The following is a 121,896-nucleotide window of genomic DNA, read 5'->3' on the forward strand; positions in this document are numbered from 1 at the left end:
CCGTTCCCATCCCTCCCCACCTCACCTTCCTGCTCCCATTAGTCTTATTGACGTGACCGTGACAGCTTTAACTGCTATCCTAATAAGTATAAAACTGTGAACTGCTGAAATGAACTGTGGCTTCCAAAAGCTATTATAAAAGCCTGACAGGCCAAGGGTGTGCTTTCTGCCATCAGTATCTCTGAAATACATCCTGCATCCGCGGTGACAGCCTTGGGTGGTGATGACTTTGAGCAGCCGCCTCCCCACTCTCTTGGGTCCCTGCTAAGGAAAGGGTTGGTCTGTCTTTTGCAGGTCTGATTCTGGTCCAGCCGAGTCCAATTTACTTTGTCCCGATAGCCCACCCCAGAGCTCTCAGGCACCACACTGAAAACACGGCAGTTGTCCCTGGATAGCTCCCAGGCCATGAAGACTAAAAAGCCAGAAGTCACGGCAGCAAGGTGCCTCTCCCTCTCGCTTGTACTCGTCTGTTCATCTGCAGCTTCAGTACAAGGACACGGTAGATCTTTCTCCTGAAACGTGTGTGTGTTTACACAGACACATTAGCATTATTCACCCCAGAGGATTTAGAGTAATTACCTAGTGCCCAAAGAGCAAGAGGAAGGGCTGCAGGGGTGACTCTGCCTAAATCCTGGTGTAGAAATACAGTAAAGTTTCTCATCCAACTTCTTTGCCATTTGGTCAAAACACACCTGAACATGCAACATAAGGCTTTTGCAAATCCCACAAAAAGACCTCGGTGGGCTGGTATGGCCACTTGAACCAGATGCATGCCCTGCCACCGTGGTTGTGGAGCAGAAGGAGGATGCAAGGAACCCAGTTAGGAGTCTTGAACTCCTGCTAGCTAGGTTCATTGTGGTTTGGGTGACTGATTTTGGTGTTGGTTTGGATCTTGGTTTGTTAATTATTGAAGGAGCATTCATGTGGCGGTTTTTTTGGAGATGGATACAATTTGATTTTCAGATTTAGGGTTCTTCTCCGTCCCGGGCTGAAAAAAAAATTATTAGCATAACAAGAAGCTCTCAGTGAAAATCTCATCCTATAACTCAGCTTTGTGTACAGTTTCTAATATTTACTGGGATCCTTTCATATTTTAACTTTATTATTAGAGGTGATTTACAGTGTTGTGCCAGTTTCTACCGTAGAGCAAAGTGAGTCAGTCACACATGTGTACACATTCTGTGGGATCCTTTCCAACCTAATCTTTTAGCATGTGGAAGCACACTTGGGGCGGAGTGTTTAAGCAATGTTTATGCACCGTAGGTGGCAGCGACTAAAGCCTGCACGGAAAAGAAAGCTCTCATCAGGGCTATTTCCCCAAGACCTGGTTGGGAGGCACGAGTGAGCCATAAGGTCAGGAGGCCAGGTGATGGGGAGGAATGTGAAACAGGGTGGAGATGGCGCCAGCCCGCGGACAGACGCGTCTGACCACCTGCAGAGAATGAGCAATTGAAGGAGCCTCACAGGAGCCAGCAGGGACTCCAGGCACAAAATCCTCACACACACCAAGATGGGGGTGCGGGGGGTGGCTGGGGGTAGCGGGCCATCAGCCCACTTCACAGATGGAAACCGAGGCTCGAGGGGCCCTGGGCTGAGCTGTGCCCTGCAGGAGCAGACAAGAAGCAGATGGTGATTCAAACCCAAGCCTGCCTGACTCCAGGGTCTGTGGCTCTTTAAATTTGGTACAAATAACACACAGCCAGGCCTGCCGCTTGAGGAATGTTCACATGAGTGTCCGCCCCTAAAACCGCCACCCAGACTGAGGCGGGAGGGTCCTCAGAGCCTCAGAAGCTGGCCACACCCTTCCCAGAGGTGGTGGCCCTTCTGACCTGGTCACCGCAGTGCATGTCCCCGGAAGACCCCCCCGAAGTGTGTGTGGGCCGCTCAGGTTCACTGCCAGGCAGTGTCCTGCTCTGTTCTGCTGTCGAAGGACACAGGGTCATGTCAAGAGATTGGTCTTATAAACAAGACTAGAAACACACCCCAGGGACACACACAGTTTCCGGGGAGCACATCACGGGTGGTGTCGCGGGCCAGGGCTCCATGGGCTCAGCGACAGGACCTGTCAGATGCTCCCCAAAGTGCCTGCCGTTTACGCTCTCACCAGGATTGTGTGGGGGCTGTGCTTACTCCACAGCCGACACTTCGGCTTGTCAGCCTTTCCAGATTCTGGCTGGACCCTGGATGTGTCTGCAGGGCCACTCAAACCTTCCACCCGCTGAAAAATGGAATTTTAGCCTTGGCATGTTGATGTGTAGAGGTCTTCACATCCTTGGGTCAGCAGCATTTCCCTGCGTCTGTGACCTCTCACTTTCTGAGTGGCGTCTTTCAGTGAACAAAGCTTTTTCATTTTAACAAAATCGCACCAGATCAATCTTTTGTTTGTTAGGATTTTCTGTGTCCTAGTCAGGAAATCCTGTTCTTTCCCCTTGAAGCCTATTCTGCACAGTCCAGGTTGAGGTCTAGAACCATCTGGGGCTGCGCTCAGTCCACTTTGGCAATGACCAAAGTGAAGGGAAAAGGGACACAAGGATGGCTGAGGGCTTCCATTGCGTCCAACCTCATCCCCTGGGCCTGAGGCCAGCTTTCAGGTCAGCCCCTCGTCTGCCCCCTGGGGAGTGACCTGAGAGCCCAGCTCAGGAAGCGGCCAACTCACCAGGGACATGGGTGACCCCACCGCTGCCACCCACAGCAGAGCGGCCACAGGAGACCTGAAACGCCAGCTGGGAAGGGGCCCAGGCACAGCCTGGGGGTGCCAGCCCAAGGCCTCAGCCCTCCTTCCACAGCTTCAGCCAGGCCCAGCCAGGCATTCACAGGGCAGGGGTGCTGGCTCAGGTGAGGACGTGCCCTGCACACCTGCCTGTAGGAGGAGAGGTGGCGCCTGGGCTTCAGCCGAGACATGAAGGCTGCCGGGAGCCCCAGATGCCATGGGCAGGGGCCACTGGCTTGGGTCCCTTCCTCTACCTCCTCTTAGACAGCAGGCTGCCTAGGGTGGGGGCCAGCCCCCAGGAGGCATAGCTGGACATAGGCAGACTCCACACGGATCCGTTTTACTATGTTTTCATCCTAACTTTGATTTTCCTTCTGGTTTTAAAAGTAATATGATCCATTGGAGATAGTTTGGAAAATGCAGTTTAAAAATGAACACTTTCAAGGGCAGCCGAGCTCTGCTGTGACACTGAGTCGCTCCTGGTCTCTGGCCACAACAAAGGGGACCTCCAGGTGCCTCCAGAGGAGTGGGCCAGGCCGCCCTGGGGTCAGCAGACCTGGGCAAAGTGGTGTCCAGCTGCGGGAGGCAATCAGGCCAGTGCAGACGGAGCCCCCACGTGAGTTCGGCCAGGCTGCTTGCAAACTGCGGGTCACAGCCCGTCAGCTGGTTGTGCAGTCAGTTTTATGGCTCCTAAAGTGCTGAGAGATGCCCAATAGCATCCATTTGTACCTTTGTAACACAGACTGATTTCTCTCAGGGAGCCACTCACCGCAGTGAGGCTGGTCTCTCTCCTGCCTGTACCATGTGCTCTGCTGTGATGCAAGGGCCACTTACTATGGCAGGACTGGGTCTTGGTTAAAAAGGGTTGGGAAGCCCTGGCTTACAGGGGAGTGTTCAGAGGCTGCCTGTGTCAGGCTGTCAGGTGAGCCTTCGTAGGAGGAGGGATGGGCGGACGGAATGAGAGAAAGCAAAGGCTTTTGTGAGATGAGGGCAGCTGGAACGCGGGAGGTGCTATAGGACCTGTTCAGACCCCAGACTAAGCCCTCTCCTCCTCAGGGGTCCGCCCCCTGCCCCAACAGGACCCAGCCGTTATCTTGCCTAAGCATCATCTGCCACCTTCCCGGAGGGACTTTTGCATTGGAGATCAGAGGGTCAGCCGGAAGCTTGGCTGTGCTCTCTGGCCCTTGAAAGTGATGTGAAGGTCAGCAGGGACTCTTCTTAGCTTTTCTGTGGAACTAAATTTGCATCCGCAGCTGTCGGATGGCCCCACCCTTAGCTCATCCTGTGTGCTTTCCATCCCCACACTCATGATGTTACAGCAGCCGCGGGGACCTTGCCATGCAGGACCCTGTCCAGGTGTCTGTGTGCCCCTGGCCACCCAGGAGGATGTGCAGCAGGTCCCTGCTAGGGTACTGTGTGGGTAGTTTGTGCCCTTGGTGGGGCCTCAGGCCTGGGTGTGATCAAGCCTAGGGCCCTGCCTCCCACTCGAATGCTCTGCTGTGTCTGCACTGGTCTTGGGAGGCTGGGGTGACCAGCGCATCAGGGCTGCCCATGATGCCGATGGGGTCTGTGAGAACCCAGCCAGCCCCTCACCCGGGGATGGAGAGAAGGAATGTCTTCAGTTGGTTCGGTGCAATCACTTCTTGGAGTTTTATCTGAAAATAGATCCTCAATTTCACAGCTAATTAGGAACCTCCTGCTAAACACCATTAAGCATCTCGGCGCCCCACACGCAGGAGCTCCGGGCTGCTCTGTTTAGTTGTCTCGCGGGCTCCATCTCAAGCGGCCTGGATGTCTGGTTCCCAGCAGTGAGAAATGGCGGCCCCTGGGCCTCGGGGACAGCCCACAGATGGGTGCTGCAGTGCTGGGAATTGAACCTGTCCCTCCCCGCCCCTCCCAGGGAGCGTCTCCAGTGTTCAGCCTGGCCTGGAGTCTGCCCTGCATTGCAGGGCTCCTGGCTGGGTGGGAGACAGAGAGCAGGAGGCAGGAGGGGGAGTGCAGCAGGCAGGCAACGTCTGGACAGAGTGATCTGTTGACAGTCAGAGGTGGAACAAGGAAACTGGGATAGGATGGGGAGAGGTGTTGCCCTGGGCTCAGAGGGGCTGGCGCTCCCTTCAACTGGAATGAGGAGACAACAGGCAGGTGGAAGAGAAAGACGGGGCGGGAGTCCCTGTGCCCATGCGCAGCCCCCAGCCCACCTCCTCCAGACCTGTAGACACCGGCCCCCCTCATTGCACTGTCCCCAGCAAAACTTGCTGAGCTGTGTACCTGGGGCCAGAAGGGAACCAAGACCAGTGACTCTACCCTTTCGGTTTCACTGCAAGCCCAGGGCACCTGGCTCCACAGAGCAAGAGGCCCCTGCAGGACCTGGGACTCTGGGGGGAGGGTTCCCCTGGGGAGAGCGGCCGCCCTGACCCACCTCCTTGTGATCCGGTCCCTCCCCAGACGCCCTCCTTCCAGAGCCTGAGGGCACACACAGCCAGAGCAGCGTCAGGCCTGGGCAGTTGGGCTGGGGTAGAGTCGGGGAGGGAGGACAAGGAAGACAGACAGAGAGCTGGGCCTGGCTCTTGTCCTGCTGCTCTTTTGACAAGGAAAATCAAGTACTCCAAGTTTAGAGCTGGGCTTCCACGTGGTTATGAATGTGTATTTGGCAACTTAGTGGAAAGACATATTTATACGATGTGTTAGGCTGACAACACTGTTCAATACTTGGGCGTAGGATGTGTGGGCCCTTGCAAAGCTGGGGGCGGGGGCACTTCTCTGCCCAACCGTCCCAACCACCAGCTACAAGCCAGGGTCAGCAGCCAAGGAAATACTAGGCTGCTACCGCCCAATGTGGGAACAGGCTGCACGGTCACCTGGGTGGGGAGAGGCGAGGCATCCCTGTCTAGGGCCTCAGGGCGGCAGAACGGCCGGTGAAGATGGCTGTGAGTCAGTGAGTGAGCTGGTGCCCATCTGCGAGGCTGTCATGCCCAGGGTTCTGGAACACTCCAGAGGGGAGGGCCCAGCCAGCCCAGCTGGCATGCACCTGGTCTCCAAACCACCCTACCCTCTGATAGCGCTCTGCCCACCGAGTCTCTCTGCCCCACGAGGTGCCTTGTCCTGGTGCCTGCCATCCACCCCCGTGGCTGACACTGGAGTTAGGCTGCCTTGCAGCGATGCCCGAAGCCAGGACCCACTGCTGATTCTGTCTCTCCCACAGCCCTACTGCCCTGCCAGATGCCAAGCAGGTGCTCAAGAAGAATTTGCTGACTGACTAGCTCTTTAAGCCCCTGGTTCTTCAGAGAAGCAAAGAAGAGGCAACACACAAACCAGGGCTGAGAGGAGCATGGAGGGAGCCACATGGCTCAAATGTTGGTTAGGGAACATCGCCTACAGAGAACTGTTAGAGAAGCAATTGGGGGCCTAAGCCCGGTGATCAGAGGGGCCTGGAGAAACGGCTTCCTTGGTGAAGGCTCTGGGAAGTCACTTGGGGTGACAAACGGGCTTGAAGAAGGAAGCAGTTCCTGTCAGCTGGCAGCACATGGAACCCACCAGGCAGGTGTCTGATGACAACAGAGTTCACGCTGACTGGCTTTATTGGCAGGGAGACCCTGGCAGGTCAATGTCCAGGGAATTCAGTGCTGCTGGGGCCAATATGGCTGAAACAAGGGCCAGTACAGAAGGGACTGTGGGACAAGGATGAGCAGATGCCAGCAGGAGGGGGACGGAGGGGCTGCTGATTGGCACAGGGGACATGGGCCGGTGGAGGAGTGTGAGGTGGGAGGGAAGGATGTGCAGGGCAGCTGGAGCGCCTACCAGGGCAGCAGGCTCTGCCCATGGGAGGAGAGATCCACAGAGCCCAGACTAGCGATGGGGTGGGGCTGGGGTGCAAGGCTCAGTTAGAGCCAGACTGGGCTGGAAATAGGGAGGCAACAGGGGTCTTATGAGGCTTTCTCCCAAAATGAGGATTGGAATCCTTGAGAGGCAGGGGAGAAGGAGGCTGGGATGAGCAGAGATGATATAAGTGCTGGGTAGAGAAGAGGGGACTCTCCTGTTGGGTCTGTACTGCAGCACCTCATGGAGCAGGGCCAGGCTTGGGGGGTCTGGAAGCTGGCGGTCTGGACTCACGACACAGGTGTTTGGGGTGAGGACCACAAGACTCCCCCTTGAACCTGGATTCCCCCTGACTTGCTGGTCACTCAGCCACGGCTCCCTGAAGGGGCCTCACCATGGTCTGTGCCTGGAGCTCCTGCTGCTGCCCAGGCTTCCCCAAATCCACAGGGATGTGCCTGGGAGCCCTCAGCCTGACCGCAGCCTAAGCACCCTGCCTTGCGGAGCTGCGAGCCAGAGGCAGGGCTCTGCCTTTGTTGAGCGAGTAGCCCCGATACATTGCACGTGCCTTCTCAGAAGGCCTCGCTGTGGGGTGGCTGGCCCACTAACATGGCTGGGCAGCCTCTGAGGTCCCTCTCCCTCATGTTCACAGCCCCCCGCCCCCCTCCCCGCAGTGGTCTGGGCTCAGTAACTTCCCGAAGGACTAGGACACATCAAAGTGGCAGATGTCCCTGCAGAGACTAAGTGGGACAATGTCTCGGGGCATCCTCCCTTGCTCTCCAGCTTGAGGGAAGCTGGTGGCCTCCTGGGGAGACATAGATGGCAAGAAGCCAAGGTCTCCTTTCAACAGCAGCAGGGACATGAGCCTGAAAGAGGAGGCCTACTGGATTGAGCCTTGAGTGCACCCCACCTGCAGTCCGTGAGGACCCAAGAGCCAGGTGGCCCTTATCTCCAGAACCAGGGAGATTAAGCTGGTAAAGCAAGAAGACCATTCCTTGGTGACAGTCAGCTAACCAACACGTTAAGGACCTTGCTCTGGCCCCCCTCCTGTTCCATACCCGCCATGGGTTCACATTCCTCAAGAACCACCTTCCAAAGCCTGTCCTGTGCTCTGCTTTGGAGGAGGAACCCAGGCTATGATCCCTAGCAGTCAGAGAAGGAAGCATTTTTTGGCCTTTGCTTTTGTCAACTTACTAAGAAGGACAATGGTTACACTTTCGAAAAGGGTTTTAAACAAGATCTAAAAGAAAAAAAGACTCTCCAGTCAATTACAAATAGCCAGAAAATCCAGTTAAACAACATCCATTTGATTCAGGGTTATGTTCTATTTCCTACACACTTTCAGATTCTCTGGATGATTTTAGCACCATCTCGGGGAGCTCCATTTCCATGTGAAACAGAGTCTCTAGGTTATTAAAAGTGCCTCTGTGAAGAAGTGCAGGAGATATGACTTTTCCATCAAGGAAGAAACGACAGCAGCACAACCTGACTCTGACTGTCCAAGCTAGGAAGTCAGGCTGCAGAGAGAAGGGAATGAATGCCGAGGTCAGTCAAGGGTGAGAGGGGGAGCCTGTCAGCCCCACAGGCAGCAGGAAGAGCTGTGGCGTCCAGCCCTGACCAGGCAGAGAAAAGGCAGGTCTGGTTCCAGTAGTCACTCGACAGAGCCTTCAGGATCTGGCGTCTCTGAGCATCCTGCTCCAGGTGTCCTCTTGGCTTCGGGAGCCAGGCAACCCCTTTTCATGGCTGGCTGCCGGCGGTCACCACTCATGGGCACCCAGATTGTTGGGAATTATCCTCTACAGGCGTGGAGGATGCCTGGTCAGCTCCGCCTGCGGGACTTCCCAGGCCCCATCTCAGGCCCGCAGGGAGCTGGCCAGTCAGCATCCCTCAGCGCTTCTCCCCACCCTCCCCCTACCCCCAATTAGTGCTGCCTCGGGGTGAGGAGGCCTCACCCTGGAAGCCTCAGAGCTGCCCTGGCCAGGGAGATCCCGAGCCAGGCCCTGTTGGTCGGAAACCCACTTCTGCCTGCAGATCCACCTCGTGGCTCCCCAAGGCCACTCCCTGAGCCAGGCGGGGAGGTTCTTCAAGGAGGCAGCACACCCTCCCCCAGCACACACCCGAGACTGGGCTGGGCCAGATCTCAGGCCAACAGGAGCCTCCCAGTCCAGGCCTCTGGGCCTCTGCCCACTTCTCTCTCCAGCCACCAGGCCTCCCAAGCCTCGGACCAAGTGGAAACAATGCAGCTCTTTTGGCAGCAAAAAAGAAGGGGAAAAGGGGGAGGAGGGGGAGGGCAAGCAGACATCATTTGCCCCTGGGTGGCAGGGCTCCAATGTGGAAGCCCCCGTCTGATCCCATCTCCTGGCAACTTCAAAAGAACTGTCAATTCAGGAGCTGGGAATAAATCAAGAAACGGCTCTGTGTTTGCAGGAACAGCAAGTGTTCTGAAACGTGCTTTCCACCCGCCACTTAGCATTTAGGAAGATAAACAAGGTGTGGTTTAAACAGCAGTTTTAATACTCCTGGGTCCCTCAAAGTATTTCACAGAGGATTCAGTTAGATGCCCTGGGGCAGTAACTTTTCAGAGAGGGGTGGGCTTGGTCCAGGGACTGCCTCGGCCTTCTGAAGTTAACCCGTCACCTTCCAAAGGGCCATGAAGGTGAAATGTCCACCTGGCCGGTCAGGGACTCGCAGTTAAACGGGACCCTGCGCTGCCTTTGGACTTGGCTAGCCCCTTGGTTTTCAAGCCAAACTGTCAGACACATGAAACTACTGAGCAAACGTGGGGAAGCGGCCTTGCTCTGCTTTTGGCTGCCGCTGCCATGCTCACGGCCTCTGTTTTCCACGCCAAGTGTGGAGGCCACAGTGCCAGACACTCAAGTATGGGGAGGGATTGTAACCCGGAGAGTCATCCACTTCAACCCACACATTAAAGTGAAACTGGAATTTCCCAGGGTCCTCAAAGGCAAAGTAAGCTCTCTCGGATGCCATCGTTTTCAAGGAGGTGAGGACGGTAGGATGTTCAACCCTGAGGCTTGAAATTCCACCATCAGCATCTTCCAGCCTTTAGCGGAAGGCAGAAAGGCAGAGGCCTCACCTCATGTGTCTTAACGTGATTGACTGGCAGTGGTTCCTACAGCGCCAGGTTCACGATTGTCTGGGCTCAATGGGAAAGGATGCTGGGATCAATTAGTGATGTCTGCCGTGGGTACAGAGGAGGAGGGGGTAGGTAGCATGCGGTGGAAACCCAGCTGTTCTTGGGAGCAGCAGGCCTTGGGAAGCTGCCAGCCACTGTGCTCCACACTGTCTGAATGGTTTGACAGAGTGAGGACAGCACTGGGAGGCCACAGGGCACCTGAAGGAACAGAAGGGACAGGAGGAGGCTGGGGCTATAAGCCCTAAGTGTGTTCTTGTTTACGCCGGAGACTTGCCACAGGGTTCAGGGTGTCAACCCTCACTTGAAACAGGCATGAAACTTTACCGCAGTTAACAGGAAAACGTGGTCACGCGGCACAGGCCACGCCCCCCCGGAGGAAGGGGCTGGAGCAGGGCCTCTCTCCCAGCCCTGCTTTCTTCCAAATCAGTCACGGCAGCTTTTCACAGCCGCCATCCCCTTACTAGCTTGTTCATCCATGCACTCATTCAGCAATCAATAACGGAGGACTGTCTGAACAGACACAGGGCCCTCACCGCGGAAGCCAAAGTCAAGGCAGTCAGCACCTGTGTGCTTCTGCGTCTCCGTGGGAAGATGGGTCGGGCCAAGTCGGCTTGGAAGAAGAGGGTTTCCCAGGGCTGGACAGGGTGATTCAGTGGGCGGTGCCCATGCCCCTGAGTCACGGAGCCGACGCCCCACGTGGCGCTAGTCTCATCCGCTAAAGGTTGCTCCCGAGGTGTGACTGTTGAAACTCGGCCCCAACAAATGTCGGAGGGAGGCCCAGCACTTCCTTGGCCTGATGTTAAAGTCACGAGACAAAAGTCTAAAGGGCCTTTGGCAAAATTACGGTGAATTTCCATGCCTCTTGCTCCCTCCACTCCCCAGGTGTTGCTGTTAATCCCGTGAAAGCAGCTCCTCCGCCAGCCCTGGGGAAGCAGGGCCCCTGCGCCCCGCACGGCCCCCCTTGCTCACCGCTCTCCCCCCTCCGGTGACAGACGCAGCGCCGCCTGCCTGGACCCACGCACGCGCAGAGGGCTTCCAGATGCAACGCCCAGTCCAGCTCCTCCGAGCTGGCGCCAGAGAAGCCCTTCCTCCTGGTTGAGACCCAGCGCCTCCTCGACACTCGTGGTCTGCCACGGGGGTGTGCTGGGGGCTCTGCGGGGGGCGGCGGTACCCCACGGGGACTGACCAGGGAAACATGGTTACCTGCTATTGATCAGCTTTTCCTGTAGAGTCAGTTTGGGGTCTTTGCGGCCTCAGCCGTGGGGCTCAAGCAGCCGAGGCGGAAGCCACCCTCTGCAGACCTATCCTTCCCACGGTCAGCGAGCCCTCGGGCGGGACTTTCCCTGGGTGGCCGGTCAGGCAGGCTTCTGGACTCTTTTGTGGCTGACATGTCTCTGGACGAGGGCAGGCAGACCTGCATGGGGCCTGGTGACCACAGACCACACCTTCCAGGGCACAGCGCAAAAGGATTCAGAACAAAAGCAAGAGGGAGTGTTCAGCTGTTGTGCTGAGCCCCAGGCAGTGGGGGCCAGGTTGGCTTCTAACCCTAGAGCGAGAGCATCCAGCTGAGTGACCAGAAGTTTCAAGGATGTCCCTGTACTTTCTAGCCCAGAAGAGCCAGTGCTCAAGCACGGAACCCCCATCCCCCTCTAAAAACCGGGCGCTTGCAGTGACCCTTGGGTGGGCTCAGGCCCCAGGCTGGCTGGGTGGACCTGCCTCAGGCAGCCAGCAGGGCCCACCCTCCTTCTGGAATTTGCAAGATAATCCTGTGCTGCAGTCCACTTCCTCTGGTAAAATGAGGGTTTTAAAGGAAGACCACAAGGTAGAACATGCTTCTGTTCCATCACCTGCTGCATAAGCGGGAAGGGTTTTCTTTTGCTCCACAGGTGCAGAGTCTTGTTACCAAAGAAAGGGTCAGTCTCTTCTGTCTGGGTGCCGAGAAGGAGGGAAGGTTAGAGAGGGGCCGAGGCTGAAGCTGGTAGAACCTTGACCCAGTGAGGCTTGGGCAGAGGAGGGCCGGTGTGGAGGGAGTGAGAGGACCCAAGCAGGACACCAGCTGGCTGGTCTGACCGACTGGATGTCAGGTGAGCAAAGCCACCGGCCGCCCTTTGACCTCCATCAAGGGGCGGAGGGTCACCTCCCCAGAGGCACTCGTTCAGGCTCTGCCCTGTGGCCCCAGAGGCACCCTTCTCTGTGAACAGGACTCGCTCAGAGGAGGTCATGCTGCACAGCGTGGCCCTGTGACCACAGAGACAAAGATGGAGGAGCCCTAAGACTTCAGGTGGCTACCAAACACCGGCAGAGGCCTGGACAAGAGTGTCCCACACGGCTCAGGAGGAGCAGGTCTGCCCCACCTCCACCCCCACCCACCCACACTGGGCCTGTAGACTGAACATCAGAGTTGTCTGAGCTGTGCAGGGTGGGGACTTGGAGACTGCTGGCGACCCCAGGAGACCAGCAGTCCCTCTTCCTGCCTTTTCACCACCCTTTAAAGATCTGTCAGGCACCTGGGTGTGGGGCACGGTGTGCCCATGTAGTTTACAACCATGCTCATTGCAGCCATTTTGCCAGAGTTACTGGGCGGTTCCCTGCAGGAGGCGCTGGAAGGAACAAGCTGGTGAGAATGGGCAAAGCAGCACCAAAAAGAGGAGAACTGAGCCCTTGGTTTGCACCTGAAGATCCGGTCAGAGGGCGGAGGACCCAGGACGGAGAGAGCACTTTGATGCTTGGCTTAGAGGCACCAACTGTTTTAAGGCCCCCTGAGTGTGGGTGAGGCTGTGTTGGCCAGCAGAGAGGAAGCCTAAAGGGTATGACTTCTAAATACAGACAGAAACACTTGTCACATTGAGGATGCTGTGTGGCCCATTGCATGGCCCGTCGCTAGGTGTCTGCGACTTTGAAGCTTTTGGAGGCCAGCAAATGGAGGAAGAGGAATGGCGAGTGGGATCCATGCAGTGGGTGTGCAGCCCTCCCTGGCAGCCTGGGCCTATCCACTGCTGCTGAGGCTCATGAGGGTGGGGCCTTCGCGTCTTCTCCGTAATATCATGTCCAGCCCCAGCCAGTCGGTGCTCAGATCGTGCTCAGGACTCACCTGGAGTGGGAGCGGGACGTGGGGTATGCTGACTTGGTCTGCACAGCCACTGCCTTGGGTCCCTCCAACTTCCTTAAGCAACCTCATGGCCTCCTCCAGGTGTTCCAGGGGCCATCCGCCAGCATGGCCATGAGGAAAAGGGATGCGTGGTCCCAGTCTGAGCAAAACCAGACTATTCTGGAGCCCAGAGGGGTCTTGGCAAACACAACTGCTTCTCAGGAGGATGCGGCCTGAGATGAAACTTCCTTGACCCAGGAGATTACCTGGAGAGGCTGACTGCTGTCCACCCCCGGGCACGTCCTGGTGTTCAAACCCCACGTCCCTCTCACCTCTCCACCAGAGCGGCCCCTCACTGTCAGCAGCCCCCTGGCTACTCTCAAGTCCAAGCTTCTTCCTGGACCTTCCCCAGCAGATTTGTGCCCAAGCACAGGTTTGATTTTTTAAATGTTTGCTTTGTTTGTCTTTTTGTTTTTCAGGGCTGCACTGGTGGCATACGGAGGTTCCCAGGCTAGGGGTCCAATCAGGACTATAGCCGCCAGCCTACACCACAGCCACAGCAACTCGGGACTCAAGCCGCGTCTGCGACCTACACCACAGCTCATGGCAATGCCAGATCCTTAACCCACTGAGCGAGGCCAGGGATCGAACCTGTGTCCTCATGGATGCTAGCCGGGTTCATTAACCACTGAGCCACCGGAACTCCCCAAACACAGTTCTTAACCTGCCGGTGCCTGCAGGTGGTGCTGCAGTTCTCCCGGAGAGCAGACCCCACCCCCTCATTTAAAAAACACTGCCTGGAATTTCATCACAAGCCCTTCAAAACATAATCCAGAAATTTTTGGTTAATGGAATAATCAGGAAATAAATCATCTGGTTAATGAGTTTCCTGGCTAATGGGGCTTGAAAACTCTTTTGTTGGAGATTTCCTCAAATGTGTTGCTAACCACGGCCCCAGTGCTCACCTCCATACTGTCTCGGACCCTCCAATCCCATCAAACCTGGGGACAGAGGCGGCCGTTCACAGCTCTGGGGTAGGACACATTGTCATCATTCTTTGGGACAGCCTGGCACGGGTGGTGCTGGTTCTGTGGACTGCTTCCACCTCTGTGGACCATGGCGAATGTAACCCAGCTCAGCCCCGTGAGGATGTCCCTCGGAGGGTGTGGATTCCACCTGGCGTTCATGGCGGTGGCTGCAGGACGAGGCTCAGCCTGGCTTTGCTCCTCTGCAGAAATGGTGTTGATGCAGTGCTAACCCAAGCCTCTCGAGGCTGGCCTCACGGCTGGGCAGGAGGGCAGTTCTGCCTGCCTACCCTCTTCCCTGCTCCGGGGGTGACAGCCCCAGAGCAGACCCAGGCTGGGAGACCCCGGGGGTCCCGGCTCTGAGGGGAAGCAAGCAGGGCCCCCCGCCCCAGGACCTGCTCTGAGTGCATCTCACCAGAGCAGGGCAGGTTCAGACACCTGCAGACGGAGCCTCTGGGTCCAGTATAACAACACAGAAAACTAGGAAACAGCCTAAGTGCCCATGGCTGTGACTCAGGGTCAAAGCTCAAGTGCTACGAATATGGGGCTCTGATTCACTCAGTTCCCTTCTCAACCCCAGCACATGTGTCCCCGTCATAACAGCACCCGTGTCCCCATCACAACAGCACATGCGTCCTACACGTGCAGCTTGACAAATCACACAATACGAGCACACCCTCCCCTGATGCCTCTCCCTCTTGGGCCGCCATCCAGATGCCTGGCGGCAAAGAGGCTCCAGGCCAGGGTGGCTGGGTCAGCAGGACACACAGGTGTTGCCTCCATCTTCTGCTTTGCTCTGGCTCCAGGAGTAGTTAGGAAATCCCTGTGAGGGGAAAACCAGACCGTCCATCACCAGCATCTAGAGTTGGGGCGGCAGGGGAACGGCCTGGCTGAGGGGGCCCGATGACAGGAGCGTGGCCATGGGACATAGGGGCAGGAGGCCTGGCCAGCTGCCCCAGCCAGGATGCACATCTGCCAGGAAATTGCAACCAACAGAAACGTGGATCCAGGCATGATGGGGGTGAGGGGGCAGCAGGCGGGGTCCCTGACCCCAGCAAAGGGGGGTTGCTGAAACTGGGGTGGTGATGCACAGGGGGGTGGGGCAGAGAGAACTCTAGGGATTCCTGTGGTCAGGCAGCCTATTGGATGTGGATGGGGAGGGCGGCTTCCTGAGACAACCAAAGCCTGACCTTCACCTTAGGCTGTCCTGGGTGCTTCCATCCTGGCTCAGCTCTCACTGGCCACCTGGGTGATGTGCAGTCCCCCTGAGTTTACTGTCTGTGCCTCAGGTAGGGCCCAGATTAATTTTACTAGTGAAGGTGTCAGGGAAGAACTGAGCTCCAAGGAGAGCTTCTCTTAGGGCCCACCCGGCCCAACCTGTGCACCAAGGCCTTGCTGAGCCATTACAAACTCTGCTATAACATGATGAGAAAACATTAGCATCAGCCCTGTGGTGCACCGTAAGTGAAGGAATGTGTGCAAAACATGTCAACTCAGTGGGAAGGGACAGATGGACAGATGGGTGTGTGTGTGGGTGGATGGATGGATGGATGGATGGATGGACGGACAGATGGATGGATGAGTGGATGATGGATGAGGGATTGATGGATGATGGATGAATGAATGGATGGATAGATGGATGGACAGATGGATGAGATGATGGGTGGGAGGGTAGATGGATAATGGATAGATGGATGAATGCATGCCTGCATGATGGATGGATGATGGAGGGACAGATGGATGATGGATAGATGGATGGATGGATGTTGGATTGATGGATAATGGATGGATGACGGATGATGGATGGATGGACAGACAGATGGATGAGATGATGGATGGATGGGTGGATGGATGTCAGGTTCTCTCTCCTCAAAGCACCAGCACAGTGGGAAAGCCCTCTTGCTTCACAAGTTAAGAGATAACTTGCCTGGGGTCTCAGTAACTTCACCTATAGTTGGGGGTTTGATTTGCTTTGTCTCCCTCACAGGATGTCTTTGAGGATCAAATGACGTAGAGCACATCTGAAAAATACTTTGACTATATCCAGTCTCCTTGGATAGACCATGATGGAAAACAATATAAAAAAAAAAACATAACTGAGTCACTTTGCTGTACAGTCACTTTGCTGTGCCAAAAACTGGCACAACATTGTCAATCAACTATTCTTTAATAAAAAGAAAATTTTAAAAAGAAAAACTCTTTGGAGTTCCCATCATGGCTCAGTGGTTAACAAACCCAACTCGTATCCATAAGGACATGGGTTCAATCTCCTTATTCTTGCTCAGTTAAGGATCCGGCGTTGCCATGAGCTGTAATGTAGGTCACAGACGCGGCTCAGATCTGGCGTCGCTGTGGCTGTGGTGTAAGCTGGTGGCAGTAGCTCTGATTCGACCCCTAGCCTGGGAACTTTCACATGCCACAGGTGCAGCCCTAAAAAGACAGAAGACAAAAAAAAAAAAAAAAAAAAAAAGAAAGAAAGAAAGAAAAATTCTTTGAAAACTAGTGGAACCATGAACATGAGCCACTACTCTTATTATGCAGATTAAGTGGAGTGAGTAGAAATTAGAAGTTTGGAGTAGAGGGTACAGATTTAAAAATTTTACTTTATTCCTTTCAAGTATATGTACTTTCAGGAACTAATTGCTAATAGTACATTTTCAAGTCAAAGTCCTGCTGGGCCTACTACAATGAATAGGAAAAAATCTCATAATTAGTAGCCTTATTTGCATGCAAACAACGAATTTTCCTAAAGACCTTAAAGCTGCTAGCACTCTTAAGTGATTAAATTGCTCAGCCAACCCCTTTCTCACCAGAAAGTCTAAAAGTGAACTTGAACCAGCCAAATATCATTAATGTCTGATTGTCCCAAATTCCAAATTAAGGTAGGAGCCTGCACTAGGGCACTTTCCAGGTATAGCCCATGAAAACACAAAAGGGAGTAGTACCCATGAAATTTGGCCACCCCCTTTCTCCGGGTGTAAAAGTAGCCACGCCGACACCCAGCATTAGCCCTGGGTCCCGTGGTTTCAGGTGGGAGTGGTGAGGCTGGCCCTGTAAGGTTGCATGACCTTCGAGAGTTTCTGAGCCACCCTGGATACGGGCCATTATGCAGGAAGGAGCCAGGGGACAGGACCGGAGCTCTGCCCAGGCTGCCTGTCCCGGGCACAGTGGGTGCCAGGGCCGTGTGGAGCGTCAGCCACCTGGACACAGACTTGGTCTTCTCTGCTGCTTTTTGAGACACCAGGAAAACCTCTCTTCGCAGGATTCCTTTGTTCTTCCTCCAGGTAAAACGCATATTTGGCAGCTAAAGCTGTTTTTCAGCCTCTGTTTGACGCTTTCCCTTCCGATTAAAATTAAATGGGGCCCCCAGGCACACCTGGTGATCGTGAGCCATGCTCTTGGCTGGGCTGGCAGTTTTCTGTGAATAGCGTTATTGTTACCTGACATAAAATGCGGGGAAAATGGAAGATTGACTGCCTCTCTGACTAAAATTTGGCCTACCAAAGAAGCTTTGAAAAATCAAGCATCAGAACGTCTGCTTTCAGCCAAGATGGACTAACAGGGACCAGGTTTACCCTCCCACGAAAAACGTAAAAAGTGGAAAAAACATATGAAACATGTGTTAGACATTAGACAGCAGGCAGTGAAGCCTGTGGCGGCCCCAGCCTGCAGTCTGGGAAGGATTCCGGCCGTGGTGCGGTGAGGTGGACCAGGGCAGGGCCTGGCAGGGCCCAGGGCCTGGAGTTCAGAGCTAAAAGTTGCTCTGGCCCTACCTGCCCAGCTCGAAAACTTGGAAGACCCCCAAAGGGGCAAAACGTCCCAGGTGACCTCAGTGCACCCAGAGCCAAGCTGAAGCATTTCTAAGCAGGGAAAGCACACGTGGCACCCAGCAAGGGAGAGGTCACAGTATCTGACCTCTGATGGTGCAAAAAGCAGGACATACGATCCAAAAAGAGATGAAAACTCAACCAGGGAAAATCAAGTGAAAGTTAAACCAATGATAGAATTAGCAAACAAGGGGATTAAACGTTATTAGAATTATCTTCCACATGTTCAACAAGTCAGAGGAAAGAGTGAATGTGGAAAATATTTTTAAAATACCCAAACCAAGCTTCCAGCATTAAAGGCTACAGTGTCAGAATGGAAGGCACACTGGATTAACAGCAGATTAGATGCTGCAGAAGAAGACATAGCACTGGAAACTATGTAAAATTAAATAGAGAAAAAGTCAGAAAAAGTGAGCATTCATTAATTCAGGGGGCCAACCTCACACAACTTCGCATGTGAGAAGGGGCAGAAACGTTGGAGGAGATCATGGCTAAAATTGCTCACGTTTGCTGAAAACTATAAACCCTAAAAAAAATAAATAAAAAATAAAAAACTATAAACCCACAGATCCATGAAGCTCAACAAACCCTAGGCACACTCAACATGAAGAAAACTATACCAAATTACATCATCAACTTGCCTAAAACTAGTGACAAAGAGAACAATCTTGGAAAGGAGAGAAGAAACACGCATTATATATGAAAAAGCCAAGGTAAGAAAGACAGCAGGATTCTTATCAAAAGCAATGAAAACCAGAAGACAGTGAAACCACATCTTTAAAGAACCTCAAGAAAAAATAAATTTAAACATGAACTGAGAATTCAGTAGCCAGAAAAAAAATCTCTCCGGAATAAAGTGTAATCCAGCATATCTACACCTAAAGAAGAAAAAAACATGTGATCCTATCAATTCATGGAAAATAGCATTTGACAAATTCTAACACCTATACCTAATAAAAACTCTCAGCAGAGTAGGAACAGAGAGGAACTTCCTCAGCTTGATAAAGAACATCCATGAAACCCTACTGCTCACACACCTAATGGGAAATTGAATACTTTACCCCTAAAATTGGAACACAACAAGAATGCCTGTTCTCATCACCCATATTCAACTCAGTAGTGAATTTCTCACTAGTGCAATAAAGCAGGAAAAAGAAATAAAAGCCATACATACTGGAACGGGAGAAATAAAAAAAAGTCCCTATTTACAGAGGACATGATTATCTACATAGGAAATCCCAAGGAATTGACAACAAACTCTAGAACTAATAAGTAAATTCAGCAAGGTCACAGAACAAAAGCCAACACACAAAAATGGATTACATGTCCATATACTAACTATATACCATATAGTTCTCTATACTAACACATGGACATTTAGATTTAAAAGACGCAATACGATTTATAATTGAAGCCAACAAAATTAAAAACTAAGGTAAAACTTAGAAAGTACACTATATATGTGCTAAAAATAAAAAAAGGCAGTTAAAAATTTTTCAAAGATTTTAATAAGAATAAAAAGAATTAAAAAGACCTATAAAACAAACTGTGGTTGTGGATTAGAAGATTCAACATGGTAAACACGTAACATTCTTCCCAAATCGATCTATAGAGTCAATCCGATTCCTATCAACCACCCCAGCAAGCCTTCCTGTAAACATCAGTGTGGAACGGATCATAAGGGTGAACACAGAAATAGACCCACACTGATCTGTTCAAAAGCACAAGGGTGCCTTTCAGCGAATGGTGTTGGAGAACCTGGACATGCATGGGAGGAAAAAAAAAACCTAGATCTGTTTCACACCTTGTACAAAAAAGCTAACTACAAATGGATCATGGACTTAAATGTAAAACACCAGCTATCAAATTTTAAGGAAAAAGGAAGGAAATCTTAAGGATCTATGGTTAGGTATGAAGTTGTTAGCTTGATCCCCAAAAACAAACCATAAAAGGAAAGATCCACAAATTGGGCCTCATCAAAATTAAAGGGTTTTTTTTCACCTAAAGATCCTGTTAAGGGGCTGAAAAGACAAGCTATAGTTGTGAGAAAATATTGCAAACCACACATCTGACAAAGGACTCCATCTAGAATATATAAAGAACTATTGAAACTGACAATAAAAAAGAGGAAAAACAATACTGCTGGAAAATGGGAAGAAGGTATAAGACATTTCACTAGAGAGGATGCACAGACGCAGCAAAGAAGTTCATGAGACGTGTTCAACATCATTAGCCATCAGGGGAATGTAAATTCAAGCCATAAGAAAATATCATTGCATATCTATCCAAATGGCTAAGATTCAAAAACAATCATTCATACATTGCTAGTCAGAATGTAAAATGATAGAAACTCAGGAAAATGTTGTATAGTTTTTAAAAAACTAAGCATGCACTTACTATGTGATCCAGCCCTTGCCCTTTTGAGCCTTTATTCCAGAAAAGTGAAAAACTCGTATTCACTTAAGCCCAAAATATATTTATGTTTTTAGCAGTTTCATTCACAGTAGAAAAAAATCTAGGGTGAAAAAAACCCCCAAAAGTCTCTCAGTGGGTAACTGGTTAAACAAAGTGTGGTTTATCCATACCATGGAATACTACTCTGCAGTGAAAAGGAACAAACTGTTGACAGAGCAGCAACCTGGTGACTCCAGGGAAACACACTGAGTGAAAAAAGCCCATCTCAAAAGATTACACACAACACTGTAAATCAACTGTACTTTAATTTTAAAAAAGCAAGAAAATCACACAGACTGTGTGATTCCATTTTTAAGGAATAAAAACATGGTAACAGATGATGAAATGGTAGACCTGAAGAACAAATTAGTGGTTGCAGGGGGTATGGATGGGGGGCAGGAAAGGGTGTGGTGATGTCTGCAGAGGGGGTACGAGGTAAAGCTGGGGTGGAATAGTTTTGTCTCATTTTCAGTGACCGTCACATGAATCCACGCAAGAGAAAACACTGCCCAGAACTACACACAGGCACGCACACCCACAAATATGTGTATGTAAAACTAGTAAAATTGGAATAAATTCTATAAATTGGACCAATGTCAATTTCCTATTCTGGGGGGAAATGAGTTAAAGTTTCAATGGGACCCTCCCTAAACATTTTTTGGCAACTTCTTGTGAATCTGTAATTATTTTAAAACAAAAAGTTTTAAAAACTAACAAAATAAAGGCTTTTTCACACAAACAAAAGCTGAAACAGCTCACTACCAGATACGCACTGTAACAGATGCCAAAGGAAGTCCTGCAGGAGGAAATGCCGATCCGTGACGAGTCATGGCCAGCGCACTATGCAGGGAAATGGGAAGCAACTCTAATTTTTTTTTTATTATTATTTGACTCTCTTAAAAGATAATCCACTCGTTAAAGCAGAATAACCACCATGGATTGTGGGGTTTGTGGCATGCATAGGAGGGAGGTGTTTGAACACATCACACCAGGGCTGGGAGCAGAGAGGTGGGAGCACAAGGTGTTGAGGGTCTCACCTGACCCTACAAGGTGGTTTCTTATCACTTGAGGAAACATTGACATCAAAGATGTCACACGATGTCACAAGATGTCACCTTATAAAACCTAAACAACCGCTAAAGTGATACCACGAACACTGCAGCCAGTAAGTCAACAAGGAAGGAAAGTGGGGTAATAACAAATACTCAACCCAAAAGGAGACAAGAGAGGGGACAAGGGGAGTAGGAGGTTTGAACAGAAAATAAATAACAAGGTGCTCGAAAGTAAGACCACCCCATAGGCCCACAAGAGACCCACTTTATATATTGTCATAAAAGGGCAAACTTTAAACAGCGAACAAAAGTATAAATGTTAATACTAATCAGATCAGGTAGGTTTGGGAGCAAAACTATTACCAGGGATCACGAGGGTACGTTCATATATGGATCGACAATTCTCAATGACGTAAACACACCTAATTAAAGAGCACTAAAATATTTGCAGCAAAAACGGATGGCACTGAAAGGACAAGTAAATCACGCCACGATTAGAGTCAGAGATGTCAAAGCTTCTCTTAGGAGCTGATCTAGCAAGGAGACAGTAAATGAGGAAGGATCTAGAAGGCTGAACATTCATTGGAATGACCTAATTGGAATCTATAGATGGCTCCTCCACCCAGCAGCCCAGAACACACATTTTACCAGAGGCTCAGCAACCTTCTCCAGATAGCTCACATTCTGGGCCATAAAGCAGTGATTATAACGAATATGAAAACTAAACTCCTATGAAGGATGTTTTCTGAGTGAGAACTGGGTGGAGGTGGCCTTCCGGACCCAGCCCGAGAATTCAGGGAGAGCCATGTCCACTGCATTGTCTCCTGAGGTGGTCACGGAGTCCACAGCCCAGGGACAGTGAGTTCCGAGAAGAGAAGGGTCCAGAAGTGTTGGCTTGGTCCCTCTGGGCCCCCAGCACCTCCACGGCCTCCTAGCTGCTTGGAACACTTGGCTCTGCCTTAAGTCATCGACCAGCTGTTGTCGTTGTTGTCTTACTAGGGGCCTCCGGCCCAGGCATTCTCAGGAGTACTGCTGGCTCGGTTGTCCCCTTCCAGTGAGGTGTCCCTGATGTGCACCCCAAGTCCAGCCCCCTCCCAGCACCCCCAGCTCTCCATGGCCCCCCACCTCCAAGGACCACAGCGCCTCCACTTGGTTCTAGCCTGCGAGGAGGCCTTGCCTTGGGACACACCAGCCTCTGGATCCAAGGAAAACACTGACCAGCTTAAAATGGCTTTGCCTCCTTAAATAGATTGACCCCAAGTTATTTTACAGGGACTGCCCTGCGCACGTGCCTGGCAGGGACTGGCTGTGGAGTCCCTGGAGCTCTTCATGGTGGACCCTCCAGGAGGAAAATTGGTGCCAGCTGCTCAAGGAGCGTCTGTGGATGGATCCAAGACCCGCCAAGTGACTCCCAAGTTTGAAGTACCCCAAATCCTGGAAATTCCACCCAAATCCTAGGTGGGGACATAGATGTGAGCCCTGCCTCTGTCTCCTTGCGGTCGTAAAGCCAGTGCAGCCTTTTGGCCTGAGCCCTTGCTGGCTGACCCCCAGAACATCCCGGCACAAAGGTGGCAAGTCTGTGGCCCATCACTGACCCCACCATACAGAGGAAGCATAATGACCTCACTTTCTCCCCAGGAGGGGACCCTCGGCCCCAGGGCATGGGGGTGGGAGAGGCTGGGGAGGGGATCCAGCCTCCCTGTGCCCAAGCATGGACTGCAAGGGGCTCAGCTGGACACTGTGGCTTTGTGGGTCTCAGGTAGGGGCAGTCCTGCTCCCTTCCTCCTGCAGAGGCTCCGAGTCACCTAGATCCCAGGAAAGCCTGTTCCCCAGAGCCTGCGGGCCTCACACCAGGCAGCCCGCTCCCTCCAACCCAAGGGCATTCACTCCAAATGGTGGACGCCGTCTGCCCCTAAGGAAGGGCTCTAATGTTGAATCTGGGGCCCCAGTGCTCCTGACACAGGCAGTCCAGCATCTGGGCTGCACAGGTGAGCAGGAAGCAACAGCCACAGCCCAGGGACATTCCAGCCACAGGCACTACACAATTCAACTTGCACCCTCAGAGTGGTGATGGGGACTGCAGGCAGGTGGGGTGTCTCGGCCCAGGTCAGACTCCAGGACTGGACAGGACAGGATAGGCCATGAGTGACTACACAGATGGCTGGGGACAGGGGCTTGCCTCACCCTAACGCCTTCCTTCCGGATGTGACATAAACTTCCCCCAAAGAGATCCTCATTAGGATTTTTCCTCCTCCTTTTCAGCATAAAGAGGACCAAAGGCCCCGGGTTATTAAGCTTGTTACCATGAGCTACAGAAAGAACTGCCGTGCGGAGGCTCCGTGCAGAGGCTGCGGTGTTGGAAAAACTGCAGTCACAGCAGGGCGGCCTCATGGAAGATCAGACAATTGGTGGCAGTCCTGTCTTTGCAAGGGCTCCAAGGTGGGATCCCACTGTCTGCAAGGCGGTTGTGGGAAGGCCAACAGCGGCCGCCTTATTTAAGAGACCTTACTTCTCGCAGCATCAGAGTATCTGAGAGGCTCTTTGCTATTTTGACTTGTACATGCGAAGTAAAAGACACGACGTAAAGCCTAGCGGAATCGGGGCTCTGGGCAGCCCCTGAAAGATGCAGCCTCACAGGCTGAGCACCCCCTCCACTTCCTGGCAGGAACCCAGGGCAAGTTGATTCCACCCAAGAAGTTGGGGGCGAGCATGGGCGAGAGCTGCTTTATGCTTTGGCACAAATGAACGTTGAGTCATCTGACGGCTAACTTAATTTTTTTGGCATAAAGAATAATAAATGTGATGTGCTTCACATATGTGATTCCAAATTAAGTTAGTGATCCAGAGACTGTCTTAGGGATGTATAATCTAAAAATTGAGCGAGGGAAAGCAGTTTTTCAAAAATTAAAACACACAATTACCATATTACTCAGGAATTCCACTCCGAGGCATGTACTCCAAGAATTGAAAACAAGGACTGAAACAAAAATTTACACACGGATGTTCACAGCAGCATTATTCATACAGTAGGAAAAGGCAGAAACAGCCCGGATGTCCATCCACCGATAAAGTGTGGTCCAGCCACACAGTGGACTATACGTGTCCATACATAACGAAGTTCTGATAAATGCTATGATGTGGATGAACCTTGGTATCACTGTGTCTGGCAAAAGAGGCCACACTGTGCGACTGTATTTCCGTGGTGCATCCAGAACACAAATCCACAGACACACAAATGCACAGCGGTCCCCAGGGGCTGGGGGAGGGGGACGTGACTGCTGGTGGACACAGGGTCTCCTTTTGGGGTGAAGAAAACGCTCTGCCACCAGATAGAGGTGGTGGTACGACAAGGCATGTACAAAATGTCCATGAGTTGTACGCTTTAAAACAGTTCATCTTAAATGAATTTTACCTTAATTAAAAAAAAACAAAACTAAATGGAGCAAGGACTTCTCTCACACCTGGCCCTTCTTTCTCAGCTCCAACCCACTCCTGCCTGCCTGCCTTCCTTCAATTTTTCCCCTCCAGACACATCAACTGAGAAACAGTTTATTTACTGCACACGGAACATATTTCTGAAGAAATGTGGAATTTGGTTGTGCAAAGACCCTCCGTCTGATACCGCTGGCTGGGACACAGCACCGGAGATGCCATAGGACTGGCAGAAGCAGCTGGTTATACAGTTCCTCCCTGAAGCAGGTGAGGGGCGGTTTGTGGGGCGGCTGTGGGAAAGTGTCCAACCAGCGGGGGACCCTAACTGCTCGGATCAGGGGATACCCCTCAGACAGCAATGATGGGTGCTCACACGTGGAGGAGAAATGTGACGTTTATCACACTTTCCTGCACACCCAAGCTCAGACTGGGAGGGGCTGGACCCTGCCCACCAGAGGGGGAGTGAGGTGGGGTCAGCAGGACCACCCCCCACCCAGAGGCCCCTCGCTGGTCTCACATCACTGACTCTGGGGCCACCCTGTCTAGGTGCCTGCAGGGTGGTGGTCACGGAGGACAGCACAGTGCCAGAGGAGAGGGAACGTTGCCCTTGGCTTCCCAGGATGCAGTCTTAGTTCTGGTCTGTGTGCCTGAGGACAAAACATGTATCTCCTGGCTGGATGTAAGCAGCGGGCGCAGTTACCTTATTATTCAAAATCAACACGGAATAAACGAAAACTAAGTAAACGGTCTTCACAGAAGCCCAGCCTCCTTTGCAGAAACCATCATTTTATAAATTTTAATTTTTATTTCTGGAATACAAAATTCTGTTGTTGGGAAGGGTGGGTTATAAAAACTCACTTTGACACCAACAGCATCCAGTAGGTTCTTCAGTGAGGTGGAGGGGAGCTCTGAGCGTCTCGGCACCTTGTGGCTCTGGGATGCCCATTGGGGCCCAGCTTTCTGGGCCTGCAATCAGTGCCCCCTGGGGACTTGAGAGGTACCCAGCGCTGATGGTCAGCTGAGGCCCCCTCTGCATGTCACCGCCAGACCCTCCTCGTATTGAAGCTCCGTGCACGTCCCTGTTGGGCACAGAGACTGGGTGGGACGCACGCTTGCTAATGACATTGATCAGATCTCTCTAGTCTTCTACCTCCATCCGTCAACCTTCTAGCCAAAGAAACAGGCCTTCTTGTGTTTTAAAAGTCCTGAAAACAAAATATTGCTTCCACAACTCAGAACACGCCGTACTGGAGAGGCCCCAGGTGTCAGTGAATTTATGAATATAGATAACCTTCCACCCAAGCTTGAAGCCAAAGACGGGGCAAGGGCTGGGGGAGCTTTAGGAAACAGAAAGAGATGGCCAAAGCCAGAGGCCACGTGCCTGGCCCTGTACCATGGCGGATGGCTGCGTGGGAGCATGGGATCCTTGTTCTGGTATTTCTCGGAGCAGACACTCTGGCCTGAGTGAAAGCTCTCCCCGGCTGAGGGGGAAAGAGGCTCCAGTGGCAGAGGCACCTCACGCCAGCGCAACCCCCTCACAGACAATGGTAGTAAAGGACGGACAGCAGAAAAGGTGCTTAAGAACAAGGATGGGTTTCCATACATGGAATGAATCACTCTCAGGCTAAGATGGTCCAGCAAAAAAATATTGCTTTATTGGACCTATTTCTAACTACAGAGATAGCTGACACAGGAGCAAACGTGTCCCTTCCATGACAGTCTACCAAGAAATGTCTCATGCAAGTCCTACAGAGCTAAATGCGGGCAGGTCTACGCACACGAAGCCATGGATCCTCGGCTCTTCACAGTAATGTGCAAATGGTTCAATATGGCTTTCAGATGTTCGCCTCTGTGACTTACAAAGTAAGACATGATTGGACAGAAGGACATTTAAGTGATTCTTTCTGTGGGAGAGCTCTCGAGTGAGGGGAACTGCTTGTCACCTCGCCGGAGGGTGCGATTCCCCCGTGCTCCATGAGGGGGCGTGAGTTCCTAAGGCACAGTTACTAGGTTAACCGTGTTCGTCACACCATGCTTTTTGGTTACGTGAGACAACGGGTCACTGCTGGCAATCATCTAATAAGCTGTTAAGTGTACGGAATGCAGCAGAAAGCTTACACTAACCTACGTATTAACAGTAACTAGTCTGGAAACACACTACAGTCGCTGCATATGAAAATGCTGTTTTTGGTAATCGTTTTCTTACATGAAGCGAGGTTATAAGGCTTCTGTGAAATAACCATCTTACAGCTGAACAAATATATTACACTCCTTCTGTAATGCTATTTACAGTTTCTTTCCAATTTTGCCATTTGGTAACAGACGGTACTGTGAACGCACCTCTCCTGGCTTCTAAAGTGCTTGGTTAACTGCAGGAGGCGACGAAACGCAGATGCGGGGGAGGAGGGGGCGGGGCTCCCCCACGGGAATGGCTAGGAAGCCAGGTTTGGGGCCATGGGTGCTCTTTCCAAAATGGACACTGGTTATTGCTAATGCGGACGCCCTTGCTGGGCGAAGGCTGTATATCACCACCTCTGTTATTGTTCATACATAAATATATGCCTATATATGTACACACATGCAAATGCAAAATCTACCCTGACGCGGAGAGATTTCTTTTTTTGTCCAGTAACCTGTCTTGTGCTATTCAACTTACTTGTGCTGTGTTTGAAGCCAGATTAAAAACAAAATCTTAACATGCTACAATGAACAGCCCTATGGTTTGCGTACCACGGGGGCGGGGAGAGAAGGTTATAAAAGAGCTGAGATGACACTTGGGAGCAGTTCTGAAATGCACTGAATAAGGCAACGGGATCGCATGATGCTCCCGCCCAGGAAAGGTTGAAGACAGGAGGAAACGAGCACTGGGCTTCCTCCAGATGCTCTGCCCCCCAGGATTCCCTTAATTTGTACAAAGAATAAAGCCTCTTGGCCAAGCGTCTTTAGCTTCTGCTCCTACAAATACTTTCCTGGTAGCAAATTCACTGCTCCACTCTGCGACACCCTGATGGTGTGGTCGGGGTAATTAAGGCACTTCCAGCATGAAATTCAGGGGTGCCGGAAGGGTGAGGCCTGGGACCAGGCTGCCTCGGCAGGGGGGTGGCTTAGGGGAGCCTCACGCGGGCTGTCCCACGCTCACCCCAGCCACCCGCTTTCTTCTCCTTCTTGAGACACTTTCCCTTAGGAGGTGGAGCATCCCTTCCTGCCCGGAGTCACTTCTCTGTACACATGACGTCAGCCTGCAGTGGGCAGTTCTGAGAGGTACCAGGTGCCCGTGTGAGTTCAGGGTGTTTACTCAGAAGTTGTTGCCATCACGTCCATGCTGCGGAGCTTCTGAGAGTCCCACGTTGCCAACTATGAGTGGATATTGGTGCTGGAGAGGTCGTTTCGTATTATTTCGTTTACTGCAAGAAAACAAAGATGGGCATTAGAGGAACAGCACTCTGCATGCAAGGTCATGTCCGTAACCCGAGATTCCATCATTAGGTTCAGCCTGCACAAAGGTGTCCCCGCTGCTGCCCGCCAGCATCCTCACGGCGTCCTGAACTGGTAGGACACATGGGGCTGGTGACCCTGATCACAGAGCTGGGCCAGAAACACTGTCAGCATCGGCCTCAGGTCTGATGAGGAGTCAGGCTCAAAAGTGCTGGCACCCTGAGCGTCTCCAGGCCTCGCACACGGCCCAGGCCACCAGAGCCCCAAAAAACCCTGCCCCTGGCCTTGGAATCAGACAAGCCAGGTCTAGAGAGAGGACGGCAACACCAGGGCCCGAGCCTCCGTTTCAGGTTCTTCCTTCACTTATGTCCCGTGTCCCTGTGCGCTATCAGTGTGTGATTTTTGGCAGCTGGAGAGGAAATGAGCGAACTGGCAGAGACCCTGGGGAGCGAGCTGCACGACCCCCCGCCCTCCGCCTACCGAGCGGCACCACAGAGGAGAAGTGTCACGGGAGGCTGTCACCACCGCCTGCCTTGCTAACGGGACTCGGAGGTGGGGGCTGGCGCTGGCGTCATGGAACTGCCCGGGTTTCCCTCTGCCGCCCAGATAAAGGCTGGCCTGTCCGAGGGCGCTTCCTGGAGCACTTGGCCGGGTGTGCTCCCACCCCACTCCCTTCCCTGAACTCCCTTCCAACATCCCCACCTAGTTTGCAGAATAACAATAACAAAACCAGTGGGGGAACCAGGAACTGTGTCCTGGGAACTGATAACAGAACTCACTGGCACCACTTCACAGCCGCTAACCCGCACAGTGGACCCCAGCCCTGGCTCCTCCCGCGGGGCTGTGCTGGGGCCACTGTCACCAAGGGCCGCCTGTGTGGCTGGCTCTCAGCACCACTACCATCTGCACTTGGGGTGGCGCCGGGCTGCCTGCCGGGGGGGAGGGAGGGCTGTGGGTGCTGCGGACCCCATACAGCCACCTGACACATAGCCACATGTTCTCTGAAGGCCCTGGGCTCAACCTGGCCACCACCTCTTTGGGGTTTGGTCTGGGTAAGGAGAGGGTTGACCTGCTGTCAGAATATCTCTGCACCAGGGAAGGCGTGTGGAACGTGCTGGAAAGACATGGGCGTTCGTACAGAGACCCACGGCTGTGGGGACGGCCTAGCACACTTATTCACTCCACCCCTGACATTGCACAGGACGCTTTTGTGGTCCTCAACCCCTCTGGTCCCAAAGGAACCCGAGGCCACAGGCCCAGCAGGTCTGCCTAAGCTGCTTTCAGATTAAACAACAGGTTTGGGGCCACACAGGGGCCAGTGTTCCTCCCACTGGGCGGCAGGCACTATTGGGAGGGTGGACTCGGAGCCCAGCTGCAAGCATCCAGGTGCAAAAAAGCAGCCATCAGCCTCAAAGCAGAGATTTCATGATGGGGACAGGTGTAAACAGAAACCATGTGAAGGAGAGGGACAGATCTTCAATCAATGACACAGAAATGGGGGAGCCCTTCATTCTGTTATGAGACAATTGAGGTCCTAGAAATCTGGTTCTAGTAATACCAGAAATGCTGGAAAAGGGGTCAGAGAGGAACAATGATGACAGAAGGGGGAGGTGTGAGGGTAACAATGATGAAGAGAAGGAGGAGGTCGCAGGGTAATGATGATGGGGAGAAGGGGGCGGGCAGAGGGTGACAGTGATGGAGAGAAAGTCTCTTGGGGTAAGAAGCAGGAGGCAGAGGAGCTGAGAAGCTTTAGTTACTCAGGGCCTTCAGACCACAGGAGAAGAACATCTGCTCTTCAAGATGAAAGGGGAAGAGCATCAGCAGGGGCTTCCCCTTGCTGCCCACCCGCACCTGAACTCTGGAGAGGTGCGGAGGTGGGCAGCCCTGAGTCACTCAGCGAGTCCCGGGCCCCTAGGGATCCAGGCCTGGCTCCTCGGGGAGGCGCCCGACCCTCTCTCCTTGGCACTGGGGGTCAGAGACCCCGGGAGAGGGGAGGGGGCTCCCGCCTGGCACACCAACCCAGCCGCCCAAGCCTGGACTGTCAGGTGGGGTCCATGCCTGTCCCTCTGGGGCTCAGGCTCCCAAACCAGCACGGCACACTCCTTCCTCTGCCTGGGGCTTCCTGAGTCTGGGCCCCGGAGGCCAGGCAGCCGCTGATGGAGGCCTGTCCACAGCCCCGACTTCAGGCCTCAGGCTCAGTCTGGGCAGGGGCCCTACAGGGGGTGATGTGACAGACCCCCTTCCCTGAGGGCTGGGCAGCCGGGAAGGGTGGGCTGGGCAGCCTCGGCTCAGGCTGGGAACGGAAGCCTTGCGCCCCCGCCCCGCTCTCTTCCCGGCCTCGACTTCCTATCTTTCCTCCGTGAGGTCATGGGTCCGAGGCCTCGTCCGCCCCGCCCTCTGGGCCCTGGGCTGGTGGTTCGGGGGTGGCTTTTCTTTCTTTGATCCGGTTGTGCCGATGACACCTACGTTTCCCACAGTGTCTTCTCTCGACTGATAATTTCCATCTTCTTATTCAGCTTTTCCACCGACATGGAGGGTTTTTCTCTACAGAAGTATTTTGAACTGCAGGTAACATGTGACACTCAGAGGTGGCCGGGGACCTGAAAGCGGAACCTTTGCTTTGCTTACTGTCAGATGTCCCTGTGACAGGATGTGGTGAGCTGTTATACCACAATTCGATTTAATAAGAAAGGTTTTTTCCCTTATATTTAACTTTTCTCTAAAATGCTCCTAAGGTGGAAACTTTTTTTTTTCTAGAACTCATGTGGCAGTTTGAATTGTTGTTTTAATCTGGGATATACACCCAGGATGTGTGTGTGTGTGTGTGTGTGTGTGTGTGTATCTGGATTTGAGTGAAAAGGACGTTAGCATTTTTTAAAATATAAAACCCAGCATGTACAGGCGCAGCTTTTCACCTGTACCTGCATTCCACTTGTCAGTTTTAACTCTATCCTTCCTGACACTCCATAAAGATGGCTCTGCTGTTAATAACGAGCACACAAGCCCACCAGCAAGGTGAGATGTCTCTTGCAAAGGAAAATATTTGCACTTTCACATATGGGTTTCTTCCTTGCCCACGACTTCACAAAGAGCTGACAGCAAGCCCTTGGCTGTCGTGAGACGCCCATAGCCCATCTCCGAGGCTGCACTCATGTGTCTTGCATGACCACACTGAGCACAGGGCAAACCTAAAAGGAACTGTGGTTCTGAATAGTTTTGGTATGGCTCTCCCCTCTCCATGCCTAGCTTTTCTGAATGCAACTAAGGATCTCAAATCAAATCTTAGGGAATGAGCAAACTACTTCTTTACCTAACCCGTGTGCAGCCTTCACTATTCACTTCTAAGCACCTTCACGTATGTTATTCTTGATCCTGGCAATGACCCTACAAGAAAGTGAAGGCAGTGGCATGAAGGGGGCCCACTGCCCTTGCACCACAGGTCATGACTTGGCAACCAGAGCGGGGACTGCCCCACTCCCAACCTGGACACACTGTGGTCCTGTGAGTGTCCAGATGGCCCCCTCGTGGTCCCCCCTCCATAGGGCAGCCTGAACTAATCCTTCTTAACACTTCCTAGGAAAGCCAGCAGCAGCCTGGTTGTGGAGGTGGATGGACACTGGGCGCTATGGTCCCAGTTAGCCCAGCCAGGTGGACCTGGGTCCTTCGGTCCCCTGAGTCCTCTGTTCCCAGCCTCACCTGCCTCCCCTACAGTCTCCGAGGCCAGGGGAGGCCAAGGGCACAGGTATGACTTTCCTTTTCTGTGGATGCTTCTCTTACAACAAAACAAACCAACACACCCACCCACCGCCACACATACAAACACAGTGTTCTCTTTGAGCTAAAAAGATCTTTTTTTTTTTTCCAGTCATTTCTCCTGTACTAGCTTTTATGTGCTTTAGAAATTTTTTTTTTAAAGGAGGAGATCCAGGGTCTGTGGGCCCCCACTCCTAGTGGACTGTGAAGATAGTGTCCCCGCGCTACAGGCTGAATACCAGGGGGACCCGCTGGCCGCCATCTCAGAAGGCCCCCTCCCCGCCGTGGTCCAGCAGAGGCCATTAACCTGTCTCACAAGCAGGGCTGGGGGCTGTCACAGTTGCTTCTCTCTTGGGGAAGCACCATCCCCGCTCGGCCTCCTTCTAGGACTTGACCTCTGAGGGGCCCCAGGGTTTCTGCCTATGGGGGCCTCCTACCCACCCCCAGCCCAGGACGGCCGCTTACCGCCAGTGTCACGGCCTTTCCGCCCGAGACTTTATCACTGGCTGTCCCACTTCCTACTCTCAATGGAGAAGCGATACAGATGCTTCTGTGTTTGACTAAATAACAGGGGCTTTGAGGGTGGCAATAATAACATCAGAGGAAAAGAGGGGCCACAAAGGAAAACCCAGGGTCCTGGCATGAGCAGGTCCCTGAGACCCCAGGAAATACAGGACCATCCGTGATCAGAATCCAAATACAAAACCCTGAGGAAAGCAGCCATCAGGAGTGAAGCCGGGAAGAGAACGCGGGTGGCTCTGCTTTTAAAGACGGCCTGACCCGTTTGCCAGGGCAGCGCCTGGGCCACTCGACTTGGCCTCCCATAGCTGTGAGAGACCTTGAAGCCTAAGGATCCTGCAATTTTCCAGTTTTCCCGAGACCAAAACTATCCCGAGTCCACGCTGCATCGGTGGCACACACGACATCAGTGGGGTGACTGGGGGCAGCCTGCAACCTTCCTATAAGGAAACACAAATGCAAGGCCAGGAAGGTGCAGCTGGAGAAAGTGCTGGACGAAGGCAGCCTCTTCCCATTCTGCCTCCGGCCTGGGCTTACTTTGTACCTGCCTGGGGCCTGAAGGTCACGGCTGTGAAAACGGGAGGTGGGACTCGCCCTGTCTGCTCTGTGATTTGGGGAGAAGTCCCCCCAGACAGCTGTGTGCTAGGGGAGGACGGCAGCATCGCCCCCAGCTCCCCGGGAGATGGCCCCTCATCTGATTCCTGTCTGGGGCAGGACCAGAGAGGGCAGGCAATGTGCCGGTCCTCACACAGCAGGGCCGGCTCCTGGGGTCCGTTCCCACGCAGCAGGACAGCTGCTGAGACTGCTCCGTGGGTGGGGGGCATCGTACTGCCTTCATTAAGGGGAAGAGAAGCACTCGAGCACTTTCTGGCGAACTTTCCGTTTACTGACTGTCGGAAAAAGAGAAACCGGCCGGGGGTGCGAGTGAGATGGTCCAGGTCTGGAGCTGACGCAAAGTCTGGGCTCAACCACAAGGCACAAAATGGGACGAGGACGGGGCCACCTCTACTCTCTGTTTCCATATTTCCGACAACGCGTGTGGACCCCTTTGTTATCAGAAGTAGAATCTGTGTGGGTTTTTCAGGCTAATGCAAATACCAGCCGTGTCCCTTCCTTTGCCACAGAGAATCGGCAGCGGCTGTGACTGGGAAAAACAACGGGAATAGTCTCTGCGTGGCCCAATGCCAGGACCTGTGGTGGGCTCTGCCCCCTCTGCTGGGGGGGACTCCGCCAGTGTTGAGGCCCTGAACACCCAGCCTGGGGAAAGAAAGGACCAGAAGTGTGGGATTTTCCGGCTGGCTGTCAAACAGATATCATGTTGGCTTCTCGGGGCCGTCTCTGGGCTTGGAGGAGAAACCTAGTTCCGATGTTAACTCAGCCACACTGTTTAATCGGTACTGTTAAAAAAGCTTAATTAACTCCGATAAGGTCCATACTTTGCAAATACTTTTGCATCAGTGAAAAACCAACCGTATTTGTTGATACAGCTTATCAAATTGCCCTAATTCCATAGGTTACCCACTTAACGACATATGACACACTTTAAAGTCCCCCCCCCATTTTTTTCCAATAAGGAGACTAACTGTACTATGAGTTTTCAAAATTAACAACATTTATCTGCTGAGACTTGGCAACTAGCCAGCCCAGTGGGGCTACTGTCATTTTCTCCGTTTTTGATTTTACAACGTGCTACGACGTTGCTTTTCATGAAGAGACCTATTTGTTTAAAGCCATCATTGTCCTCTTGACAAAAGCAATGTAGGAGACAAAGAGAGTCTTGATGAGTCCACCGTGGGGTCCCCACAGAACCCTGTTCCCACCCCAGTTCCAACACAGCACTTCATGTTGCATCACACCCCTCGGCTCTTCCATCAAGCCCATGACCAGATGAAGCACTGCACATAAATAAATACGTGGCACAAAGGCCACTGTTACTTGTTCACTCCGTTTTTCTTTGAGGGACAGAAAAATGCACGTCCTTACAGAGGACGAGTCATCAGAAACAGGTTTCTTTTTAAGGGAAAGCCCAAATAGCTCTGTGAAGAGCAAAACAAAACAGGAAGGGCTTTCTTTCCCACTCCTATAACTAAAAAATAATTTAAAAAAATATCTGCTAACTTTCCCAGAAAACTCACCTTTCACTAAAGTTAGTATTGTAAACTAAGAGGATAATAATTTAGGCAGACAGAAACGAACCAGAAACATCTCAGGCCAAATCTGTTCTTATAGAACCAACTTCTAGGAAGTCTCCAGATTATATTTGCTCTGCTAAACCTGTGAATCTAATGATTTCAGGATAAGGAAGCCCTTGATGGTGGCTGCAAGTCTAACGAATGTAAGGATTGTCACTCCTGTGACTTTCCTTGCAGGGAAAGGACCAGCCCAGGGCTCCGCAGATGTTCGTGGGTGCAAAAGGAATTGCTGGGGGTCTTGTTAAGATACTCAGGGGGGCCTGGGTGGGGACTGGGTCGGGCCTGAGAATCTGCATCCCAGCAGCTCCTGTGACACGTCGGTCCATGGCAGCACGAGGCCTGGGCAGTGGACGTGAGATCCCCGTTTTCTGCTGGACCCCTGCACTTTGGCTCAGCTCTCATTTAAGGTATTTCAGTGGATGTGAGCTGGGCCACAACTAGACTCAATTAAAGCCACAGAGCTGAGACCAGGGCACAGGAGGAGGGGTGCAGCTCCCAGGGGATGTCTGCTCAGGTGCAGGTGCTGCGGCAAAGTGAAGTGGGGGCTCTTGTGTGGCTCTTAACTTGTGGAGAAGACGCCACCTCTTGAGTTGTGAGTCACTCCTCTCCAGGTACCGTGGCTTCCACACGGGAGGCACTGCGTCTGTGAGACTCTGGGCTAGAAAGAGCGATGTTGCCATGAGGGCTTCGGGACCACTGTGATTCTGAAAATGCAGAGCTGCAACATCGCTGAAGTGCTTTTTTACTTTCCTGGGGTTTTTTTCAGAGATGCTTTGTGAAGCAGTGGAAAATAAGACAGTTTCTCAAGTTTCATTAAAAAGTAAGTTCTCGTGTTACCTCGGGCATCCTGGACCTATTTCAGCCTTCACTTATTTTTATCTTTTAATCATAATAAGCCACTGCCACCAGGCCTGCTATTTTTGGAAGGAGAGGATGGGACAGCAGAGGACTGGATGACAACAAGTCAGGTTTTAATAAAACATGACCCTCCCAGCTGGATGTGGGGCTGGTGCCGATGGACACTGTTGTTACGCGGGGTTGCCAGCCATTAAAACAGAATAATTGTCCTACCTCGGTGGCTGCTTCCTTATTTAGCCCGAAAACTCCCAATAATGCGAACTCTCCGGGTGGAAACTCCACGTCCGTGGGGAACAGGCCAGCCACGTGCCTGGGAGGGTCCCCGGCCAGGCCCGCGCCTCCTGCTGATGTGTGCGGGCGTGTGCTTTCCACATTACCTGGCCCATTATCTCATCTGCGCCCAACTCCTTCCCGTTACTCACTGGGCTCATTAAACCACCAACAAGCATTTTTCCAGGGCCTGCTTTGTGCCGCCAGAAAACACCCCCACCCACCCCGCTATGAAATTCCTATTCACACAATGGTCGGAATTGGAAAAATAGAAAGTGTCAAAGCCCCCTTTTTAAAAAATAAAGGTGTGGAAGGCATGCTCTTCTGTCACTCTGCCATGGGAACACAAACTCCTTCCCTGGCTGCTGGCACGTTGACGTCAGGGCGCTGAAGTCCCAAGACACCAACCAAGTGGCTGTTCCTTCTTTGGTGGCCACAGAGGGGACAGGGAAGCCACACATCACTGCTCCCAGTGTGGGGCATTCGGGCCACCTGGACGGGACCCTTGACTCTGCCACCAGGTGCCAGTTTGGGTCAGAGACACTGCTCATTGAGGAAGCAGAGGAGACGCTGGGGTCGTGGCAAGTGAAGCTGCATCTCGAGGTTAAGCATGACTTGGAACTAAATCCTGGCCTGGCCAGAGCAGTAGCAGTCATTTTGTTAGGTATGATCTTGTAGGAAACGGCTGTCAAAAAAGACGAATGTGTCTGAGGGATACAGGGTGAAGGTGTGGGTCTGGGCCTGCATTTAAACTTCCTTCTTGGCAACAACACTAAGGGCAGATGCAGTGACCCTGCTATGTCTTGGCCACTGGGCCGGCCAGGAATCAGGGTGAGGGGACAGGGGCCTGTGTGTATTCACTCTACCTGAATGCATCTGGAACTTTCATAGTTCAACACCAACACCACGAGCAGGGAGAAGCTGGCGGCCAGCTCCCTGGCACCCACTGACCCATGGCAAGGTGGACACAGGGGCTCTGCACTCTGCCTGGCCCTCCCCTCAGTCTCATGCCCACTGCCCAGGCCTCATGCCCCCGTGGACCACTGTGACACCTGAGCTGCCGGTTCTCAGGCCCCACCAGGCAGGCCTCCTGAGCATCTTAACAAGACCTCAAGGATTTGATTCACACCCACGAATGTCTGTGGGGCCCTGAGACCTTCTCCTGGGGTTCACACAGCAGCCAGGCAACTTTGCCTCTCATAGCTGGTCCGCATCTCGCCGACCCACATGGCGAGATGTGGACCCTGGACACCATAGCCACTACTCTGCCCGTTCCACTACTTCCAGGCCACAAGCCCAGGACCAGCACTGCTGCCAGCCTTAAACCACTGTCTCAGGCCCACCCCACGGCCCCACAGCCCCATGGTCAGTGTCTCCAGGGTGGAAACCTGAAGAATTAGCGTCTGTGCTGAGAGCCGGTGTGCCTCCCCCCTGCCCCTGAGGGTGTCCAGAGCATCCCCTACGCACGCAGAACCCCAGAAAGGCCACCCATGCACCTGGGGTCTTTAGTGCTCATGTCTGCTCCCCTCCTGCTGAACAGAGCCCACCTGAGGGCAAAACAGTACCTCTGAGGGTTGACAAAACTGACCCATAGCAGAACCATAAAGATCTGCACCAAAAAATCATGCAAGGCATGAAGAAAAAAGGGTGCAAGTTATTCTTAAAACTCCTAATTTGGAAAATAATCTGAAGGAGGGGGAGTCAGAAAATTTGGGCGAATGAAAGAGGACAGAACATATTGACCCTGGAGTAGGAAAAAAGCAAAACCAAGATTGAATTTTTGTATTGATTATCCAATTATTAATCTCTATAGAAGCTATTCCAACATTGCACATAATGAGTAATTCATCAAAGTATATTAGGTGCCATGCAAGTTGCCTTCAGTACAAAGGGCCATTAGGTTTCTTGTAATTGCACAATACTGGAGCCCTCCTTAGCTCTAAATCAAATCAACAGGACCGGCTTGTGCACACGCTAATTGACTTTGTGTAATAACAGTTTGCCCTGGTGACTGCCCACATGAGCAGCCTTGCCGAATCACCCTGGGCCCCAAGACCGCCTCAGCCGGAGCAGTGCAGCAGCCCTTTCCAGCAACACCTGAAAGAACAGGCCGGGGAGCCGCTGTGTGTCCCACACATGGAAAGGATGCTTGGGGCTGTGGACCAGGGACCATGGCAGGGCCGGGAAGGGTCTCCCAGGCTGGACGGACACGGGACCTGGGGTTGGGAAAGTGTCGTCTGACAGAGGCTCGCCCCGCCCAATTACGCTGCACTTCCCACGAGAAACCAAGATGCCAGATGGCCTCTAAGACGCAGCTCCCGTCTGCTCCTTGGAGCCGACGCCGTGTCTAAGTCTCTCCAGGCCAGAAGCAGGCGCGCTGAGACTCGCCGGCCTCTGTAATTCACTCATCAGGCAGTGTTTGGAGCACTGCTTTGTCATCTTGAATTGTCGTTTAAGTTCTGAACATTGTGTGGGTGTTTAGCCTGCTCTCCGCACTCCCCCCTGCCCTGCAGACTTCCCAGGGGTCAGGGGTCCTGACAGCCCTACAAAGCCTCATTGAGCAAGGGACGTGCCAACACATCCTCTTTGAAAGTGGGTTGGTCCCTTCCAGGAGTTTCACCAAACTTGGCGTCTGAGCAGGTTCTCCCCTGCGGGCCTCTGACCACTGGCTGCCAGCAGCAGTGAAGCCACTCCTGCAGTAATTTGCACATTGTCTTCTGCCTGTTGAATTTCTTCCTCCAGAGGATCAGAACTATCCTTTTGGAAATTCACCATCATCCCTTCTCTGTTTATCTGGATTTGATTTCTGAAGAAGCCTTGAAATATGTCCTCAAAAAGAGACAGCATGGGGAAAGCAAGCTGCGTAGGGTACGTGTCCACGGTGGTTCACCCAGGCTGAGAACCACACCCATCGCAGTGGCACCGTGGGTGCGTTCTACACCCCAGCTCTGTGGGAGCTCCGTGTGGGATTCGGACTGAGCCTGAGGATCAGTTGGGGCCCATTTCCATCATAGGAGTGACGAAGACCCCAGAAGGAGTGACAGATGGGGAAGTGGGGTCAGAGCGCAGCACCTTCCCGGCTGACCACTGTCCGTCTTCTCCAAGAGCTGCCAGACAAGCTTCCTGCACAAGAGCACAATTCGACATTTTCTCAAAACATTCTGAGTTTAGCAAGCCCTGGTCAAGTGGAGATCACTGACAAAACCAAAGTGATCAAAACTGCTTAAAAGAATCCCACCAGTGTCTGTAAACATCCCTGGTGGGCAAGGCTGCAACCGATGGGGCAGGAGTGAGTATTTCTAAATCCACAGTGACCTCTGACTACCCGGCGAGGCATAGGGCTCCACGAAGGCAAGTCCTCCAGAAGCCTGCATTTCTGTCCGCTTCTCACCTTCTCGCCTCAGAGCCCACTGCCTAGCTACTCCCCACTGTGTCCTGTGTCCCTGGCGGGGCAGGTCGGAGCCACGCCAGCGCCCACCCACCCCAGGTGGTCTGGGTGACTCCAAAGACTTAGCAGTGGCATCCAGAGTACTGTGGCCAATTTCTGGTGCACGGTGGATAGCAGCACGTTTGCATGTCAGAGGTTGTGACCCCGCAGCCAACCTGGCCTTGAGAGCAGAGAGAAACAGGAAGCGGCAGGTGGGGGAAGGCTGCCGGGGTCAAAGCTCATCTCCAGCGAGCCCGCGGGGCTGTCCAATCTGTCCATCACCAAGTTTCCATCCACATGTTTCCCTGCCACACTTCAGTTCTGCATCATCACCACGGGAAGCTGCACGCAGGATGGAAAGCTGGCATTCATGCCAGTGGAAACCCATTTCCATCTCAGCGAGTGAAAGAGATTGTGAAACACTGTAGTTTGAGAGGAGTCGGGCGCTGACCGGGCTGGAGGCGGGCCTGGACAGCTCTCCCCACAAGTGGACGTGTGCTTTCGGCACTGCCTTTAATCCAGCATAAACACCTAATTAACGCAAGACTTTGACAAACATTATTTGAGCCCTTTTCTTAAATTAAAATGCATTAACAAAACGCCTGCACACCGCCCCCCATCCCCCAGCACGTGCTGGGGCCGCAGCCGCCCTTGCTGACGCCAGAGCAAACACTCAGGTGACGGGCTGGCCCAGCGCTGCCACCTCACCCCACCCGTCCACCACCTCTTTTTCTCCAGCCATCTGCCAAGAGGAAATAACTCTGCTGCCCTAGAGGTCTGGGAATCCCAGAAAACAACCTTAAATCCACAGAAATAATTGAAGTTTGCTTCTACTGAGCTGCTCGGTTCCATTCTGATTTTTATTACAATGTCAACAAGAGTTTAATTTGTTTTAAAGTTTAGGTTCTTAAATCTGAGTGATATACGGTAGTTTACAGCCTGCTGGCAACAGCTACTGTGGAAAAAAAATGGAAAGTGCATATAAAGGCGACTCTAAGTTTGACATTGTGAAAGCAAGGAGCTGCGCCAAAAGCAGCAAACGGCACAGCTTTCCCCACCCGGGACGGCGGCCCCCACACGTGACCACCCGTCTGTTCACCCCCCCCCCGGCCAATCTCGTCTGGGGACAGTAATTAAGAGGAAATGTCCTAAAATGTAATTTCTCTTGCTAAACATTTGCTGATGCTAGCCAAGTCACTCCTAAGAGCCGATTCCAGAGCAAACCCCTGAGAGAGAGGGAGGGACGGCGCCGGTGCCCACAGGCTGGACTTCTCGCTAGCCAGGCTCGGCTCTGCAAGCAGGTTGACCTGGCAGACCCGGGAGTGAGAGAGGATGTGTCTGCACAGAACTGCTCCACCTCAAGCCCCTTCTGGTGCTAGATGCTGGCCTCTGAGGCCCGCCCTGGGTTTTCCAGCCTGGCCTTGCCACAGCCTGACTCAAAACTCTGCTGAAACCATCTGCAGACACACAGGAGCACACTGCAAGCCAGCCCACTCAGGGCCAGGAAGGATAGAGGAAGCCAGTGAATAGGGCTGTCCCTGAGATCTAAGGGGCCTGCCCGCAGGCTGTCCCGTCCAGGCAGGGCGGCAAAGGAGCTGTCGGGCCTCAGCCCTCACAGCCAAGCCTCACAGCGATGCCCTCCCTGCCCCCACGTCTGGGCGGCCAGACAGTGCCTCTGCTGCACCCCCTCCCCTGCAACGGCTGGGATTGGAGCCAGAGCCTGGGGAAGCACAGAGGGTCCTGGCTGCTGCGGGGGCTCCGGGTCTCCCAGGCACGCTTCCTGCCATATCTGGGTTACGGCAGCTGCCGGGGCCTGATAGGCCAGCCAGGCCAGTCGGGGAAGCCTGCACCCTGGGCCAGAGGGCGGCTAGGTGCTGATAAGGCCCGCCCCCATGCCGGCTGATGACTGCATTCTGCCTGTCTGCCCTGCTCTGGAACAAAAGAAAAGCAGCCACTGGGTTCTGGGAATGATAACTGTGTCCTTAGGGAGGGACGGACCACCGTGGCCTATTGTCCCAAGAACCAGGCTTTGATTAGCTGGGGCCCCCCAGGTCTGATAAGGGCGGATGTTTTAGAAGGGGATCGACTTTCTTGGAAGTGTCTACACTATAATCTGGAAGGAAGAACCCTGGGACAAAATTCAGACTGAAAAAGGTAAAGGGCTCAGAATTTTGTTTTGAACCCACATTGGCCTTGGTTGGAAAACATACGGGTGCTGGTCCTATGAGTAACCTGTGTTTTAGAAAGAATCCTTAATTTAGCTAAACGGTAAGTAATGGAGAAACACACGTTTCTATTCCCTGAGAGAAATTCTGCTATCAGCACTGTGTTCGTGTCATATAAAAATAAAACCCAACGCTCCTGGAAAAGGGCTGTGCGTGCTCTGCATACACAGGAAACACGCATGACACACTCAAGCCTTTGCTTCAAAAGCACATTTCTCCTTTGGCGCTGACTGTTTTAACAAAACCGTGCTCAACACCAGCGAGGCCACACGAGAGATGAGACCTAGGAACATCCCCAGGCCAGGCCACCTGCACCCTCTGGAGAGCTGCCTTTCTGGACAGCTTCATATAAATTTTGTGTCTGGCCTTTTTTTTTTTTTTTCCCCCTCGTTGTCTCTGCATCATGTGGAAACTCCCAGGCAGGGGACTGAATCTGAGCTGCAGCTGTGACCACACCAGATCTTTAACCTGCTGCACCACAGCAGGAACTCCCTGAGTCTGGCTTTTTGACTCAGCACAGTTTTCAAGGTTCATCCATGCCCTGCCATGAATCAGTACTTCTTCCTCCTTATGGCTGAAAAATAAACACTCCACTGTATGGATATATCACACTTTACCTTGAGATTGTTGAATATTATAAATAATGATGTTAAGAACATTTATGGGAGTTCCCATTGTGGCTCAGCGGTAACAAACCCGACTGGTACCATAAGAATGTGGGTTCAATCCCTGGCCTTGCCCAGTGAGTTAAGGATCCAACATTGCCATGAGCTTCAGTGTAGGTCACAGACATGGCTTGGATCCTGCATTGCTTTTTCTGGTCTTGTTTTTTTTACTGCACATATTCTTTATTTTCTTAGTGGTCCCTCTAGAGATTACAATGTTTAATACATGTCTAACATAAAACATCTATTTCAGATTAATACTTATTTCTAAATCATATATAGAAACTTTGTTCTGATATAGTTTCCTTCCCTAACCCTTCCTTTGTGCTATCATTGTCACTTGAATGACATTTTTGCATAAGTCCATCAGCACAGTTTTGTTATTATTGTTTCACATATTTTCTTTTAAATAAGTTAGGGATAGAAAAAAATTTGTAAAAATGCTTATGCTTTTAAAAACTTATTTATGTAATTTCTTTTACCAGTGCTTTTTATTTCATGTGGACCTGAGTTGCTATCAGCCTAAAGAAGTCCCTTTTGGTATCGCTTAGAGGGCAGGTCTTCTGGCAACAATGCCCTGCATCTTTTCTTATTTCTCTTTCATTTTTAAGGCTAGTTTGGCTAGATACAGACTTCTTGGTCAGCAATCTTTTTCTTTGAGCACTTCCAGTATGCTATCCCCACTACCTTCTGGTTTCCATGATTGTTATTGAGAAGTCAGCTGTTCATCTTAAAATTATTGACAATTCCATACACCTTGTTTTTCTCTTGCTGCTTTTAGAATTGCCTAACTTTTGACAGTTTGGCTATGATGTGAGAATCTGAATTTATTCTTCTTGGAACTGGTCTGGAATGTGCAGAATGTTTTCATCAAATTTGAGACGATTTTGATCATTACATCTTTGAATACTTTTTCTGCCCCTTTCTCTGCTCCTTCTGGATTCCCATTATGCACATATTTGTATGCTTTATGGTGTCACTCTTGTTCATTCTTCTTTAATCTTTTTCTTTCTATTCCTCAGACTGGATAAACTATGGACTTTTCTTCAAGTCTGTTGATTCTTCTTCTCTGTCAGCTCCAAAATGTTATTGATATTCTCCAGTTGGTAAGACATAGTTGTCCTACTTTTATTCTTTAGGCACAGTTTCTTTAGGTTCCTTGAGCATTTCTATGGCAGCTGATTTACTTTGCTACTAAGTCTAACACCTGGGCCCTCAGGGGGACATTGTTCTCTACCTGTGGGTTGTTTTATCACTGGCATATAGGACATACTTTCATGTTTCCTAATTGTGGGGCTGAAAACTGAACGTCATAGGTGATATATGGTAGCAACAGAGGAATCAGCTCCCCTTTCATTTCCCCCACCCAGGGTTGTTGACAGTGCCGGTTCTTTTCGCCCTAGTTGCATCTTATTTGATTAGTGACTCTGTATCTCTGCTGTGTGTGGCTGCTAAGTTCTCTGTTCCCCTTTTTAAAAAGTCTTGTTTCTTATTTTTAAACCTGGCTTCCTAGGGGTCATCCTCAAGTTAGTATCATTTAATAGTCAGTCAAATATCAGTCAGGTTTCCAAAATAATTCAAAAAGATACATGCACCCCTATGTTCACAGCAGCACTAGCCAAGACATGGAAACAACCTACATGTCCATTGACAGATGAATGGATAAAGAAAATGTGGTACATATATGCAATGGAATATTACTCAGCCATTAAAAAATTGAAATAACACCATGTGCAGCAACATAGATGCAAGTAGAGAGTCTCATACTAAGTGAAATAAATCAGAAAGACAAATACCATATGATATCAATTATATGTGGAATCTAAAGTATGGCACAGATAAACCTATCTACAGAACAGAAACAGACTCCCAGACATGAAGAATAGACTTGTCGTTGCCAAGGGGGAAGAGTAGGGAGGAGGATGGACAGGGATTTTGGGGTTAGTAGATACAAACTATTACATTTAGAATGGATAAGCAATGAGGTCCTACTGTATAGCACAGAGAACTATATCCAATCTCCTGGGATAGACCATGATGGAAAAGAATATTAAAAAAGAATATATATATATATATATATATATATTCACTTAATGACTGAATCACTTTGCTGTACAGCAGAAATTGGCACAACATTGTACATTACCCATACTTTAAAAAAAGGTATCGGGTTTCTTTAAATGCCCAGAGCCATCAGGCACCTTTTGTTGAGGGGGTCTGTGTGCGAAGGCCCACCTTCAATTTGCCCTCGGTCCAGAGTCAGCTTAGGTCTCACTCCTGTTCCTACAGCGCCTTGAAGTAAAGGAGTCAGAAGTGAATGGCTGGGCCCTCTCCGTGCCTAGGGCTTCCTGAGTGTGAGCACACCCATGTGCACGCGTGCAGTCTTCCAGACCCCCAGGATCATGTCGGGGCTTTGCAAACTCCCTGTGGTCACCTAGTTTGGCCAGGCTCCTTTGTCCCTGTTGTGATCACAGCCACGGGGGAGAGGGGGTTCCAGATAACAACTGCTATTTTTCATCCTACCCTGGATGTGGCTTTCCCAGGAGCGTCTAACCCTAACCCTAACCCTTAACTCTAACCCAAAGGACTGACTATACTTTGGGGGTAGGGTTTTCCAACAAAGCCCCGAAGAGGCTGTCTCCTCCACTGTCTGTGAAGCCACTGCTTCCTCATGGCTATGCCCCATGGAGCTGGGGGAGGGGCAGGGCTAGTCCCAAGTTATAACACCACGGAGCCCACTTTTCTGCAGTCAAATGCTCTACTGCTGAGCTATACCCCCAGAAGCAGGCACCCGCTTTTCTTAATAAGGTCCAGTTTCTCTTGAATAAATGCTTTTCAGTTTCTTCTGCCTCTGGTTAATTTTCAGATTCTGCAATAATTGATGTGAAAGTGCTGTCAGTATTTTTATTGCTTTTTGGGGAGTGCTGACTCACCATGTTTCTCCCTCTATCTGCCTGTCTCCAGTCCACCTTGAGCTACTGAAAGTGCCTCATGTAGGAGTTCCCCAGTAACTAGCAGTTAAAGGATCCAGTGTTGTCACTGCTGTGGCTTAGGTTTGATCCCTGGCCCAAGAATTTCTGTATGCTGTGGGCACAGCCAAAAAAAAAAAAAAAAAAAAAAAAAAAAAAGGGCCTCGGTTAATAACCAGAGATTCTCTGATGAAGAAAAAACACACCACCCTTCTCTCGCTTGCAACTCACACTTGCTCACACTAGACTTCTGCACAAGAATCTTTGCTCTCTGCACTTCTAGTGCGTAGAAAAGTTCAACAATCCAGCTAAGCCTTGGTAGAACAAAAAGACTGTGTTGAAATCAGAGCTGGCAGAGCTGGTGTCTGTGATTCTGTCACTCACCAGCCGTGAGTCTGCGCAAATAGAACAACATTCCTCTCTAAGCTTCAGCCTCCTTCTTTGTAAGGTGGGGTCACATTGGCAGTTTTGCCCACCCACAGGATTGCTGTAATGCTGAATATGCAGAGACTGTATGTAAAAGTCACTCCGGCCATACAGCAGACTATGATTGCTGTTTGGGTTTTCCGTTTGTTGGTAATGATGTGTCACGTCAAAAAGGGACCACTTTTTCAGCTCTGATGGGAAGACATGACTCCAATACCAATCATCCATGCTCTCCTCTGCTGGACTTGACGGACAACCATGAGCCGGTCACTCTCTTTTCCTTGGGCGTCCACACAAAGAAGATACTTTTGTGCAGGAAGAGCGCTTAGAAGAGCCACAGCACTGGCTGTCCCCTTGCACGCCAGGTGGGGCCTGGCTTGAGTTACAGGGTCCTGGCCCTTTTGGGAAACACAGTCATCCAACACATGTAGACAGAGCCCTGCACTGCCCTGGCCACCACTCTCCCCTAAGAGATGCCCAGTCGATGGTCTGTCAGCTCTGGGCTTTTGAATGTGACTCTTAGGCTTCTGAAAACCCTTCTTTCTGGCTTCCTGTTCTGGGGACAGAGCATAGCAGTGTGCAATTTGCTGGCTCATAGATCTGAAAGGATCTGTCAAGTGCCCTTGTTCTTAAGTGAAGAGGCACTTTGAATGCACAGCATCAGAGAAAGAAAATACAGAGACTAGGCCAATGCTGTACAGTTTGGTCTGAAACAGCGACGGGGCTGAGTAATGTGCCTCCGGGAAGGCACATACCCCCCGCAGGAGGACACGGAGGGTGTTCGCACAGGCCTGACATGCGCACACAGTGCCACCTGACTATCCACAGACTCACCCGCAACATGAGGGTGCAAGCACCCCAAAAGCTCGTGCTGCAGCACGCACCCACATCTGAACAACCAGTTCCCTCCTTGGTCCTCGGCCACCGCCTGCTCGGCACTAAGTAGACGTTAGTGGCGGGACCTGTTCCAGCTCTTCCCTCTGTTTTCCCCGACGCCACCTGTTCTCTCCCTCAAATCAATATCAGAAAACTCCATTTAAAGAAGGAAATGAGCTAAGACTGGGATTAAGGGAGAAGGTTAATATTAGCTGAAAGCAAACCACCAAATTCCCAAGTGCAGAGAAAATAACTGGACTGCAGAAACCCTGATGAGAAGTTCAGAGCACCTGATGCTCATAGTCATGTCTACATGCGGCAACTGGGAGGTGCCCAGGGCCCAGACACCTAAGCTGCAGTGTCACATGAGCTGCAGGAGGATGGTGCTCAGACGTCACGGCCCAGAGAGCTGCGTCCCGGGGGGCCAAGTGCAGCACCCTATTTATAGAGGCCCTTACTCAGCGGACATCTCAGTGCCGCTGCTGGTCCACCTCTTCCTTCACACAGGGGCGGGTCCTAACGAAAGCACACACCCTCCAGGATAGCAGAAAGGCAGTGCCTGTTGCTCCCCCGGCAGCCTAAGGCTGGTCACCAGATCCTGCCCGTTACTGGCTGACACATGGGTTCATCTAGACCAGGACTAAGATACTCGAGCCAAAGTCTGCATATTGGTTTGAGCCACTTGGAGGCACAACATCCCTGGACACTGGGCTCCGTGTCTGGGCAGACAGACGCTGGCGTCTTGGGAGGCGCACGCGGGACGGCCCTCAGGAGTTGTGTGCATGGCTACATGCCCCCTCCCCTCGGCTGTGCAGCAGCCGCGTCCCCAGCACTAAGCCCAGCGCACTCGGGCGCTCTGACTCTTTCCATCACCACTAGGAACGGGGGAGGCCTCAGCCCTGGGCCTGGGGCCAGGTTAGTAAAACTTTCCATGAGGAAAGCTCCTGTTCTCGCCCAGAGCAGCCCCGGCTCAGGAAAGGAAGGGAGACTGTGGGGGACTCACTGCCAGACTCAGCAGACACGATCCTGGCTGCCTAGGCCCACCTGCTTGTTGTTTTAATGACATCTAGACTTCTGGAAACCTGAGAGCTTAGGGGGCGGGGGGGGGGGCACTGAAAGGGCTGATTGTGGCAGGGGCCGCGGGCAGGGGCGAGGGGGCCAGAGTGGAGGGACAGGGGCAGGGGCAGACATCTCGGGAGTGATTCCTTTGGTTGCAAAGCTCAAAGGGAAGGTCTCCGTTTCAGCCAAACAGAGCCCCCTTTACATAAATCCTGGAATAAACTCTGAGAGCTTCAGAGGCATTTACAGTGTGCTCTCAGCAAACATATATAAGCCGGAGCGTGTCCCATGGCCACAAGCCACTGTGTGCATATGCGTGCACTGCCCACATTTATATGGAAGTCAAGGACAGCTCGTCACCAGGAGGGGTGCTGCCCTGCTAGTGTGCAGGGCAGGTCAGAAAGCACGCGGGGAACTGGCTCACGGCATAGCTTTTATGACACGTTGAATCTAAACTTGAAATAAGTGAGGCCCATAAAGCTAAGTTTAAAAGAAAGGTACTCCGTGGCACTGCCACGATCAAGATGTCTTAAGCTTTATGAATACTGTTGAACCAAAGAATAACTTATAATTATAATTTTAATTTATAATTATAATAAAGTATAATGTATTATTAAATAAGTGATAATTGAAATTTATTTATGGGCTAAATATCTTTGAAAAACACCTGAGAGTAGAAACAGCTGAGGAACAAAGAAATCCTCTGAAGGAGGTGGGACTCATGTTGAGGCAAGTCCTGGGGCACCTGGATTGTTCCCTGGAGCTTGGAGGCATGGTCACTGACACCCTGAACAGAGGACCGTTTAGAGCACCGGCCACCACGGCAGCTCTCTGTGGCCCAGGCTCTTGGGCACTGGACAACATCCTGCCACTGCCTGTTTCATCCTATGTGCCTGGAAACAAAAACCCAAACGAAAAGCCTGTTCTAACTGCACACACACCCCCGCCCCCAACTCCTCCAGGCCAGCACCATTTAGCACTGTTAGCATCGCAGACACGCCTGAGGCCCCCAGTAGCAGCTTCGAAGGGCTGTTCCCTGGAAGCAAGTAGAGAAGACCCGACACAGAAAATAAGGGCCAGACTTAACCACAGCCCAGGCTCCAGGGACCAGCTAGTGCTGGTTGCAGGTGAAGCATGGAGGGACACTACCAACTTCTCACTGCTCACCAGAGTGAGAAGCAGCGGAGTGAGAATCGCAGTGCTGGGCAGGGCGCTCCTTTGCTCACGGGCAAAGCCTAGAGACCCCTCAGCAGTGTGTGGTAAGGGGCCTGCTTCCCATCTAGCCCGCTCCCCACCCCTGCACCCTTGGTCCAGGGTCCCTAGTCCAGCCCACCCCAGCTTCTTGCTTTTCCCTGGGTGCAAATGATAAGTGTTTGCTTTTTAATGTCAAGGCTGCCAGAAATCAATGGCATCGAGCTTTCTACTTCAGGTTTTCCTTCTGGTTTCTACTTCCTTTCATACACACCTTCCTGAGTGGGGCTGCAAATTCATAACCCAGGCCCACAGGGAAAGACAGACCTTGGGTGAGTTTGAGACCCTTCCCGCGGCCACGCTGCCGACGCTCCACAGGGGCTGGCCTGCCATCAGCCACGACGCACTCACGGGGCCGGCGATTCTGAAGTGTGCTCCTTCCACCCCCCTTCTCTTTTGAGAGACCTGGTGAAACTACACAAAATGTATACTAGAGCGAAATTCCTTCAAGCTCAGTTTAATTACGCATAAGCAGGGTGGGGGTGAGGGGAGAGGGATGGAACTGGGTGGAGAGAGCGAACTCCTGAGGGTTGAGGAAGCGCCGCTCCGAGGAGACCCCGAGGTCCACGGCAAGTCAGGCAGAGCGGCAGAGGGGACGGCCAGACCCCTGTCCAGGCCCAGGCCAGCCCCACACCCCACACACGCAGACAGGCGTTCTCCGATCTGTCCTCTGCCCTGAACCAACAGGAGTTCTGACCTTGGCCCTCCCGACAAATTAATTCTCAAACACCCCAACCGCACAGAACATTAAACGGCAGGGCCGGACCAGGATCAGATGATGCCAGCTCAAGTCATCCACGATTTCAAACACCCTGCAAGACCCATGCCTTCCCCACAACACCCGCATACCCCTCCTACCATTCCCGTAAGAATGCACCCCCAGACTCCCTCAGAACTCAGGCCAGGGGCCCTGGGGGCAGGTCCCTGTGCTCACAATATGGAGCTTTATTCTGTGTTACAGTCTCTCGGGGACTAGTGAGGGGCTGGCCCCCCACAATCACAGCCCCTGGTTCTGAGCAAGTGAGATGAGCCCAAGACCCTGCCCTGAGATCCTTCCATGAGCCCCTGACGCTCGGCTGACACTGCTGTTTACTATCTTATGAGGACAGAGGTGCTTTCTCCGGGCTCCCCTGCAAGATTGCTGGAGTCGGGCCCCTTCTACATTCCAGATGCCATGGACTTGTGCATCTTCAGCTGCTTAGACAAAGCAATGAGCATTCAGTCTGCTTTCCTGACGGGACAGACGCCTGGACCTGGTTCCTGATGGGGGGGCGGACACGTGGACCCAGTTCCTGACAGGGAACAGATGCCTGGAGCCAGGAGGTAAGCCCCACGGCCACAGTTTTCAGCAGGTGCCATCCGGGCAGTTGGTCCAGCAGCCCTTGGCCCTGAGAGCCTTGTGTACGGATGCCTGGGCTGGTGTAGGGCTGCCTCCCTCACCTTAGGGTCTCCGCTCTAGGAAAGGTCATTCAGGGGGGCGCTGGGGGTCTTCGCCTGAAGCTTCACCCCCAGTTCTAGCAGGACTGACCGAGGGGAGACGGATCAGAGCAGCGCTTACTCTCTGCCACTCACAACTTCACCCTGGCAGGTTTTAACCGAGGGTGAGTTGGGCAGCAATGAAATATCATGTACACGGGTATGTGCATGGAAATACATGCATATTCATAAAAATGCATTTAGGACTTTCCGGGCCAGCCTCTGGCATGGCTGCCTTAACCATGACCCCAATCCTGATTGAATAAATGAACGCCGCTTTGATCAACCGGAAAGCTGTGTTTGCAGCTGGCCGGGGACTGGGGACCCTTGGTAGAAACAAGGGCCCACAGATCCATCCCAGGACAGAGGCTGAGAGAACCATCTCCTCGGGGGTCCACGCTGGGCTGAGTTTCAGAACCGCTGCACAAAGGGCCCCAGGACCACACATGTGACCTGAAAACAGTGGTGACGTGGATGCAGTGGCGGGAAGCTGGGTGTTTCCGCCAGAGTCGGACAGACTGCCCCAGGTGGTATGGAACAGGAAGTGACACAGTTAGCCCTGTGCCCTGGGGTAGACTGCCCAGGTGCCTGATGGATGGCTGTCTGACGCAGTACCAGCGGGAGCCACGTTGGCGGTGTGGCAAGGGGGCCCATTGGTGGTGCCAGAGTGCAGCAGGGCCAGGCCACCAGGCTGAGCAATCTCACCTTGCTGTCACGGCTGCCCCCAGATCAAGGAGTCTCAAGCTGGAGTGCTGACTCAGCACTGACCTCCTGGCCAAGACCCAAGGGGCCCAGAGACTTGCCGTGGCCTTGGCACCCCGCGTTCCCCTCATCTTCCAGGCCAGCACCTTCTCAAGGGCAGAACCAGCATTTGCCGACCCCTGGGTGCCCTCCCACCACACACTGGGAGAGTTTGAGCACACAAGGCTGGGTCTGACCACGCAAAGGGCCAGGGCAGTGGGATGGGGCCAGAGGGTGTCACCCGAGGGCTATTGGACAGGCAGGGCTAGACAGGGCAGACGTGTGCCCTCTGACCTCTGTCCGCCTCTGCCCCACAGGGCTATGCAGGGCTTCTGAGACAAGCAGAGGGTGTGTCACTGTCCAACCCTGGGTACAGGGCCTCCTTAGCCAGACAAGAGGACCGAAGGCAGATCCACTCAGTCTGCAGGTGCTAAGGGGTAGGGGCCTGGCCTCCTTTTGTCCTGACAGCCACCCTGGTCCTAAGGTGGGCTGGGGGGTCTGGTCAGGAGAACCTGATTCTAGCAGAAACGTCCTCAAGGTGCTGAGAGCAGTTGGGGGCCTGAAGCATGGCTCATGGGGGAGGAACTGCTAGGCTCTGGGCAGTGCCCTGGGAGCCTGCCCTTCGAGCACACCCTGGAGAGGTTGCCCAGTTTAGGGGTGCATGTTTATGAACAAGAATACTGGGAAGCCTGTAGCCTCAAGACAGGAGCCAGTGGGACAGCCATTTGTGGGACCTCGTTTCCATCCAAGCAGATGGGGTCTGTGAACCCCCGCAGTCACGAGGTGACAGTGGAAGGGGGGCAGCCCTTGCACTAGGCTGGGGGCTAGCGCCCATATTCAGAGCCTGTGGCTAGGATTCCACCGCCACAACTGCTTACTTGCTCCCCAGCCAGCCTTCATCTGCACCTCAAGTGGGACGAGGGTACTGACAGCAAGAGGGGGGCCCTGGTACCTGCTGCCCATCAGACACAGTGGCCCCACAAGTGACCTCTCCCCAAAGCATCCTTGGAACACAAGGGCCACCAGAGAGTTTGTGAAACACAAACATGGGGAAAATGTGACATTTACTGAGATGCTGTCAGGAGGAAATCACCTACGACACATGCTTGTAATTTTAGGGAAAGTGAAGGAGGCTCAGCTGCCTGAGCCATGGAGGCTGGGAGGCCGAGGTGGTGTTTCCAGAGAGTCAGGCACCACATGCCTGGGGAAGCCACTGCAGTGGTATGACCGGAGAGGCTGGAGGCCAAGGGCTGTCCTGCACCCAGGTCCCTGGGCACCAGCTCCATGGCACTGGTTTGTACCCGAGTCCAAGAAACAACCCACACCTAGAGAAACAGGCTGTGCCGCAACAGGAGGCTAGGCCCACGGGAGCACTGATCCAGCTCTTAATAAGCTGGTCAGGGGGCCCATGGCTCTTTGTCCCAAAGGAAAGAGAATAAGCCTCTCATAGAGGTGTCCCTGCCTGTCACTCTGCATGGAGATGACCCCGGCCATCACTCTATGTGGAGGTGTCCCTGGCTGTCACTCTAGAGAGGTGTCCCCAGCTATCACTTACAGGGAGGACTCAGGTGTTCTCCCCACTCAGCCTGGCCCCTTGTTCTATGTCACCTTAAACATCATTGCAGGGAGGGGGCCGGGGCTGTATGGGGCTGGGGGTAGGATCTGAGTCCCAGCCAGGGTGCCACCTGGTCCTCACTGTCTGCCCCTGAGCTCCAGCAAGACCACCACCTGCTTGGGTGTTGCACAGGATGTGAGGGTGACACGCTCTCACTTTCAGGTAACTGCCACATAAAATCTGTTCCCTCAGCTAAAGAAGCCCTTCAGATGCTAAGACACAGGACAGCCAGTGCTGAGGCCATGTCCAGGGTGGCCCCTCTCCTAACAGGACATCTGTCTGGCGCGAGGCCATACCTGTATGGCGACCGTCCACACACCTGGGCATCCTGGGTTTTCCATGGTGTCAGCATGGGGACAATGCTCCCTGAGAGTCCCCACGCCGAATGGACAGGTAGGCCATGCATCACACTGGCTGGCGGCTGACACTGCCGGCCACTGGGTGCCGCTAACAGCAGCAGGTGCTTTCCACACGCGGGGTGCTGGGCACACTCCTGGCCACACGAAGCACCGGCCCGCGGGCACTTACCGTCATCCAGGTCCAGCTGGTCCAGCTCCCGCGGCTCTCTCTTGACCGTTATGGGAATGGGGGCCAGACTATGATCACTGTCCTCACGCACCTCGGGCGGTGGGGGCCGGGCGGCTGGCTCACTTCTCAGAACCTTCGAAGATTGGTGCTGCTGGTGGCCCATCCCGGGGGCGTGTGTTGGGCTGCAGGGCTGCGGACAGGTTGGCTCGTGGGTACCAGGCGGTAGTGCAGTGGAGGGGCTGTGGGGACAGAGTGCTGGCTGGCGCCCCAGGGAGCAGCCGCTGCTAGGCTGTGGACTCACCTGTGGCTGCAGCAGGGCGGGGGGTGGTGGCTGGGGAGCGCCGGGATGTGGGCCCCCGGGTCTCGGTGCCTCCTGGCCTCCAAGGACCCCTCCGGCTGGCCGCTGAAGTCCAAGGTGGCCCGGGCCGGCCATGCCTTTGCTGTAGGGGGCACAGGAGAGGTCGTGGAGCTTCGGGCTGGCGCTGGGTGGCGGAGACATCACGGCGCTTCTCTGTGGACAGGGTGGAAAGCCGGCCACAAGGCAGGAGCTGGGATCGGGTGGCAGGGCGAGTGGCGGGCCATAGCAAGGCTTCGTGAGCGGGTTCAGGCCCTGGCTCACTGGTCCACAGGTGAGGGCAGGCTCGTAGTCATCGCTGGGCTCCGTTTTTATGACTGGAGCTGCGGGAGGAAGACAGTTAGATAAACAGGGGCTGCAGATGGACGCGAGGGGTGAGCCTGCTGCTTTGATACCCTCAGAGGCCCCTTATGTCTCCCGCCTGGTGCTCCCACCCAATTAAAAAGAAGGCGTGAGTCATCGGCTCCAGAAAGCTGCAGCTGGTTCTGATACTGAGAGCACTATTTTCCTTGGACTCGCCCCCAGCTCTAATGTGCTGTAAAAACCCACTTGCAAACTGCAGGAGAAGCCTTGGACCCAAGGGCCCGTGGATTTGTAGTAATCAAAGCGAAAATGTTCCCTTGGACGCTCTACTGCATTTCTGCTGCTACCGACTCCCTATCTGATAAACGTCTGCACATTTAAGGAGCGCGAACACAGTGCGATGGCGTGAGCAGGCACAGCAGTCCAGCAGGACAGATAAGCAGCTGTCTGTGGAGGAGGGAAGCCCTCAGCCACCAGACAGGGAAAACACTTTTACATGAGCAAAAATGCCATTCCTCCTTCCTGCTTTGTTTCCACTGGAAACAGCACAACCCCGAGATCCGCTCTGGGCACGTTCGGAAGCTCCTGAAATGCTTTCAGAACGCTCTCCTGTCTGCCCTCGCTAGGGAGTGAGGTGCAGAGAGCCTGACTGGGGGCGGGTGAGGGGATGGGGTCCCTTTTGACTCTCCTCCAGGCATGTCAGGAGGAAGAGGAGCAGGTGCGCCTTGCGGTCTCTATAGGGCCTTAGGCTCCATGTCGACTACGTACCCTTCCTGCCCCCGCCGATGTCCTATGTGTTCTCGCTGGGTCTGCCTCCCACGCCCACTCACACGACACACCTTGGTGGTCAAATTCTGAGAGTGACAACGAGAGCACGTCTAAGTTCACGACAGCAGTGCTGCTGTGAAGGACAGGGTGGGTGATGAGCTGCCCTCAGACCCTCCTGCCCACGTTTCCTCCTCTCTGTGGGTGTGTGCTGTGGACTCCTGGTGGCAGGGCTGCCATGTGGAGGGAACGCCCCTCCTTAAGCCCAGCCTGTGGGCCTTCATGTGGCCGTGGTCTCCCCCTTAGATAAATAAAGACTCTTTCGAAAGCTGCTTTGCTTTAACAAAGGTCTCATGCTGGCAAGGAGGCACATCTGTTCCCTGTTAGGGCCGGGGATGCCTGCAGACAACCCATGTGGGCCCTCCTGAAGCACGCCTGCAGGGCCTGGGCAGCACGGCAGCTGGTGGTGGGGACCCAGGGACCCTCCAACTGATGCAAGAGCACGAAACCTGCTAGAACCTCCAGGTCCTGAGCTTTCAGCCTGCAGGGATTCCCAGCAGAACTGCTTTCTTTACTTCTGTCGTCCCTGTTCCCAATCAGTCCTCCCGCTGCTGACGTGTCCTCCTTGCTCTGAGCAGGGAGGCACCAGGATTCCCAGGCGCCATGGATGGCTGGAAAGTAGGAAGGGAAGCAGCCCTGCCTTTCGCAGACAGAGCCCCTCTCTGTCACCTGCTGAGGCTCAGCTCTGCCGCAACGTCACTGGGGCCTGCACTGGAGGACATATGCCGCCTCATGGCCCAGAGCCCAGGTGTCCCCTTGTTCTTGGACAGGACGAGTCCAGCCCGGCTGGGGCCAGGCACGCCTACGGAGAGTGCACAGGGTGTCCTCACACCAGGTATCCCGTGGGGGGGCAGGTTCCATCAGCCGGGCTGACTCCCCAGAGCCCCATGAACAGTCGGGGAGGTGTGTGTGCCTGGCCTGGCTGCCCTGGTGCCCACGCCACATTGTGGTCCTCACCAAGGAAGGGATTTTTTCTCGAGAGCACCGCTGGCCAGGGCTCTGCCTGAGAGCTCGGGTTCTAGTAGGACTGCATTCTGGGGGAATACCAATGGCCGCAGGCAGGACACCGACACGAGCCAGGGTCCTCAGGGTGGCATTTGATTTCTGCATGGATCACTTGTCAGGGCAACACCCATGGGCCAGGTTCCCGGCACAGCCACATGAGTTCCTGGAGGCACGTGCCTACCAGGGCAGGGTCTGGAAGAGGCCCACCTTCCTCCTGTGAGGGGTGTGGGGACCCCCATCCGAATGGGTCCTGTCGCAGTGACTGCAGGCTCCAGGGGAGGAGCATGCACTCAGCACAGGGAGCACGGCCAGTCTGAGCCCCCAGCAGAGAGCTTGTGCAGAAGCACTTGTGGCTCATCTGGTGGCCCCTGTGAAGTTAAGGCACTCCCTCTGTGATCTGTACACCTGAGACCAGATTCCTGCATCCTAGCCTGGGAGCCACCTGCACCAAGCCCACCTCCGGAGAGGGTCCCGCCAGGCCCAAGTTCTGTGTGTAGCCCCCACATGGCCCCCAACCACAGGCAGCGGCAGGGAAAATGGGCCCAGGCAGCCATGACTGAGATGGTGCCCTCGTGTGTAATAGAAAATGCGCAAAGCCCAGTGTCTGAAGGCAGCCATCGTCTTTGATGCTGAAGCTCCGTGAGCAAGACAGCCTCTCCCAGAAGCAGCCCTGCTCTCTGGGGCAGAAAGCTGGGCCTCCAGGATGCAGCTCCCACCAGAACCATCCACAGATGACAGTGGACAAGGCAGCACCTGGAAGACCCCACCTCTGAGAGGCAGGGCTTCCTGACGGGGCACAGATGCTGCTAACAACGGCCCCGACAAACCAACATTCCCTGGTGGAACAGAAGTCCTTCCTATTTGAAAGATGCTATGCAGAACCTGGTGTCCAGAACGGCAAAGGTTAAATTCTGAATTAGCGTGCTAACACTCAGAGTTCACGATCTTAAAGAAATGTATGTGTCTGGCAGATTAAATTAAAACCCTAGTGGGATTCTCTGCACTGCACTGGGTTTCCAGCACAAGGGCCAACTCGCCTCTTTCGTAAAGGGTCCCCTGAGCTCTGTAAAAACTCTTGCCCTGTCTGCTCTGCCGACTTTAGAGGTGCAGCCGCAAGCACAGCTGCCGGGAAATGCCAGCGGGCGTGATTTACCTGCCACGCGGGGCCAGAGCGAGCGGCCCAGGCCATGCTCAGCGGCCTGGGAGGCTAGCAGAGTGGAGGCGCAAGCGGGGGAGGCCGGCCACTTCAGCGCCTGTCATTTGCAACCGGTTTAAAGCCACCCGGTGATGCCGGCGTTAACTCCCACGTCGCCCTGGGGTTTCCTTCTGGGAAAGTCTCGGCAAAACTGTCTTGCGGGACCTCTGTGGGCCTACCCAGCCAATGTCTCGAGGGGAGAGTCACCTTTCCCAGAGTTCCTGCCAAAATGGGGCGGGAGTCACAGCAGACCGGACTCTACCTCCCAGCCTCGGGGTACTGTGCGGGCAGAATGACCTCTGGGTGACCTGCCCAGCTGGGCCTCCTCAGCCCAGACATCCTCCCTATCTTTGCAACCCCTGCCCCATCCCCTGCCCCCAAGCGGTGGGCCTGATCCTCGCTTCCGAAGTTGTCTGCACAAGGCCACCTCGACAGGCTCCCTTGGGGAGAGAACTTGTGTGCGCTTCACCCAGATGATGCCCACCCTATGTGCCAAGGGGCTCTGCTCAACCAGGGCCAGAGGTGGATGGACCCCAGCGACTCTGAACCAGGCAGGGCAGTTCCAGGATGGGCCCTGACCCAGGCAGAGGGTGTGGACCCGAGAGCAGACCTGGGCCCTGGGATTGCGCCGGGAGAGAGACCCACACAGGAAAGGGGGAGCCGGGGTCCCCCATAATCGGAAGGGTGAGGCCCAGTGGTGCAGCCACAAGCGTCATCTGGGCCAGGCCTCCAACCCTGGGAAGGCAGCTGGAAGATGTTGGGACTAAGTCCTGGAGCATCAGCACCTCGTGAACCCAACCACTTTATTCACCTCACACAACTGGCACACCAAGCAACTCTGTGTCCCCAGAGTGCAGTGTCTTACAGACTAGTACTAGCACCGCATCCAGACACAGACGGAGGAGAAATAAAGAGGCAATGAACACAGAAAAGCAGGCCCACCCGAAGCCGCAGCGAGAGAGCAGATGTCCTCTGAACAAGCGGCAAATCTCCTGCGCACACAGGTAGACGCGGCCACACCTGGGGCGAGGGGGTGTCCACAGCCCTCAGGTGGGAACAGAGTCGGAGCCCCGCAGGCACCCACTGGGCGAGGCCCTGAGACCCATCTGCGACTGCCAGGCCTGCGTTCCTGAAGTGACCCCTACCTAAGAGACGGAAAGTGGAGAAGTCAGAGCAGTAGCCGCGGGTCCCCTCTTCCCACTCAGAGGCCTGGGGTTGGCGCAGGGCAAAGTGGAGCCCAGGGCACTGCTGTGGATGAACCAATCCCCAAGTGCGGGGCTTGAAGCCCTGCCCCCAGTGTGACTGGAGATGGGCCACGAGGAGAGGACTCGGGCTCAGGGAGGTCGGCGGGGCCCTGACACCAGGAAGCTAAGGGTTTAAGAGGGGGAGGTCCTGGGGGACGCAGTGAGGAGAGGGCGACGGGAGCAGGAGGAGGAGGCTGCCCCCAGCCTGGCGCTGCCAGCACCTGACCTGCCTCCTGCTTCGAGACTTGGGTGTGGTGTCTGGGCACCCACCTTGGGCACCCCTGCAGTGACGTCTGGGGATATCATGAGCGCTGAGCCCACTGGATGGCAGGGCCTCGCTTACAGCCTCAACCGTTCTAGCTCTGGGTACGTCCTATGCAGAAGAGGATCATTCCGACCTTTGTTTGACGTGACACTCAAGCCGCAGACATAAACACCAGCAGCGACAACCTCAGGGCATGTGCTCAACAACGAGACGGGAAGCGTGGTGACCTCAGCCACCTGAACCACTCTGTCCATGGCCAGAGCCGAGAGGGCACAGGTGGGGTGGCTGGCTCAGTGGACGAGGGGCCTCACAGAGCCATAAATTGCGTGATGGGACAGGGATGGCATTTCTTCCATGGGGGAAAAGTTCTGTCTTCCCCATGCAGCGTCAGCCTTCAGGTGTCCAGGTGCCGAGGCTCTGGGCTCCAGGAGGGGACATCCAGCTGTAACAGCACAGGCTCTGCTGAGACCTCAGCTCCGTTGTGACGGCAACACTGGCCCAGCCTGACGACATGGCATGGGCGCATTACGGCAGGGCCCCACTGCAGCCCTAAGGGGAGGGGCTGGCAGCCTTTGTAGAAGTGTCCGGTGGACCAGAGGCAACGTGGCAGAGGGTTCTCAGGTGGTGAAGTGATGGGCCGGCTCCAATGTAGGCACTCATGGGAGTGAGGGGAATGGCCTCCCCATCTGTGGTGCCAGCCGGCTGGTACGGATGCCCTATGCGGGGATGTGACTCTCCCAGCTCAGGCTAGTAGCCGAGCACAGGCAGAACAGATTACGCAGGCCCACGGACGCATCGCTGTGGTTTCACCCAATTCACCCAAACTGCATCTGAAGAGTATACGACTTGCCCTCATGTGCTTTGTGTCCAAGCAGCTGTGCGTCCAGGGCTGTGACTTGCTGGGAGGCCACGGAGCCTTGCAGTGTGACCACCAGCTGAGCAAGCCCTGGGCCCAGGGTACCCAGGGGGAGGGGAGTCAAGAGACTGTGCCCAGACTTCTCAGGGGTCCAGCCTCACCCCTGACTCATTGTGCCATTGTTTTGGGGGCTGCCGTGGTTTCTGAGAGGGAGGCCTGGGGTGTGGAAAGGGCACCGCATTCTTGCTCTTTGCTGCCAGCTCAGACCCATGACTCGCTCCCTCTTCATCTCTGTTCCAACCTTCTCCCTGCAGATCCAAGGTTGGGTCGGGGGATCCCAGGTGGGTGTTGTCGTGTGGCGCCAGGTGGGCCGTTAGAGGGGAGGGCGTTTCCACTGCCCCCCACCCCCGGCCCCATGCCTGGGGCTCTCCCACCCCTAAGTCTGGACACCTGACGCAAGATGGGTGAGTGCAGACCAGACACGCCGTGAGGAGCTGGACCATGGAGGCCGGTTGTTCCTTCACCCTCACCTTATTGATCTTGATCTAGTTGTACAAGGTACAGGCAACTGCAAAAAGGGAACGACAACAGGTGGATCTAACAGACGCTCACAGGTATCCTTCTGGGGGGTGCAGGACATACATGGGGGCTGTGGGACCAGGTGAGGCTCGGGCCCGGGGCCCAGGTGTGGACACTGGCTCATCTGAATCCTCCCCTGCTCCTCCCCAGCTCCTGCCACAGCACGGAGGTGAGAAAACTCATCCGCGTGTGGCCTGCGTGGGTGGAAAGACACGGGACGGCACAGACGACAATGTTCTCGGAAGCCATGGCTTCAGCAGGCTCTGAGCGAGGATGTGTGGAGGTGCCTCATGCTGAGCACACACGCATACACACTCACCACACACACGGCACATTCACCATACATGTGAACCCTTGAGCATACGTGCACACACTTCTGTGCACACATGCAGCACGCTCGCACGGGCACGTGCACAGCACACACACGCACATACTCGTGGGCGCAAAGGCACACTTCTCAAGAATAGAGGTGCTGCTCCCTGTAGTTAAGGCCATAGCACTGCTGCTGCCCCACGTGGGGGGCTGGGAAGTGGGGCTCCCCCGTTTTCAAAAAGCAGAATGGAAGGGGTGTCCTGGACACACAGGAGGGTCTGCACAGGACCTGCCTCCACGTTACTCTCAGCCACTCTGCGTTGTTGTGGTTTGTCTGGGGTCAGTGGCTGACTTCGTAGGGCCTTGTCTTTCATCCACGAGATGGGGGGCATGGGCACGTGGGCATCCAGGCAGGCCTGGCTCAGGGGAGCCAGGCAGTGTGTGGGCCAAGGGCTGCGGGCAGGTGCAGAGTGAGGAGCTTCCTAGTGGCCATCAAGCATGGATGTTGACAGAGGGAAGATAATGACACTGGAATTAAATTGCAACTCAAAGAACTTGGGACTAAGCAAGCCAGTTGCTCAATGGAAGAGGTAAACCTGCTTTGGAGATGAGGCTGCTGGGCTGACATGGGCTCTGTACACTGACGCCAGCCACCTGGCTAAGCTAAGCTGGATCCAGCATGTGGGCGGACACATGTCCCCAGGGCTTCCTTGGCCAATCCCGGCCAGGCTCCAGGACCCTCACAGCCGACAGCTACAGGTGGGCAGGGGCCCAGGTGCCAACAAAGGCTCTGCTGGGAATAGTTCACCGCATCTCAGGAGCAGAGACAGACCCGTTGGCCACACCTTGTTTCCTCACTTTAAGAACACACTGGCTTTGCTACATGAATCTGGAGTCAGAAGTGGGTATGTGCCCTCCCACCCCTGCCTTGCTTGTCCACAGGGCACTGGGCAGCATTAGGAACATGAGCCTGGGGACACAGCTGGAGTGACGGCCATCCTCCTCCAAACCCGGGAGCCGCTCCCACAGCTCAGGCTGCCAGCTGTCTAACCGCAGCTGCTGTGCTGGAAGTCTTGGAATGCAACTGTTCAGGCGGCGTCCCTGTTGTGACAGCTCGTCATTGCCACTGGAGAGATGGGACGTTCTTCCTTCAGATTGCGTTAGCAGGTTAAACCAAGAGAGTGACAAGCGAGAACCACAGGAAAACTTTCCTGGGCTGCACATGGCTGTTTGCAGCTCTGCTGGAATCGCCCCAAATGTCTTGATGGTTTGCCCCTTGGTGGCTGGCGGGGGGTGTGGGGGTGGGGCAAGGAACTTCCAGTCTGCCGTGCTGCTCACTCAGGGGTCCTACATGCAACCGGAAACTCCCCCCTCAAACACGGGCCCCTGAGTGGGAAAGGAACTGATTTGTCCCAGGCCCCGTGCAGACCAGCAGCCACGACTTTGGCCACGAGAGCCCAGAAGCTCCTGTGCAGGACTTTCTTCTAGGCTGAACAATCAACATTTAACTTGAAACATTGGAGGCAGGTGACAATGGAGCTGAGACAAGATGTGGGAAGGCGACCAAGGAGGGGCCCTTCCCACCCGCCCTGAAGCCACACCACCTGCTCAGACCAGCGAAGATGAAGAACCAAAGCTGAAGAGGCGGTAAAGACGGCGAGAAAAAACACCAAACCTAAAACTGGAAACTCAAGTTCCGGTTTTTCATTCACTCATTTATTTTTTAAGCTACATGAGGACAGCTCCCATGGAGGAACGGGGTCAGGACCACTGGGGCCCCATCTCAGGAGCTCAGAGTCCAATGGGCGCGGCCACCTGGGAGGGCGGTGTGGACGCCTCAGCCTGGGGGCTGCGCAAACTTCTCCTGGTGGGAGAGCTGGGCCACTACACCGGACTGCACGGAGACGGGCGACAGGGTATGCGGTGGAGCTGGGAGAGGAGTCGGGGGTCATCCAGAGCACAGGGGGCGAGCAGACCCTTGGGGGACGGTTGTGGGGAGGGGGACAGCGGCCCTTGGAGAGTCCCACCCACGACCTCGGTGATGTGTCTGGGGGCTCTGGTCCCCCCACCTGAAAGGTGGGCATGGCTCCAGCACCGGCCCTTCTCCCCCTGACGCTGGGGGTCAGTGTGAGTGTGAGGAAAGATTGGAGCAGGAACTGTAGAAAACCAGGTTAGAGCCACTTTCTAAACTGCGTCAGGAAGCGTGTTTTTCTCTATAAGCCCCGGGTCTTTAAAACATTCAATTTTCAGTCCACCGTGCTTGCATTTTAATTAGGACATGATCATTACATGTTCAAATAAAGCCTGATTATTTCCTTTTGTATGGTACACAGCCCTTTCTGAAGAAAGGGGAGAGTTCTCGAGGTGCATGGTACAGATCACGCAAGTCGAGGAGGAGCCTCGGAGCAGGAGGGGAGGACTCCTGCCAACGGGCTGCGGCCATGGGCCCGGCTGCAGTTCTGTCCATGTACGCGCTCACGCCATGGTGACTTTACAACAAAACCACATTATTCAAAACCTAGAGTTATGATTAGAGTACACCCGAAAAACAGTTAATTCTAACTGTCTGATACCTTTGTGGGTTTTCTGGGGCTTTCTATCACCTAGTCTGCTGTTAACAGAGAAAACTGAAGCCTTTGAAAATAACTTGATTTTACAAAGGTAAGAACCTGGCTGCTCTTGCAATTAGTTCTTAGTGTAGGACTTGCCTCAGAGATTATGTGAATCTCTTCAGTTTTACAACAAAAGCTACAGGGTAACCAGACTGTGGGCGCAGCTGCGCTCACACACAACACAACTAACTCAGGACGTGGCCCTGTCCCGACACGTCCCCTGCCTGCCCAGAGGAGGTGATGGGGACCCACAGGCACCAGATCTGAGCACACCTACCAGTTCCCGGTGAAGCAACAAACACTGGCGTTTTCCTTAAGAAACACCTACAAAGCTGAAGGGCAAAGAGGCCTTTCTGAGGACAAGAAGCCCCTCTTAGCGTAAGCGGACCGTCTCTATGTGGTGCTTTTTGTCCCACAAAGGGGTTTGGGAGCGAAAGCCTGCCAGTCAAGAGGAGACATAATTACTCAATGAAGAGCATCTTGCCGGGCGTGAGCTTGAGTACAGAAATCGTTCACGTTAGTTAATGACACATCAGCCACCAGCCTTCAGGCTTAACAGCAAGGGTTTATTTCTAAAGGCACCTGCAAAATAATTATAAGTATTTGTTTCTCCACTTAAAACACCTGCAGAGTCCAAGTTCACACCAAGGCCACCTCAGCTGCTGGGCCCAGAGGGCTGCACGTTCCCTCCCTGGCCACTGCACAGCTGCAGACAGCCAGCAAATGGTCAGGGTCATCCCCAAGTGCAGTCCCCACCCCAACAGGGATAAAGAAAAATACACCGAAGCTTCCCTTTGGGGAAAGGAACAGATGATCTTGCCAACAGGACGGTAACAGCTGAAGCGCAGAGCACGACCGCATTGCTTTACAGCGACAGCGTCTTTTAAGAAAAGCACCCCACGGGTCCGTTCGCGGCGCTTAAGGTTAGAAAGAGAGCGTTACCGTTGGCAGGCAGGTAGGTGAAATGCTGGTACTGGCTCCTCTTTCTCTTCCCGTTGCACACGTAGAAGTTGACCTGGACGGGGCTGGTGATTCTCTGGTTGCGGAAAGGCGGGATCTCGACCACCAAGGAATTCTAGTGCGGAAGTGGCAGACAGAAGGGAGACTGTGAGAGTCACACGCAGAGCCCCCTGCATGAGCATGGGGCCCTCCAGCAGTGGGGGACGCTCAGCAGGCACGCCTCGCCTGACCAGCAGCTGGCGGGGAGGAAGGCCTCTGACTCCGCACATCCAGAGCCGGGGGGAGCTGGGTGCTGCATGCAGGGAGGAGGTGGAGCCTCTCCAAAGATGCCCCCAACCCAGTCTGGGAGAGAGGCCAGTGATGAGTGGATGGGCTCCCAGGCAGGGGTCTCCACAAGACCCCATACCTTCTCCCCCAAACCAGATCACGACCTTTAGGAGGCTGACAAACTCCACAGTCACCGACCTGCAGGCCACTGGAAACAAAGACTCGGGGGAAGTGCTTGCTGGGGACAGGGGCTGTGTCACAGCCCCTCCAACTGAAGAGGACAGGGGAGCCGGGCCCAGTGGACTTGGGAGGAGTAGACTTTCAGGCCCCGGTCAAACAGCACAGGTCATGGAAGTTGCTGCCACCCTTTCTTTTTTTTTTTTTTTTTAATCTTTTTAAGGTCACACCTGTGGCACGTGGAGGGTCCCAGGCTAGGGGTCGAATCAGAGCTGTAGCCGCCGGCCTATGCCACAGCTCATGGCAACACTGGATCCTTAACCCACTTAGTGAGGCCAGGGATCAAACCTGCGTCCTCATGGATGCTAGCCAGATTCGTTTCCGCTGAGCCGCAATGGGAACTTCACCCTTCTATGTTTTAAATTAAAAGTCAGCAACAATTTCACAGAACTGTGCCCTTTCATGTACAGATATAAGAACAAGTTGCCGTAGGAGAAGGAGACAGGCTGAGATGCCTGGTGAGGGCCCAGGACAGCCCGGGGCCGGTCCTCATGGCCTAGCTCTGAAGTCAGAAGCAGAGAGGTGGGCTTTATGGGGGGGCAGGGGGCAGATTTCACATCTAAAGGTTTTCATCAATGTTTTCTGTCAGATGATTTCAGTGAACAACTAGGGAAAATGTGTAAGGAAATCCATGGCATCACTTTTCCTGTTAATTAGCTTGTTACCTAGTTTAACAGTAAAATCGACCAAACTCTGTTCATAATAAAGTCCTAAGAATGTTAGAGCAGGAAACCAAGGGGAAATTCAGCAAAGGGAAAAGCCTTCTGCTGGCACTGGGAGGGCAGGGCCAGGGCAGCAGACCTGGCTGCGGCCCCCAGCTCCACCGTTGTTTAATAACTCCTCTTAGAAAAAGCCACGGCACACAGTTCATCTGCCTGAGCAAAGTCACCCCAAGGAGATGACGCCAACAGGGCACAGATGGGTGACCTGAGGGTGAGAGTGTGCCCAGCCAGACCCCCCTGGTGCTGCATCTCTGCGGAGTCTGCACCCCAGCAACGTGGCCGTGTTCAGGAGCCGGGCTTGGGGTCATACGGTCTGGGTTTCTACCCTGCTTGACACTCTGCATCTGGGTTTCACCATTTGCACAGGGAAGAGGAAGACACTGCCGCAGGACTGTTTCCTGAGGCTTCAACTACATGGAGAGAGACAGCCGGGTAATGCTGGTGCTGGCACACAGCAGGTGCTCAACAAAGTCGGGACACGTGAGTCCACAGTGAAAGGAGCCTAATCTCAGAAGAAAGTAGGAGAAGAGACAGAAAGGAGCAGGTCCTGCTTAGCTGAGACCAAGAATGGAGGTGGGACGCAGCACGGGCAATAGGAGCAGCAGCACGGAGGGAGCTGCGAGGTGCCCAGCGGGGTGGGCAGCGTGCCCAGCAGGGAGGCGCATCGGGCAGGGTTGTGTTTTGATGGGGGCACAGATGGATATGCTTCAATTCTCTAAACAAATTATGAAATTATGTGACAAAGTACTAGCCCGTGAGGGCACAAGTACTTAAATACACAGGGAGGGTGGTGGCAGGAAAGTGCAGTGACTGGCAAATCTGTCACTTTAGGAAAAGAGCAAGGATTACAAGTGGCCCTCAATACACCCACGTGACTTGCTCGAAGAAAATCCATTGTCTAAACTGCTCATAAAGTATATAAACATACGCACAATCCCAGCTCGTTTTAAAAACATACACAACATAATGTATGCATATGTGTGTTTGTGCATATGTAGATATGCACATGCACCCACAACAGAAAAAGAATGGGAGGAAATATGCCCAAACGTTAGTGGTGGTAACATCTAAGTGGTGAAATTACACTACTGGTTTTCTTTTTTATAATTTGTTTTACCTTCCAAATTTTCACAATGCATGTGGCATTCCTTTATCATTACAAAAGTATATACAAAAGTAAGCTTCACTTAAGAGATAAGAAAGACGTAATTGTAAACTTAAAGTACATCATTCATCACATTATGTTTCTTTTTGAATGTGCAACTATTAACCATTAAGCTTTCTTTAAAACGTACACTATTCAGAGTTAAAATGAAAACTCAATGACAGAAAATCTGAACATGCAAACCCGGCACAATTATTTCGATGCCTAAAGATGAAGTTTCTGCAGGCTTCTCCTTCCTGCCTAGGAAGAAGAGGTGGGCGGCTGCTCAGGGCTGGGGGGGAGCAGAGGCCCCACATTTTGGGGTGACCAGTACAGAAGGGGCAGTGGAGGATGGGCGGTGGTGGTGGCCGGTGTCTGTCATGCAAACCCAAGGGCTGGCTCTCTGGTTAACGGCCTGCTGGGCCAGCAGTCCCCGCATGGAAGCAGAGCTGCTGGACCCTGGAGGAGACCCGAACATGAGGTTAGAGGCCTGGACATGCCTGGAGGGCAGGGATTTCTTCCTCCGACACACTTGGAAAGGCTTCCAGCTAATGGATCAGCTCTTGGAAAAGGACACCTAGGTCACAGGTAAAAGATGCTCCTTTCTGAGGAGCCACCTGTGCAGAGGGTGGGCCGGCCCAGGCCCCTTCCCAACACCTATCCCTCCAGCCCAGGCAGAGATCACCTGGATGGTTCCAGCAAGGCCCACGGCCCAGGGTTCCCTATTCACACAAGTGGCCTGAGAAAGAACTAAGTGCGTGAACATCCCAGGAGAGGAGCCATCAGCGGTCATGGCATGCACTACAAAGCCTGGAAGAGCTGTGAATTCCTTCAAAACCTCACTTGCGAGCTGTGGCGCACAATGTTACTGAGCTCCTACTGCCTTCCTGAGGCTACGGAGGACCGCACGCACGGTGGCGTTGATCCAGCCTGTCAAGAATCTCCTTCAACGCCATCAGTCTCAATACCCCAGTCACAAGACAGAGACTGTCAGAGTGGATGAAAAGCAAGACGGAACCCACTTAAAAGACAAAGACGTGGGCAGAACGCATGGGGCGGACAAAAGTGCGCTGTGTTAATAATTGGGAGAAAGCGGGAGCCGCTATACCCTCTCAGACAAGCACTACCTCCTGAAAACTGCTGTCTCTTGGGCAGCGCTATGTGTGAGCAAGCAGGCCCGGGAGGCTGAGTATAAGGATGGGCATGAGCAGGCCCTGAGCTGCCAAAGCGGGGCGCGTGCAGCCCTGCGGGTGCCCCGGCTACCGGGAAATGGAATAAGCGGGTCCTGGCCAGTGGTGAGGACGTGCCTGGACAGGGTACTGCGCTCCAATGCTCAGAGCAGCAGGCTGCGTGGGGCCCTGGTGACACTGACAGCCGGGGACAGCAGGCCCCGGGCAGACGAGGGCAGCCTGTGGTTCCAAGAGCAACTTTTTTCAGCAAGTGTTTCGTGGCCATTTCTGCTCCTCACTCTCCTACTCTGGTGTTTGTATTAGTGGTTCATTTTCACAAACGAGAGCCTCATGCCTCAGGCCAGGACCCCTTCAAGTGGAGAGCCCCACCACAACCCCCACAGCCACATGTCCACCCTCTGCCCCGCGGCCACACGTCCGGCCCTCACTCACCGGCTTGCACAGGTCTCCGTCGGTTTTCGCCTCCATTTCCCAGATGTGGTGGCCGTCTGCAAGAAAGGGGTTCGAGAAGTCCGTTACTCTGTCCTGACTGGTGCCACACCAAGACTGAGTCTGGACACAGGCAGACAGGCCTCAGGACAGGATCCCTCTGCAGAGAGGGCCCAGACCTGCCCAGTAGCCCTGCCATCAACTGGCACAAGTGGGATGCCTGCTGTGCTTGACTGGCTGGAGAGCAGATGCCAGACCCCTGGGGGAGAAGCTCAAAGCCCAGCCAGGAGCCAGATACCTGGCAGGGCACGTGGCAGTGAGCACCCCAACTCTTAGCCCCAGAAGGGTGTCCCCACACGCAAGTCTCCAAGGGGTCGCAGCTGAGGAGGAACACAAACAGCCCCAGGAAGAAGGGGCCATCTTGGGACGTGGACCCAGGTTTGAGGGCAGCCTGCAGTGCATACACTGAGAGGCTGGGCCGTACCCATGTGTGTTGGAGACGAGTTATTCTAACGGGGAGGACCTGGGAGCCCTGGGTCCTGCCCCTGCTTGGGGAACTGCTGGGTGAATGGAAAAGCCCCCTCTGTGACCACTCCTCGCCACGTCAGGTACAGAAATGCACAACACAAGGTATTTTTAAACTTCCCCCGTGGCCGTCTGCATGTTTGAAAAAATGAAAAGGCTGTAGTGCCTGTGAAAGAAAGGGTTTATTGTCCCCAGCCAGGCCCTCGTGGGAGGCAAGGCCTGGAACCCCCTCACTGCTCTCACTGGGAGTGATGGGAGCTGGGTTCTTGGTGTAGAGAAGCCCCTCTGGCAGACGCGCTGATTGCGGACTGGACTTGAAGTTATTCTGAATTAATAGATGTCAGTTCCCTACAAAGGCCTCCTTCCTCTGCATCTCTGTAAAGTAGGCTCCCCACACAAACCATCACAGCTAGATGTGCTTAGCTTTTGCTTATTCTCTGTTTTCAGAGAAGAAACGTCTGTATGTTACAAACCCTAAGTTATAAATAAGTTAGACAAAATCTCCTTTTTCTCCCTCACAGCACTGGCCGCCAGGGGCAAGGGTGGAGCAGAGAGGAAATGTGAGTCACAGGGAGGGGGAATGTGCCAGGACCACACCAGCCTCTGGGCCGGCGAGGGCCCCGCACACGTTCTCCACCAGATGACCCACTCAGTGATGCAACCCAGCCCAGGGCATCTCTCCTTCAGGAAAACAACAGGAAGCGCAAAGGACACCCCCTGCCCTCCAAGGCAGTGAGAGTTCTGCAAAGCAGCGAACTTTCCGAGCCCTGGGAACTCAGGACTTGTGTGCACGAAGCACCCTGACTCAAGCTGCAGGTGGGTCCTGGTGCCCGTGCAACATGCACGCCATTGGACGCCGGCACCTGTGCCGCATGGCTGGGACCTGCCTGGGACTCACTGCCAGGCCACACCTGTCCCCACTTGTCGGAGGAAATCAAATTTACTCCTCCTGCAACCACGTCTCCCACGTCCTTGGTAAGATTTAAAAACAACAGATTTTCTTACGACAGAGCCATCACTGTCCCTCTCACCCCAAACAGCCTTAGTGTTAAAACCTAAACTGTTGGTGCAAAACCCAGAAGCTGTCTTGTCTCTGCCTGTTGATGGAGGAAACAGGCCTTCCTGTCAGAAGGGAAGGGGTGCGCAAGTGCTGGAGGGAAGACAGGCCCACGAGGGACCAGGGTCCCCTGGCATCACCCAGTTTCCACTGCACCGCCCTCTGCCCTCCAGGAGAGGCAGAGACCAGACCGGCCCCCTGGCAACAGAAGCCAAGGGAAAGGCAGGCATGAAGTGGGTAGTGGGGCGTATGGGCCAAGGGCATACACCTCAGGAATGGGTCTTTGCCTCTGGGTCTGTGGGACACCAGCCCCTGTTGTAGCATCTCCTGGGGGCTGGACAGTCATGCGGCCCCACTGTGTGCAGCACATACATCTATGAGTGCCCGGGCTCAGCTTCTTGCACAGGCTCACAGCCCACTGCAATGCCGAGATGCAAATAAACACAGAGCAAAGGGCCCTGGCCCTGATGGTGGTGGGGGGGCGGGGGGGGGGGGAGTCCTGACTCGTTTCCAGAGGTCTTTGTTCTGTGGTTGATTCACTGCCAGGGGCAGGCCTTGGGGGGTCTCAAATCAGGTGCAGTCTCTTGAAGGCTAGTGTCCACTTAGGAACGCACAGGTGGCCCCGTTCAGTGCAGCTGGGATACCCATGGAGGGCAGCTGATACCACCGCCCCGTCATCCAAAGGGGTCCCAGCTTCACAGCACCAGCAGTGCCTGCTGACTGCCGACTCCTGGCCTCAGACGGAGGCCATTTGGCCCGGGCGTCTTCATCCTCATCGCTGTGCGCAATTCAGCCTCTAGCAGGAGAGGAAGCCGTGGGCCCTGAATGGGCCCTTGTGTTCCAGCCTTATCAGGCGCTCGCCGGGCTTCTCAGAAGGAAATTGTGCACAAGCCCAGAAGTAAAAATATTCCAAATCATCAGGGAATTCCCTGCCGTGTGAGTCATCGGAAAGGCTTCCCCACCACACCCACCAGGAGGCTTCCACAGCCGGGCCTGCGGGTGGGGCTGGGCCCAGCGGGGTCCCCGCCGAGGGAGGCCCAGGGTCCTCCCGAGACTCACTGGTTTCCAGCCCTCGCAGGGCAGGGGTGGAGGCGCCAGAGCCTGCAGGCCGTCTTCCCAGGAAAAGAAAGCAACTACACCGCACCAGCTGCACTGGTCCAACAGCAGCCCTGCCAAGGGCCAGAACTGAACCAACCAGGGCCTCCTACAGGAAAGACCCTACGTTAAGGGGCCAGATGCCCGTTCTCTGGGTCCCAGGTCACTCAGGTGCTTGGCCACAGTGCTTAGCCACAGGTGTGGGTCTGCACCCCCTTCCCAGATGCCTATGAGCCTACAGGCTAGACATCAAGACCCAGCACAGCTGGCATGGACACAGGTACCACAATGGCATGGGGCTGCCTGGGAAGACGCATGTGGGTGGGCAGGTAGCGCTGGCTGAGGCGCAGTGTGGAGGCCGGGTCGCAGCCTGTCAGGGGATTGGGCCTGGGAGGCACCTCTCGGTTGCCTCCTCCATCCTCATGACCCACACCCCACACTCTGGCCCTCAGGGCCCCCGGGACCAGCAGAAGTGGCTCAGAGCAGAGGGTGCACCCACCATGGCCCCTCAGGGTCAAGGCACAGCCTCCAAGGCCCTGCACCCCTGCACGGTGCCCAGAGGAGGTACAGGCGTGTGCTCACAGCAGCCACACGCAGAAGCCACTGCACCATCATGTGTGACTGGCCAGGGCATGGGGACCAGCTTGCAGTAGAGGGACAAGCCAGCACAGCCCACAGACGGGCAAAGATGGGGATCCCACTGGGGCGGCGGCACAGGCAAGTTGGGGTCTGGCTGTACTGGGTTTGGGGCTGAGATCTTGTGTTGGGTTTGGGGCTGGGGTCTGGCCAAGTTGGGTTTGGGGCCTTAGTAAGGGGTTTGAAGAGGTTTGACAGGGAAGTGGTTTAGTCCTGTGGTGGCTGGTCACCCTGACCTTGCTGTACCTTCATGTTTACACCGTGGGGCTCTATTCCTGAGTCTGGGCGGGCGGGGGGCCTGAGCCCGGAGTGCGGTGGGGGCTCCCTTCCAGTCTGGGCCTGGAGAAGGCCTGGCACCCATGAAGGACACCCATCACCTTGACCAGGAGGCCTTAGGGGGCAGGGGTCTGCATACAGGGAGACCACCGCCCAACCCCAGCTGACTCCTCAGCTCAGGCAGTAACCACGGTGTCCAGCCACACGTAATTGCCAGCAAACAAAGTGCTGTTTGGTGAAGCCCCAGTTCTGGTGAGGTTTATCGTGCAGCAAATGAAGCCAAAGCAGGAGTCACAATTTCTAAGAACTGCACAGAACGGAGAGGGACGGCAAAATGGAGCATCAAGAACTTGGTAATGTTTATGGCAACAAAAGCTCTGAAACCTCCTTCTCTCCTGTCTCCAGAAAAGTGAGATCGTCTCCACATGGGTGCTTTCTCTGTGTTTTCACGTATATGTCGGGCTGTTTCAAACACTCACACGCGTGTGAAAGTGTGTCCGTCAGACACAGATCTGAAGAGACCCCGGCTCATTAGCAGGAGACAGGGCAGGGGCAGCATTTCACTTCCTGCATGTGGCCTCTGCCATGGCGTCCTGCTGCTGACCAGAGACCCTGTCGGTGTGAGCATGTCCTGGTCTCCATGCAAAGACGTGCACTGTCAGAAATGTCATGTGACAGGGAAGCCACAAGTCGACCTTGAAGGAAGGGCTGGCTCAACATTGGGGCCTCTTGCTGGAGACAGCAAAAGACCTGAGAAAAACCACAGGGCAGTTCCAGAAAGTTCCTTCACTTATGAGGGGATGTCCAACTCGCCAAGCACTGGAGGGCAACGCTCCCAGCTGCTGCCGTCCAGCTCCTCCTGCAACGGCCGGACAGCCTTTCTGCCGAGGGCCAGGGCCACATCCAGTGGCTCTGGAAATGAGAATCTCACCAGCCCCATTGCCACCAAGAGCAGGCAGCCGCCTTGGAACCAAGAGGACAATGCTGCTTTTCATCTAAACTGATTTCAGTGGCTTCTCCAAAAATCAACCAGGGGAAGCCAATTGACAGAACACTCATCAAGAAGCATTGGTGGTATGAGCGCGGCCAAGAATCAACGCGAAGAAAGAAAAAAAATGTATGGAATCCACTCCCTCCTCTGGGAAACGCACGGCCAGCACGTATGTGTGCACAAGTGTGCTAACAGCCTTGTTTAAAAGCAAACGTGAAGTCACTGGGACGCACAGCTGTAATGTTTGCGTCCCACTTGTCACAAGGCACTGCTTGTTACCTAGACGTGGGAGCACCACACAGGGCAAGACTCGGAGTGGCTGCAGGAGGGAATGGGCTGACGACAGGCCCTGCCGAGACAGCGCATGACAGTGGCACTCAGCCTGCAGTGAGGATGAGAGTCAGACATCCGTGAACCAGCTCCCACCTGCAGGCAGGTGGCTGACCTCCCTGTGAAGACCCCTTGGCCAGGCAGTGGGAAGCCACCCGACGAAGGAGCCCTGTGGGTGCCCACAAGCTGAGCATCCAGTCCTGGCACCAGAGGACAGGGACCCCTCCCCTTCAGACCAGGCACAGGCATGGAGTGGCTGGGGGCCTGGGGGCATGGCCACTGACAGGTCATGGCACCAAGGTCAAGATCAAGATCAAGGCTACTGGTTGAGGAAACAGCACAGGATGACCCAGACATCTGCTTGGTGAGACAGGGAGGGGAACCGGCTGTTCTGTCACAGACGTCTCAGTGGTCCTCAGTGAGGAGGCTCAGAGCAGGGCCGGCCGCCCTCCACTGGTGTGGACACACATTTAAAGCACAAAAGGTTAAATCATTTTAAAATTCACCTCCTCCACAGAGGAGCGTTCCCTCAACACCCACTTGGTCCCGTTTTCTCCACCATCTAAAGCATAGTTTCCAATCACGTGCATGATTGTATAGGCAGGACAAGTTAAATGTCAAAGACTTTTAAACCCATTTTGATTGAAATACTTGTTTCCGCAAACTATACAAAATCAAGATCCCATTATGGAGGCTGAGTGCCTCCAGTTTTCGGTGATCAGCATGCATTCTGTGCTGCCCTTCTCGAGGGGGCTTCTGGCTGGGAAAAGGGCAGGTGACAAACAGGCCTCCAGACCAGCCCCTGCAGGCACCCCACCCCCACCCCCGCCTCCTGGGTGGGTAGCAACATCCTATCCAGGAGAGATGGCACCCCGCAGGCCTCGGGCCACACCCCAGCCAGCTCCCCGCAAGGAACCAGCTCCAAAAACAAACCCCAGAGCCTGACAGAGAAGAAGGGCCACACACTCCGCCTTGTCACCCATGTGGCACAGCGAGGCATCCACTGGCAGGAGGGAGCCACCCCACCCCTGCATCTATCCTGCAGCACAACACAAAGGTTCGGCGGGTGTCCCGGTTCCTCAGAGACCAGAGAACAGGGACCCTTCTGCTTCAGACCAGGCACATGTGCAGAGTGGCTGGGGGCCTGGGGGCATGGCCACCGACAGAATAAGAGGGTCTGCCTGGGCGCCGATGAGGATGAGGGCTGAAGCGGGCTGGGGTGTGGAAAGGGAGTCCCTGCGGCTACTGTGGCCACTCTGCACCTGGACGCCTGCCTCTAATAGTCTGTGGTTCTGAGACACGAGAATCGCGACCACCCGGGGAGGCCGGGCAGCAGGATCCCAAGACGGACACTCACGGCAGATGGAGCTTGGCCACCCACACCCGCAGCCTCTCGCAGCCCTGGTGCACTGTGGGTGGCCCCGAGGACTAAGCACAGCACCCATGGCCTGCACCCATATCCCACCAGGGTCCAAACAGCAAACTTGATGTAGGTTTTTTTTTAAAAAATAATACCTGGTGCTTTCTCCACGAAAACGACCTTGGAGTCCTGCAGGAAGTTGTGGCCAGTCAGGACCATCCTCTTCCCGCCCAGGACTGGGCAACTGGCTGCGCTCTGCTTCTCCACGAGGGGCAGCTCCTGGGCTGAGCGCTGGGCTGTAGGGACAGGAACATGAGCGTGAGACCCCCAGCCCCTCAGCTGCTCAACCGCCTGGGCGGCTGGTGCATCAGAAACCTGCACTTTCTAAAAGCTCCTGGGTGAGCATGTGGCCCATTTCTCGCACACAGGACAGAAGTGCACATGCCACCCGTGCCTTAACAATGTCATTCCAGGTTAGAGCAACACGTGAAGGCAAGTCACGCTTCTGACTCATCCACGTAGAAAAGCTAGTCTCTCAGTGACCCTGCACGTGTGAGCCTCTGTGTGGGTGAACATGCTCTGTGGGGGTGAACATCTGTGCAAAGGGCCTGGGGAAGCTACAGGGAGTCCTGCTGGTGACCGGGCACCTGGCACATCCTGTGTGAAGCCAGAGCCCACGGAGTTTGGGGGGGGGAGGGCAATTAGGACACCCTGGGGCTGGGCCAGGGTCTCTGGAGGCTGGCATGAAGGGACAAGAGAATTGGGACTCGTGGCCCATCTGCAGCTGGATCTGGCTCGGGAGCTGGGGGTGGGGACACAGGCAGAGGACACGGATGAAGGAGGCAGCAGAAATCTGCATGGTGGATGATGAGGTCGGCTTTCCTGCAGGCTGGCTGTGTTCCAGGGATCCTCACAGGTCACCCCATGACCAGGGGACACAGAGTGAGGGTCCCCCCATCTCGCAGGTAGAAAGGTGGAGCTGCCTACTCAGCCCCCATGGCCTGGGGATGGGCGTCTAGAGCCTAGACGTGAGGGTCCAGAGCAGGAAGGAGGGACCAGTGAGGCAGAGAAGGGCTGTGGGGAGGAAAGGCTGAAACCAAGGTCTGAAGGACGTGTGGGTCAGAGGCAAAGGAGCCAAAGCAGGACGTGCCACCCAGAGAGGTGGGCGGGGGAGTTTTCAGAGATGCCCATGCCTGAGGTGGGGCCTCTAAGATGAGAGAAGGACAAGGGGCGGCTGGAAGAGCCCTAGATGGACAGTGACCAGTGGACAGCCCGCTGACTCAGGTGCCCAAGACAGGTAAGGAGGGCCACAGGGAAGCAAGGGCTGCTGCAGGGGGCTTGGGGTCCACCTGCAGCTGCACCAGTCGCCTAATCCACTCACAAATAAGCAAAGTCGTGGCAAGAGGGAGCTGCCCCCAGGCCTTGGCCAGTCGAGCGCCTGGGGGAGACTAGCGGTCAGGCCCGAGGCAGAAGCATCAAATCACCAGACCCGTCCATGCGCAAAGAGAGCAGTGAAAACCGGCCTCCAGAGACAGGAGCCAAGTTAGGTGCAGCCTTATAAACTTAGGCCCGTTCCACCCAAAGGACCTTAATGCCAACATGCCATTTTCTCAAGTGTCCTGAAACATGAGGGGATTAACTCAAATGGATCAATGCAAGTACGTAGGTGTTCAGGACAAACTTTCTTTCCTTTTTATTCCCTCCTGCAGGTGCCAGGAGTCAGAAGCAGACCCTGCACCAATGCACAGAGCTGGGGGCTTGTCCTGGTGAAGACGGGTATTTCTGCGAAGTATGTGTTTAGTGGGACAGGCACAGTTCACAAGGCTGCACACAGGAAAAGCAAAGGTGTGACTAGAAAAGGAAACGCCAAGGGTTGCCTGGGAGACTGGTGGGAGAGGGTGGTACTCACAGCACTCGATGGGGTTGGAGGCCACCTGCAGCGACAGTGTCCGGCCGTTGGGCTGCGGGATGTGGACGCGGAAGACCAGCCTCACTCTGGTGTTCTTCCGCCCAATGTCCGTCTCCCCTTTGCGAAGCTCAATGTCAGAGTTTCGGAGCTTCAGGATCCCAGCACAGTCAATGCTGCCGAAAATAAGCATAATGCTTTTCCTTGGTCCCCACGGCCAAACCCCTGCCACCCAGACAAGTGCTCACTGAAGGCTCTGTGGCACCAGCCAAAGGCAGGATCAGCCCGACATCCACCCATCAAGTGAGGGGCGAAGCAGCAGCAGCCAAGCCAGCCTGGATGGCACGCGCCCTGGTCTCAGGCAGGTCTGGCGGAAGCCACCCGCACACTCAGGGTCCTGGCAGCCCCTGTCCCTTCACTGCTCTGGGCACATGTGGTTGTACTGGAGCAGGACGCAGAGCTGAAGGACTTGGACAGCAAGACCGGCCAGGGCTCCAGGTGGCACCCAGAAACCCCCTCACTTAGGATTCTGGCAGGTTCCCCTTCATTCAGGATCCTGGGGTTTCTAGGGCATCATATGACTTCATTTAACTTCATTTAAGCTACTAAATTAAACTTCATTTCAGTTACTAAGTTAAACTACTGTTTAACCCCAGATTCTAGCAGAACCATCAGGTGTGAATCACTGGATGGAAACCAGCCCTTCCATCAGAAGCTAAAGAACTGAGGTGGCACTGATGCCTGAGTGTCTGCAGATCGGGACCACACTCCAGTGCAGGCCCAGCAAGTCTTGCTCTGGAGGCCAGCAGGGGAGGAGGGGCGGGAGAGGGGGTGCAGGACGGGGCCTGCCCTCCTGGAAAGCACTCTGGTGGAGCAAATGCAGTCACTGAGGTCACAGCTGCCGCTGCTGAAGGAAGCGGCAGGTTCTCTCAAAGCATCTGCCGACATCCTGGTTCTTGGTAAACTCTGATTACAGCTCTTGAAGCAAACGCAAGAGTTTAGGATGAAGTCCCCCAAAACCATGAAAAGACAACACACAGAGAAAGTGTCCCCTTTGTTTCGGATGTAGAGGATTTGAGTTACAAATAACATATCAAAACCCCACACACAGCCCTACACAATGAGGCCCTGCGTCCTTACTGCCCAGACCCTCTCCTTCACCCATGACAGCCAGCTACCTGGGCTCCTCCCTGCCCCATGGACACCCTGAACTCATACCTTCCTCAGGGCCTTTGCAAGGGCTGCCTCCTTGCACACTCAGCCCTCAGCTACAGCACCCGCCCCATGGTGACACTCCCACTGCTGTGGCCCCAAGCCCCCACCCACTCCTGTGTGAATGATCCACACGCGGCGTTTAGGAGCTGGCCCCACCCCCAGAAGCTCCCAGGGGAAGGTAAGTCCTGTAGGACAACCCTGCTCCCTTTCTCTGCTGCATTCACAGCTCAGGATGACACCCGAGGCACGTCAGAGTCGCTTATGAAGCCACCAGCACAGGCCCTGCTTGGGTGTGGCAAGGTGGGTCTGCAGATTGTGAATCAATCCACCTGTAAACCAAGGGGTCAGATCCGACCCTCATGTCCAGGGGGTCACGTCAGCAACGGCAGAAACCCTCTCAGTGAAAGTACTACCCAGACATACTGTTCTCTTCAGTGTTTCAATGTCTTCGCTTTAACCATTCCTCTAATTTTTACAGTGCATTCAGAAATAAATGGGTGTCAGAGTTCCCATTCTGGCACAGAGGTAACAAATCTAACTGGTATCCACGAGGATGCAGGTTTGATCCCTGCCCCGGGTTAAGGATCTGGCATTGCCATGTGCAGTGGTGTAGGTCACAGACTTGGCTCAGATCTGGTGTGGCTGTGGCTGTGGCGCAGACCAGCAGCTACAACTCGGATTCGACCCCTAGCCTGGGAACTTCCATATGCTGTGGGTGCAGACCTAAAAAGACCAAAAAAAAAAAAAAATTAAATTAAAAAGATAAAGAAATGGGTGCCAGGTACGCATGGAGGAGGCACTGACAGCTGTGAGCTGAGATACTTATTTTAAGCAGCTGAAACCCTAGAAAGAGACAAATCTGTTGCCATAAGTATTTGTAGCTTATTCAGGTGTTAAGCCAAGGGCACCCAGGGCCCCTGAGCTGTGGAAACATGGAGAGACGCAGGCATTCAGGGACCCCCCCCCCCCCCCCCCCCCGCTTAGGAATCCCCCAGCCCCCAAGCCCTGAGGCCACACGGCCGGTGGCTTACATTGCGCGCATGTTATTTTCCGGCAGAAGCGGGATTTCCAGGACCTTGGTGTTGGAGAGGACGGCCTCGTGGCTGGTGGTGGACACGGTCTTCCCAGTGATCCGGTGCACTTGGTAGAAGGCGTGCGGCCTCAGTAGCCGGTCGTCTGCCGTCCCGATGAACAACTGCAGGGTGAGCGGCTCGCTCTCCACGTAGCCGTGCAGCTGTGGAGAGAGAAGCCCAGCCCCTGAGCCCGCATGGACCTGGACTGACGGCACTTTCTAGCAGAGTTTGGTTCAGGAGGGAAAAGGCACGGCCTGACACCTGGGGACGAGGAGCAAGCCTCATGCCCCAAAGTCCTGGTGCCTCTGCTTGGAACACGCATGCACGTGCAGTGCACACTCGCACATGCACACATGCCAGTGCTCGGCCAGGACCGCCACTCCCAGCACCCAGGATAAGACAGTGACCTGCGTCTCCCCCCCAAGCCAGCTTCTCTTGCCGCTGCCTCTCTCTCCAACTCCCTTTGCTCCCTTGCATGCGACACAAGCAGCTGGTGAGGAGGACACTCACTCCAGGGCCCCCTCTGCACAAGCCCTCTCCTAATGAATTCAGTCAGATACATGCCGAGAGGGCTCCACCTCCTTCTCTGCCTGGCGCAGGCTTCCCTGGTGCCTGTCCACATGCGCCTGGACCTGCTGTGTGAAGCTCCCAGGTCGTGGCCATCTGCCACCAGCGTCAAACCCAACAGAAGCTGTGCGTGGCTGTGCCCATCGTGCATGTTCTGTATAGGGCACGAAATCCAATGAGGCTTGGGCCCCAGACACAGAAGCCTTTTGGGTTCTGGCTGCCCTCGGGGCAGACACTGAGGCTGGAGGTCGGGAGCAGCCAGCGACCTGCTGCCCCCTCTCCTCACCTCCCTTTGTGCCCCCAGCCGCCACTCTACCAGTGAGACCTTCTTAGAGCCACACTGCAGTCGCCTTTTCCATCCAGATTACGGCAGACTATGCTCAACGGGCAGATCCAAGTCTCCAGGGCAGGACGCAGCTCAGGGGGAGGCTCAGGCCCATCTCCCACAGGACCTGGTGACCCCCAACAGGACCACCTGCTTGAGGCCTGACCAAGCAGAAGGGCCCAGTCAGCTCAGTTGTGCTGCTCCTGCCGGGACTAATTCTAGCAGCTTTGATGACAGATAGCAAGTGGGGCCCAGGCAGTTCGGTAACGGTCACCAAGGACACTGCCCGACTGGTCCCTGTGAACCAGAGCAAGGCCACCTGCAGACCCAGACCTCCACTGCCCCTCAGGATTCTGGGGGTAGGGAGCCCTGCCCAGCACCACAGACAAGTAGAAGCCACCAAAAGTCACTGGTAGATGCCACCAAAGAAGTGCCCTACAGGGGGCCCTTCCCCCCCCTACCCCTGTCATGAGTCCTGGCCCCACCCCACCATCTAGCCCCTGCCTCCACCCAGGGGAAGGTGCCCTGAGGGCCACATCACAGCACCCCCTGGATCACCAGGAACTTACAGGCAACTCTGGCCCCAGAACAGGGTGGGGGCGAAGCGCTCTGCGAGGGCAACCCACTGAGGCCTGTGGGGATGGGGCACGATGACACTTTCCCGGCACAGACTGGCCTTGGTGTCGAGTTTGAGGGACATGGAAGCACCACGGTTTTCATCAGCTCCTGTGGGCCCCATGTGGCACCTAGCTGGCGCTAACACAGCTGAAGAGAAAAGCCTGCCTGCTCACTCCCAGGGCACCAACCTATGACCCTTGGTCACTACCTCTCGGCCACAGGCCACAGCAGCAGGAATCCAGGGCTGCTGCCTCTGAGCTAAAAAGGCCGCTTGCGGGACTGGGTGGGACGTTCAAACATCGTGGATGCTCGTGGCCCTGCGCCCAGCCTCCCCTAGACATGCATGGAGGAGGAACGGTCCTCTCTCTGCTGGACAGTGACTGAGGGCGGACCTCGGCAGGTCTGGGAGGAGGGAGCTGGTCCTAAAGGACCGTTTCATTGGGAGTCTCTGCAGCCAGGGGTCCTGCGTTCCCATCCCCCACCTGCATCAAAAACCTGAGACTTCCTATGCCATCAACAGGACCGCTCTCAACCCAACATTGATCCTGTAAATGCTACAATGTCTCCTTTGAGACTGAAAATGGGGACCTAACCTACGAATGTATTAACACCGAGAAGCAAGCGCCTGCTGCTTCAAGTGTGGTTCTAATCAGCTGCAAACTGTTCATCAAATCCGCGCTGACAAAAGACTCAGCTACTGAGATGACTTCACTTAATTAAGAAGTGAAGTCACTTTAAAATTTTGAGTACTCAGAAAAGAATCCCAAACAATGACAGATCGTTCACAAGAGATTCACACGCACTCAGCGTGGGGAGCGCCAGGGCCCGCCCGCCACCCACTTAGGACGGATGTGCTTGGGCGTCAGTCCGCTGATGGGGCCGAGGGCCAGGCCAGACTGGGAATCTGTGGCAGCGCCTCATTAAGGCCCTGGAGAGTCAGTGGCTCTTTCAATCTGGCCCCGTCTCCTGGCTGACAAAGTCTGTACGATGTCACACTCATGAACACAGGACAGTATACCACAAAGCCCAGGACCAACACAGCCGGACTGCAGCCCTCTAGTGAACCTCCAGCAGCTCTGCGATGCCCACACGAGCTTGTCCTAGACGACGGTGTCTGCAGATGCCTGCGGGGATCATCCTGTGGCACCGATGAATTTTAACAGCTGGATCCACCACAGGCTGTGGAGCGGCTACCGGGGGTTCCGAACCTCACCTGTGAGGCTATGGGGACACGGAGAAGCTGCACACAGGATGGTGTGCACAGGCTGTCTACACACACCCACACACGCAGCACGTGCAGACACGCACACACACCAGATCACTCTGGAATGTCCTACCTGGACAGGAAGATTTGATTTCCTGGCTTGCAGCAGGATTGTCCTGCATTAGGTTCCCTTTTTTTTTTTTTTTTAAATCGTTTTCTGTCTGTGACACGGCCCCAAGCATCTATGGCCGTGATCTTCAAAGTGGCCTTTTCCTACTGAAATACACGCACTTTCGTCCTGATCCACAGCTATCTGGCAGGCGTGTATTAGAGGTGTGTCTGACGGGCATGCACACAGGGGACTGGAGCTCGTCTGAGGCCTGCCACCGAACCCTGAGCATGGGTAGCAGAGAGCTCACAGCAGCACCAAGTCTAACGAGAGACCCTCGCTGTCTACTCGCTGTCCTCCTGGCCCGTCAAGTCTATGAGGCTACCACAGGGCCTCTCCCACCCCCAAGGCACAGAGCCAGCTCCTGACACTCACTTCACGGTGGGTCCTACTGATAGGGCTTAATGCTGCAGAAACAAAATGCCTTCCTGTTTGAACTGAAAAGCTTGTTTCTGTGAGCACAAGTGTCTACACAAACAGCATTCAGTTAGGTGGGAAAACACTGCCCCTCTTCCTGGCTGCAGAGCGTGAGTCCAGTCTTTGCCCAATTTAACCAACTTCCTAAGGAACCTGTCCCCGACGCAGGACGCAGCACACATTTTTCTAACAGGAAATGTAAAAATAAACCAGAAACAAGTTTTGCCTCTCAGGATTCCCTTCTGTGACACTGAATGCAGGGATATGTAAATAGGCCTTTGACCAAGACCTCCTGTGGCTACAGTGAGTCCCTGGTGTCAGGAGGCAGCCCCAGGGCCACACGCGGCCACTGGGGGCGGGAGACTTGAAAATGACAATTTAAAATCCCACAGGACTCACACTGGGGCACTGCTCTGATGGCAGGTAAGAGGCAGTGGGTTGTGGGTATAACTCTGCCCTTTTAAAAACATGCCATTTCAGTGAAAATAGGCATAGTTAAGGTTTAACCTGGGAGGTAAACATCTATTATTTAAAATGTGAAGTTCATTTTAAGAAAAGCCATTTAAATACTTCACACGTTCCACTGCATCGGTTTCTGCCTCTGGCACATTATAGTTATCTGTCAAAATAATATTTATAAAATTACCTGTCATAACAATGAACTCTCTTTGCTTCAGCCTAAACTAAACAAAATGTATTATTCCGTTCTCAAGGTGTAAGAGCCAACGAGTTTTCTACACATAAAAATGTTTGTTTTTAGCTCCTATGCTTACCTCAGCACTTACAGGGCAACATGACAGGTGATGGGAATGATTGAGGCCAAACTTACTCGACGCTGAAATCCCAGCCACGCAGGCGCATACCCGTGGAAAGAGCATCGCACAAACGAAGGACCAGTTAGTTAATTGAGGGGAAAGACTGTCAACTGAGGTGTGAGCTGGTCTAAACGCACACCTAGCAAGCAAGGCAATCCTCATATGTGCCGCAGCAAGCAATGTAAAGGGAAATTAGGCCTTTAACCCAGAGGTAAAATCTGCATCTTTACACAATACCCAAAAGAACTACGCAGGAAGGAAAAATCCAGTTCACAAGCTGGTTTTACAGTTTTCAACCCAGATTTTCCCAACACCGGATTTAAGAGACTGTACTGTGAGCTTCGTCTGTTCTACTGGCAGCCTCTACGTCCTCACTGCAAACACCCACGGGGGCACTGCCCCCACGGCCCAGGAGGGAGGCTCTCAATGCCAGGACAGGCCACGCCGGACACTATGCTTCTGACCCTCCTTCCTCCAGTCAGCCTTAATGGGCTCAACTATAAAAACCGCATGACAGAAGGGGGAAGTGGCTGATCCCCAGGGTATGGGGGTGGACGAAGGTAGCCATGCCTGGCCCTTGGCATTTGCCACCAGTGGACATAGGAGGGCCGAGGGCCCTGCAGACCTTACACAGGCTCCTGCTTGGCACCTGGTCACTGCCTGCCAGATGCCCACATGTCCACACAACAGTCGTCAGCCTGCTGTCAGGCCAGCCTCTACCTTGGCACCTACTGCTGCCGCCGAGGGGAAGGCCACCATTTGGCCTGGCCCATAGCAGGGATGAGCTGGCCACCTCTGCTGACATGGAGCAAATGGCTCTGCCCACAGGACTGAGCCCAGCATCTTCCTGAGACGGAGAGGGGGATTGGATGCGTGCTCTGAGAGACCCACTACCTGACCATGGAGTGTGCAGGCGGGGTGTCCACGCCAGGTGAGGTCAGCGCTCAAGGAGCAGTGACACAGCAGCAAGTTTGGAAGCTAGCACCTCTCCAGCCCAGAGCCCCCTCAAAGGTGGAGTGTCAGGAGGACCCGGACACCGGGTTCCCACCTGGGTCTGTCCACCTGTGACCCGGATGCAGGTGCTGGGCCCACAGCTCAGGCCAGTGTGGCCTCCGCTGCCCTCGTCCTTTCTGCCCACAAGGAGCAATACTGTTCAGTGGCCCCACCTCCCCCACGTACCCATGCTGGGCAGTGCTCCAGGGAGGCCACACCCAAAGGACCCTCTGGGGATAGGCGGCTGCAAACCGGGGACCAGGCTCTGCGGGAACACAGACTGGGGGCTGCCTGCAGGAGGGAGGCCTGGCCTTGAAGCAAACAGAGCAGGGATTTCCCACCAGATCCAACCCCAACCTGGCCCTGGGCATCTATGACTCAGCCTCCCGTGGGCATGATGCCAGGGAGACCACGGAGCCCTGGTCAGAGCGGAGGGCCGCCAGGGACACGGGGTTCCCTGTTTGGTCATTTTCATTACAGACAGTTACTTCTCACCATCTTCTCCAGTTACATGGTCCAGCACCAACCTCTACCCCACCTGTGCCAAATGAGAGTCTTCTGACAGCTGAGACGGAATAGGGGTGAAGCTAACATGGGTCTGTACTGACTGCCTGGGAAGTGGCTCTGCCTGCAAAGGACCTGATAGAAAACCACCTGGAATGACACAGAAGGCACGGCAGGACTAGGGACAAGCATCAGAGGGTCTGTGCCCGAGATGACTTTTTATTCTAGAATTTCTGCTGCCTGGATCACAGAAACCGAAGCTTTCCAATTAGATTTCTGGAGACTGACGATGCCCTTCATTGCTTTGAAAGGGTTTCCACTGCTGAGCCTCTCAGCAGACCTGACTCTGAGAGAATGTGTTGGCTGCAAGGAAACCAAACCGCACCGTCCTCAGTTCTGCTGGACAGAGAAGCTCTAAGACAAGTGTTTAGAAGTCAATGTTACGAACCTGAGATAACGTGACTTTGCGTGTGTCAGCAGAGAGCAGCAACTGCACTAAACACCATGCCCGAGACCACATGCACATGGGCACCTCTTTGCTTGGCTTCAAGCCCCTCACTTGTCCCAGGTTCTGTGCCCTGCACTTCTATGTATCCCAACTGTGTCACGGGAACCCCAGAAAAGGCAGCCTGACAGTGACTGCTCCCTCAGTGCAGGAGCGTCCACAGAAGAACCGACTGCCCAGTCTGTGTACGCAGCCAGGAAGGAGGCGGCTGCCTGCCTGGAGGCTGCTAAAGAGGAGCAGCAGGTGCCCACTGCCCGTAGACCTCTGAAAGGTTAATGTGCCCGCGGGCAGGGTGGCAGCATTTGGTGGCAGGGTGGCCAGGGTCTGGTTTGGGGTCAGACCTGCGTTTTAATTCCCATAGAGGGAGTGACCATTCCCAGGGCAGAGCAGGTGGTCTGCCACTGAGCTGCCCACTGGGCCTCAGTAGGTTGGCCCTCAAATCATAATTTCTTCCAGAAGCATCTAACCTTGGCTTCTAGGTTAATGATCCTGTTTCAAGAGTGGAAAGAGATGCCTACTTAGGATAAATCAAGTACAAAAAACATGGAGCGGGGCTCTGGGTAAAACAAAACATGCTGTGGAACCAGATAAAAGGAAGAGCTGCTATTCGTCCACGGTGTTATGACACCCCCAGGAAGCCTGTTTCTTGAAATACTGACGCTCTGTAACCCCATTCTGCACTACATGAAGTGAAAAGTGATGATAACAGCTGAGCTGGCTGGCTTTATTGATCTGAAAGAAATGACTGTTTCCTGGTGTCAGCTCTCCAGTGTCTTATGTGATAGGAGAATGTCTGTTCTTGTCTATGGAGGCAGACTTGAGCCTAAAGGCCAACCCCAGAGCCCCTGCACCACACAGAGCGTGGCCCAGGCCGGACCCTCCCCTGGGCCACGGTGGTCCTCATGTCCCCCCGTGGGTCACCTGGCCAAACGGACTGACACTGGCCACTCATAACTGACCAGAACACAAATTACAAACCTAAACTGCTGTTCAGGAACTGACAAGACCTCCACCGCGTTTCCTGTTTCAGCAGCCTATGAATTATTCACGCAGGCCTGGCCTCCTGACTGACGGCAGATGCTATCCGGCCAGTTATATTAGTAACTAGGTAAACAGAGCTTAATCCTTTGACCCCTGGGTCAGAGACCACTGACGTCCCCCAGGTCGTCCTCCAGCCCCTGTGGGGTGGCCAGAGCTGGGGACCTTCCTGGAGAGCTGTCTGGAGGATCACCCGCCAGGAGCTCATGTGAGCTCTCCTCAGGGGCAGTGCAGAGGGCGGGACGAGGGATGACCCGGGCCACACAAGGGCCCGAGAGGGTGACAGCGAGACGGGCACAGCGAGAAAGCAATCAGGAAACTGGAGCAAATGGGGCCAGGTGGCCTCCCTGAGCTTCGGTCTTCTCTGACGAGGAAGGCAGTGCCCAGAGCCCAGCAACTCCCTCGGGGACAAAACCCGGGTTTATCAGTGAAAATACTGCAGAAGTAATTCCATGTGTGCCCACAATTCCCTTTGCTTCCCCCCAGGGTGGGTGGGGGACCTCTCTCCTTGCCCCCAAACTCAGGATAGAGAGAGGGAACTAGCTAAGCCTGCCGTCCACACTCAGTGCACGGCAGTGGGCATGCAGACACAGTGCAGTGTGAGCGTGGTGGGGTGCGAGGCAGGATGGAAGGGGCCCCCTGGTCTTCCCCAGAACACCCAGCTCTCACACAAGTAGGGAGGCCTCAGCACCCTTATCCTCTGGGAGGCCAGAGACCCTTATCCGCAAGCAGACCCACGCTCACAGGGGCAGAGGCGGGCCTGGGGCCCTGCGGTCATCCTGCGGGACAGGTGGTATGAACCTCAGGAGGAACAGGAGGACCTCGGCGCAGCCGCTGATGGCTCCCCGTCAATTTGTTCCCCCACACCATGCAAGGGCACAAACGGGCAGAGAAAGCACTGGGCTCCTGCCTCTTAACCCAGCAAGCCTGCGGATTTACACAGACACACAGTGCAGTGATGGCAGTGACAGTGCGGGAGAGAGGGGCCCTGGGCCGTGGGGAGCCGGGACATCCTGCCCTGTCCCTGGATAGAAACCCACCTCCAGGAGAGAGCGCTGCGTGTCTAAGTCCTTTGTCAACAGAGAAAAAGGCAGGCTGTTTAGGTTCAGGGAAACCCACACTCCTCTCCTGGATGCTCCCATCAAAACTAAGTCAGCAGAGGCCAGTGTGGACCCCTGGCCCTTGGGTTCATTGCAGTCACAGGGACACAGTCAGAACCTGCAAGACAGTCCCACCAGGACTCTGCAGAGCCACGGAAAGAGCACTTGGTAGTGCATAGGGTCTGAAACGCCCACAGCACCAGCCCCTGTATGACACCGGGCAAGGCACGTACATCTGTGTCCTCAAATGAAAACGGGCCGAGACCATGTGAACACAGAAGTCTTTTCCTAATCTAAAATTTCAGTCTTATTCTGCCCAGAAAGAAGGGAATGCGCTTCGCTGAGTCTCTGGACTCAGTAAGGGGCCTTGTAGGGCAGTCCCCCACTACATCTCGGTTGCTGGAGAAACTCATTGAGCCACGCTAGGCGCTGCCGGGGGCCTTCATCCTGTAAGGCTGCAGCCTCTGACTTCAAGGCAAACCCTGGGGACACAGAAGCAAGTCGACGAGCAGGCTGTCCTGCGAGGGCAGTGGAAGCTCCTTGGTCCAGCCACACTCCACATAACAGCAGCCCTGAACAGGAGGCCTGGGTGCCCTCTGCCAACTGGCCACAGACCAACCAGCCAGTGGGAGCGACTGTTCCCCCCTCCCCACCCCACGTGGCTCAGCCTGGGGCAGGGGCCTCTGAGGCTGCGGGGGAGGGGCCACTGCCACGGAGGATGTGCTGAAATAACTCAGAATAACACTTTGTGGTCACTGCGCTTTCGCGGCAACTGAGAGTTTTCTGTTTTCATTTGTTTTATAATTATGTGCAAATTCTATTTTTATCCAATTTGTGGTCCACTAACCGAAAAAGAAAACAAACCCCAAAAGCCCCTTTTTAACTGCTTACCTCACACTCGCACATAGATTCACTTTTCCGCACAGAGATCAGAAAACTCTCCATTACTAATTTCTCTCGTGGGACAGAAGCTGATGGGGTGACGTTTCTGTTGGGCCTGGTTTCCTCCTGCTTTCAGTTTACGGTGGGGGGAAGGGTGTCCATCCTGTTTAAACCCAGAACCAGCCTCTCTCCTTCTGCCACCATTTAACTTGAAATAATATTCATGAAATAACATTCAAGGATTTATTCTTAAAATATTTTAAGTGCTCTTTCTAGTGTCATAATGTCACCAAAGCAGCTCAACTCTGTATCATCTAAACTGACAGGCTCACACCGCCCAGTGCTCAAAACACTTGGACGGTAGAGGTGGACACACGAGCCGTGACCTGCAGGGTGGGCTCAGGATGTCCCAGACAGTGGGCCCGAGCTCCAGCCCACAGCTCCTTGGGGATGGTTCCCAGTCAGAGCAGCAGCCCTGGGCTCTGCATATCCACAGAAGTGTTCCAAGTGGCATGTGGCCCCTGCACCAGCACCCCTGACCGGCATAATTCACAAGAAATGGGGGCGTTCAGCCATTATTTCTCTGCTGCTTTATTTTCATTGCTCCTTACTTAACAGCCGATTTCCTCACCTGTGTAATGTCTTTTCCATTCAGCAACAAGGCCCTTTCATTCAGTGAAAACCTAGCGGGAAGGGACTTAAATGCAGTTCAGCTAAGTGCAGGCATTATCCGCCCGCTCTCCCTGAAGCGGCAAGCGGCGCTGTGCGCTGATGAGGCGCCTTCTGCATCGCCACAGTCAAGCAGTTGACCAAGTGGGTATTAATTGGCATGAGCACAAGGCCACAAAACCACCCAGCGTCACCCCGCAAACACCCTGTCCCTGATTGTCACGTTGGCAGACGGCCATTTGTCTCTGTACCCTCCTGCCCTCGCAAGCGTTATTTTTATTTATCTAAATGGAATAAAATGCAAACACAAGGTGCCCTGCTGCCTCGCCTTCCGCTTGCACCACCCTCTAAATAACAGGCTTGGAGCCCAGGTTATTGGGGGTGGGGGGCAGGGACCAGGGAGAAATTCTCTATTAACACACACAGCCCAGAGGTCTCATGGCCTTCGGGACCGTCACAGGCCACATCCCAGGGTCGGGCAGGATGAGGTGATTGTGACCCAATGCTGGGCCTGCAGGACAGCCAGCCCGGGAGGTCTCATTTACTTCTTGGGTAGGACAGGGTGACAAGCTCTGGCGGGCAGGCACAGCCTGGACAGCAGCTGTGAACACGTTGAAGCCCCAGGGGGCTGCAAGGCAGGACAGTGGAATGCAGGACCCTCGCCTGCACTGTGCTTCAGTGGTCAGGGGTCTCTCTGCCTCAGGACACCTTCCCCACCCGCCAACCCCCACAACACTGCCAGGTGGGTCCCAGCTCTGGACCCAGTGGGGCAGGTGGCCCAGAGAACTGCATCTCTCGAGAGTGCCCGGAGAGGTTACCACTGCAGGCCAGCGGCCACACCTTGGGAACCATGGCCTCAGAGGGTCCAAGACTCCAGAGAGAAAAGAACAGGGTCCCTCAAATCACCCTCTGAAAACACTGGAGGCAGCACCGCTGATGGACTTTGCTTTGGACAAAGCTTAACATGGCCGAGTAGCGCTGCACACTCTTGCTGTTCATCCCTCTCTGGGAGCCGGGGGGCCGGGCACGGTCAGGGCAGAGGAGGCTGTGGGCTCCAGTCCCCGCAGGGCTAGAGAGGCCCAGCCACCCCAGCATATACCTTGTACCCTCCTCCTTGGAGCCCTGACCAACCGCTGAGCTGAATGACCTAAGCCCTCGCTGTCCCCTCCCCAGGACAGGAGCAGGGCGTGTGCATCACGGGGCACACGGTATGGCCCCTGGAATGTCTGCGGCTGGAGCGGAGGATGAGGTACAAGACAGCTGGATGAGAAGTTGAGGGCACGACTGTCAACAGCAAAGCTGACCTCCCATCTTCTCAGCAGAAGCTTCTCTCTTCAGTTCTGATAAACCTTAACATTTATTTTTTCAGATTTATCACAGAAATGGTCCTCTAACATACCTTTATTTCAAGGCCGTATGTTTTAAAATTTTCCTATTCCAGGACACCTTAACATAAAGCAGCACCATGGTCAAATCTACTAAGCCATAGGGACAGTAGCTTCCCCCCGCCCGCTGCCCACTGGCTGCCATCCGGACAGCAAGGTGGCCCCTCAAGGTGGCCCAGGGCATCTCCTTAGCTTTCTTCTCCCTTTTCCTGTCTTTTCTGAGTCTAACACATCTGCTCGGGGACACATGGGGACAAAGGGAGTGTCCGTGTGGACAAAGCAATGGCCAGGCTGTACTGGGGTCACCCCAGGGGCCCAGCCTCCAGCCCCGACAGCATCCAGGGGAGCCCTCCTACAGCCTCCAGGATGCATGGGTCACCCCGGCCATCTGCAGGGTATCTCCTGCTCCCCCAGAGCTGCTCCACTGAAGAGGAATCATGTCCACTTGGCCTCAGGCCCAAGAACTCCCCCTGGTCTGTAAGTCACAGAGACATGCACCTTTTTGCTGCCTGACATGCCCTGAGCAAAAAACTAGGAACTAAGTGCATGTGAAAAGTTTAGCCAAACAGGTTAGGAGGGGGATTTTCTTTTTTTTTTTGGAAAGACAGAAAATGAAAGGCGCTGTCGGCTGCTGCTGCATGGACCAAACCAGCACCAGCAGCTGCCCCTGCATCTCGGACACGCCTGGGACTCAGAGCAAATGGTACCTGCACGCTGGGGTGTCCTCCGGCCGATGCCTTCACAGCCCCACGGCTCCCCTCTGTCTCGTAATGAGCTCTGTGGTGGGACTTGGGCTGCACCTCGATCCTCAGCTCGTAGGGTCCTGAGTGTGACGGCAGCTGCCAGTCCAGGGCAGGGAGAGACGGGCTGTAATGGGACACAAGGAGAGTTAGCCTCAAGCCCAGGGCTTTCCACAGAGCACAGCCCCGCCTGGTAATCCTGGGGCGGTGATGAGCAGGGCACACTTCACTGGCCTGGGCCTGAAATCCCCATCAATAAAGGTAACGTACTGACACGTGGTTTAAAGTCTTCGCAAAGCCAGTGGCTACTTGACCGTGATGTCTTCCCAGAGCCTTGTCAGGTCTTCACGACAAGGTTCTCAAATAAGATAGAAACATTTCCCACACGCAACCTTAGAATATTTTTCTTCTTTCAAGACAGGCCTATAAATTATTTAACCTCCCCAATAAGAGAGGTTCCAGAATTAAAGCTCTTTCTAAAATCACAGCAGAATCAACGTGGCATAGGAACTGGGTGCCAGTCTAGTGGGGAGGCAGGACTTAACTGACAGGCATGGTGCAGCCCCTAAGTCCCACCATTTGTGCAGGACAAATCGACTACCACCCACCCAGGGTGTCAATGAGCTGCAGCCGGAGATCAGCAAATCAAGGGGCTGGCCGTGGGTGGTTTGTGAGTAGTTTGCTGCCTCGAAGCTGGTGAGGGAGGCAGGGAGTGAGCAGCCTGAGCCACGCCTGGCCTGAGGGCCATGGGGGCTCAGATTCCTTATGGCACCCAGAGCCTCCTTGTCCAGGTAAGGAAACGGGGGTCTGCATGACTCCAGAGGCTCCGCTCCCCCTACAGAACCAGCTCCAGGCCCTGCCCTTTAGAAAGAGAAAAGATTGACCCCAAAAGCCATAATCTGTACCTGGCAGCCACCACATTCCCACGGGGCTTGGGGCTGGTCCACCCTCAGCCCTCCTGCAACAGAGCCTGTTGGAGGGCTGGGGGTTGGGGGGTGCAGGGTCTTGGTCCCAAAGCTGAAGGTCCCCTCCCGTCCCCTCTCGGATGCAGGACCTGATGAACAGAGTTGCTGCTCGTCAGACCTGAGAGGCATCTGAGACCCCAAGTGTACAGGGCCCAGCCGGGAGGGTGCAGGGTCGGGGCAGCGTGAGGATACCCCCAGAGGTGGACAGGAGTCCCTGGCCTCACCCTCCACACTCCATCTAGGCCCCAGCTACCCTGTCACTCACTCTGCCTGCTGCTGACACATTTCAGTTTCCACACATGGAGCAGAGACAACGTGAGTTCTGGAGGCTGCTTTGGGACAGGTGGCTGAGAAGGGCAGGTGTGGCTGAAGTAGAGGCTCAGACACAGGGATGGGGGCTTGTGGGGTCCAACCTGGAAGGAGACCCCCACTGCTTCCCCAAAATGTCCAAGCTGCTCACCTCAGCTCAGACTACAAACCAGTGACTATTTTTAAAACCAAAAAAAAAAAATGGATAAAATAAAATTTACATTTTTTAAAATAAAAATATATGTTTAAAAATAAAAAGTCCAGGATTCAGCTTGGATTGATCAAATCTGTAATTTCTAAAAACACAAAATGTCCAGAACACACCTTGAAAGGACTTGTGGCTCCTGGAGTAACAGGAGGGTAGCGTGAGGGCGTTTACTCCTGAGCAAGCCACCTGCCACACTCCACTCAAGAGCACTCACCTGGCAGTGCTGAGTGCCTGGGAGGCTAGACACCCCCACATCCCGCCATCAAGTCCTAGGGGGCCAGAGGGACACCGCTGGCCTGGACACCACCTGGCCAACCTGCCCAGTGGCCCGAGTGCTCAATCCCAGTCTGGCACGTCAGGTGCCAACGGTGTGGATGCGGCCAGAAAAGTGACGCTGCACATATGATGAGACAGGCCTGAGTGTCTAACGCTGGAGGCCAGGGAGACCAGCGCCTGCAATGGGCAGCGGGGGCAGCTGGAGAGGGTTCCCTAGCCCAGGGCCCACTCTGCTGGGCTCTAAAGCTGCCGTCAGCGTGGGAGGCCCCTCCTCTAGACCGTCTATGGATTCCAGAAGCCACTGTCACTTGAAAATCCTCTGTTCAACAGCCAGTCAAAACCCAGGTTTCTCAGGAGGCAAGAGGACAAGACAGGGCTCTCCGTGGCTGTTTACATTTGGTTCCATTTCACCCAGATGCCCCTGGTTCTCACTAGACACAGCCTTGGGAAACGCTAGAGAACGTGACCAGTAAGAATGGGACAAATACGTGTGTGTGCTGAGGCCGCAGGGCTCCCTGCACAGACAAGGGACATGCGGGCACGGGCTGCCAGGTGGCCTCTGGGCGCCGCCAACAGCAATGGAGTGGTTTCCTGATGGAGGAAGCGCCACGATGCGTGCAGCAGTTTCCTGGGCTGTGGCGGTCAGAGGCATTTCCTGGATATGGTGATCAGCGTCACTCATTCGGGTAACACCGCCAGAACTGGGGCCGGTGAGCCAAGGCTGGGAGCACGAGGTCAGCCCTCGGGTAAGTAACAGCCTCAGAGGGCTGTTCCTGGTCCCCCAGACCACTGCCCAGATCCAAACATACCCTCCCGGAGGGGAACACACACCCACCCCTTTGGATTATCCAAAATATGCTTCTCTGTTACCTTATATCTACTGCTGACCTAAGTACAGACCGTCCCTCGCTATAATAGAAAAGAAACAGAAATCAAGCAAAAAGTTAGGTTCATCTGACTTCCAGGAAATTAAAAAGAGAAAGGGTGAGAGATGAAAGAGAAGGGGGAAGGGCAGGCACGCCAGAGCCCTCTGCACGCGAGGACGCAAGGACAGACCACAGATACAAGCTGCTCTCGCAATGCCGCGTGTGCAGCTTCAAGTTGGAACAGATCACACAATAAATACTGGAGTAGAGACAATTAAAATTATCGTTTGGGGTTGGAAATGTTCAGCATGAATTGGGCAGCACCACAAAAAATGTAAACGCGTGTCTGATTCAGAGCAAAGACCTAAGACTGGAAGGAATGTTCCAGGACGCAGCCACTTCTGCTATGAGGACAGTGGCCTCAGGGCTGTGCTGTCCCAACCCTCCTGTCCTCAGGTCAGGACCGACCCACACAGGAGCCGGACAGTGACCACGACCAGAAGTTTCTCTCAGCCTTGGCCTGGCTGCTGGGCTCTGCCTGCTAAAGATAATGGAGACCTTTAAACTCACCTCCAACTTGATTTTGTTTAAAAGTCGCAGTCAGTGCAACCGAGAAAACAGGTAGTTAAATTCGTATCTAAGCTCCAGTTGATCTGTACAAACAGCAGGGGCTCTATTACATTAACTACACACACACCTCAGTCATCCACACAAATTATCTCCACTACCGGGCGTACGTCTTCAGGAATTTTTACACAAAAGGGATACAGCTTAACAAAGTAAGATATATAATGTGGTACCCTGGCTTTTGTTAAAGATCTCACTTTGAACATTGTAGCATATTGGCAACATCTGGCATATTTTTGCTCTCAGCATCCCATCCTGTCCCATGATGGCTGATCAGTGTTCTGTGGGTTTTCCCCAATCCATGGCCACTATCAATACCAGAGATGTGAGTGAGCAGGTCTGAGACCCTGGTGGCCTTTCTGGTCATTTCCTTGGCCAGACTTGCAGCCTCCGTCAAAGAGCTCAAACAGCCCAGGCTCCCAATGCCTCCCCAAAGTCAGGCCCCCGCACAGCCTTGCCAACACCCCCACCTAAGGGTCTCTAGGCTGCATCTTCCTGTAACTCTGGAACAAGCCCCAATTACACAGTAACAAACAACTCAAATAAACACTGAGCCCCCAGTGGTACCACCTCTGAAAGTCTCCAGGCCTCTCCGGGTCCTGCAACCTCCTGCACGTATTCGACTAAGACAACGTGGGACCCCAGGCCCCTGACCCCAACCAAGAGCCTACTCTTTCAGGGTCTCCAAAGGCCACTCGGGGTGATGGTCACTGTCCCTGATATCGTCAACTGCGGCAGAGGGCATTTGCTCTGTTCCCTGGGCCTGCCTGTTACAATCCACCTGCAAAGGGAAAGCTGCTGGTTTCATAAATAGCGGGGCGTGGGTCTTGTACACCTCACATGAAGGGATGACTCATAAATCACGATCAGACCAGCATGTGCTCGAGGACTACAACGCCGTCCTGGGCGCAGGGCTGCCTAGGGCAGCCTTGGTCTGCAGAGCCCAGAATCTGCAGGCGGCAGGTCAAGATTCAATGACCAAGAAACAGGGTGCTGGGCTGGCGGAGACTGAAGACCTGGTCCAGACAGGACCTTGGTGGCTGATGGAAAATCATGCGTTTTCCTGAATCCCTAAGAGGTTCTCACTTGTGAAATGGGGGTGATGAAAACACCACAGCAAGACCAGGACATGACCCGCCCTCCAGGCCTCACTCCTCTCGGGACCACGGATGCAACACGTGTGGAATACAGGTCAGCTCCAGGCGTGACAGGGGCCATCACGGAACTGGTCAGCGTGGGGGATGCTGGCTTAATGGGACATGGTTCTCTCTGCAACTGCCTGTGAACTTGGGATTCCTGCAAATAGAAGGTTTTTTAACTGCAACATAAGGACCCAAGGATGTTCCCAGGGCTCCTGACTGAACAGGAGGCCAGGAAGCCACGTCACACGGCCCAGATGCCCACATGGAGCATGGCTGGTGCCGTCAGTGCCAACAGCCTGCTGCTTCCATCCCTCACGTTGCTACTGTCACCCAACCTGGGCTCAGAGGGTGGGCGCAATGAAGAGTGAAGCCAGGCCTTTTTTAACCTTAGCTCACAGCCTGGGGACCACCCGCACCCTGGGATCCAGAAACTCCGCTTCTCCCCACCTGGTGCGGATGACCACAAGGTGTGCCTCTTCCAGCTGGCCACCGGGATGCCCTCCTGGTGCTTCACCTGCGTGTCCATTGGTCACACAAAGGATTTCACACACAGCCCCCTCCCTTCAGCAGACGTGGCGCCAGAGAGGGCCTGTCAGACAGCAGCTCTGTCTTTGGCACCACCCAACACCTTCCAACAGGACGCCAAGCCTGAGCTGGCACCAGGAGCACCACCAACCCGCCAGCCTCCCAGCCAGAGCACAGCTGGCCGTGGAAGAGGCAGGGACCAGGGACCTTCACAGTGATTCAAACCCGAGGTCGCAGCTGTGCTCATCCCAGAAGGTCTCACTTCGGTCTGGACCCCTCCATGGGCTCCAAGGCACCAGTGGGGCAGGGCTCAGCCAGACCTGCTCACCCCAGGACTCCCCAAACCACTGCATCTGCCACCACGAGCACCAGAGACCAGCCTTCCAGGAAGCACAGTCACTGCCAGGCCAAGCTCAGACCCAGAGCCCAGCAGGGCCCTGATTCCACACCGACTCAAGACAATGGGAAAACCAGAGACAGAGGATGTGCCTGATGACCCAGCCTAGGACCCACTGAGCTGCCTTACAGCTGAGCACAGGGAACAGTGATCCATGCACCGGGCCAGACCGTGGGCACGGACCCGAACTGGACAGCCTGGGAGAAAAGGCGGGTCAGGGAATCTGAACACCTGCCTGGGATATTAAGAAATTATTTTAAATCAATTTTTGCTATCTAGTATGGTGTCTAGATACCATCATGATAGGTTTCTAAAAATGAGCCCCTATCTTTGAAAGATACAGACTGAGCATCAGTGGATAAGATTATCAGAGGTCTAGGATTTACTGCAAACTAACAGGGGCAGGAGTGGTGGGGGAACCACGAGTTACTCAGTTGAGTTAGGGGTGGACATGGGGGCCCATGACTCGTCTCTCGGCTTTTTTTCTGAAACACAGACTGAGAGACCGAATCCTAGAAAAGTGCACTGAAAAAAGTGCACGGTGATCTTTCAGGGAGGGAGCTGTCAGGGAATCATTTTTCTCTTTGTTTATCCACATTAAAAAATATTTCACAGTGAAGGACATTAGTTGTGACCCCCAATCAACTTCTTCACCCTCTGTTCCCACCCTGGTGAGCTCGGGGACTTCTGTAAAGGGGCTTCACCCAAGCCCGAGGGCCCCTCTGGAACCCTCTCCCAGAAAGGCTGTGTTCGTCCAACATCTGAAAACCAGCGCCCAGCACAGCCCACCACCCAGGTGGCCACGGACCAGAGTTTCAGAACAGCCTCGTCTGTGACACCTCCTTACACGGAGACCCCAGGGTGAGGGAGCTTCTGTTCAGAAGGTTTGGGTGGAGTCCCTTCGATGTTGAGCTTTCTGAGAGCTAAGCCCCAGGCGGACTTATCACCAAGGAGAAAACCGTTGAAGGCTCTAGGGACTCCTGTTTCTAAAACAGCGGACCTTGGAGGGGGGACATCGCCACGTTTTCCCAGGGTCGGTGACCAGGGCCTCCTAACTGCAAGTTGCTTTGTTTTGGGTTTTTTTCCTCCTCTAATCTGAAGAAAGGTTATCAGCTCAGTCTCCCCTATGTCATTAAGCAGGTCTCTGGGCCCCAAAGGCTCCTGCGGGCGGAGGCTGGCCGGACCACACACCGCGTCCACCCACGCTCCTCCCGTGCCCCCTGACACGCTCTGGCAGGGCTCCGGTGAGAAAGTCCCTCCCACACGAGAGAGGTCGACCTTCCTGGAGGGCGGCCCTGGCCTTTGGGGAGGACAGGTGGGTGTGCCCCGGGGCGAAGCCGCATTTCTCTGCTGATGACCCCCAGGGGTGTGAAGGGCCGTGGGTGGCGTCCCTGCCCACCTGGTGTCAGCAACCCCATAATGGGGGGCCATCTGGCCTCCAGGTGTCCCCTCCCAGCTCTCGGGGATGAGCTGGAAGCCTTGGAGTCAACATTTACTTCTGATGAGAGTCTGGAAGGAACGGCAGGGGACCAGCCTCCGCGGGACGCACATCTGGGAGTCTCGGGTGGCAGGAACCACCTCCTCTGCACTGTCACTCCAGATGCCCAAGCAGGACTCAGGGACAGAAGCTGCTGTAGGGGTGGGACAGTGGTCTGGAGGAGGCACCCTGACCACACCCAGGGAAGAGAAATGTGCTTTGACGGAGACAGAGACGTTGGTGGGTGAACAGGGAACAAGGGACAGAACCAGGCTGTAAAATGCATGGAGGCAGCGAGGCATCCGCTCTAGGAAGACTCCTGCCTGCCTGCCACCCGCCGTCCTGGGTGTGTGTGGCAGGGGGGCTGTGCAGGCAGAGAGCCTGCAGACCCTCCAGGATGCCCCGTCCTAGCTACCCTGGAGGTAGACCACTTCTTGCTGCCGCCTCAGCCCCAAATTTCCCTGACTTGTCCGCAACTTGTCCCTGTGCCCTAGGGACTCAGGGGGCACGGGTGGGGTGGAGGGCCTGGTGCATGTTCAGTGTGGGGGGGGCACCTGCTCACCCCTGCCCCTGCTCCGGGAGGCTCGGCCAGGCCTGGTCTGGTCAGGAATTCAATCCAAACTCGGTCAAAAACCTGGAACTTTCAGAATAAGAACAGCAAGACCATCATGGAGAGATTCATTTCTAAATGACAGATTAAAGAATTTGATAAGAATTCACCACTTTCAGCGGCTCTACCACACAGGTGTGGAGAGAACACCTGCCAAGGTGGCAGAGACCTCCTTCCTGCTCTGTGGGAACCCTGTCATCCTCAATCTGCACCCCCCCCACAACAAGCCAGTTTCACATCAGCCTCTCAGGCCCTGCACCTGGGATGCGGAGCCAAGCAGCCTCCAGGGCTTCTGGGCAGACAGGCCCAGCCCCCCGACCCAGAGCTGATAGCACCCAGGTGCCCCCACCCCCAGCTGCACAAGGGCAGCATCACAGAGGGCACCCTTCTGACACAGGCGGTCAACTGTTCTCCAGGAAAGTGGGCCCTCCTCCTCCTAGGACCTCTCCTGAGAAAGGACCCCCAGCGTCCCCACAATTCACAATGAAGGCAACTCAGAAAGAGCTCCTGTCCAGAAACCCAGCTGAGATGGGAAAGAAATGACTTCGGAGGAACTTCTCAAACTGCTGGGGCTTCCCCTCCTGATCCAAGACTAGACAACTGCATCTGCACCCAGTCCCTGTCCCCAGGGACCAGAACTGTCTGGACAAATGTCTGAGGCATGTTACCCTCAGCGAGTAGAACAAAGGACCTGGGGAAAGGCCTATGCCTGTCAGATGCCCCTCAGATGGAAGGAAAGAGGGAGGAAGGGAGAGGTGGGTGGGTAGATGGATGGATGGATTGATGGATGAATGATAGAAAGATTGATGGATGGGTGGGCGGGTGGACGGATGGATGCTGGATAGAGACATGGATGGATGGGTGGACAGATGGATGGATGGATGTTGAATAGATGGATGGATGGGTACATGGATGGATGAATAATGGAAAGATGGATGAATGGACAGATGGATGGGTGGACAGATAGGTGGATGGATGCGTGGGTGGATGGGTGGATAGATGGATGGGTGGGTGGGTGGGTGGAGGAATGTTTACTAGGTGAAGACCCCTGTGGGTATAGAGCACTGATGGTCCCTCTGCAGCCCCAATGACCCTCTTGTTACAGAAAATGGATTTTAGCATGTTTTGACTGTGATTCTTGGCACCAAATGCCTTCTTTTTTTTGTTTGGTTTTTTTTGTTTTGTTTTTTTGTCTTTTCTAGGGCTGCACCCACGGCATATGGAGGTTCCCAGGCTAGGGGCCGAATCGGAGCTGTAGCCATCGGCCTATGCCAGAGCCACAGCAACGTAGGATCTGAGCCGAGTCTGCAACCTACACCACAGCTCACGGCAATGCCGGATCCCTAACCCACTGAGCAAGGCCAGGGATCGAACCAGTCAGATTCGTTAATCACTGAGCCACAATGGGAACTCCCCAAATGTCTTCTTAGATGCTGCCAGAGCCTGCTGCTAATCAGTCACCACAGAGATAGAGTTTTAGGAAGAGGACAATCAGACTATACCTGACAACACTTGCTTATAAAAACCAAGAAACTCGGAATCTCCAAGTTAACGTAGGATGAGGCAGAAGTAAGCCTCGAAACCAACACCCCAGGTTGGCTTCTACCCACAGAGCTGCCAGAATGTCAGGAGCAGCTCCCAGAGTTCAGCCTTAATCTGCTCAGTTTTAAAATGGGAACCACAGGAAAACCCAGACCGTCATTAAAAGGTAGACTCTGTTTCCAAATTCTAAGTTTAAACCAGACTTCAGTGGTTCAGGATGTGACAAACACAGGTGTTTTCAAATCAACTATAGGAATTTTGTGAACCAGCTGCACTGCTCCTTGTGGACTCAGAACCCTGGTGAGGGTCTCGCTGAAACCAAGCTCAGATTCTGACACCTGTGCCAAGCCCACCCTCAGCCAGGAGACCGCGGGCCCAACAGGTACAGCCAGCGGCTCTGCCCCTCACCACTGTGGCCCCTGGACACCGCCCGAGAGTGACAGCAGCCACCACCCCCTTTCCTCCACAAGCTTCCCTGCCACCTGCTGCCTTGCCCCCTCCTCATAACATCAACGTGAAGTAAAATGGTGGGACCTCAGTGCCACCTACAGGTGCATGTCCCGCCCCTGCAATGTGCCCCTTGCAACAAGGCTCTCAAGGCTGCTGCTGGGTCCTCCTGGCCTCAGAGCCTGCAGTGACCCCTTGCGCCCCCAGCCCGGGGAATGGAGACCTCACAGCCTCTTGCTCTTTCACTCTGTGTCTAGGAAAGGCCAGGTGCCTTCGTTCCCCCTCCTATAAAGCAGCACACCCCCAGGCTGCCTCCCACAGCAGAGTTCCGGGCCCAGGTCCCTGGGGAGGGACCCTGAGGCTTTAAGGCCACAGCGCGTGCCAACAGCCCTGCAGAGCTCTGGGCCTTGTCACGGTGTGGTTGCCCCACAGGAGGCCACGTTCACCTGCGGGGAACCATGGTCAGAAGAAAATCTGCATTTCCACAGGCGAGGGCCTTCTCAGTGGACCAGGCCACTGTGTCATCCTACCGCTGAGGACAAACACTCAGCTCCAGGGAGCAGCCCACTTACACCTACGAGCAGCCTGTGCAAGGAAAGAACTGGACTGTCCACCTCAACAAGCCGATAAAAGCATGCAGCTAGAGAGACAAACACACAACTGCTACCACAAAGAGCACGGGGAGCATGACGCAGAACCAACGCCCATGACAGTTCTGAGCTCAGGGTGTGGCAGGGCTGTGCTGGGTCGGTGGGCGTGGCCGTGCCTGGTTGGGGGGCGGGGTGTGCCGGGTGGGCGCCTCCCCTCCTGTTGGGAGGGCGGGGCCGTGCCAGGTGGGCACTTGGAGCTCAGACCAAGCTGGATGGTTAAGTCTCAGGGGAAAAACAACAGTGGAGTTGCTTATTTCACCAAAAACCAGCTCAATGCTGGAAGATGTTTTTTTTTCTTCTTTGGCCTTTTGGCTGCAACTGCCACCTGTGGAAGTTTCAGAGCCAAGGGCTGAACCTGCGCCACAGCAGTGACAATGCTGGATCCTTAACCCACTGTCCCATCAGGGAACTCCAGAGTTTGCTTTTTAAACAAATGCTTCTAAAATATCTTCTAAGAGTTCTCTGGCGGCACAGCAGGTTAAGGATCCGGTGTTGTCACCACAGCGGCTCAGGTACGACACCCCGGGAACTTCTGCACGCCTAAGCCTCGGCCAAAAAAAAAGCAAACCCTATCATGACCTATAAATACACTTTTGCTCAAGAACCCAGGAAACAATTGGCAAATAAGGGCCCGTTAATTTTCACAGGAAGCCTAGTTTACATGTGGACAATCCCTGCCTCCCAATTAACTTCAACCCAAGGCAGGACCATTCCCTTGCTCCCAGCCGGCCCAGCCCAGGTTGCTGCAGGTGCATGTGGGTCCCTGACGCGCATGCCCCACACCCTCCTCAGAGGAAACGTCTCAGCAGAAATCACCTCTGTTTTGTCTGTGGTCAGTGGTGTGTGTCGTCACTGGACTTCCGCACCCCCGCCCCCCCAGCTGGGAGATCTCAAGATTGGAGACCCAGTGAGACTCTGGGCCCTGGGACCAGATGCTTGAGCACAGCCCTGCCCCCACACGCACTTGGAGGGACAGGTGGGTGTGAGCAGGACCAGCCCAAGGCGGACTAGCCTTGGAGCCATAACTTTTCTGGCATTTGGATCATCCTACGAGATCAGCCAACATTTCACATCTCTGTGGCTCAACTTAAAAATCTATGTGTAAAGCCACAAAGATTCAAATTATATTATCCTCTCCAGGAACACAAAAGTACTTGAGTTCCTCTTTCTCCTTTTCATGCTAATAATAGAATTCGCAGAATAACATCAAAGAGCGAAACACAGGCCGAGAGCTCCCCACACGGCTCAGGGACAGGGCTGCAAAGATGGGCAGAAGTCTCTCCCTCTGCCACAAACCCACACGTCTTGGCTGGAACCACCTGGCTCAGCTTTCAAGGCGAAAGTCAGTACTCAGAGCATCTTTTCCAGGGTCAGCGGTGAATCCTGGGGAACCAGAAAGTGCCTATTCTGCATGGAGTGAAGGGTTTGGGTCTGGACCATGTGCTCCTACAGCAAAGAGGGGCAACCAGCAAAAATACAGCCCCTGGGTCCTGCCCGCAAACAGCAGATTCACCTGCAGAAGCCTCTCAGGGGTTGTAGCAAAAGTCAGCCCCCACCTCCCCCAGGGGCAGGCCAGCTGCTACAAAAAGGTTCCAGGCTCCCCTGACCACCCCCCCCCCGCCCAGCCCCCACAGCAGGGCCCTGATTGGAGGAAAACTTGTTGGGGCTTCTGGGAGCGGCTAATCAAAGGTGTGAGACCAGCTTTGCCCATTACCAACAGGGTGGGACACGTGGCCTGATGCTGAGCCCAGGTCCCATAAGTGCTCAGGGAGCCGTGCAGAGACCTCCCCACAAACTGTCTTCTTTTTTAAAGCTCATTGTCAGTGGGCTTACTTTTGTGATCTTCAGAGGACGTCCTTTGCCAGGTCAAAAAAGGGGAAAATAACCCAGATGCAATGGGTCCTGTACCCCTAGTGTGCTGGCCCAATGGAAACCATGAGTGCAGATGGGCTGGGCTGGGCCAGGGTTGGGATTGGGGCTGGGACTGTGCCAGGGTTGGGTTGGGGCTGAGCTAGGTTTGGGGTGGGGCTGAGCCAGGGCTGGACTGGGGCTGGGCCAGGGTTGAGCAGGGTTGGGGCTGGGGCTGGACTAGGCTGGGCCAGGGCTGGGCTAGGGTTGGGGCCAGGGCCAGGCGGAAGCTGGGGCTGCCCAGTGGATTAGTGGGAAACTCTGGGGAGGTCATGCGGGCACATTGATTACCAGCCTACAGCTTTATTGAATCCTATTCCAAATCGGGATAAACTCAGAAATATTTGGAGAAGATTTTAAAATGCGATCATAGTCAGCAGTAGTTTTGTTAGATTTTTGGAAGCTAACACTTCTGTATGGCATAAAAATTATGGATATTACTTTAAATCAATTGTAGCCAAAAAACTCAAAGAAACGACGTCTGAAAAACACTGATTTGGCCGTGGAACCCCTCAGGGCTGAACCAAACAGGGTCCCAGTAAATCTGTTCATCATGCTGGTCCTGCCCCTTAGAAAGGCCACCTTTTTAAGTACTCAAATCTAAACATCAAAGTATCCTTTATAGGAATTTAACTCGATGAGTGTGCTGCTGCTGTTACAAAAGACTCACCTTAAAATGCCCTGCCTTTCCAAAAGCAGTTTCCCGTTAAGTCCGCATGCCTCATGTCACTTTGCCTCTTTAGGGGAAATTTCTGTGATTACACGGGGCACAAACAGCTAAAGACATCAGACCTCAAAAGTTGAACCTTTCTACAAGCTTCTTCTAAAGAAAGAAGTTCACTGAACACATAGCAAGGAGCCTGGGTGAGCAACGGACACTTGAGGACGTTCCAGTCAACAATAGCCATTTAAACTCCAGCTCCTTGGGGACAGAATAAAGTCCTCTGAAAGCCACCATCTGGAAACAATCCAAAGAGAGCTGAGCTCGCCCACTGTCACCTTTCACCGCCAAGGCTGACAGCCGCTCGCCACCTACCATCGTTAGCGGAGTTAGTTCCACTCATCGGCAGAAAGTGAGGGGGAAAACCCTCTCCCTTCCAAAGAGACTCATGGCCTGGTTGACGTGGAAACAGCGAGCACTGAAAATCCAGATTCCTTATGGGGACTCCAGAGGGTCCCCTGCAATTTCTCTGCGTTTCCCAAGCTTTAAGAACAGAAGTGCCATTCCATTAAGCTCTAACGTAAATCTAAATTCATCTAACTATGAACTTCTACCCAACACGTTGCTGGTTTCACGAACAACTTCTTCCATGGCCAAGATTCAGCATCACTCTTCGAGCCAGGGGCTGTCAGAACGCTGAGCCCAGAGGGTGTGCCACACGCGCTGTACAGGCGGAAGACATCAGCGGGCACTGAGCCCACACCAGGTTCCCTGGGCAGATGCCCCTGCATGGCATGACAGAAGCACAAATGCCCAGAGGTGCTGCACGGGAGGGCAGAGGACCTGTCCTGCGAAATCCCCCAGCCCGGACCTGGCACTTCAGCTGCGTAGCCCAAGGTCGCATGGACACCCCTGTTCGGGCCCCCAACTTCCCCAGCACAATGGGACACTCGTGGCAGGAAGTGTGGTCACCATCCCCGCAGAGAGAGCAGCCTGACCTCCCTCTTCCACTGCAGCCTCTAGCTGCCCCCATCACCAGCTAAAGGGATCCCACAGAAACATATCTCAAGAGACCAGGAAACATTTTGATGTGGAATCAAAACGTGGGAAAAGCTGACCACAAGCCCTGGAGGATGGCCTCATGAGTTGTGTCTGTGTTTACCTGGGGGGCTGGGAGCACCACACTGCACTCCAGGCTCTGAGACAGGCTGTGAAATTGTTGCCAAGACACCCGTGCAAAGCCAGGGACGCAGCCCCACTTCCAGGCCTCGTACATGCAGAGAACAACCTGCAGAAATACCTGTGAGCCTGCAGGCTCCCACTGCCAAGGGGGTCTCAAGGGAAGAGGTCCTGGGGACTTGATAAAGCCACCTCATCTATCACTGGGTGTCACAGGCTGGAGTCCTAAACCCAGACCTCAGGAGGCCACCATGCTTGCATGTGGGGTTCTTACAGGGGCCATCAAGTTAAGGCAAGGACACCAGCTGCCCTGGTCCAAGGACTGGTGCCCTTGCAAACAGAGGACACGTGGACACAGAGGCAGATGACGTGAAGAGACATGGGAAAGGGTGGCATCTACAGCCACACAGAGGCCTTGGGAGCACCAAACACCAGCGCTGGATGGCGGACCCCAAGCCCCAGAAGTGTGAGGGATAAAGGTCTGCTGCCTAAGCTGTCCTGTCGGTGGTGTTTTGTCACAGCAGCTCCTGGAGACACAGGGTTTGCCTAAACTTGGGACTTCCTTACAGACCCTTATGCTAGAGTCACCTTCAGCCTCTAGTCACAACATCACACTGCCCTGGTGTGAGTTCATGAGATCTCATCACGGTCCGTGAAAATGACAGCGTGGGAATCTGTGTGCCTGAGAGGGTTTCCTCTCAAATGTTCTCTTATTTAAATAAAAGTGATAAAGAAAGTACAGCTTGCGTAAATAAGCAGTTCTTATGTTGTTAAATTCCTCCAAACGGACTTTTTAAAGGCACACATTTATGAATGAAATCCAGGTTTTAAGATGCATTTGTTTGGAGAGTCACTTTGACTTTAGCAGCTTTTGAAACTTTTATGTGGACACATCCTAAAGCCAGGCAAGAAAAATCACTGATAATTCTTGCTTTTTCTCTACTCTCGGCCCTTAAATATACCAGGAGAAAGGAAGCATTCAGTGCGAAACTGTCGTCTCTCATATTCATTCTTTGCCACAAACTCCCAAAAAGGTTTAGTCGTGTTCATTCAGCACCTAGAACTAAATTATCCACTTACAGCTCCAACCACATCATGCATTCTCATCCGCGGATAAAGAAGGTCTGAGCAGAATAACTTTACTGACCGGCATCCCTTTTGTTGCGGGGTGCGAGTGGGGAGACGGCGGCCCCACACCCGACTCCAGCCTCCAGAAGGGCCGCCAACACTAAGTGAACAGGAGAAACGGCATGAAGCCATGAGTACCCGACTCCATGGGCCAAGCAGGTGTGCCCGTCTCACGCCCCTTCCCGGGAGGCGGCCACAGCCCACGGCCCAGTGCACACCTCCCGGGAAGGCCGGATAAAACCCTGGAGCAGAAAGCGCTCTGCCGGGGTCATTAGTGGCCCACCTGTTGGAAAAGCTGTTCAGTTAAAAATAAAAACCCTGGGCTGAGTAAGTGGACCCAATGGAGCACCAGCAGCCCCAGTGCCGTTAAAAAGAAAAATCAACAGCCTGAGACACGGGTCCGGACGCGCTGGCGCTCCCCGCCAGGCAGCCGGCGAGTCTCCTGGGAGGAGGCGGCTGTGTTGTTTCCAAACGCCAGCGGGGCTGGTGCGGGGAGCGGGCTGGCTGCTCCAGGGAATTGCAGAGCCAGGCCCCATCTGTACCAACGCAGTGACAGCAATTAGGTGCGAGAAGGGGGTGGGTACGTGGGGGAGGCAAGAACACAAACAGCAGCGGTCGCCTGGTTCTACAGAAAACAAAGCAGAAACTGCACGTGTCTGTACACCCCTGTTAGGGGCTGGCTCCTGTCCCCAAAGTCCAGACCCCAGCACCTCAGAATGACTGCATCTGGGGAAGGGGCCTTTTAAAAAGAGGATCTGAGATGAGGTCCAGGTCAGGCCTCATGAGAGGTGGACAGAGGGGACACAGGCTGGGAAGGCAGAGCCAGGGTAGGGCTCCTAGGGACCCCAGGATGGGCAGCCAGGCCCTGGCCTCTAGGGAACTGGCCCACCCGGGACCGCTAACCAGCTCACCTGGCATAGGGCGTCGGGGACCGTGGCCTGGCCCACGGGTATGGGTGCTGCGGCACCGACAGGTACTGGTCGCAGAAGGCGCCCTTGCGGATGTGCTGGAAGGGCGGAAACTCCTCAGGTGGGAAGTCGGATGTGGGCGGCGTGGCCCCCAGGTCCTCGGCTGCCGGCTCCACCTTGAGCGCCAGTGAGGGTGAGTGGTCCAGGGCGGTCTTGCGGGCCTTGACGGGGACACCATCGCCCAGGTCCAGGCTGCTGTCGGTGCTCAGGGCATTGATGGCTGCCACGATGGCAGAGCTCGTGTACTGCGTGGTGTTGCCCAGCCAAGTGTCGTCGGTGACGCTGACCCTCGGCGAGCTGTGCGGGGAAGGTGTGGGCGAGGCATGCGGGGAGCAGGACAGTTGCCGGCCGTTGAGACCGTACTTCCTCTTGTTGCAGGGGGACGAGGGCCTGGACGTGCGGGCCCCCAACCAGCTCTCCTCGGTAACACTGGTGCGGGGCGAGGTGGACGGTGAGTGCCGCGGGGACCCCAGCAGGCTGCAGGCCCCCAGGCCACGGGGAAAGCCCTCCTCAGGGTCCGTGGTCTTGGGGGACACGCAGGGAGACTGCCACGGGGATGTCTGCGGGGACGCGTACGGGTATGAGAAGCTGGACTCGTAGGACGAGGCCTCGGAGTTGCAGCTACGGGACGACAGGCTGCTGGCTGGGCTCAGGCATGAGGGGTCTCGGTAGGCCTCCAGGTTGGGAAGACTCAAGGTGGCCGTGGACGGGGAGCGTCTGGGGTTGGGAAGAACGTCTTCCACAGCCACATCATGGAAGAACTGGCCGTTGTTGTGGTGCAGCCCCAGGTAGGATGTGATCTCAATGCGAGGGCTCTCCAGGGCGGGGCCCCGTTGGGCCTGACACCACCGGAGGGGAGGAAATAGCCCGAGGGCCCGCCGTCCACGGCGCCTGCGTACCCCGCAGGGTGACCTGCTGACCCAACAGCTGAGATCCCAGCAGCCGAGGCCTGCTGGTCGTGGCATGGAGCTGGCAGCGTGGGCGGTGCCGTGGGGAGGGGCAGAGCAGAACTGATGCCGGTGGTGGCATAACTGTAGCGTTCTGGAAGGAAAAAGGAGAAGGTGGATGAGGGGCTAGTCATGGAAAGTTCAGCCCTCAAACCTGGGGAGCCCGGATCAGTGTAGCCTGGCCCTAGACCCTGCAGCTCGTGCCACCTGGTGGAGGAGCAGCTGAGCATTGGCCTGGCCGACGGGGCCTCTGTACCACACAGCCTCACACTCAGACCTGCACCACTGCCCAACTGCCCTTCCCCCAAAGACTTACACCTCCGTCCCCTAACCTCCCTCTGCTCTTCACTCAAAACCTGCCTCAGAGTTCCCGTCATGGCTCAGTGGTTAACGAATCTGACTAGGAACCATGAGGTTGCGGGTTCGACCCCTGGCCTCACTCAGTGGGTTAAGGATCCGGCATTGCTGTGAGCTGTGGCATAGGTTGCAGACGCGGCTCAGATCCCGCATTGCTGTAGCTCTGGTGTAGGCCAGCAGCTATAGCTCTGATTAGACCCGTAGCCTGGGAACTTCCTTATGCTGCGAGTGCGGCCCTAGAAAAGACAAAAAAAAAAAAAAAGACCTGCCTTCCCAACCCAACGTATGGCCCCTACCCTGCGTGTCTTTCTCCTTAACACTCATCATGTCCACGTCATCTTTCACAAGGAGAAACTGAGTTCTGTGTGGGCAGGAACTTTTGCCTGCCTTGGTCTACTGGGGTTCACAGCTGACATGAAAGCTGAGCCCTGCACCCCACTTTGTTCACTGAATAGGTAGGTGGGTTTTGACCCTGGGACCTGGACACTTAAAAAGACATTTTAACAGACTGATCACCAGCTACAAAGAAAACATCTCAAAGACTGGATGAAAATATGGATTCTGGGGTCTCTCTCATGTAAATTCTAATTCTGGCTCATGACCTAAGAATCCTTCTTTAAAAAGAAACCAGGCAGGGAGTCCCCTGGTGGCCTAGTGGTTAGGACTTGGTGCCTTCACTGTTGCAGCGCAGGTTCAACCCCTGCCTGGTCTGGGAACTGAGATCCTACATCAAGCTGCTGCTCCCTGCAGCCAAAAAAAAAAAAAAAAAACAAAAATGGATGATATTGATGCACAGCCATATTCAAATCATTACATATTAATTACAGCCTCAGTTAAATATGTTTTAAAAATCATTATTAGCATAATTAGTAATTTTTAACAGGAAAGCCAGACTACTTCCATTTCAGATTTGAATAGACTTTATAACATGTTGGTAGCTCGTTACCGTATGCCTTGAGGTAAGTCTCCCAAGGCCTCTGAATAATGGAAGCTGCTCCTGGGAACCCTACACCCACCTCCTGGGTCAAGTGCACCAGCCTGGGGATATTTTACCCCAGGCCAGTGTGGCCCTTCCGCTGTGCTGTGCTTCAGAAACTCGCCTGGATGGACCCCAGAAAATCAAGGGCCTCCAAGTGCAGGTTCAAACTCCTTCGTGTTTACTAACAGAAACGGTCCAGCTCCCCAATTCCGCAAATCTATTTCCACTGTTGCTTATTTCAGAAATGCCAACCTCCCTCTGGTCACCCAGTCTCTTACAAGCCTTGCTATCAGGAAGTTCCGGCGTTTACACTCTAAATCCGCCACCTCCCGCCGCCGCCCCATTAAAACTCTGTTTGTTAGTCCCCAAATGGGCGGCCCACAGAGAGCCCTCAGGCCCTGCCCTCACCCCACTGCTGCAGGTGGGCGGGCTTTTGGAGCAAAAGCATCAGTGCTCCAGATGCTCAGAATCGGTACAGATCCTCAACAGCCCAGGGAGAGACTGAGCCGTGACAAGGAAGAGAAAACTAGACTCCAGCTGAGGAAACCAACAGCTCAGGTGGTGGGCTCACGCGTCCCCATGCAAACCTGCCTCACCCCCAAACCGCACCCATGCACAGGAGAGCGAGGGGCAGCCTCTGCCTCTGCAGGCCAGACCCCAAGGTCAAGCCCAGCCTGCCTGGGGACCAAGGCGTCCTCCGCCACACCAACACCCTCACAGGCTCACTGACACTTTTAACACGAAAACCATATTCGAGCATTAAAAATCAGATTACAATCTTTGAAAAAAATCAGACAGGAAGTTTATAACCCTAGAAAGGGACTTCCAGAACAGACCTCAAGATTTCTCAAGGAGGTGGCTCGGGGAGAGCAGGCCAGGCAGCCTAGGCCCCAGGAGAGCCCCACCACCATGCAGTGACCCTTGGGACAGGTGTGGACACCCCTGCCTTCAGCACTTCCCGCATCCAGGCAAGCAGGCACTGGGCTGGCTCCAGAGGCCCTCGTCCACAAAGCTGTGTGGACACAGAGGGTCGGGGCAGTGGGCAGATGGGGCCTCAGTGAGGGTCTGCCCACAAGACAGGACCCTCAGGGGCTGCACAGTGTCCACATGGAATCACCCTCCCCTCAGCCACTGTGGGACACGTCCTACATAGTAGTACTTTGAGCAGGTACGCCTCTGTGGAACCAAGGCCTCCTGGCCTCAGCATCAGTGTTACATTGATGACATCACAGGCTTTTTCATGGCTGGCCCAACACTCTCCACCCCGTTCTAACCAGAACCGCTGTTTAAAACACAGAAATCAGGAGTTCCCATCATGGCTCAGTGGTTAACGAATCTGACTAGGAACCATGAGGTTGCAGGTTAAGGATCTGGCATTGCCGTGAGCTATGGTGTAGATCACAGATGTGGCTCAGATCCTGAGTTGCTGTGGCTGTGGTGTAGGCCGGCAGCTATAGCTCCGATTAAACCCCTAGCCTGGGAACCTCCATATGCTGCGGGAGCAGCCCCAGAAAAGGCAAAAAGACAAACACAGAAAACAAAAAACAGGGATCCCAGCACCTGTGTGGCTTCAGGTAAGAAGTCAGGTACCAACCAGTGCAACCAGAGGCAGACTGCACTGGGGCATGTCCAGCATCAGCCTGTTGTTTAGATTTGAAGAGCACTGCGGGATCGCTAAGCCGTGTTACACGCATATGGGGTGGGAGCTCAGTGGTGACACTTTTTGACAAACAGCTTCGTCATGTGTGACTTGTCCCCACTCAGTGTAAATTAGAGACACTCGCCCACATCTTCCCAGCATCCAGGCATCTGGGAACCTGTGCTTCTTCAGACAGTTTCTGCTAACGCGGGTGCCAGCGCCACAACACAGGTGCCGGTGCCATCACACCCCTCTAGCATTCCTGCTACACCACAGCGAGGGTGGGGCTCCCCCCAGCCCCCCACCCCACACATGGGCACCACCTTTGCCAGTACCACAGTCACATGCGCACCCCTGGTCACCACAGGGACTCCCTGGCCCCTTCCCAGCCTGGATGCCGCTCTCTGGGACCCACTGACAAAGGCCCACAGTGCCTCGGATGAAGTGCCCAGGCTAGCAGCCATGTAGCATGAGCACCAGCGCCTCCTTCCACTCTGTCCACTAGGCGGCCGTGTCCAGGGGGCAGGGACCCCCAGAGAGAAGAGGCCCCAAGCCCCTGGGCAGAGTGACCATTTTCCAGGCCTGCACCCTCTCTCCCATGGCCACGTGTTTACAGCTCTTTTCCCAGTGCAAGGTGCAAAGATCATCCAGCATTTAAGAAGGAATGAATTTCATTACAAAGACAAGTCACCAGCTCCAGGCAAGATGCCCAGGCGTGAGGCTGGCGAGAAACACAGAAACTGTACCACAAAGCCCTGGCCAAGGTGTCTGTGGGCCCAATGAGCCTCCCAGGCCAACCCCCACCCAGCACCCGGAGGCTGGGGGGAACTTGGAGGGGGTTTAATGGTCAGATCCCCACACTTCCCGCCCAGCTAAGGAAAATGATGCAAACCTGTAATTTATTTTAAGAGACAGAGCTGATCCCACAGCTAAGCTACCATCTGTTGGCCGGAAGGTAATTCCAGGAATTTTAAAAAAATCCTAGCAATTAGCAGAGAGTCTTGGGGCTCCTCTACCTGCCCTCAGGACTCAGTCACCTCCCTTGGAGGTGGGGGGGTGGGGGGTGGTCCAAGAGTGCCTGGCCCTGAGGAAGAGACTGGGAAGGGGGCAGCACAGGGCCTGCTGACCCCCAGAACATTCTAAGAGGAGACTCTATTTAAACCAAAGTCTGTCGATAATCATGATTCCATGAGGAAAAGAAAAACAATGACTTTATTAAAACACAAAAAAAGACCCACATAAGCAGGAGTTTTCCTTAATTATATAAATTACGCAGTAAAAGCCTCAAATGCCTGAACTTCATTGTGAACACTCAGCCAGAGTCTGACAATAAAGTTCCCCTTTTGGGACAAAAACACATGCAGGCAGGGGCCAAGCCCAGAGCCGGTCACACTAGGCCTTCTGCCTGGGGGACGCTCTCTCCCACCTCCCTCCCAGCTTCCATTCCAGCTGGTTTTATTTCCCACCTAAACCATATTCAAATCTGAATATTTAACAATTCAAAGGGATTACATTTACACGGAATGAAAATCTTTTCAGTAACTTTCCTAACCATCCTGAGATGTTCAGGCTGATTCCTGTCATGTCAGGAGCCACTAAAGACCTCAGCACCCATTATAGTCACTTTCTGCCTGGGCCTCAGGAGCCTGGCTGCCTGCCAAGGAGGTTCATTAGCTCACAGCGCAGGTGGGCACCCAGAGGGAGTCGGAGCCGTGTTCATACAGTGGAAAGCCACGAAGGGGAAGCTCATCTCTGAGAACCACCCGCCTCCCTGCCCCCACCCACCCTAAGAGGCAGGTGCTGGCGCAGAGCTGGACGGACCAGTGTGGGAGTGGGTGCCTGGTAGCCAAGAGACAAGGTGATCCGCCCTTGCTAGTCAGGCACCCACCGCACACTCAACCCTCAGCACATCCAACAAGCCAGAGTTGTCACAAGGATCTTCTCTTCTTCAGAAAAATAATTTACTCTAGAACCATACAATGGTACTATTTCTGAGCAGCAGCCCAAAAAGCCTGTCTGTGTCCTTCCACTAAGGCCAACTGCGACTCTGCACAATCTGACTGCTCAGAACACCCTCACTGACGGCGGGAACCCGCCACCCTTCCTGGGCAGCAAGCTCCTGCACTGCCACTCTGTACCCACGGACGCCTGTCCACGCACGTTTCCTAACAGGAATCGTTGTGCCCTGCCTGCCCCTCCCATCTTCCCCAGGCTCTGAGAGGGAAACTCACAGCCACTTTTGTTTTTCATTTTAAGGAACATCCCCTTCAGCATTTGCTGGGGTTGAACCGCAGGACACAGAGCTAGAAATAGAACTGAAGAAGCCTGACGGCCAGGCCCAGCCTCCAAACGCCTGGCAGACCTCCCCGCAGGGCAACGGGCACGATGAGAGGGCGAGATTACAATTTCACAGGTAGTGGAAACAAAACAAAACAAAACCAAGCAAAACCAAAGACACTCAACTCCAGGACCTTTCTGTTGGGAGCTGTTTACTGAGCGAGGGCGGGAGGTAGCCCATGGGGAGTTGGGGGGGCAGCCAGGCAGGCCTGTGGTGACAGACAGACACAGCTTTGAGGGCAATGGTCACCCAGCCTTCTGCCAGGGAGAAGATTTCCAAAGGCAAACAGAAAGGTCTCACTGGGCAGCACACAAGCAGCCTGTCCTCACAAGGGCTTCCTGATGCCCAGCGCCCGCACCTCCTCTGGGCACAGGCCCCGACGGCCAGAATCTCAGTCTAGGTCACATTCATTCCCTGTTTTAAGGAATTAAAAACAGCCAGGCTGTCTGTTACCACCCGAGATCCTCCTCTGAAAAACACAATCCAGAACTAAAGTGCCCTCTGCTACTGAACTACCACTGTGGGAGCATCTCTGAAACTTGGGGGTGAATGGGAGATGCGGGGCTGCTCGTGTTCAAGACACAGCCACTTGTCCTAAAGGCAAAGGTGATGCCTCCTCGCCTCCCCAGGGAGGCAGCCTGTGCGTGTGGGGCAGGACCTCGCCCACCACAGGCTCTCCTGACCATCACCACGGCCGCTGCTGAAAAAAAAACTCCTCCAGATCTTCATTTTCTCCGAGGACATCTCCTTTCACTCCTGACCCAGGAAAGGCCACCCTGGATGGCAGTGAGGGACCTGCGTGGTGGAGGCCTGGGAGGTGGCCCACTGTGGGAGGAGACTCCAGGAGGCCCAGAGGCCGGGCCGGTTTCCTCCTGAGTTGCCACGGCGACAGTCCTGGCAGCCTGGGGCAGCCAAAATAACTTAGAAAACAGGAGCCCGGGGCGGGAAGCAGGGCCACGCCCGCCTCCCAGCTGACAGCAGAGCAGCTATTTCCTGAGTTTGGAGAGAAACTGCAGGCCTTGTAGGCTGCTCTCCAGAGGGGCCAGGCCAGGTGGAGACGGCAGGCATGGAGCAGGGCAGGTTATTCTAAAAATTCTCTTTTCTTTCTTCCAACAAATGGTGGCTGTCTATCTGCACCTGCTGAGCGCTTTGGAAATTAAGAATTCCAGGGCCTGGCTGCTCCCTTGAATGCTGGGGAGGAGCAAGAGGTGGCACAAGAGCAAGAGGTGGCACAAGAGCAAGAGGTGGCACAAGGGACAGGGTGACAGTTGAGAGGATGCCACTTGCAGACTCAGAAAGACTCGTGACCCCTGTGGTCAGGGCTGGCTGTGTCCTTTTGACAAAGCACCCATTCTGGGTTCAGTATAATCGCTAAAGCTCTGTTACCTCGCTTCACAATCGATCTCAGAATTAGTCATTCATTCATTTATTTATATCCAACCTCATTCCAGAAAGAATGTGAAGCCATTTCTGCCACCTATTAAGAGCTAAAGAATTTAATATAACAATGTAATCATTAACTGAATAATTAATAACTACAATGTAATGTAATAATTAATAAGAACAAGAAGTACTTTATTCATAATTGCCAAAACTCAGAAGCAACCAAGATATCCTTTGGTAAATGGATGGAAAAATAAGCCATGGTCCATCCAAACACGGGAATAGTATAGCGCTGGAGCCATCAAACCCTGAAAAGACACGGAGGAAACTTAAATGCACGCCACCAAGTGGAAAAGGCCTGTCTGAAGAGGCTGCCTACTATGTTATTCCAACTATAGGACATTCTGGAAAAAAAACAAAACTATGAACACAGAGAACAGACCAGTGGCATCAGGGGCTGCGGTGGGTGGTAAAAAGGACTCTTAGGACAGTGAGAATTCTCCATAGGAGACTGTTAATGGTGGATACCATCACTATGCAGTTGTCCAAACCCACAGAACACAGAACGTACAGCACGCACAGCACGCAGAGTGACGCTCACGTAAGCTAGACTCTGGGAGATGATGAGGTGTCCGTGCAGGTCACTGACTGTAACAAATGTCCCACCTGGTGGGGATGCTGATAGTGGGAGAGCCTGTGCCTGTCGGGGGAGAGGCACATGGGCAATCTCTGTACCTCCCTCTCACTTCTGCCGCGAATCTACAACTTCTCTAAGGAAAAACCAAAAAAGAATGCGTGTCTCAAAAAAAAAAAGAAAAAAAAAGTTAAAAGGAATGGTTTCTGTCAACTTCTTTCTAACACTACAACAAGGGGCTTCCCACCTCTCCCCAAGCTCCCTCCAGCTTCCGAGGCTTCCCGTTCCCCAAGCCTGGTGACTGCTGGGCCCAGGTGCCGGTGCCCCGGAGGCCTTCCCACAGGGGTAATGCCACTGTGATCCCTGGGAGCTTGGGTGGGGGCATAGAGTTGGCAAAGATGCTGAAAATGCACCTTGAGAAAGTCACTCAACTGGCGGTCGGGGAGCAGATATCCAGGAGACACAGGGAGGCCTTCCCCCCGCCTGGTCTGTCCCAGGCACAGAACCAGGCTGGCTGGCCTTGCAGGGTGGCAGTGCCCTGGAGGATCCAGGACGGGGGCTGATTCCACACAACGAAGAGGTCAGGAGTCAGTCACACGTCCCCCTCGCGCCTCTCTCAAAGACATTTGCTGAATGGACTGAAAAGGGGGCTGGATACCAAGGGAGAAAGTCTTTTGGTGTAAACAAGTCCGGAAGCCGGGATCTGCCACAGATAGCCAGTCCCGAGCAAGTGCAGAAGGCCTCCACTTCCGGCCCCAGATCTGTTCAGACAACTGCTTTTCTCTCCCACCCTCGCCACCATGGTCCCCACTGACCCAAAGGCCTGGAGACGCACAGCCAAGGAAGAGGAAAAGGAAGACACTGGGGGGGCACGGGTTCAGGCAGCCTTAGCCTGGTTGGAACATTTATTTTTTTATAAACAAGCAAGACATTACACTTTTAAAAGAAGGGCGGTGAATGATATGGAAAATATTATACAGTCACTGCAGAAACGGGCGCCTGCCGGTGCCAAGTGTGCTGGGCTCAGCTTCACCATTTCACCGCCACGTGGGGAGGGACAGAGAGAAGATCTTGAAGACAGAAACAGAAAGGAGGCCCACAAGGGACAGAAGAGACAGGTGTGGGGAGAGCCAGGCTGCAAGGAGGGGGCTCCTGGTCCCCTTCACTCACTCGGGGTGGCCGGTGGCCGCAGGCCCAGACTGAGTCTTCCGGTGAAAGTGGGGGTGATTGCTCAATGGTTCTTTCTTTTTCAAAAGCCTGCACCCTGGGGGGCCGGAGGAGTCCTTTATCTGTTGTTTGTTTAGGGGAACTTTTATTTTTTGACAGAGAAGAGAAAATTAAAGAAAGAACAGTGTGGCACCCTTGGGGGTCCAAGGTCTCAGAGGCTAGCTCCACTGTACCATCTCTTGATGGAGAGAGGCTTTGCCCTGAGGACACGGGGAGCAAGAGGGGGAAGTCTTGGGGGCCTCATGGGCCAGACACACTCTATCCTTTGGCTTGAGCAACACCCCACCCTAAAGAGAAGGCCCCTCCTGCGGGAATGTGGTCAGGACTCCGCTCTAGTGCAGCCCTGAGTCTTCCTACATGGCTGGGGGGGCCGACCCCAAGGGGGCCTCCCCCACCACTCCCACTCGCCCCTCAACCTGACCTGTTTTAATCCGGCGAAGGGTAGGGCGGTGGGGAGACTTTGGGCGCTGCCCCGACCCCGGGGCCGCGGACCTGGGTGCCGCGGAGGTGTGGGGACGGGAGAGGGGGTGCGCCCCGGGCAGAGGGGCAGGGGCCCGGCGCGCCTCCAGGCCGGCCCCTCCCCACCCGGAACCTACCCGCCCGACCCCCGCGCCCCCAGTCCCTGCGCCCCCGCCTCGCGCGGACCCACCTGCGGTGGCCCCGGCCGCGGCGGCGCCCTCGTCGCTCTGGTTAAACTCGAAGAGGAAATCAAAGTCGAACTCCTGGTCCTCCTCCAGCCCCGTCATGGTGGGTCGGGGTCGAGGGTCAGGAGGTCAGGGTCGGGGTCGGAGTCCGAGGTCAGGGGGCTAGGGTCGGGGTAGAGGGTTGGGATCCGAAACCTAGGGCAGGGGTCCCAGGTCAAGTTCAGGGTTGGATTCAGGGTCTTAAGTCTTGGCGGGGATCCGGTACCTGGTCCGGGTCCCGGGTCGGGCTCTGGGCTGGAGTCGGGTGAGCTCCGGAGTCTGGGCTCAGGGCGTGGTCGGGGTCCCGGGTTGGGTCAGGTTGGGGTCTAGTATGGGGGTCGGGGTAGAGATCCGGTATTGGGGTCAGAGTTCCGGGCAGGGGTCCCGGGCCAGGATCCCAGGTTGGGGTCCGGGATGGGGTCGGGGTCCCCGGCCAGGACCCCGGCGTGGGGTCGGGGTCAGGATCTGGGTTGAGGTCCGGTCGGGGTCCAGAGTCGGGTCCCCGGCCGCGGGCACCTGTGGTCGCGCCGCCCCGGGCTCGGCTGCGCCCTGCGCTCGGCCGCGCGTCCTCGGGTAACGTGACTCCCGCCCGCGCCCCTCCCCCCGGCCCTCCCCCGCCGCGCCCCTCCCCCCGCTGTTTCCGGGTTTACATAAACAAGCCGCTCGCCGGTCGCCGGCTTCCGAGTTTTAAATAAACTCTCCCCGCCAGCCCGAGCGCACGCCTCTCACTAGTGTCCCGGCTCTGGGCAAGCCCTTCCCACCCGCGCCCGGGGACCCCCAGGCGGCTCTTGGGGTCGACAGCCCCACTGCGAGCGAGACCCTAGAGTGCGCCCCGCCCCCTGAGTCTGCGCTGGGGTGGGGGGGATAGACGTGCGCCGGAGGCGGGGGCGTGGGGGGGGCACACGGAGTCTGGCCACTTCCGTCCGCCCCGGGGCCTGAGCGCCCCTGCGGCCCGAGCCGGGTGGGCAGGAGCTGGGGCAAGACAGCCGGCGGTCGACAACCCCCCTCCCCGCCTCCGGCAGACTCGCCCCGCTGGGAGCTCTTCGTGAAGCGCGCTGCCCCGACCCCGGTCCGGGGGAGGCGGGCTCGCTTGCCTCACCCGCAAACAGGCGCAAAGATCAATACCTGCGTCCCAATGAGCTGCTGACGCTGCCCCACTCCTACTGAAGGTGCCTAAAGGGGCCTCCTGCCGGCCAGGCCCCTTCTAGGAGCGGATCGGCCCGACTGGGCTGCTGCCTAGTTTGCAGCGCGCACGTCCTGCCGGAGCCCGGCAGCCTGGGCCCGGAGAGGAATTCCCTGGTAGCAGGGCTCGCTATCCAAGGAGCACTGGATTCCCCAACCAGCTGCAGAAGAGCAATGAACACAGAAAACACCGTTTTCCAGCCCCCACAGTTAAAGATGCCCAAAAGGGTCAGGAAAATGCGAGGCTCCTAAGAACCCACAACGCTGTCGCCTTTACATATGGAACCGGTGCTGCCGCTCACGCCTGGCCACGTGTACGCGCGGCCTTTTACTTGCAGTCTGGTGCCTAACTGGCAACCTCCTTTTTTGTAACGCGTTCTGTTTAGTCCTTCAACTTCCTGAAACACCGTACAAACGCCTGTGCGCACAGGTGGCCTGCCAGTCATCCGTGAGTGACTCCAAAGCTTTCACGAGTTGAGCGAAAATAGGAAGAGCGGGTGGGGGGTAAACCCAAGGCCAAGGCAGAGAGCAGCTCTGCAGCAAAGAAGGTATACAAGCCAGGCCCGGCTGAGCACCAGCCCTATCCATCTTCTTTCTCCTAGCTGTTTGTTCTAACTTCCCCAGGGTCTTGGCACCCCAGGAAACCAGTATCTGGATAGCAAGAGAATGATGGCCAAGGCCCCTGTGTGAAACCGAGGATCATGCAAGTAGGGGGAGTGGAGCAGGAAAGGAGGAGGGCCGCAGGAGTGTCCATTTTTGCAACTCTGCTGCTAATCAAAAGGTGTCCTCTGCTCTATCCTGCAGGCCCGCTGCCCCCCCCCCAACACACACACCCAGGGTATTGCTTTTTCCAGAAGCAGATATAACCTGTGAGCCACATGACCACCCCCCTAAAAAATTTTTTCCTCTCATGACCCTTTTCAAATGGCTGCTTTTCTCCAGTGATAAACTATAGTTCACTTTGGCCTGATTTAGTTTCTAATAATAGTTCTAACTTTGAGATGTATGTTGGAGGGCTGTTTTGTTTTAGTTTGCTTTTTTTGCTGACCTTCAGGCAAATGGAAGTTCTGTTTTCCGTTCAGAAGCCACAACATTTCATTTTCTCTCTCTCTCTTTTTTTTTTAACTTTAGCCACCTTCTCACCTCCACCAAAAATTTACACACAAATAACAGCCCTTATCATCTCTTAGACTAAAACTTCTCACTCAGCTGTTGTGTCTGGAGAAAGTGGGTTTACCCTTCTGGGGGCACCTGTGCTCCCCACGGTCAGAATTTAGGACTGCTTTATCCTAAGGCTGAGCTGGTCCCCACCTAGTTTCAGACCTGCAACCAAGGTAACCGGATAGGGTGGCCATTTTTTAACTGCTCCTCTTACCAGCATCCCCCAGTGCCTTTCATCTTGTAAATGGTTTGGAGCTATTTGCCAATTCAGCAGACACTCCTGTCTTGATGGAAATGTTTAGCTTGGCGCTTCCTCTCAGAGGCTGCGGGTGAGCACGGGGCACAGAGCTCCAGCACTGGGTGTGATAGAGCAGCAGGGCCTCTTCTAATCTGGATTAGGAAACAACGCTATGAAGTTAAGTGGCGGGAGAACAGGGCAGGCTTTGTTCTGCTCTCGAGAGCCCCGGGCACTCTGTGTGGAGCAACCTCTGAATGGGTGGGTGGGTGTACCTAAAAGGCCTGCATTTCTCTGCATTCCCCACGCGGAAAAACAGGCACAGGGCCTTTAGAGACAACAGTGCCTAAAGAGCTTTAGCCAGATGCTCTTTAAACTGGACGGGTGTGATGGAGAATCACTGAGGTTCTCAGATGGGCAACTAAAGCCCATGTGGGCTGCGGAGAAGGACAGACCCATGCCCCTAGCCCTCAGCAGGGCAGGCGTGGACCTGTAGGAAGGGCTCTGCCTCTCACGCCCTGCGCCTGCCTATATGAAGGGTTAGATCATGCTTTCTGGTTGGCCTAGTTTTGTAGTCCTTATAAAATGCACCAATATTTGTTTAGTCAAGGGGTCTCATTGCCACTGATGTGCTGTCTCTTAAGCAGAGGCACCTTCAAATGTATTTTCTTAGGAAACAAGACAAATAAACACCACCCCCATAGAGATCTTTTCCTCTTGTAAGAGAAAAAAAGATTTTTTAAATTGCAGACAGACCACCAACCGTTCAAGTTAAGAAATCTAAACTCTGAAAGACCCACATTTTTTAAAAGCAGTGATAAGAAACTTTGAAATAAGCATCCAAAGATTTAATATCAAAACCTCAGCAATTTTTAAAACTTTCCTAACAGTATGAGCTCGTCCTGTAAACATTCCCTGATTGTTTACATTTAAACATTTTCTAAGTTGGGATAAAATGGTAAGAAACATAAAGTACATCTTCCTCCCGTGATACGAAATACGTGGAAATAACATAAGACATCAGGGCACCGACCATACTGACCTTCTTATATTAAGTGTATGGTCTTGAGCTCATGTTTGCTAAAGATAAGGAAGTTCTCCAAGCTGGCAGTCTTTGAAAACTGCAGTGCTAATGCAAATGGAGCCATCATATTTAGTAGAATTGTGCAAAAGGCAGTAGCATTTAGTTTCTAGCACTCCCCAGAAGGAGGTCTGCCCTTATAAAATATAAGTACTCATTACAAACTGGTAAGCTTGGCAGTTTTCTTAAAAATAATTTAAATAAAATACTCAGCGCTGATAAGCCATTTGGAAAGGTATCTCCCGGTTTCCACCATGCATTTGCCATCATAATCCCTAACTGGGATGCTAATCACCCCTTTTCCAGGTTGCTTTCAGGCACCTTCAGGAACATGGTAGGTGTTCCAAGCTGCTTTGGTCACGGAGGCTGCTTTTTCTAAAGGCAGGGAGGCCAGACGATCTCGAGCACACTGCCGGTAGCCGCCTCGCCATCATCAGGCTTCAGGGCAGACACTTATGCCATCTTTGTAACTATAAACAAGTAGTTTGAAACTTGGCAGTCCCTTCGCAAACTGTCCTGAAACATTTTCTACGGTTGGAAGGCTTAAGTCTATAAGACTGCAAAATGCCTTGAATTACGGTCTGTGCCCGATGGCACCTTTGATCACTTTTATCTAGTCCTGCGGGTCGAGCCACTGGCGTGATGGCGCCACACAGAGCGGCTCCACAGCGGGAGGCGGTTCACGAGGCCAAGTTTTGGAGAGAATCTGCCACTGACTAAGTTCGTGGAGGGGCGCAGAACCCCCGCGCCTCATTGTGTGACTGGTCTTCGAAGCTCCAGGGCGGCCTTGACCCACTGGGGAAGAAACCAGACCCTCCTTCTTTCCTAAAGAACTCTCACTTCTCCCAAAATATCCTTCCTTTGTGGTTCTGACGGCCTAACCTCGCCCCGTGCCCAAACCGCCCGCATTTGAACTGAGTTTCGACAGCCGGATCCGCCGCGAGGCTGCACCAGCGAAGGCCAAGTGCGCGCACTCAGCGCTAGAGAAGAGGAGACACCTATTGGCAAGAAAGCGCGCTCGAAATCAGGGCTGCTCCGGGGAAACACCAGGGGGACACCGCTTCCCAATCTGTGCAGCGCGCCCGCCGCGCGCCGGGCCGCCCGCGCCCCTCCCTGCGCGCAGACCCTGAACTGGTCTGCTCGCCACTCCCTGGGCCAGGACCCCGCCAGGCGCGGGCCGGACGGGCGCGGACGCGGCGGGCGCCGGGCGCCAGGCTGAGAGCGCGGGGCTGGGGTCCTGGGGGCCACTCCGGGGGGCTGCGACGTCGCCGGCTTACCTTCCTCTGCCGACTTCATGGTGCCGCCGGCGGGCGGCGAGGGCCCCAAAGTTTCTCCGCTCCCGCAGACTGCAGCCGGAGGGCCGAGTGGAAACTTGGAAGGGACTGGAAAACTGGTACTTGGCATCCACGCGGCGGCGGCGGCGGCGGAGAGCAGGAGGAGCAGGAGGAGGAGCGGGAGGAACGGGCGCCTAGCGCCGCCGCCCGGGGTCGGGTCTCCCGAGAAAGGCCCCCTCTCCCCCGGCGGACGCGCTCCCGCCCCGGCTCAGCCTCGCGCACCCCAGAGAAATGTTGTGAGGGGCGTGTGCGCGCGTTGCAGGGCCGGGCTGCGGCCCCGGGACCCCAGCAGGGTGGCGGGTGGCGGGGGCTCGGAGGTGTGCGCCCGCGCCCGGGTCCCCGCGCCCGGCCGCCCGCCCCGGCGCGGTGACTGTGTCGACGAGTTCGGAGTCTCTAAGTCTCGCTCTGACGCAGGGCCGCGCTCTGCCTCCTGCCTTTTTAAAGCTGGAAAATACCTCCCCCGCCTCCCTGCCGGCCCGGCCGCTCCCGCGCCCCCTCCCTGCCGTGACATCACGCCCCCGCCCGCCGGAGCCGGCGCTGGGCCCGGGGGACTAGTCGCCGAGCGCCCGCCCCTCCCCGCGCTGGGCCGCCGCTCGCCCGGCCCGCAGGGCGCGAGGGGGGCTGAAGGGGCGCACGCGGTGTAGGCTGGGGGGCACCCCGCTCGCGGATCAGCCTGGACGCCTGGGTCCACGCGCCTGTCCTGAGAGAGTCACACGCTGCTTTAATGAGGGGGCGGGGAGGGGGGAGCAGGAGACGACAGGGTGCCGAGAGGGCCCTGCATGCTGAAGTCATTATGTAAAATCGCAGGCTTCCCCCGCTGTGGAAATTTGGAAAAGCGCTTCCACTGGCAGGCCCGAGAAAGGAAATTCCCATCCCGCTAAATTACTAACAGATTGCATGGCAGTCCCGGGACAGGAGTTATTGTCATTTTTATTCTGTAAATATCTGAGCGACCCAGATTGCCTGTTGCAGGGCTGGCTTGGGAGGAGGGGATCGCGGAGAACCACAGGACCCTCCCCGGTCTCCCAGCCGCAGGCCCTTGGCCGGCCCCAATGGGCCGGGGGCGTTTTGTGGGCGCGACTTCGGGGTGTCTGAC

At 54.5% G+C, this 121,896-nt stretch overlaps 1 protein-coding gene and 1 long non-coding RNA gene across 2 annotated transcripts; both read right to left on the reverse strand.

Moving 5' to 3' along the window:
* On the reverse strand, positions 53,171-115,969 carry NFATC1 (nuclear factor of activated T-cells, cytoplasmic, calcineurin-dependent 1; the record flags this gene model as incomplete). The annotated part of the gene is given in 10 exon segments (NM_214161.1): positions 53,171-53,518; positions 63,334-63,466; positions 67,344-67,399; positions 73,766-73,906; positions 75,520-75,692; positions 77,763-77,965; positions 89,703-89,862; positions 105,564-106,444; positions 106,447-106,661; positions 115,774-115,969. Coding segments are annotated over 10 exon segments (2,407 nt in total), but the record flags the coding sequence as incomplete, so codon positions are not given.
* Positions 118,103-120,842, reverse strand: LOC110261559. Its single transcript, XR_002345813.1, has 2 exons — positions 120,744-120,842; positions 118,103-118,540 (listed from the first exon to the last, which is right to left on the reverse strand). It is a non-coding gene; the product is annotated as an uncharacterized LOC110261559 (long non-coding RNA).

The sequence above is a fragment of the Sus scrofa genome, chromosome 1 (genome assembly GCF_000003025.6).
Source record: "Sus scrofa isolate TJ Tabasco breed Duroc chromosome 1, Sscrofa11.1, whole genome shotgun sequence".
In the NCBI taxonomy this organism is placed as follows: domain Eukaryota; kingdom Metazoa; phylum Chordata; class Mammalia; order Artiodactyla; family Suidae; genus Sus; species Sus scrofa.